General features: G+C 41.1%; 6 protein-coding genes across 10 annotated transcripts in view; 2 read left to right on the plus strand and 4 right to left on the minus strand.

Annotated features, from left to right (window-relative positions):
- The window catches only part of LOC120783218 (cadherin-22), a 235114-nt gene extending 224533 nt beyond the window's left edge, over positions 1-10581 (minus strand). Inside the window, exons 1-2 of the mRNA XM_040116033.1 lie at positions 10247-10581; positions 9067-9160 (exon numbers count right to left, since the gene is read on the minus strand). The gene's annotated coding sequence lies outside the window, so the exon portion shown is untranslated. The remainder of the gene's footprint in view (positions 1-9066; positions 9161-10246) is intronic.
- Positions 10582-17685: 7104 nt separating this feature from the next.
- Positions 17686-37710, minus strand: znfx1 (zinc finger, NFX1-type containing 1). Its single transcript, XM_040158808.1, has 19 exons — positions 37561-37710; positions 34710-34802; positions 33863-34599; positions 33188-33422; positions 31036-31388; positions 30592-30771; positions 29794-29900; positions 28702-28940; positions 28405-28536; positions 27929-28077; positions 27488-27631; positions 27260-27377; positions 26212-26450; positions 25009-25148; positions 24356-24488; positions 23236-23403; positions 21356-21466; positions 21042-21137; positions 17686-20799 (listed from the first exon to the last, which is right to left on the minus strand). Exons 2-19 carry the CDS (start codon positions 34753-34755, stop codon positions 18349-18351), a joined length of 5778 nt encoding a protein of 1925 aa, XP_040014742.1. The 5' UTR covers positions 34756-34802; positions 37561-37710; the 3' UTR covers positions 17686-18348.
- A 172-nt stretch (positions 37711-37882) lies between these two features.
- On the plus strand, positions 37883-45325 carry tbc1d20 (TBC1 domain family, member 20). 2 transcript variants are annotated; one of them, XM_040158810.1, is made up of 8 exons: positions 37883-38037; positions 39475-39660; positions 39838-39918; positions 40666-40852; positions 41148-41249; positions 42047-42188; positions 42649-42827; positions 43050-45325. In XM_040158810.1, exons 2-8 carry the CDS (start codon positions 39561-39563, stop codon positions 43312-43314), a joined length of 1056 nt encoding a protein of 351 aa, XP_040014744.1. In that variant the 5' UTR covers positions 37883-38037; positions 39475-39560; the 3' UTR covers positions 43315-45325. The 2 variants fall into 2 exon arrangements, with proteins under 2 accessions (XP_040014744.1, XP_040014743.1); XM_040158809.1 differs by lacking the exon at positions 37883-38037 and adding an exon at positions 38463-39180.
- A 1109-nt stretch (positions 45326-46434) lies between these two features.
- Positions 46435-54167, minus strand: rbck1 (RanBP-type and C3HC4-type zinc finger containing 1). Of its 2 annotated transcripts, none has more exons than XM_040115853.1 (12): positions 54024-54167; positions 52852-52996; positions 52399-52495; positions 51744-51942; positions 51445-51590; positions 51133-51306; positions 50399-50559; positions 50077-50173; positions 49196-49375; positions 48997-49095; positions 48156-48299; positions 46435-48019 (listed from the first exon to the last, which is right to left on the minus strand). In XM_040115853.1, the coding sequence occupies exons 3-12, from the start codon at positions 52423-52425 to the stop codon at positions 47939-47941; spliced, it is 1308 nt and encodes a 435-aa protein (XP_039971787.1). In that variant the 5' UTR covers positions 52426-52495; positions 52852-52996; positions 54024-54167; the 3' UTR covers positions 46435-47938. The 2 variants fall into 2 exon arrangements, with proteins under 2 accessions (XP_039971787.1, XP_039971788.1); XM_040115854.1 differs by lacking the exon at positions 54024-54167 and adding an exon at positions 53448-53727.
- A 1592-nt stretch (positions 54168-55759) lies between these two features.
- necab3 (N-terminal EF-hand calcium binding protein 3) lies at positions 55760-89932 on the plus strand (the record flags this gene model as incomplete). Its single annotated transcript, XM_040158994.1, has 13 exons — positions 55760-55789; positions 60000-60024; positions 69009-69117; positions 70921-70946; positions 73229-73326; positions 75026-75162; positions 77913-78034; positions 79293-79372; positions 82242-82295; positions 84227-84339; positions 84852-84929; positions 85536-85627; positions 88783-89932. Coding segments are annotated over 13 exons (993 nt in total), but the record flags the coding sequence as incomplete, so codon positions are not given.
- A 7665-nt stretch (positions 89933-97597) lies between these two features.
- cbfa2t2 (CBFA2/RUNX1 partner transcriptional co-repressor 2) lies at positions 97598-121395 on the minus strand. Of its 3 annotated transcripts, none has more exons than XM_040116019.1 (11): positions 120976-121395; positions 108397-108555; positions 107891-108132; positions 107610-107699; positions 105244-105428; positions 104883-105136; positions 102746-102831; positions 102174-102366; positions 100720-100788; positions 100276-100466; positions 97598-99485 (listed from the first exon to the last, which is right to left on the minus strand). In XM_040116019.1, exons 2-11 carry the CDS (start codon positions 108527-108529, stop codon positions 99123-99125), a joined length of 1806 nt encoding a protein of 601 aa, XP_039971953.1. In that variant the 5' UTR covers positions 108530-108555; positions 120976-121395; the 3' UTR covers positions 97598-99122. The 3 variants fall into 3 exon arrangements, with proteins under 3 accessions (XP_039971953.1, XP_039971955.1, XP_039971954.1); XM_040116021.1 differs by lacking the exon at positions 120976-121395 and adding an exon at positions 111431-111545; XM_040116020.1 differs by lacking the exon at positions 120976-121395 and adding an exon at positions 111282-111331.
- Positions 121396-137559: the final 16164 nt, after the last annotated feature.

The raw sequence follows: 137559 nt of genomic DNA on the forward strand, positions 1-137559 counted from the left end.
TGGCTGATATGAATTGTTATTGTCCTCTATCCATCTGTGTACATTTATCCTTTCTGAAGACATCCTCTGTACTCAGCTATTGAGTTTGTTGTGTTGCATCTGCCCTTGTGGCCAGTGCCAGTAAAGTCCTTCAAAATGCAGCCAGCACACTAGAAGCAATACATTTCACGTCACAAGGAATCTAAATATGGTGGACCATTAATTTCAATAAAAGCTACTCACCAGTGCATACACTGTAAAACCTTCTCTTGCGTTGTACTTGGGTGCCAATAATGCACGCTCATTAGTGGCTTTTTCTGGCTGAGCCTCTATGTGTGTGTAAATGGCACTAAAATCATTATCTTAATATGGCTCAAGTCCAACTGAAATTAATTTACATGTTATTTTTCAGCTACGGCATAGATATCTGCTCTATAAATAATTTCTTATGCTTTCCTTTGAAATTAATATGGAGAAATTTACATGTAATATTTTTTGGTTATGTCCCCTATCTTTGCTGTAACCAGAGCCAGAATGTCATTAGTTCTCTTGCTATGTAGATGGAGAACTTAAACAGCAAAATAACTATATTATTTAATTTTAAACTTTATCACACTAAGCAGTAATGTCACCGTTCTATCACTGGCATGTGGTCACTCTAACAGCCAGACACCAGCCTTCCGCACAACACGAAAACAACAGACTTTAAACAACAACAACAACCCACATTAGCTTTCAAGCTACTGAAATGTGTCCTTCTAAATTACATAACTTACTAACGGGGAAAAACATCTTTTGCTGCACTATGGCTTGCTGAATGAGCAAACAAAAAAACATCCACCAGGGAAAAGTACACTGCTAATGTCAGTTTGCAGGGTAAATAGCTAATTTGTTACCCAGCTATAGCCCATTAAACTGTTTTAAAATCTTACCTGCAAGTGTCTTATCGGTCATTTTAGATACTGGTATGGTCCTCAGTCTTCAATTGAACTGCTAACAAAACTGCCCGCCAGTAGCTTGTTACCTACAGTTCCCAGCGTACAGTAAGTTTGTTTACTTTGTCTCTCCCTTCCCCTACCTGGGCTCAGTAAGCTGGCTCCACTGTCCATGATAAATACACTAACTAACAATAGCGAATCAATAATAAATTCTAAAATTACTTTGACATTTTTTGTTACTGCAACAAAGGACGACTACATTTGATTCAGCCATTTTCTTTTTGCAGTGCACACAGAGCTTTCAACAACGAGTCCACCATTTTTGCTGGCGATCTACCGCTGCAGGGGGAGAAATGTACAAAAAGCTACTGTATGATTTTACTGCAGCTAATTTTTTGTCTTTTTGGCAAGACTTTGATTACATTCAGAATTGTTAGTATTTCTTGAAAATATGTAATAACAATTAACCTTGCCTCCCAGCACAATTTCTAGACAGCATAACATTACTTGGATAGACATACTGTAAATGCTTTAATTCAATTGGAACATGCCATTTGTCCACCACAAATAATTGATGCTATTATTTGCATTCCCTGAGCTCTTTTCTCACATAGGCTATACTGGTACATACTGTATGTTCCCGATATCGATACCGTAATTTCTGTCATTAAAATCATCGGAAGTCTTTTCAATTCCAACACTATATTTGATTAGACATATGTACCATCGCCAGTCTGTATTTTAAATTAAGTTTAAATCAGTTTAAATAGTGTTTCATAATGATCCTAATTTTAAAGTACCAGTCTAAATGAGCCAGAGGCACTTCCAACGTTTACCAAATTCCAAAAATGAAAAAATTTGGATCGTCTGGTTGCGCTAAGCACAAAATGAATCTGGCCATGCAACCTCCAATAATAGACTGTAAAGTGAGTGGTCCAGCTGGTTTTTGTCTTTTTAGCTCCCAAACCATGCCTAAATATGACTGCCAAAGAAAAATCCCTAACAAGCAGTTCACTAAAACACAAGTTCATGACATTACACATAAAAATCACCCTTGGGTCCAAACACAGTGTGCTTTTCCCTTTCAGCAAATTTGGGCCACTGTGGCCCAGCACATATTTAGGGAGGTGACGCAGGGAAGCTAACCTCCACTTAAAGTGGTACACCAGCAGGCACTCTGTCTCCTGCCCTCAGTGCATGGCTCAACAGTACCACCAGTTTCCCTCACTTCAATCCGGTCTTTATGCATTTCAAGCTGCTGGCTCTGACGTACTCGCTGAATTTCATTACAGAATGCTATTACATGAGCAAGCTGATGGGCTGGCCGCAGGATGAGAAGGCCAATCAATACAGTCACTATCTGCCCCCTCTAATCTCTGTCGCCTGTGTTAGCCTTGCTATCTGTAATAGATCTTAAGGATTAGGAGGGCCCTTCGTAAGACACTTCTCTTTGGTTAGAACTGGCCTAGGACCCATGGGGGCCAGCCCCAGTCATGCTGACCTAGCGTGAGCCGCATGGGGAGTTCCAAAGGGGTGGTGACAGCAACACATTCACAAAAACGGAGGAGAAGTAGTGGCATGGATAAAAACAAAGATGGGGTGGGAGAGAGAGAAATAGGGGTATGTCAAAGGTGAGCGAGGTGATGAAGGCAACAGAGCAGCTATGACACTGAGAGACTGATAGAGGCAGGAAAAGAAGAGAGAAGTGGACAGTGGAGTGGGAAAGATGGTGGGTAAACAGAGAGAGTAAGGCAAAGAAGGTAAGGGAGCAACGGATGAAAAAAGAAGGCGAGAGAGAGAGAGATAAGCAGAGAGGAGGATAAGCACCAAGCCAGGAAAGGCGAGAGCCCATGTAATTTCTCTAATCCTCCTGGCATTTATACTTTCACCAGAAAGATAATGAAAATGAAAAATAAAATGGAAAACTTCCCCTCTCAGACTAGGCACAGTTTTTTTTTTTTTTTTTTTAAATCTGTTGCACTGCTCGACTTTTTTCTTTTTTGCTTTTTTCAGTGCCTCAACGGGTGTGTGCTGAGTCAACAGAGTTGTCTATGTCTTATTACTTAATGTCATGGTCAATGTGCGTAACTAAGGCCTTGTTGATATCTATCACAGTAAGAGTATGATAGATAGATAGATAGATAGATAGATAGATAGATAGATAGATAGATAGATAGATAGATAGATAGATAGATAGATAGATAGATAGATAGATAGATTTTATCTGAGTTAGTTGCTTTGCAAGATTTAACATACAACATCTTAAATTATCCAACAGTTTGTAAAGTAGTTAAAATTGGCGACAAGATAAAAATGCTGCTTACCCCTTAATGCATCAGTAACTATCCAACAGAATAATGTAACAGTCTCACAGGGGCCACTCTGATACTTTTTGATACTTAAAGTACTGTACTTCGTAAAATTATGAATAAATTACATATTTCTTGTTATGGAGTATGTTTACACTGACATATTAATACTTTTACTGATGTAAAAGATCTCAGTACTTCTGCTGCAACAAGACAGATCTGGCTTTTTTTTTTTTTTTACTCTACAACAAATACTTTTTATATGAATTGTAGCAGTGTGTGTACAGATTCTCTCTCTCACCCTCTCTCACGCACACAGACTCGGGCACACAGACAGGAGATTGAACTGAAGTAATTGTGAACAAGCTGGAGGGCAAGAGCCATGTCCAATTGTTTATAATGTGCATGGCATGAGAAAACGGCTTCAATACACTTGTAAATCAAGACAGACAGCAGCGAGCCAATTAGAGAGACGTCACTGTTCACAGCCTACAATCCATGTTACTGTTGCTTATGCTTGTCAGGATGACGAGAATGCATGGCAGAAACCAGAGGCCCAGTCAGTCCAAGTCAATCCCTGAACATCATTTCCAACAGAAGAAATGTGTTGTTTACATTTACAAGTAGATAATCTTCACATGAAAAAGTGTGTTGACTCTTTAATGTCAAGAAGAGTGCTACTAGCTACTATTTTGGTTCTGTAGTTTACTTTTATCAGACATAGACTTTCACAGGAGCGACCTGTGTACACAGTTTGTTGATATAATAACTCAATAGAAAACAGTGAGGAGTTTTTTATTTAAAATTCCTGTGAGGATTTAAAAGCAGTTATGTGCTGCACCAAAGGACGCAAAAGGGCTCCTCCCTCTTGAGTGAAATATTAAGATGAAAGAAAATTGCAGTGCTTTCTAGGTGGTACACAAAGCACTTCACTCTCATCTACAGCTCCTTCTAGACTCAAAAAAACCTGTCCCCTTTTTCTAAGCACATAACAATTAACCTCAAGAACAACCAGGTCAGAACGAAGTCATTTCAGTCATTTTCAGTCACATCCACAACTCTGATGATGCCACTGCCCCTAATTCTTCCTGAAAACTCACTCTGTGATTGGTTAAGGCAAGAGCCAGATTAATGTTTTTGTACATCCCCAGGCGAGCAAATGTAATTGCAAAGCGGAAATGTACAAAAGCCAAATGTACTAATCACCACTATAGCCCAGTATTATGTTCCTTCCAATGATGTGTATGATCAAGAAGACATGGTGAAAAACTGAGATTCTGTTTATCAATGGTTAGCTGTGGCCTTGAACTGTGTTTGTTATGCAAGTCCTTGAACGTCCTCCACAAATTTAGCCTCAGTTTTGCAAGTTTGTTTAGCCTGTGTTAACTGTCAAGGCAGTTTAATTGATTTTTCCATTCAGTATTTATCTAAACAAACTATATGTGAGATAGCAAATGCATGTAGAACAAATACACTGTTCAAAATAATATCTTACAAGCCCCTCAGAAACTCTCAGCAGCTGCCACAGTTTACTACTGTTTTCAAGTAACTTTTATGAATTTCACCAAGGTCACCGAAAGCATGCTTATAACAACCCTAGCGGCCCTCCAAGGGTTAGTCAGAACCCTTTCACTACCGACTGGACCCTTTTACAAGTAACACTCCCTTACTCTGTGACTCCACACATTAGTTCTTCTGTGTTATGATTTGAATCACAGTAGTGTAATGCAGTGCTGCTCTTACAAGACTACCAGCTGCTACGAATTTCGGGCATTGGGCAATTTGTTGTCCCCACAACTTGACCCATGAGAAGAACACAGCTAATGCTACATAGATCCCTGCCCCCTTTGCACATTCATAATGTGGGAAGAACAACACTGAATGTGGAAGAGCTGCCAGTGATAGAACAGGTGTTGAAATAACATGAAGAGGTCTAGTGAGAATTAGTGGTAAACATAGCAAAGTGAAATGACTGACTTCCAACTATCTAGCTATTTAGCCTTGCTTGCTAGTTTCCACGTTCCACGAGATATATAAATTCAAAAGCATGACGGGTCCTCACAAATACTGACTAATGTAAAGGGACAGATCTCTACTCAATATCTAGGCTTGTCAAAGAGGGGAACAAATGTCTTATATCAACGTTAATAGGCTATACAAGGCTAAAACATGCTTAGGAGAGTTTTGCACCACAGAAGTTGTCAATGTTTTCTTAGACATTTCTTATTTGGTTATGTAAAATTATTTATTTATTTATTTATATATTTTTTAAACATAGTTCATCATATTCAGGCCTAACTGAACAATGATACCCAGTTATTGTGGTGTTTTCAAATGTTTCTCTCATCTCTCTGCTGGATAAGAATTTAGCATTTAAAACAAGTCACCTTTTTTTCTTTATCAGGAAGTAAGAACAATAACATTTATACCATCAGTTAAGATTTGTTTTCCTGAACTCTGGAAGTACAGAACTTAATTGGGCACAAACAAAATTAAATGTACAATTTTAAAAATGGTAGAAAAAGCGTCATTGTTTTAAAGTTTCCCCACAACAACATCATTGTGAACAAGTGAGAAAGATGAAACCCTATAATAATTAATGAATGAGTTCATTCATTTATTCATTATCTGTTTATTTGTCTTTTTAATTGGCAACTAATGTCACCTAAGCATAATCAGACGGTGTTGCATTGGTGATCAGGTGAGTGCCTAGCCTCTGTCAGCAAGGGCGCGGTTCTGTCAGAGTGACTGACAGAGGGCTTTTGAATGGCTTATCTCCTGTATCCCGTTTTGCTGTTGTGGCAAAATCTACCTATCTGTGCCTTTACAGCTGTCCAACTTCATTCAAACTGCTCACACAGTGCTCAAAGCGCAGAACATTTCCACTCAGTTTATCCAAGAAACATAAAGAAAAAGACCATAGCAAGATCTTCAAATATAGGTCTCTGGTCGAAGTTCCGACTTCTAAAGCTGAACTGAGGTGCTGGCCTGTTACTCATACAATGTCCTATATTAGTCTCAAATGGCAAAATGGTCAGTGCAGACTTATTAAATATCCTAGTCTGCATCCACCTTTCAAAATATTTGACAACACATGCTTTACAGGTGAAATAAAAGAGAAAGAGCAAGTAATAGAGACAGCGGACAATTAATAAAAACAAGAGCAAGCTTACAAGTACACAAACCACTAAGAGAACAAAGTTATGAAATCGATTAAAGGTCAAAGGAAACCACTGAGTTTTATAATGCCTTTTTAAAATGTACACTGATCTACTTCTCTGTGCCTTTGCAGAAAGCTGTTCCAAAAGTGAAGCGCTACATCTGCTAAAGACTAGAGAAATTAAGTCAAAGTTTCTCTAGGGGAAGTTGGGTATTTTTTCCCAAACTCCACTGCCTTGCATGATGCCTAATGAACATGTAAACAAATACTACTTTTAGAAAATGTATGATTTTAAAACACTGAATTTAGTTGATGATTTTCAGCATGGCATGTTTTTAAATAATCAGCAACCCAGTACATTAAAGCCTCTGGAAATTTGGCTCTAATAGTAAAATACATATATGATATTAAAGATGAGTGCCTCACTAAGCATCCAAAAAACTCTGAGTGAAAATAAACGTACATAACTATTAGAAAACCAAGTTTTTTTTAAAAAGCTCATTTTGCTGCTTAGACCATTTCTCAAGACTGTGTTGGCATGGAAGATCCCGTTTTGATTGACATCTCCCTCGTTTTGACTGACACCTCCTTGGCAACAGTCATGCACAACAATGGCACAAGGGAGAGTCAGCGTAGTCCAGCCCTGTATGTCTGATTCAGAATCAGAGGATGAAGCAGAAGCCCTTCCATCTGAAAATTATTAGTTTTCAGCTGGTCAGTGAATGTTGAGTTACATACTGTTGTGCTATCCATATTACTCCTGAGTAGAACAGTTTACATATACATGCAACATTAGCTGAGATGCTCCTATTCGTTCTCAAAGCTATGAATGCAATGCTAAATTATGGCTCTAGTGTTAGCAAGTGCCGTATTATTATCTTATTCTTGTTATCTTTGAGCTTGCCATGGTTTCCCATTTGACACACTCACAGGTTCCTCTCCGTGATTTGTAACTGGTTAGGTGTTGATCTGTGTAGAAAAAGGTAAAGTAAAAACATATCTTAGCAAAGATGTGATGATGCCCTGCCCTAAGTAAGAATATTTTTCCATGAAGTTTTAGTATTAGCATTACTTATAAGTCATCAGGCTCATTGGAGCTGTGGTTGTCAATGTAGAGTCACTATACGTGGATTTTTTTATGATTGGTTCACGGAATCAATTTCGTAATTTTCATAATAAATGTCCCAGAATAACCTTGCCCAATTCAAACCCGATATCAGGAAATATCAGGAAAGTTTACAAAAAGTTAAATGATAATATTTCAAATTTGGATTGAAAGTAACTTGTGATACTTTTTGATGCTAATTATTATGTACATAAGACCCTAAATTACATAGTGAGAAAGGCAATTTTGGATTTTGGTTTCCAGTGGCTTTCAAATTAGTTGGTTTAAACTGTACACACAAAGATTTCTGGTGCTCATAAGTAGCTGAAGAGACATTTAACTGCAGGCATTCATTGTTTTTCCCGCGTCAGTAGCTTGAATTCACAGAGGGTGGGAATGAAACCTTTGCCACTTTGGATTATTAACGAACACAGCATTAATTTCTGTATTACAATTTTACTCATAACCATCTTGTTTAATTAGGGAAAGTAACCTATAATATGGTGGTATTTAAAGCCTAGCATTTGTCGTTAGCCAACAGAATGAGGACGACACAAAAGTACAAACATTTCAATGAACCCAGCGAAGCATAAAAGTGTGAACAAGACATTGGTGTTCCCTCCCTGCTGAAAGGAGCATTCAGGCAGGCTAAGGCTTACTGAATAGTGACAGTAGTAACCATATCTGGATCTCTTGTCTCTGTAGGTGGTTATACTTGATGTAAACTCCACTAAAGGCCCCCAACAAAGTAGGATATCAAAATTTAGCCAGAATTTTACATCATGTTTTATATTCTTGGTAGAGTCAAACGCATGACTTTACTTTTGAAAGCACACCTATATGATTCTCATTTAATTTAGTTAAAATACTTGAAATAATACGATAGTGTGGAGTGGGATCCATTTGCAATGACTGTCTTTAAAGCTACAATCTGTATCTGATGCCCCACCCTGTGCTTTTTTTCATCAACACTGAAATAAGGAATGTGGTGGCTGAAACCTAACTATGCCACCTCCATGTGTTGGTATTAGCATGGAACGCAGACTGAAGATCGATATGTAAAAGCTGACAAATGAGCAGGATAAAAGTAGGGGTATGATGTGTACCAAAGTACAGTAAGTGTCCTCTATTGATTTCCACATACACTTCAACTGAAGAATTGTATGTAAATATAAAAATGGCTACAACATCCTATGTGTTTTAGCTAAGGGTGATCTCATACTGCTATTTAGTGTCACAATGCTAGAAAGTAGGCCATTTTACAATGATACATTTTTGTTTGGTTGAGAGCCCTACAGGGACAAACACATTCGGTAAGGAAACAAAATACTACTTTTTACTTGGATTTTTAGAGTTTTCATGGGTTGAGACATTTTTTAAATGATGCTGATCTGCAAGTATGCTCTTTCGTTGTTAATGCAATGCAATACTGAATGTGCGTTATGTGACAATTCCTTCATGTGACAATTCCTTCAGGTGCTTTTACAATTTTAAAATTAATTAACTACTTCACATTTTCTAATCCCGCTAACGTCACTTTGACACTTTGTTGGGTGAACTTGTTTGCTGTCTTACCAGGAGCTGGATGGAAGGGTTGACAATCAGTTTCATCTGGTCCGGGACGTATTAGCTTGGCACAAGGGCTGGAGATGACGGGAGGCAGCTAGCTCTGCCAAAAGAGGATGAATGCAATCACGTTTTGTTCAGCCTTAGAGGGTGAGCGAACCCCCTGGCAACACTGTGCAGACAGGACTTCTAGAGTGCTGCTGGGTGCAGTCATCAGATTTACCCAGCTGTCGATGGTCAATAGATACCCCAAACTGTAGGCTGCCCACCTATTAAACCACCATGTCGAGCTGTCTATTTCTATATGTTAGAGGCTCACAAAGAAACACTTGGTCCAGACTAGAGCAACACTATTTTTCACAGGGGTTACCTGTGCAAAACACATTTGTGACAAACAGTTTGCAACACTGCTGATATTATCGACTGGCATTCACTCAGTGTGTTATCAGCTCTGCCATCGCTCGTGACTGTGAACTGGGCTGTAATCCACAACATTAAAAACCAGTTACCAGTCCACAGTTCAACTCTGAACCTGACTCCACACACAGAGTACACAATTACAGAAAACATTTACATGTGTACAATGCACCTAAACTAAATATTTTTTTTTTTTTTACTGAAGTAAAAAAAAGCCAAATTAATCATTCACAACAATAAGCACATTTTCACGCCTGTAAGAGTAAAATTATGTATGTTTCACACAATTCGTCAATAACCGCATTGCTGGTTGAAAAGCAATGTAACTGCAATTTGTTTACTTTGGTAGTTTAGCTAGCCCCGCTGCCTCTTTGTCTCTGCTAGCTACCAGGTTTTCTAGCAATAATTCTTGACTTTTACGCAAGTCTCGTATACACTATACGCTGTTTACAGTAAAAACAGCAGACCGCCACATTAACTGCTGGGGATGGTCTACATTAATTTTACATTTTACCGTGTTCTAACTGGCCATTAATGATAGCTGCTAGTACTTTTTACCAGCCCGTGACTTGCTTACGCAAACTAACTGAAGCTAATCCCTTGTGCTAATCGCTAATGCTTCCAGCACATACACATACCAGTCTTGCACGTCAACTCAAAATTCACAGGGTTACCCGCCCGCAAACACACGTTCGTCGTGCTTACTGGCGTTTATAGTGTATTTTTCATACTGTATTTTGTCACCAAACCGGTGGCTTTGCGGTACTCTTACCTGCGCAAATCATATTTACGCAACACTGTTCTGGGCCAACTCTGCCCTCGCATTTGACCGTGACCTGGGTTCTCGGCGGCGAGAGATACGCGCACTGATTCGGCCGAGCTCAGATCGCCCTCTGTTGATCTTTTTCATACTAGCGCTGGCACACAAACGCTTAACAGTCTAATTCATTGTGGCATAAAGACGTGTACTGACAATGAGCATTTGAACGAATAGCATAGGTTAAAAAAAAAACAAAAAAAAAACTGAGGGTTGTTCTGAACGGGAGTGGATCAGCGAGTTCGGCGGTGCACAAATTATACAGCCTCACGGCCGATCAACAAGCTGACAGAGGCCAGGACAGAGTGTGCGCCGGTCTCTGCCAACACAAATAGCCATTCAACTTCTCACAGCAGACTCAGCTGTGCTTGGGTGGCGCCAGGGGGGGTGTGCATCTTTGCTTAATGTTTTCCGTCGACGGAGCAGAAACATAGTTTGTTTTAGGCCTGTCACGGCCCGTTGGGGGTCTCGATGGTGAGATGCCCTAACGCATATGGATAACCACACACTGATAACTGGTAATGGTAATAAACCACCTTTGTCACAGTACTCGGGCATAGCAGAGTAGAATGGATTAGACCAGGCATTATTTTACCTTTCTCGGCCACATTTCACTGCTGCTCTATGAAACGCCGAGCCAAGCTCATTGCGTATTCTGCAGAGCATACAGCATATGGTGTTGTATTAAAAATTTGGAGGTAAATCCAAAGTTATGAAGCAGTTGAAGCGGCACTTGGAGGCCCAATGCAGCAAAACAACTTAATGTCACTCACTAATCTAGTTGCAGGTGTTCAGAAGAGCAGAGCTCAATTAAACCAAATTGGCTTTCACACAGTTATTCAAATTAGTTTAGAATCAAACACTCACAAACTAAATATGCTTACCTGGGCAGAATCGCCTTTTTCTCTTCAACTCCATCCCTGCTCCCATACCAGGACACTTTCAAGATGGGAGGAGCTGAAATAAAAATGAATTTACATTTAAATCAGCCTGGAAGCTGAACAAAAATGTGATCAGGGCCTGAGCTTTTCCCACTGCCTTAATCAAAGTTTTGATGTGATGACACACGCCCCGTGAGAAGTTGTCTGGCCAGTATCTCAAGAGAAGACCAAGGTAATAAGTTATTAATGTACAGCCCACACTGCAATTAGGCACCAATTAAAACCACAGGTTGTGTGTCTGACATATTACCAGACTCAAAACCCTTTAAAACTCTCCCTGGCTTCTCACTGATTTCTAACTCTTATAAAGTAAATGTCATTTCCTGATTATAGTGCAGAAGAAAAAAAACATTCAAAGAGCGCATTAAGTGGCATTTTTCTGTTTTTAGGAATCCTGGCTAAAATTAACCACAATTAAAGCCGTTTATTTAATTATCCATTGCTTACAATCCAGGATTGATACAAGTTATTATGTTGCCATCCAGGATCATACCTATATCTGGTGTGAGTGTATCTAATCTGGATGGCGAGTTACTGCATACAAGTGATGCAACAGGAATAAACAAAGTTGTATTAGATTAGTTTAAATCCAGCTTTGCAGTAGCAGATGTGGTACTTGTGTCGAAATCTGATTTTGAGTGACTGACTGTTGGTGACCAACCATTAGAAACACCACTGGCATCACAGAATATACAGTATCTTTCTATGGTGTTAGATATAAGACAAAGTATGTACAAAAATGTGAATACAAGCTGATATTGCGTTCACATAATGGCATCACTTTTTTAAATATAGCTGAGGCTGACAAAGAATGAAGCCAAGGCTGACAATGTAGAGCTGAGACTGACCACCTGGATCTGAAATGTAAACCTCAGTTTATTCTTTATTCTTGGTTTTTGGTTCCTCCATAATTTTTAACCTCCATTCACATTTTCTTTCCCTTTCACCATACACCTTTGTTTTTTTTTCAAACAAATCTTGTCTTATTATCTTATCTTGATTTCTCTCTTCTGGTCTGTCTACCTCTCTCCCTATCACAGTCACTGGTCCAGTGGAGATGAAGATCAGTAAAAACTATTCCATCCACTTCATATCAAATTGGGCGCATTCTCCCTCCCTTTTCCAATTGTGCCCCCTTCCTCTGGAACCACCTCTCTTGTTGAAAACAGAGACTGTCTGACTCCATTGACGCATTTATATCCAAACTTAAAAATCATATTTATGCCTTAGCTTTAAATTAGTGGCTTATTCTTTGAGTATTTTAGGCCTGGTACCTGTTACCATTCTCCCGCCAGTGGGTCGGCCCCAGTCTCATCTCTAACCCTCTGTTTGTTTATTCCCTCAAGCACATGAGCGTCCAGGCTGTGTGCCTCTCTCTCTCTCTCTCTCTCTCTCTCTCTCTCTCTCTCTCTCTCTCTCTCTCTCTCAGTCTTCTTACGCATATCCTATATAGCATCTCTGTTGGAGTGAAAGCAGATCCATCAATCACTCTAGTACATCTCCTTCCCATCAAATCGGACTATTTCTCTCTTGATGCTATCTTTGTCTCTCTCTTGTTCTGTCTATGTGAATGTGCATGTGCATTAGTTTCTGCCTTTCTGTCTGTCTGTCTTTCTCTCCCGTCCGGTAGATAGAGCTCAGTCAGATCCAGTGGGATATGAATAGCGTGTTAACAGAGCCCAAAGCATCATTGGGAATCATGGCCAGGGTTGGAAGGCCAGTTGAGGGTAAGTGAGCCTGCCACTGTCGACAAGAGGGAGAGAGGGCCTGTTGATCCACTCGGTCAGAAACTCGCAGCTGAGGTTGTTGACAAATTGGAAGAAATTGAGGCCAGTGGGGCAGCTGAGACAAAAGAGAGGTAAAGTGACATTTCATTGAAGTGTTATGACTATCCCTTCTTTCATAAAAACTTGTGTTAAACAAACTTTTACTTGAGTGGGAGCAGCCTTAAAAAGAGTTCCGTGATCTTCCACACAGGGCAAAAATAAATTGACGTGGAATGTGACGAGAATAGACTTCAAAGTGCAAATGATGAAAAAATAGACTTTTTTCTTTTCAGATGGTGTGGAGATACAGAAGGGCACAATCACATTACACATTACATTATCAAAATACTTTTTTTTCTGAGATGACTTTAAGAAAATGTCTGGATAATTACACCCTTGTTTTTGTAAGATATGTGCAATAACTTGCACGCAGTCATATGCTGCAATTATGCAGAGCAGTAAAAAAGTTTCAAAACAAGTTCTCTGGAGCTCAACCATGTAAACAACCTCTAATTAATTATTCAACTCAGAGACGTGGTTCATTGCACATGAAGATGCTTAAAGGTAACACATGATATTGAAAACTAGTCTTTTAGTCACTTTACTTTAGATCTTTTGCTAGAAGAGCTGGGTTGTTGTGTGTTCTGTCTATGACATTGCATCACACACAGTTTCTATCTCGTAGAGTATCCTGTGTTATGTAGAAACTTTGGACATCAACCAGCTTCACTGATGAAATGCCTTCAAGGGAACATTAATGAGAAATTTTCTGATAATACAAACCCATTTCCCTTGCAGCCAACACAATATCAACAGTTCATGCTGTGAATATAGACCTTGTTGCATTTTCTCAAGGAGCAGAGTAATTTTTTTTTTCTCTGGCTACATTTGAAATACAAAGAGGTGAAAATGGTACCATCAAAATGTAAAAAGCTAAAAATAAAAACATTGAAAATGGTTTCCACGGTTGCATGATATGGAATACAAACAAAATATACAATACAAAAATGATAATACAGTGTCATCTGGCAGGAATGGAGTATGGCATATAAACAAAAATAGAACATTCTTTAAGACACCTAATTTACATATAACATTTGGTTTATTCAAATGTAATAAAAAATGGATGGTTTAAATGGTACTTCGGTAAGGACTTTTCCCTATTACTCATTATGCTTACATTCATACATTCAAACTATAATTAAATAGATTGCAAACCCTCTGATTCCTACAAAATTCTTTGGTAATCCAAGTTTCAAATGGCCTGTCTGTAATTTAAGTTTTAATACAAAAGGGACCTTTTTGTATTTAAACTTTTGTTAAAATTTAACATAAAGTTCACAAACTGACATACTTTGGAGCTTGCTTTGCTACTATTATATCAACTAATTTTTCAGTCTCTACTCAACAGTTAGTTTGAACCAGCTGCTGTTGACACAATTATGCATAGGTCAGAACTAAGATAAACCACTAGTATCTGCTTAACCTCCAAGAAACATGTTCACCAGAGATAAACAAGAGATATACAAGTCAAGCATATAATCATACATTATCCAACTGAATTTAGTTTCTTCACTTTTAAGCAGCCTCCCTCAGAAGCCCAAAAAATATCTTTTTATTGTAATACATAGTGGGAATCTTCCCAGATCCCCCTAAACCATACAGATTGTCATTTTAACTCTTAGAATAAGGGTACTCTGTTATCAATACACAGTTAAATGTGTCAGAGAGGAGACATCTGTTGTCCTTAAACGTAGGCACAAAAGGTATGCAGAAACAATGATGTACATGTCCATTAGTTAGTTTGCTGTAGTATGAGTTTTTCGCTGCATTCATAGATGAAAATTTTGATTCCATTGCCTGCTTTTGATGTGTCACTGACTTTACAATTATTGGTGTTACTTGGTAGTTTAATATGATGATTTGAAGATAAATCCTTGGATGCATTGGGACACATCCTCAGTGATGTTCCTGAGGTCATCGGGAATTTGGGTCTTTCAACATCATACACCTTCGCTCAGGTGACCAATCCAGGGTTGATGAGACCCTGGCTTGTGTCCCAGCAGCATTCATCACTCCTACTGATCCAAAGCCATCTGGAGACCCTCTCTGCAGCCTCCATGGTTTACTTGATGGCTTCCCTGTTGATGCCAAGTAGAGTGGTAACTCCAAGCCTTAAAAACTTACTTGGTAGGCCAGACTTGTCTACTGTGGGGATCAGACCCTGGCCTGTGTCCCAGCCGCTGGATAACTCCCTCTGATCCAACGCTATCTGGAGGCCCTCTCTGCAGCTTCCATGATGGACTTGATGGTTTTCCTTTTTGCAGCCTCAGTGATGCCAAGTAGAGTGGAGCCCTTGTACATTGAGTGGACAGCAAAGCCTCTACAACCACTTCAATGGAATCACAGCGTGCCTCCCAGCTGCTCCTCAGGCACTGCTCCACCAGCTCCTGGTAGTTGGACTGCTTCTGCTCATTTGCCTTTCCATACTGTCCTCCTAGGGAACTGTAAGCTCTATAAGGAGCACCTGTTTTGAGGAGCGCCACATCTGGGCTCAATTAAGTTGTCATAACATGGTCCAGGAACTTGAGTTGCCTCCCCAAATTGACTCGCAGCTCCCAGTCCGACACAGCAGTGAGCAGACTGGCTGCTGACCGGGGCTGCGGCTGCGGTCGCTCACCCACCCTGACAAAGGCAATGTACCTCTGGCCATGGACATGCTTGTTGTTTGCCACGACTTTGGAGATTACCTCTTCAACTGTCTTCAGCACCTGGTTGTGTGACAAGGGGTAGTTGCCCTCCCCCAATGCTTTTGGGCAGCTGCTGAGGATTTGCTGACAGTTCATGCTGTGACCTGTGTGCCCTTTCCCAGGGCACACAGGGAAAGGGCCCTTGTGTGCCCTTTCCCAGGGCACACAGGACATGCTAGAGAATCACTCTTGCCAGACATGGAGATTTGCTGGGCTAGGTAAGACATCATACACCGCTTAGGCCATGAACTTGATCAACTGGAGTTCTGCCTGCCAGATATCAGTCCAGGATATCTTCCTCTTCAGCGCACCCTCCCACCTTGTCCCTACTCTCGGCTGCCGCATACCCACCATTCTGCTGGTCTGTTCCTCCTTTACAACTCTCCACACCTCCTCCAGGACTAGATGGCGTCTGTCCCTGCCATGGGCCTTACCATGTTTTCGATGCATGGGAAGAATGCTGGTGTTGGGCTTCCACGAGGTAGAATGAAAATGTATTTCTTAGTTCACTCAGTCTTATACTCATGGTTCTCACCATCAGAATTTCCTTTCATTGCATAGGCTAGTTTGGAACATGCAATTCACTTATTCAGCCTGACCTCTGACAATGAGCTCTCTAACGGTGGTTACAAATGGTTTAAGGAGGAGACAAGTGAGGTGATGTGATACTATTGTGTCGCTGAGGCTGCATAAAAAACGTTGTTCCTGGTCCCCATTGAATTGTGTTTTTGTCCAGATCCGCAGCAGTGTCTGCCTATTGAGTATTTGGGCTTTAATATACATATGAAACCTCAGACGTAGCTTTTAGTACTCAGTTTTTTCAGACTCCCATCCTTCACATGCATTCAATATAACTGGTGTGACTAACTCATCAGGAAGATCTAATATAATATCTACACGTAAATCAAATTAGTTACTAATAAGGGCAAAGATAGCTCAGTAAAGCATAGCATTCAATTGTTAATTTTTAATTGTGCAAATGGGACACTGTTCATACTCTGCTATCAACAAATCTTGATTGATTACTTGGTAGTTTTGGTTTTGGTTTTCTTTTCTTTTTTTCTTTTTTTGCAGGGGTATACTAGCTGAAACTCTGATAATAATATATTTTAAAGCCACCTGACATGATAGATGAGACAGTCCACCCTGTAGGATATTACCATTTTTCTGCAGGGCCTCCTTTTGTCCATCTCTCTCTCAGCCTGGTTCTTGAATTCCATAAATACTGAAAGAGCGGCACCCTTTTAAAGTTTGCTCAATTTTAACCTTGTCTTGACAGAACATTTTTGTTGTTCCTTTTCCCCCCTGCAGACAGCACATTTTGCATTGGAGCTGGTTTTGTGACAGGGACACATTCATCATGTAATAAAGTGATGCAAGCTGTTCAAAATGCCAAAATGAAACTCAGCGACTATGAGTCCTGTAAAGTAGTGAAGAGGAATTGTAGCTATTTCAGGGTTGTTTCTTTGGCTGCACTGCCAATGATGTCCTGTTAGAGACACAAATGATTAACTCTCGCTGGTACCAATTCAGTGTGTGTGTGTGTGTGTGTGTGTGTGTGTGTGCGTGCGTGCGTGTGTGTGTGTGTGTACTATCGAGAGAAAGGGTTGAAAAGAGAATTCATATTTTCTGTAATACTGAAGAGGAAATCTTGATCTTAATCTTATCTTAGTTAATATTTCTACAGAACAGCAACTATAAAAAATATTAATGAATATTTATTATTCCTTTATACTGAGCTCATTTTCATATCTCTACATTTGCTTTTCTACATATACATGTCTTGTAGCACTTCTGCTGAGCTTAATGTCCTCAGCCTATAAAGACCCATATAAAAATACAAACAACATTCAGTATAACCCCAATATTTTCAGAAACATGTTATTTGAAGACGCATGTGTGTAAAATAAAGACAAGAATGCATTTATAGGCCCAGATGTTTTTAATTGCATATGAGCAGGTTGCAAGCATGATGAAAAATCAAGTCATTTCTCTGTGTATTCTTTTACAGTGTTTTACTGCCATCTATTGTTAAGGTACAAGACAACTATTATTTACACAATGAGTCTTGAACATATCAGAGTTACAGTTAATACTTGACAAATCATTTAGTAAGTTTAGCATTAGAAGCTTTCATCCGTCACTTACTCTGTGACTTGTTGCAGATCCTCAATACATGATTTCTGCAGCAAAGCATTAAAAAAAAAAAAAAAAAATACTATACACTAAGCCTGGAATACCAAATATTAAAACGTCAATTAACTAAAAGTCACAACAGTGTGACATAAATTTATGATAGAAAGTGGCAAAGTGGATATCTGTTGATGTGAAAGTATCAATGAGTATTGCTATTACTTTCAAAAGTCAGTTTCATGCAAGAAAATTATTTTCTCAAGCAGAGTGACTTGATTGCCTAAAAGTGTAATAGACAGCTACATTATCTCCCTTTAATTACACTGAGTACAGTAACGTTTGTGGCGATCTCTCCTTGCCCAGCATGAATTAAAGTGGTTATTACAGTAAAACATAATCGGTTGCCTTTCATAGGTTCTGCAGCCAATAGTTTGGGTTGAAATGGCAACTACTGCCACAAATGGCTTTCAGAGGTCAAGTTGATCAAAATTTAGAAGGTTGTTGCCTTCAGACCAAGCGGGATGCTGTGCCCCATCCATCTCTGAGGCGACTTCGTTGCCACTTGCCAGTCTGTGACTGCCCCCACCAATGGTAGCATCACAATCAGGGCACTGTCGACTCTCCATAGCCCCTCCACACTCTGTTATAAGATAGACATGGCCATTAGGACATTTGTGCCAGTGTCCAGGAGGCATTTTCATAGCTGAGATGATCATCTCTCTCTCCTCCTCACTGATCCCCAAACCTGTGAGTGGAAACTTTTGGTTCAGCTCATTCATGGTTTCTTTCACTCTTTGTTCATCCTGCTCAGTGAATTGGCCAGACTTTTCCAAAATTTCTTTTATTGTGTTTACCTCGGACTGAATTACATCACTTTCACCTCTCTTGTCTGCCTTATGACAACGGACGTTGAGTTCAGCGAGGAAGGTGAGTCTCCGTAACTGTCTCTGCAAATCAAAGACCTGCTGGTCCGTGAATTTTTGGTATTGGTTATTGAGCCAGAGCACAAACTCTGCAACATTCCTCTTAAACTTGTAGCCTCGCAAGAATGTCATGTCTTCTCTTTTAATCTTTAGTAGCTTTGCAACTCTTATCAGGAAATCCATCTTGTTTTCCAGGATCCACAGGTCGTTTGCCGTGAGATAGCGCTGTTCCAGTTTGTCATTGATTTGCAAATATTCGTCTTGCTGATGCATTTCAAACATGTCAATGTTTTCCTTCCACTTTTCTTGAAGAGCCTTCCTGTGCTTTTCAAAATCTGCCTGATGTCCATTTATCTTCACCTTTACCATCTCTATCTCGGCCAGCCTGCGATTGATGTGAGATCCATAGCGTAGATTCTTGCGGATTGGAGTTCGACACTTGGGACATTCCTTTAGTGTTATGGCCACATCTTCTTCATTTGCCTGCTGATTTTCATCCATCCCCATGTACTTATCCATGGCTGTGAATTCAATTATATGTCCACAGTCCTCTAGCTGAATAAAGTGAGCCTCAGGGTCATCCTCAGTTCCAAAGAAAATCTCTGTGACCTCATTGTGATTACAAATGCGACATTTGCTTGGACATTTGTCTCCACACAGACCTATGCACGGGTGGCCGCAATCCAGGATCTTGGCACAAGGTTGGATGCATGGTGGACGATCGCATGACTCATGGCAAAGCTTACTGCATCTTTGGTGAGGGCACTGCCAGGCGCAGGGCTCAATGCATGGAGCACAGGGCTGCCCACATGGCTTCATACATCTACTGTGGATGCAGCAATTCTCACATGGTCTCTGACAGGGGGGGCAATCACGAGTGCAAGGCTCCCTGCACTTGTGAGAGCAAATTAGGAGACGCTCACACTGGTGAAAACATGGGAAATGGAAGCGTCCCTGATAACACTTCCCACAGTCGCCGTGACAGGTATGGCCGCATTTTAGCTGATGATCACATGGGGTCTTACATTCAAGTTCCTCTATCTTTGTTTTGTAAAAGCAAGCATCTTGCTGGACATGGCCGCACTTTAGCTCTAAAGTGACCTTCACCTTGCACTTACTTATGCATGGTTCCCCGCAGATTGAATCACATGGATGTCCACACCTGAGAACTTTCTGGCAAGGCTCCTGGCATGCAAATGTATTTGGGTCCTGGTGGCAAGGAACCATCTGTGTGTGTTGACACTTCGGTATGATCTTCTCAACCTTCACTGGACATTTCTTTGGGCATGCTCTATGGCACACAAGTGTGCACCTGTGTCCCTGATCACATAAAATCTTATGGCACTCCTTGCCACACTTGTACTCTTTGTGCTCAGGGTCGTAGGGGTGGCAGACTCTTGAGCAAACATGGCCACAATCCAAACGGAACTGGCAGGGCTGAGTGCAGCCACCCTCAGGGGCTTGTTTGAAGTCTTCAGCACAAGACGCTTTTATCTGTCGATTTGGATGATTCTGACAGCACAGGGTCAGAGCCTTCCCAGCCTGGTTGTTCTCCCTCAAAGTGTGTAAGATGTTGCTCCACAGTTTGATTTGGCCCAGTAATGCACTGTTGCCCACACAGTAGAGACCTTTCTTGGCACGTGACAAGGCTACACAGACGCGATTGGGGATGTTCAAAAAGCCAACTTTACCCTGCATGTTGCTGCGGACCAGAGACAACAAAACAATGTCATTCTCTTCTCCCTGGTACTTGTCTACTACATGCACTTTGACCCCAGAGAACTGGCTGGCAGGCATAAGTTTACGCAGACAGTAGAGCTGGCCAGTATAGGTCGTAAGGATGGTAATTTGCTCTGGTTTGTAGCCCTGAAAGAGAAGATAGCGGCAGAGAGCGACTACAAACATGGCCTCATGCTGGTTCTGATGGCTTCTCCCATCTTTGATCTCTTCTTCTGGGTGGTTGTGCTCCACAAAGAATAAATTGGTATTAAGGCCCTGTAAGACAGCATTTAATAAAAAAATTATTATAAGTTATTCTTTGATATTTTTCATATTATTTTGAATTCAGTATTCTTAATCCTTAAGATTACATTGCCCAACCTTGATTCAAAATGTATTTAAAAGTCTAAGAGACCATGCAGATACTTTTGTATCCATGCAGGCAAGTAAACAGATATTCACTGCTATGAAAAACAGGCAGAATGGAGATGCAGCAGGGGAACAAATACAAAACACACCATGACGTTGTCATAGTCAAACACAGAGGGATGGTTTTCCAGCTCTGTGTAGATGTGTGGGGTCAGAAGACGGGCAATTTCTGGCCTCATACGATGCTGAAGAACAAACAAAAACAATAACATGGTTTAAACATAGACAATCACATAAAGATACAGAGGCATGCATGCATCTACTAACATACACACAAACGTACCAATTCAAGTATAATGCATTCAACTTGTCTTTAATTGCATCATCTAAAGACTTCTACGTTTTACTGAGTGATAGGTCCTGCAATAAGATGAAAAAAATTAAAAGATACAGAAATGCAAACCTGGTAGTTGAGCCTGACAAAAGGAAGTCCCATCTTCACCAGCCTTTCAAACATGGACATATCCAGGTTGAAGTTCTTAGCAAGTTCATATACGGTGGCACTGGGGTGCAGCTAAAGGAGAAATCACATGTTCATCAAATGCTCTAAACACATAAGTTTTCATGAATTATTGTTTAAGAACAGTAACAATTAATGGCTTAGTTTTTTTTGTACAAAGTCAGAACTTGTGGTCTTCTTGTGGCCTGAGAGCTAGAAATATGCTTTTATTAGCAATATGGCAATTTCATGCAAGTTTTGTCATCTTTCTAAACCTTTTTTAAATCTTTAGAGAGCATGTGATATGAATTTGTGTACCTGTAAATTGAAGCTTGCTTATTTCCAGCTTTTGCCTTATTCCATCCAACTTGGAAGATATACTGTTCTAGATTTACATATCTAAGTGTTCTAAAGTGTCCAAGATCATAACCATGTCAAGTGAGGAACAGAGTGATGACTTTCACGGTCACATGCTTGGAATGAAAAGACTATTTGCAGTTATGTAAATGCTAGTGAACATTTATTACACAGTTCCTTGACACAGGTGGAGGGAACTATCTATACAGTAGAAAGCCTAGAAGGGATAAACAATATTCTACTATGGGTTTCTGTTTTCGGGTGACTGGATGGGAATACAGAATATATGCAAATGCACTTTAACTTTCTTTTGCTGTCCTGTTAAGTTTTTCACTGTTTTGCCTGTATGTGTGTGTGGGTTTGTGTGTGTATCTAATTTAGCTAGAGGACAGAGTGTGATTGTGCATGTATGTGGGAGGGGTGAGGGGGAGGCAAGACAAATTCTAATATAAATGTGAAGCATTGTGTTCTGCTCGATTCAACACCAAACCTGTGATTAATGAACACCACAAAAATGCCAAAGCTTATTTTACTCGAAAAGTGTGATCTATCCACTCCGATTACATGCACACATTTAAGTTTGGCTTCCACAAAAACAAAGTGCTTGTTCATAGAGTTGAAATAAATACTATCAAATAGCTTTAAACCTGTGAAAAAACACAGAATACCCCATGTTCATGCCATCAGAATAACGTATCTTGGTTGCTTTTTATATGTCTATTTTTTAACCACACCTGTACTAATTTAATTGTTCAGTAGTTTAAATTAATAAATCAGATATACTTTAATATTGCTTTATTTATTTTATACTTGAAGTCAATATGTATCTGGAACATTAAATTGGACCCACTCGTACTAAAAAGTGAAGGGAGCCTGAGGTACAGTGGTGAATGACTTTTATATTAATCTGATGTACCTGTACGAAAATGGCTGTTGATTTCCACACCTGAGTTACGATATAAGGAATTTTTAAGTCAAACCCTACTTTAAATCCCATTCTTATGCTTTCTGAACCTTCAGTACCACTGTAAGGAAGTCAGGTTTGTTTGTAGCGTCAAATACATGCATAAATTCATGCATAAACAGAGTACAATGAGCAAATATTAGGAGAAAAGCAGACAGAAGTTACACAACAAGAGGAGATCAGGACAGAATATTGAGATGTGTGATAGAACTATGTGTAGTTGTGAGCGCATGCTGCAGATTGCTAGACAGGCTGCCTGGCCATATGTCCTTGGCAGGCCCTGACAAGTTGTTGTAATAGTCTACTGATGTCCAGCATATCACTCCTTACTCTTCTCTTGTAATGTCTGGCATGGGGTGTTTTATTTTTTTTTCCTCGTGTATGTAAATAGGGTAATTTCAGTCAGAGGGATGATGGACTATTCAAATACACTGGCACACTAATAGTCACGCAGAGCGTAAGGAGATTCAGGCCCACCAAGAGTTTAGGAAACATTGGGCTATCCGTGTGTGAGAGCTCTTACCTGCTGGTGGTCTCCGATGAGGATGAGGTGTTGGCATGCTTGGCTCAGTGTAGTGATGGTGTGGGCCTCGAGAACCTCTGCAGCCTCTTCTACAATCACCAGACGTGGACGCACTTCCTGCAGAGCTGTACGGAACTTCGCTGCCCCTGTTGTTGTCATGCCAATAACCTAATGGACAAGATATCGGTTTATTTACACACATTATTAGCTTATCACGTCTGATTATTTTAGGATTAATTTTATTACCATAACCAGTCAGATTGCTGCCTACCCTTACAAATGCAGTACTGCTAATTTGAATACTAGCCTATTTAATGGTGTTATGACTTTTTCAGAGGTTTTGCCACTAGACTATAGCAGTGGCTTCCTTTGTTCCACATTTTGCCCCACAGTTAATTTTCTCCTTAAAATTTTAAAAAATACAAAATGTGTTATTTCACATGTTCAATTTCCCTAAATTCCACAATAGGTGTATATTTCACAGTCCTTCATTGAAGAAAAGTTCGACAATTTGTGAAAAACACTTACTTGCTGATTTGTTCAGAGTTTGATGAAAAGATTGATACTACTCTCACGTCTGTGCAGTACATAAGAAGCTACAGCCAGCGGTCGGTTAGTTTAGCTACTTTCCACCCAACTAGGACATATATTTGTATTTGCACATTACTTGTTAATTTGTAAATGTAATTTTTCATTGCTGGGAATACCATAAATAAGATTTGATTCTGGGGTAGAGGAAGAAACCTCAGAGATGCATATCGCAAAACCTGGGAAATACAACCAAAGCTATCTGCATGGATAGATACCATTATATCTAAGTCAGAAAAATTTGTTTTTATGTAATATAGTTGAGCTAACCCTGTAGTCAGCTATATCTGTTCAAAAACAAGACTGGTGTCTGTTAATCTGTTAACGTCCCCCTTGACATCTGATAATACAACAATGTATTATCAAATACTAAACACATTAAAATTCTACAGATTTAGTGTATTTCACAATTCCTTTAATTTAGACAGATTTAGCTGCTAAGAGATTTGCCTTAACAAGGATATATTGCAAGATCATTCAAAAGCAAACAAAAAAAATAAAAACAAAACACTGTTCCTCAATGACACTGTACCGTGGCTTCCTTGAGGAGACAGAGGCTCTCACGTCGTTTTACATCAGTCAATCTGTCCACCGCTTTCTGATAGGCCTGCTCAGACTCTAGGGCTTTGTTGCGAAGCTCTGCCCTGTAGTGTGCCACCCACAACCTGCAGACATAAAGTAAATTAATAATAGTAAAACACCACTGTGACAACTGACTCAATTATATGGAGACCTGGAGACGCTCATTATTTGTTCTGCATCTGGAAGTGTACTCGAAAGAAGAAAAAAAATCAAAAAACACCCTAAGTGTAGTTCATTTTAGCAAGACATATTATATCTGTCTTGAAAGGAAATTGCCCTATTTGTTAGTTTAAATGATAATTAAGAATATGTAAACATGAGACCTTACAGTCCTGTTTTCAAAGTGTGTCTTAGTTGTCTGAGGTGAGAAGATCCTCTGGGATACATTTTGCTGGTGATTAGTTGACTTAATGATACACACTGGGAATAGACCACTTCTAACAGACCGCGGTTGCTTGGGGGATGAGAGGAAGGAAGGAAGAAAAATGAAGAAGGAGGGAAGGAGGACAGATATGTAAGAAAGGTACTAGGAGAGGTGATGGAAAGGAAGAGATGAAAAAAGAATCACAGAAGAAGAAAAGTGACGCACAGACACAAACCTACCGATAGAGCCTCCATCTGTCTGGCCGACTGAGGGTCCAAACATCAAAAATGCTATCTGCTTCTTCTTCAGTCATAGCTGAACTCTTCCCCAGCTCTTTTCTGATTTTGTTCTTCATCTTTTTCTTCTGGTCCCGTTGTATCTGCATAGATCAGGACAGGATACACTTTCAACTTTAGACCCTCAGTTCATTAAGTCGGTACTTTGTTGTTCTTCAATTGAGATGGGATGGTCCGCTCTCTTAGTGTTTCAGCTCAAAATTACCATCAGTAAGTGGTCGTTTAATTTTTGTCAAGTATGAGGAGGAGCACAATGTAGTGTATTTAACTATGTTAGGGAGAAACTTTGAATGTTTGAAACATCAGTGATGGAGAAGCGGTATGATAATGGTGCAGCGTTGGTTTCTGAAGCTTCCGCAGGCATTTTAACAAGAGTCGCCACTGGAATCCAGCGTAACTGCTGTGGATTAAAACTGACCAAGGCAGCCCTATGCTGCAAACAGGCAAGCTACAAGCATTTCAGAGCCACTTTTCAATCCAACGGGCAATGAGTGGTACTCAAGAGATGTTTTTGCTGGTGAAGTGTTCCCTTTAAGCAATTAATTTAATTTAATTTAATTGCCTACTTTGCAGGTACCCTGTTGAGTATGTGAGCACTACTAATGTTATGGAGCAATTTTTTTTTTGAATGGGGGCCCACTCAAGCATGCATGTGTGCAAGCAGGTGACATGAGACACACACCTGCCAATGGCTTCGGGCTATTCCACTGACAGACAGTTGGTGGCAGTAATGTGCCAAGAAATGATGCAATCCGCCAACAAAGGCAGGGAAGACTGCTATCAAACAAAAAGCATGGATGAAAATAATGCATGTTATAAAGTCTTCCAAAAAAATTAGCTGTTTCAGATGTTTTGTGTGGAAGGACGTGCATTCAACACATTTGTTAGACCTCAGGGATACAGGTAATGCGTTTTGGTAAGAAAAAAGAACGTGTTTGTTTACAAAAAACTCCACAGGGTACCTTTAAGTACAGTGCAGCACCTGTAAAGGCATGGTTCTATTGGCCAGCTCTTAGGTTCACTATAAAAATGCTCTCTTTCAGTGGAGCGCCTCTCAGACCAATTTACCATTGTTCTAAATGAAAGAGTACTTGACCAAGGAATGAAAAAATGATCTCCACATGGAAAATCCCCTCTTAATTTTACCTCCCATCCTTCCTCGCTCTGCTCAGCCTCGGTTTCAGCTTTATCCAGGTTCATAGCCAGCATCAATCCTTCCACTACTCTGACAGCCCTCTCCGTGTTTCCCCTCTTTCTGCCATCTCTACCACCTCGGGGACCAATGTCGTCTTCAATAATCCGCTCTGCCTGGATCAGATCTGCCTCCTCTGCTATTTCAATGAGGTCCTCTTCATCCAACTCCATCGCTTCCTCTGCTGCTATATCTAACACATTGTAGTAGGAATCAGTATACGAAAGAGTTCATTCGCCCAGTACAAGAAATGTACAGAATGTTAGTTTTAATTGACAACTCATAAAGCTGCATGGAGCATAACACACGAGAGAAGAAAAGCTCTTAATACACAGAGAGATGGCATAAGAAGTGGGTGAGGGAACAGACAATATCAGTCCATATTCTGTATATTGTATTTACTGTACATTACATGATAAATGGTAAAATGTCATGGTTCATATCATTTTTAGTAACTGAAATAGTCTGGCTGATCTGGGGTATGACTATGTATCTTTGTTTAGCTACAAAATCCTGCTACGTCACTGAAGTTACATTTTCCATTTCAGCAAATATTTCACAGAAATCCAATTTTTTATTTATTTAAGTGAGGTTATTTCAAAAGTAATTATTCCAAATGAAATCCATTTGTCATGTTTTCTCAGCCATTTTTATCAATCTGTAATGGTCTTATGTGTCTGCTGGTTGACAAAGCCTTTGACTTCATTACTTCTTTGATAATGTAATGTTTTAACCTAGTCAGTCAACAACATTTTAACTGCATCCCAACAATACCAAGGTGAAACAAATTATAACTGTTATAACTGCTGAGAATAGTCCTAAACTTGTTTTTTTATTTGCTTGCTTAGAAAATGTAAAAGAGGAAATATTGTGTTGTTAAAATGATCCACTCTGACTAATACAGTTGAAATTTTGAGATGATGTTTACACATTGAAAGGAAGCTAATTATCAGATCCTCTTACATGGTTTCAGTGGAGCACCACTTGCAGTAAAAGTCTTACCTTCATTTCTATTTGCGTTCTCTGTCTCCCTCTGCAGGAAGATGGGGGAACCCAAACCCAACCAATCCATAATCAGACTGGGCTTCTTGTCACTCCAGGTCACGAAACCATCCTGCATCTACAAATCATTTCATACACACAAACTGATGAGATTGTCCGGTGTTCTGTCCGGTCTATCTCAGTTTACATATATACATTAAATGTTTATTTTTATTCAGTATGACTCACAGGTGGTAGGTGCAGACTGCTCCAATGTCTGTATGAAATGAACTTCTGTAAGTAGTTTTCACGCAGGATGCCTTTCAGAGAACACTCCAGCTTCATACTCTGATTCTCGATCTCCCTCTCCTCCTGACACAGCTGCTTGTAAATCTGTGAAACAGGTTATGAATACAGTGATTAGGTGGAGAAATCACACAAGAATGTGTGGTGATATGTTGGAACTTGTGCAGCTGTTTAAAGGGACAAGCATATGAATGTGTGACATAAAGATGACGTACAAAATGTGCAAAACACAAGATCAACATGAAAATAATAAAAGCTTTTAGTAGAATGTAATAGGCTAATAGGCTAAGGCTGCTATGCATGTGAGAAATAAATTGTTGATTAGCCTGAAGCACCAAGTTAAGTTCTAAGAGTCCCACTGTAGGTCAGGTATCATGAGCTCACCTCATTATATGCAACACGCAGGTGAGATGGCAGCGTACTTCTGAAGTTATGTGCGTGGGTCAGCTCCCTTAGACTGAAACGCTTCAGGATCTCACTGTTGCTGCGGCCTCCTACTCTTACAATGCCCTCTTTCAGAAATGTATGAATACCTTAGATTCACAGGCAAAAACAAAAGCACATCACATGCTGTAAAACACAAAGCTTCTTAGTCTTACATCATCCACTCCAGGGCACAAAATTTGCATAATAATAAAAATAATAATAGTTAGCTAAGACTTGAAATAGGTAACCTTGGCCCAGTATTGAACATTTCAGCATATAAACAGATGCAACTGCAAGGAATCATTATTTGTATTAGGAATAGATGCACCTCTTTTGTTGACAAGAGACCTGAACGTGTTTTTAAATCATTTGCCGAACCACTCAAACAATGTATAAAATATATGTTATTATTATGGACTGGCATCACCGCTTACCCTCAAGGAACTGATCCAGGGCATGGTTAGTGTAACACACTACCAGTATTGGACAATTGCCAGATTCATCTCCCCAAAGATCCTGATTGGTCAACAGAGCCTGCGCAATCTTAAGACCAACGTAGGTTTTTCCTGAGAAAATGGAGGAAGAAGAATAGCTTAAGTACTTTAGAAGGAAATTTTAACTTTGAAATTCTTTGGATTTTGTCATTTTAAAAAAGGTGTAAAATACATTTAACAGTTTCATTCATAAATGAATGATGTCATCCTTCCAACATCAGCTTTTCAACTCCTTACCGGTGCCAGGAGGTCCCTGTATGATGGCCAGCTCCTTCGTGAGGGCCAGCTTCAAGGCTTTCATCTGAGACTCATCCAGCCCCAACTCCTCCATTCTCGGCCAGGCCTCTGCCTCCAGGCTGTGAAAGGGCTGCATGCTTTCCTTATAGTCAGGTTCAGCAATAGATGACAGGTTATACATATCTCCTCTTTGGAGATAAGCTGGGGGTTGCACATCTGTGCTGCACTCCACAATGTACCTGCAAGTATTATGAATAGGACGAAATTTTTGCAGCTTTAATTAATAAATCATCATGAATATATTGTTTCCCCAAAAAAGTGGTCGGTTTGTTTTTGTCATTGAACGATAAATGTTAAAAAACGTAGTGTAACGATAGCACAAGTAGTAACCCCTGAGTGTACTGAATTAAGTCAGGGTGGATTTTATTGCATATGAATCAGTTTTTTTATTTTTTTTTAATTAAAAGGAAGAGTTTTCTATTTCTTTTTTGCAAAAGTTACACTGTCTTAAGTAAAAGCAACAGGCTTTTGGTTATGATAAATAAATGAGAACAGTGGGATAACTGGAGAATTAATCTCCAAATGCCCCCAGCTGACCCAGGGGTGTTAAACCAAGAGCTTCAAGCACAACAAGAGGAAAATTGATAGATGGAATGTGGAAATGTTTTTGATATATAAGCAGTTTATGCTACTGATAACTCCCATGTTGCAGTTCTGAAGGAAGCACTTTTATGTTGTTTAAATTAGTAATTCAGGAGAGAAAAGTCTGAGACAAATGGCCCACAAAGTGTCTCATATCAAACACTAGTTTGCGGTATCTGTGAAGGGAACTGGGAGTGCAGACAATCACAGAACTTTTGAACTCATCCATGCGTGATAGCTTTTTGGGAATACCACAGCGATATAATTAACTCGTGCCGATGAGGAGTGTGATTGCTGAGCTGGCTTTTTACAATTTCTCCCCCTGCTGCCCTTTGAAAAATTTTCAGAGCTTGTTTTTAAAAGTGCTGTGGGATTAAACTGTATTGTAACTATGACCTTGGCAGTAAAATCTGAAACTCCTCTGCAGCACACAAACACACACACACATACCTCTGGAAGGGCAGGTTGTCCTCCTGCTGGTCCTGTAGGCCCTCTAGGACATACCGATAGGCCTCAAAGTAGGCTGTGGTCTCCACCATGAGGAACAATTGATCTTTCTGTGGGATACAGTTTGTTTAGTTTAATTCTGCTTGTCTTGATTGTCTAGTTTGTTTAGTGGTGTTCTGTCACTGTACATATGTTTTAACTGTGACCTGTCTAGGCCTGGTTACCGTACATTAGATCAGTTATGTTTAATGTTGTACATGGTCCCTCACAAATAAAATAAATCAAATAAAAATAGTATATCCATTTCATATAAAACCATACTATATGCTGCATGATAGAAACTAATGTACAGCAGCCGTGCTGAAAGCATGTGTAAGCCTGATGGACATCTAAATACACTCAGTTACAAGTTTATTATGTACACCTAGCAAAAACTAATGCAGTATAACACAACAGGCCTGCAATAATTACTACCTTTATTAAGGTTATAATTTTAGGTTTCGTCAAAACCACTTTAGAGAGGTATCAACTTTATGGTCATTTTGGAGCCTGTAGGTTGTGCTGCTCTTGACTTGTGAGGAATTATTCTGGTAAGTTATTTTAATATTTTGTCCAACCCATTCATATCGGTGAGAGCAGACTAAAGTATAGAGGCTTCTCAGCACAGCATTTTAATTGGGTGCACATAATAAACTGCCGACCTAATGTACATTTCTTTGACGGCTTTTGTAGATAAGTGGCTGAAATTAGATCATCATTCTGTCCTCGAAGACAACTGTAGCACAAAATGTACTGCCCCACCTGAATGCTGGCCAACTTGAATCTGCTTTCTTCAGTAAAGGTAATCTGGACCTGTCCCTTCTGCAGGTCTTTGGGGTCCCGATCTGACACGGTGGCAAACAGGAAGCTCTCAAAATTATCACAGGACAGACAGACCAGGGAACCATAGAGCAGCCTCTTGGAATTCTGCCAGTGCACAAACTGTAGGAAGAATGGAGGAAATATATAAATAAAAATATAACATATAAAAATATAACAATATCTACAGTATATCTATAATTAAAAATATTATGTTAATATGTATAGTGACACAAGCTAATATATGTCTTTACGTTTGCTGTTTAAATAGCAAATAACCAGTATATGTTGTAAAGTGTCAATGCCACAATATGTGTTTGACTGGGTAGTCAAAAGTCATTTTTAACATTGAACTGTTGAAACATCAAACTCCATCTGTAGGCTGACCTTAAGTGGCTGAATGTCAAACTGGACTATGTAGGCAAGGCCAGTCTGCGTGCACTTCGGCACCACCAGTTGTGTGTCAAAATATACTAGGATATCATCAAAGCGTTTTTTCCTCAGTGGGTTATCAGTCCTTCCTATGTCCATCTGGTTCCGGAGCAACTGCTGGATCCCCTCACGGAGCGGCCGCACAAAGTCCTCTCTCAACAGCCGGAAGTGCGTGTCAAGGTAGAGGTGGGTGTTCGTGTAGCGCTGCGAGGTGAGGTTGGGTCTAAGGAAGGGCCTGTGGTCCTGCTGGAACTCCTCAGGAGTTGGGAAGATGGGTATGGTCCTGAAATTTTCCTGCTCTTCTTCACCTGGATTACAAATAATGGGAGTTTCTATAAAACTATGTGGCTGTTTTTTTGAAACACACCAAAATATGATATATGATATATATATATATATATATATATATATATATATATATATACAGCTCCGGAAAAAAATATCTCACCACTGCGAAATGATCGTTTTTTCTGATTTTACTATTTATGGTTATGCGTTTGAGTAAAATGAACATTTGTTTTATTCTATAAACTACTGACAACATTTCTCCCAAATTCCAAATAAAAATATTGTCCTTTAGAGCATTGATTTGCAGAACATGACAAATGGTCAAATTAACAAAAAAAGATGCAGTGTTCTCAGACTTCAAATAGTCCAAAGAAAACAAGTTCATAATCATTTTTAAACAACACAATACTCATGTTTTAACCAAGGAAGAGTTCAGAAATCAATATTTGGTGGACTAGCCTTGATTTTCAATCACAGCTTTCATGCGTCTTGGCATGCTCTCCAACAGTCTTTCACATTGCTGTTGGGTGACTTTATGCCACTCCTGGTGCAAAAATTCAAGCAGCTCAGCTTTGTTTGATGGCTTGCGACCATCCATCTTCCTCTTGATCACATTCCAGAGGTTTTCAATGGGGTTAAAGTCTGGAGATTGGGCTGGGCATGACAGGGTCTCAATCTGGTGGTCCTTCATACACACCTTGAATGACCTAGCTGTGTTGCATGGAGCATTTTCCTGCTGGAAAAACCAATCTTCAGAGTTGGGGAAGATTGTCAGAGCAGAAGGAGGCAAGTTTTCTTCCAGGATGACCTTGTACGTGGCTGGATTCATGCGTCCTTCGCAAAAACGCATCTGCCAGATTCCAGCCTTGCCGAAGCACCCCCAGATCATCACCGATCCTCCACCAAATTTCACAGTGGGTGCGAGACACTGTGGCTACTCCAGGTCTCCGTTTAATCATTAGACGGCCAGATGTTGGGCAAAGCTGAAAAAGGGACTCATCAGAGAAAATGACCTTACTCCTGTCCTCTATAGTCCAATCCTTATGGTCTTTTGCAAACCTCAGCTTGGCTCTTCTTTGCTTCTCACTGATAAATGGGCTTTTTTCTAGCTTTACACGACTTGAGCCCTGCCCCTAGGAGCCTGTTTTGAACCGTTCTCGCCGTGCACTTCACCCCAGCTGCCATTTGCCATTCTTTTTGTAGGTCACTTGATGTCATCCCACAGTTGCTGAGTGACATTCGAATGAGTTGACGGTCATCCCGGTCAGTGGAGAGTCGTTTTCGCCCTCTGCTAGTCTGTAGCTTTGTTGTCCCCAATGTCTGCTGCTTGACCTTGTTCTTATGAACCACCGTCTTAGAAATTTTAAGGATCTATCGCTCACTGCCAGTAAAGTCAGAATTGAACCCTTCTTTTCCCTCACTCAAAACTTGTCTTTTGGCATGGTCAATAGTTATTTTTTGATTCCAATTACTTTTGAGGTACTACTCTTATTGCCATCCAGCTGGTCTTATTGCAAGACCACAGGGGTTTTTATACTTTTCCTTGTTGAATAAGATTTGGCTCAGGTGATCACCTAATCAGTACTTCATTAAGTAGAATGAGGTGTATTTGTGTTGGAATTCAATAGACATTGGAATGGAATGGCTGTCATCCATGTAGAGATGCTGATTTCAGAAAAATTTGCAGTGGTCTCTTAATTTTTTTCCAGAGCTATGTACATATATATATATATATATATATAAAATTGCGCAGTGTCGGCTTGGGGGCAGAGTATGAAATAAAAATGTTTAAAAACGAAGATCCCTAAGAGGCCATTACCTGGGTTATTGCCACCGCTGGGTAGGAGTGCATAGGTGTCCCTGTCTGAGCGCAGGGTTCCCTCCCTGGATCTCTCCTGGAGGTGCCGGACTAGGCCCTGAAGACCCTCCAAAGCCTCCTCCATTTGATGCTGGATGTCCACTCCCGATGCCCTCAGGCTGTTAATGGAGGCTTGGATCAGCGTCAGTTGCAAAGTCACTGCCTGAACGGAGCTAGCAGGGAAGACACTGAGCACCTAAGAAGCAAATGTTGAGTGTAGTTGGTTAAAGCATATATTCAACTACAAGGTATTCAACTGCTAATTTAAGAGTTGTTAACAGAAAGAAGCACTATAAGGCTAAAATAAATTTCCAATTTTTTTCAAAGAAATAGTGAAAGATGGTTTGTTAAAGGCCTGAAAAATCTATTTTCTCAGTCAGATTTTTCATTCTTCTTCAGTTCAAAAAGAACTCAGAATTTTGTAAAAATATGCACATTGTTGCTTATTTCACATGAGAGATTTTTTGTGTTTTTTTCTGTTTCCCATTAGTTTGAAGTGGGTGGGCTTAGCTAGAAAAAGTTGATGTCACAGTTTTTGAGCATTAATCTTGTAGTATTTTTCATATTTTCCTTCATTATCCTTCAGGTGAATATACAAAGTGATTGGTTCTTCCATTCACTCCTTCATCTATTTACCTCTGAGAGAATAGCCAGGATGTTTTCCAGATGCTGAGGATACTGAGCCCTGCGGAGAGGGTTGAACTCTGACACCATGCCCACCAGATAGTGGGGCAGGATGGTGTGGAAGAAGCCTGAATCTTTTATCATCCCAGCCAAGTGCTGCAGAGAGCCTCTGTCTGTCCGGGATTTGAAGGCTTTACTCAGCACCAAGCAGAGGAGTTCCACCAGGTCCTGCCTCATTTTCGTGTCACGCAGGACCTCTTGTAAGGCAGGGTTAGAGGAGAGGGTAATGGCCACCACAGACGGGTCTTTTTCAGAGAGTTCCTCTAGCGTTTTATAGCCCAGGCGACGGCCCTGTGGTGCCCCAACTCTGCCTGTAGAATCTGATCTCCCTCCATTCCAGTCTTGTCTGTCTCTCGAACCATTTCTTCTCTCACCCCCTCTACCTCCTCTTCTATCCATACTATATCCTCCTCTCCTTACACCAATTTCTGCCATCCCCCATCTTGCTCCTTCTCTTTCATCTGCACCTTCTCCTCTATTTCCACCTCTCCCTCTCCCTCCTCCTCTCAGTCTCCCACCTCTTCCTGCATCTGCTGCTCCTCCTCCTCCTCCTCTGCCTCTCCAACGGATCCCTTCACCTCCATCTGTCTCCCCCCTTTCTAGCTGTGCTCTTCTTCTGCCCTCTTGTTCTCCCACCCTGTCTCCCTCTGCGCCTCCATGTGTGTTCTCATTTTGGCCAGTATCATTACCTGAGGGAAAAAAATTATATTCATACAGTCAGACTTTAAACATTAACAGCTTGGTTGCGAGACATGTGCTCAGGGTTTTAATTGATTGCTGTCTCATACTGTATAATTACCATTATTAGGTCCTCTTCTCCCATTTATTAAAGTCAGTCTTTCCATGGTCTTGCGTGTGTTAGTTGTTGAAATTTAGGCTGGTTGGTTGGTTCCTGAGTGACAAAGAGAAATTAGACAATGAATGCTGTTACAATTGTTAAAGAAAACCTTTCAAACATCATTTGGAACAATAAACGTCCAAGAATTAGGCTTTCCTTTTCATATTTACCAAATGACTTAGGTGGATTACAATTACCAAATCTTTTATGGCACTTCTGGTCAGCTGAAAATAGAGCAAGTATGTTTTACTTTGTTAAGGACCCCCATGCCCCAGCATGGGTAACAATTAAATCCCTGTCCATTATAGTTCCAATAAACTTGTATATGTATTCAAAAGATAAGAAAAGTTTACTTAAAGAAACTAAAAAACCCTTCCTGTAAAACACAACAATGATTTAGCAGAATGCTCTCACACATATTGGTAAGACACAACAGTTATCTCAATTTATGCCTGTTTTTGTTAATGATGACTTTCAGCCAGGCAGAGCAGACCCAGGCTTTAAATTTGGGCCCAGCAAAAGTATAGCTAAGGTGTCTGACCTTTATAACGGAAATACATTTTTGTCATTTGATGAACTTAAAACCACATACGGATTCCTAAAAAGCACTTCTTCAAACATCTTCAGTTCTGAAGTTTTATTATATCCACGCAGCGCAACAGTTAGGAGCTTACCCCTCTGCCGGTGACTTTACTATACAATCTGTTCGTAAACAAGACCAGGTCAAAACCTAGCATATGGCTGGACAACACTTGATCTGTTTGCTTCTCTCCTACCGTCTGTGCTCACATATACAGTGTTTTAATACAGCTGAATTCCCAATAAAGCTGTTCACATTTACGTGGTTTTTCTGTTTCTGGAACAATTATGAAATAGTGACTGAAAGGCGCCTCAGTAAAACTACATGTTAACCAGAAGTCACTTCCAAGTAGTGATGGAAATTCCGGCTCTTCTTTGTGAGCCAGTTTAGCTTAGCTCAGCTCAGGAGAAAGAGCCGGCTCTTTCAGCTCCCAACTTCATTTAGTGCCACTTCTGGCTTTTATAATTCAGCCAAATTTAGCAATGTTTTGACCTATGATTGGTATGTGTGCACGTACATCAATTAAATTATCCAATGTAATTATACTAAACCTAATTAACTCCATATTACCATTATTTTACATTATGTTTGGCACAAAAACACGAATATAAAAACAGCAAACACTATTACACATGTGCACTGAACATTTCCTTTATATTGAACGTTGTAAATTAGTGTTTCGCTACAAACACTAAACACAAACACCAAGTACATCTGGTCCTTGTGCACAAATGTATTTCACAATTCTAATGCTACTGTTAAGCCCATATCAAATAAAATAAATAATAAACTATCCAAAACACTAACCATTCTGGGCTCTGTAGACCACCATCCAAACAGTAAACACACACTCCAGATCACTACAATATAAATGGTTTGGCAGACAGCACATCACTCTGACTAGGTTGCATCCCTTTAATCCTAATATTCCCAACACATGCATTAAATGTAACCACCAGAAGCGATCTCTAGTTCACTGCATGTGGGCGTGCCCAAAGACAATCAGTTTTAGAAAAAAGGTCCTGGATCTGATCAGTGAGATTATTGGTAAAGAGGTGCTTCTTAATCCTAAATTGTGATTTTGTAACTTCAACCAACGTAAAGTCCCTGCTGGAATTTCTCAGTGGTTGAAGGAAATGACTTTTCACTTTGCTCTTGAAAAGGTAAGCTATTTCACTAAAAACAAACTTGATAAGGTTTAGAAAATGTTGATTTTTTAACAATTTCCTGGAACATAATGACATGCAAAATGATGGTTGGAATTAAATTGTTTAGTTTATGTTTGTTTGCCAGTGTTATTCATAATATTGTCCCTTTTTCTGTAAAAACCAACAAAGACATGTTTTTTTGTTTTTTTGTTTTTTTAAAGTGAAAGTGAAAACAGCACATGTGATCGCGATAACACAAGGATTTTAAGAATATGCAAATGTATGTATAAACCCATAAAAACCAGCATAGGAAAGCAGTGAGTGACATCTCACCCCTGAGAGGTGATTGTATTTGCACTGTTATGCACTGTTTCCTGTTACCACTATGATTTGCAAGGTTGCAGCAGTGTTGGGAGTCCGATAAAGGGGGATGATTTCACTGTTCGGAGCCTCTGAGGAAATGAAACAACCCTTCTGCTCGCCTGCCTCTCCGTTCTTAAGAGAATAAAAGTTATTCTGTGAGATATGCACCCGAATGCCCATAGCAGTAGTCGCACTCTACGTTTCCACTATCCTGATACTTTAATGGTAAAGTGTGACATATTTTATTCTAATACATCTTTTATTCCGGTGCTTTTTGAGAGCGCAGTCGGCTTGCGATTGCAATGACTTAACCCAAACGGGGAACACGCCCCCTACTGGAAACACGGGGGACTCTGCAATGGGAGTGTAGGTTTCTTTTTCGCTCGAAATCGGATCAGGGCTTTTGACCACAAAATGTCTTTGGTCACAAATCTGATGAAATAGCCGTTAGGCTAAGCAGGTTCTTACCCAACAAATTAGTAGATATGCAACGCCTTTTATTTCTTCTCATTTATCATTTATTCTATACTCTGAAATGTTTTCTATCCATTTGTTATTGTATACATTTCCTATTGATATCAGACCGGATCTTTGCTTACTCTCAGTCCTATGTTCAAGTCATATTTCCTAATAATTTACCCGGGTGCCTGCGCCTCCGGCCAATTCCTCCAAAGTAACGTACAGAGAGAGAGAGAGAGAGAGAGAGAGTGGAAGAACTTACGCAGACTGAAATCCACTTGACGCGGGTATTTCCAGCTACATTAAGGAGAGGAAGCGGGCCTGTGGGCTGTTATCGCAGCGCCCGTACCCCGGTAGTCTCGCTCCGTCCGCCACAGCTGCTTCGACGCACTGACTGCTCGGTTCGGGGAAGCTGCTGCTTAAAATGCCCTGTCACTTTCGTTTTCGTTTCATGCGAACGAACGCACCACACCTAGAAATGTCTGGAGTACGGGTTTCGTCCGTGACCGAGACGCACATGATCAAAATCCATGCACACAAATTACAACTCTTCAGGTCACATTGTCTTTTATAAACTGAACATGTAAGGCGACACCTTGAAGATGAAGTCTAACTACGGTAGAAAACACCAAATACAGCAAAGGAAGGGAAAGTAAAAAGTACAACAGTTCCATCTTGAACGCAGCAGAGTGAGAGTTAGGAAGAGAATTCAGGAGGAAAAGAGGAGAAAAAGCAAATGGTAAGTATCACTTTGTAACGTACAGGACTCAAGTAAATGTACTTAGTTACATTCCAATACTGGATTAGTATACCGAATCCATCTGTCTATCTATCTGTCTATCTATCCATCTATCTATCTATCTATCCAGTGGTGGAAAGTAACTAAATACATTTACTCAAGTACTCAGTTACAGTTTTGAGGTAGGCCACAATCTTTGCAGATTCAGATTAATGATAAAAAATAAATAAATAAATAAAGCAACAGATAAAGTAGGAGGTTTTATTATAGGTTAAGATAAAAAATTAGATTAGGCTTATTTGATCCCTTGATGGAAAAGTTTCAAAATCAAAGGGATGTACACATGAATACATAAATAATTATAATTCTGTTATATACATTCTGAAATGGGCCAGGGCTGCACCATGATTACTTTTACTCCGTAGTACTTTATAGTATATTTCGATGCTAATATTGTTGCACTTTTACTTAGGTTTCCGAACGCGGGACCTTTGTTTGTAACTTGTATCTCTACACTGTGGTATTCCTTCTCAAACGTCTGAGTACCTCTCCCACCACTGTATCCATCAACAAATCAATCACACGACCTTTATTATTCTCATTCCAATTCCAATTCCGGTGTAAACACAGGAGCGTAGGCGCCTCCTCCCCGTGACCCTCCCATCCCGTGCTCTCATCGTCTCGACCCTACGCGGTGAGTCAGACTGAGCAGGGAGGATCTCCACTGCTAACGTGTCCCATTGGTCGCTTCAGCCAGTGTAAACATGTAGCCGTTTCATCGGTCTGACCTTACTGCTATTAAGCGGCGCTTTCTTAATCGTGAACCTGTTTGCCAGTCGGCCCGAGCGGTGATGGCTGTGTCGTTGAAAACGTCGGCTTCGGAACCAGGGCGGTGTAGCGTTAGCTTGGTGACTAGCTAACACCGAATAGCTAACTAGCGGGTCGTGTTTTGTATGAGGCTGGCCTTGCTAATTAGGCGGCTAGCTTCCAGTTGGCAGCCACGAAGGGATAAGTCGAGGTTGGCCAGACAAAGGATGGCAAGTAATGGTATCTAACGAGGAAACGTCAAGAAGTGGAGAAAAAACATGAAGAAATCTAGAAGTGTCGGTGCCTCGGCACCAGTGAATGGAAGACAAGGTAGCGGTAAGTGTCATGTCGAAGTTAACTGTCTGTAGTTTAGGACATCATACCGTGTATTCCGGATATTTTAGGAGTAAATTCAGTCCCTATTTTTATTTTAATGAAAAACCCCCCCAAAAAAACAACACCAAAAAACCAAAACAAAAAACACATGACTGCCTGTGTCTGTTGGAGTTAGCTAAGCTAATCATGCCACCCCCCATAACGTCCGCAAATGTATTCGCTGCATGTAAAACACCTGCAAGCTAAAAGTCAACAGATGCGAGCTAGTTAAACATGGTGTTTTGTGCGCCTCAGACTGGGACGCCAGGCGGAAGAGGAAAATTTCGGATATCACACAGGCCCTGAGCGCGAGTCCGGTGGATATAGCAGCTCTGAGGAGGATGGCTATCAGTGAAGGAGGGCTGCTGACTGATGAGATACGCTGTCAAGTGTGGCCTCGTCTTCTCAACGTCCCCCTTCAGGTCATGGACCAGGAGCCAGGTAGCATGCGCCTGCACACACAGAGTAATGTAGGCTGCACGCCTACATGCTATTGCAAACACCTTTCCTTTCCCACTATGCATGATAGTTATTAAAACATGCCGAGACTTAGCTGGTGCAAGCTCTCCCACATATTTGACTCACACACCAGTGCAAATGGTGGCATGTCTTGTCCAGAGACGGTGGAGCGAGAGAATAACAAGGACTACAACCAGGTCCTGCTGGATGTCCAGCGCTCACTGCGGAGGTTCCCACCTGGTAAGTACTGACAAACAACTCGGTTTAACTCTACTGTCAGCTGTACTGGCTCAGAAAGAGTGTGATACCCACAGATGGACACACACAAATAAGCTTTGGTGCACCAGTCCTGATCACCAAATCTAGAGATTTTGACTGTCAAATTAATGTGTTAAATATACTATATTGCCACTTGTAAATTGCCATTTGTAAATTGAGGGATTCTCCACACGATCTTTGAACCAGGGAGAACACATTGCATTTGCTCAGGGGTGTAGTTCAGTTTTCTTTCAGAATTTGTTGACAGTTAGTGTTGTTGCAATAAGTTCAACACCAACGCCAAATTTGCCAAACGCCACTTTTGACTCTGTGTAAACAGTGATTTCAGCTCTTCTATAAACCCACCTATTAAATCAAGATCTGTTAACACTATACTTGAAGGAGCTGCACCCAGAATGTGTTACTGGTGGGAGGAAAAAATGTCTGTGGAGATTTCAGCTTCTGCAAGCTCTGATCTCGGTGAACTTTGATCTGTGCCAAACTTTGATGTCATCCATTCATCAGGTGGAAGTCAAACCATTTTTCCGTCAATTAAAAACTGTAGGATGGATTATTGTTACTTTTTGGAGGAAAAAACTCAGTAATAATATACAGTTCTGTATTTTTTAATGAAAGTCATTTTAAATAAATCAATGTAGGTACTTGGTATTACTCAGAACAAAACAGAATTTTTTTTTTTATCCATTTTTTTTTGGTGGACTTGTACAGGTATGCCAGATGAGCAGAGGGAGGGTCTCCAGGAAGAGCTAATTGACATCATCCTCAGAGTTCTGAAACGTAATCCCCAACTGCACTACTACCAAGGATACCATGACATTGTTGTCACCTTCTTGTTAGTCCTGGGAGAGCGCCTTGCAACTGCTCTTGTGGAAAAGCTCTCCACGCATCACCTCAGGTACTTTCCGTGTATATATGTGTGTGTGTGTGTGTGTGTGTGTGTGTGTGTGTGTATATATATGTATGTATATATATATATATATATATATATATATATATATATATATATATATATATATATATATATATATATATATAATCTCAGTTTTTCATTCTTTATGTGTTCTCTACCTTTGTGACACGTCAGAATAAAAAATATCCTTTCCCCTCCTCCCTCCCTTCCTTCCTCCCTTCTTTAACAATGGACTTATTGTGCACTCTAAAATAACTCTCTCTGTTGCCCTCTTTCTCAGGGACTTCATGGATCCCACCATGGACAACACAAAACATATTCTTAATTATTTGATGCCCATCATTGAGAGGGTCAACCCAGAGGTGCATGACTTCATGCAACAGTAAGGCTCTCTGCTATTTTAGTGACAACGGTTCAAATCAAATTATTTTCCATCAGTTTATCTGTAAGATATGAAGCTTTGCAAATTGAAAAATTCAGCAGAGCTTTATTATGTAGTAGGAACATACAGCAATTTTCCATATAAGGCAGTTGTAACTAAAGCTCAATGTTGAGAGTATTAAAATGCTTAAACAGTGCTTGCCCTGTGGTTATGAAAACTTAATACCATTTGTATCTGCTCTATAAATTATTTACACCAGAATCTTTTGTCCTGAACTTGGACATTTCATTTTTATAATTTCATTACTTTCACGTAAAATTTCACATAGAATTTTTAATAAATGATGTATTCATTTTAAATTGGTTTACAGCCATTAGGTTTGGCTGTATCCTCTAACTTTGTGACACACATATAGCAATATCCTCTTCCAAGTTTTTTTAAAACAACTTGGAAAAAGATATTACAAGGTTAACATTAAACATCAGCATGCTCAAATCAGAAGATGATGGTAATGTTTTTAGTGAAGGAAGACTGTACTTTTACAGCACTCTGATCCTATTATGACAGCTCAAGTTACTTCTGTAAAGACTTACGAACAGAAGTCATTAAGTCCTCCAACTTGGAAGGCTAACGTGTCAGTTGTCCTCTATATCTGACTTTCAGTTCCAGTTCCGAAAGCATAGCTATAATCTCCAATACGTTTTGGTCTTAAGTGCTATATTGTACCTGGAGCACAAGAAAACATCACAGTTTTGTGTGCTGATGTAAGAAGATCTCTGCCATGTTTTGATTCTTAGGGCTGAGGTGGGTACAGTCTTCGCTCTTAGCTGGCTGATCACCTGGTTTGGCCATGTCCTGTCTGACTTCCGCCATGTTGTCCGGTTGTATGACTTCTTCTTGGCCTGCCATCCACTGATGCCCATCTACTTTGCTGCTGTGGTGAGTTCCCTATGATCAGCACTTCAATTACAATACATGATTTAAGTCTGTTGAATCAATAAAAAATTTCCAAAGGCAATGACATGTATATAAGCTTCGTTTATTGATATGTGAACCAGAGGCCAACAGTTACCCTTTGATGTATCTTTTATTGTAAGGCTTTGCTCAACATGGACAGCATTGTCACTGTGGAGAGGCCTATTTGCCTATTGTGAGGGTTGTGTGATGACAAATTCATAGGTTGCTCCGTCCCCATGACCTCTACAAGTCCATCCCTGTACAATTAGATCACTGCAGCTGTGTAAAACCCTAACATCAGATCGAGACTGTGTATGTGTGTGTGTGTGTATATATAATGTAAAATAGTTCATTCTCAATCCTTGTATCTCTGATACAATTTTACCATTGTGGCCCTTTGAATGACAAAAGTGCCTGTATGTTATTTGTACCTGTGTTGCAGATCGTACTGTACAGAGAAGAGGAGGTGTTGGAGTGTGAATGCGACATGGCTATGGTTCATCACCTGCTGTCTCAGATTCCCCAGGATCTGCCATATGAGACACTCATCAGCCGAGCAGGAGACCTTTTTGTCCAGTTTCCTCCTTCTGAACTGGCTAAAGAAGCTGCCTCACATGAAAGGTACTTTTCTCTTTAGGTTCACTACCTTACCCTTACAAAACATTACTTGCTTATATTTTATTTCTCTGCTTCTACATTCGCACACTGTTGTTATGAACTGTAATATTCATATTTAAGTTTCTTCTACTTCTCAACCCTGATTACTCACCGTTCTTTCATTAACCATTTCATTTTCTTTCTGTCTTGGTCTCTCTCTATGTATCTGTCCGTTTACCTCCTAAGCATGGCAACCTCTACCTTTAAGGACTTTGACCTTGCGTCCACACAACAGCGACCGGACTCTGTTCTCCGTCGCCGACGCAGACAAAAACAGGCTGCGCTGGACAGCTCAGCAGCCAGCTCGGTAGTAGCAGTGGCTCAGCCTTCAGCAGCACGGCGGTTTGTTCGGCTGGCTGTCATGGGTCTGACAGTGGCTTTGGGGGCAGCAGCTCTCGCTGTGGTCAACACCGCCTTGGAGTGGGCCCCAAAATTGGACCTGTTTCCTTGAACTGTTCCTCCTTTACCCCTACACACTAACTCACCTGTCCTTGACTGAATCTAGGTGGTGGGTCTGTTTCCAAGAGCCCCTTAAACCACAAACCCTGCAGTCAATAACATTGTCTGGAGTGTACTCTCTAAACTGAACCAGTTAACGCTCATCTTTCATATTCTAGGATGTCACTAAACATCCTACTCTATATAGGGGATCTGAGGCCCCTGCTAAGGGTCTGTTTCATCACTCCTGAAGAGCATGCAGCAGTGTAAGTTACAGCTGCCAGTGTTCTGAAATGAAGAATCCATCCTGTTATAATGAAGAGACTGTATTTCTAAGAACTACTATTGATGGTGTCATTATTAAAGTTTATTTATATTTGGTATTAGGATAATCTGATATTGAGTTATGCTCACAGAGATTTATGCTTGGTGGACTCACTGCACTTCAAACAAACTGCTGCCAATTAAGAGAGCTGAGTTGAATGTATGAGACGTGTGTGTGTGTGTGTGTGTGTGTGCGTGCGCGCAACCCATTTGTTATCTAATTGAAACCTGGACTAAGACCAAATAGAGGATTGGTAGAAGCCTCTCTTTGTATAATTTACTGTTTCTTAATTTATAGGTACCCGAATCTGTATAGAAATCTGGTCATGTCACACAGGCACTTTTTAAGGTCACCATTTTATCATGTTTATATGTCATTTTGTCCCATTTCAAAAGTTGTCACCTTTGACTACACATTTTAGTTTTGGATCACTGTTGGGGTCAAAATGTTAATGGTGTAATCAAAGTAAATGTATTGTAGCCTGCTTGAGACTTAATTTTGTATCTCAAAACTTAAATCTGAGGATTAGGCCCAGATTGCGGTACAGCTTTCACAGTCCAGGACGTAAAAATCAACCGTACTGAAATGGTGTCACTGGAGCTTTTCCATTTACCTACTTACTCAATTGTTTGGTTGTGCAACCTTAAAAATATGTCTGTTTCATTGCCCCAAATAACTAGTGTATGTTTCCTGCTTCACTTTTTCTGAAGTAGACGATTAGATCTCGCCTCATAGTTAACACACTCACTCAATCACTCAATGCCTGGTAGCAGAAAATATCAGAGCTGGGATAAATAGAAAGTGAAATGAAGTGGATACTGTAGTCTTTGGGTTGGCGCTGTGGGGGACCCAGTTTGCACTGACTGCATTAGCTTTGTAAAATCACTTTTTAGAATTAGTTTGGTGGGTGCTTTGCTCACTCCTACTGGAAAGGTGCTACTGTCAGAAAAAGCGCCTGAGCCTTTAAATTAATACTTTCCAACATTTATGTTTTAAACATGACTTAACCTTTATTTGAAAACACACCATTTAGAAAATTTGATTGTTGAGAGTGTACAATAAACAGCATTTGCATTTCAGGGGCAGTCCAGCTCATTCCAATGTTCCTGTCATTTTCGTTCAGTCACGTATTTTAAATAGGGGATTGCATATGTGTCAGTGGTATGGCACTGAATACCCAAATCTTAACAGACAACACTTAGCAAATAGTTTGTTAGTAACTAATTTGGATTGTCTGAAATCTTTGTCTTTTGCTCAACAGAAATCTTCAAAATTAACTGGGTTGTAGTCACCTGCATTGGACGGCACAAAAACCAGTCGACCAAAAACGTATCATGGGAGCAATTAAAGCGACGTATTGAGGAAATCTGTTTTGCTACTGTATAGTAGGCACTGAACACCTGGCTATCCCATTCCTATATTATGGTCATTCGATTTATTGCCTTTGCAGTGAACTACTGATTCAGCTAGTAAGAGAGGAAAAACTGAAGGTGACCTGGAACATGTCCAGAGACGCTCTGAGGTGCCTGATAGTATATCTGTTCAGCAGTATTTTTAAAGCACCATGTATCTACACTCAGTGGTTCTCATTTATTTTCATTGCACTAAATGATTTATCTGCCTTTTGTGTTTATTTTGTTATAATGACACTGTCATACTAATGTAAAGTTGTACAAGAGAATGCTAATAAACTACTGTGAAAATGGTCAGTGTATTTGTTTTGACACAGTTACACATCAATGTGTAAACTAACTTTTTTGTTCCTAGTAACATGGTTACGTTTTGACAGTTTTAAAAGTATCTAAGACATTAACATACTCTTGTACTAATTGTAATAATAATTTGTGCCCAATATAGTTTTCCCCCAAAACATTTTAAAACATGACATCCAATCTTCCTCATTGAAAAAGCCAGAATCTGTGAATATGTAATAGTGTTTTTTCTTTTTCTCAAAAGTTTCAGAAATGTTAGTGCCGGCCACGATATGTCTCCTACGTCACTGAAAGGTCTATTCTGTGTTTGTGCAGTGGAGGTTTATGGTTTCTACATCACACTTGTGTAAGTTGTATATCGGACCACGATTAGCTTCTTAACTGGTTGTGAAACTTGAAGGGGAGCACAGAGGAGCTCTCCTCCTTCAGCAGATGAGGGTGAAAGCGGCCTTGTAGAGTCAAACTCTGCACATACATGAATCGACACAGTGAAGCTCAAACGTCCAAAGTAACAAAAAGCAAAAGACGTTTTTGACTGGAGAGGGACATTAACGTACACTATTTTGATACAGCAAAGACATTTTTCAGATTAGGAAGACCCACCTGAACCTTCAAAGAATTCCATCTAACTATTTGTTTTTTCCATGTGTAGTTAAACTGATTAATACTATTAAACATACTGGTCAATTTTACATTTCCTCAAAAATGGTATCTTGACCATTTTAGGACAAACCTGATGTTTCAGTTTACATTTGTAGAGCTTTGCCGAACTTCATTCAGCCTAATCTGTATTTACCAGGATTAGTTCAACATCTTTGAGCTTTAGCTATCCTTTTACCTTCAGCTATCCTTTCGTCAGCTTCATCACTACATCATCAGCTACACCTACACTTGTGTCAGACTCAGCAATACTCCATCAACCTCAGTCGTATTTTGTTAATTTCAGTTGTACTTTAAGATTAACGCTGGCATTTCATTGTCTTCCAGTAATGCCAGAGTGCAGTGCTCGTAAGGGGAGCGTAATGGCTTTTAAATAAATAAATCACTTTTAAATACATTCATTGTTTCAATAAGCAATGAATGTACGCTCATATGATTATGGTGCATATTTTTAATATTAAACTCACAATCTCTACTGTGTAGTTCACAAGTAGTACCAAAAAATTAAGAAAAAACAAAAATGCAGATAAAGGACAGTTTAGCCTGATGACCGTTGAGCTAGGCTTGATAAAGTGTAACTAAGACTGATGTATGCTGTGCAAAGTCTGACTTGTTCAAAAATGACCATTATACAGTACCTTGGTTTTTGTCAAGGCTAAAAAAAAATATATACATATTTTTTTTGGAAATTGCCTATTTAAAATGGCTGCTTGCATTTTGCTGCTCGGGCACCAGAGACCAACTTCCTCTAAAAGGCCCAGGTTGTGAATTTTATCTAATGACAGGACTGAGGATAAATTAACAAAAATTATATAAAGACACGTTTCAAGCAATGGTGAAAACCAGCTAACTTTATACCGTAGATACAACACATAAACAAAATATATTGTATACAATATAGTGCATTGGTTACTGTAAGTCTTGAGGAATGAACACTTAACAACTACAGATAAAGATCTGAATACCTGACAAATATACAGCATCACTATTTGTCCACCTTGCCATATTTCAAACCTGATAGATTAAAGTCATAAACTGCATCAGAGCAACTTGTTTTACATTATGAACACACTCATTCAATGTAAAAACTTAAAACAGCATCCTTCACCACACTATGATAAGTCGACTGAGCGAAATTCCATTGCTTACAGTTCCCACTACAAATCCCTAATTTTCATCATTAATGTTCCACCTACATTACATCAGTTACAACTTCATAAAACCTTCTGGTTAGTTAAGTTAGGCAGACCCAAAAAAAAAAAAAAGGTTACTCATGAATGAATATCGTTGGTAGCTGCAGTTAAATCGTTGCAGCTGCACTTCACACAGGACAAGAACAAAGGAAATTCCCTATTTATGGACTGTACTGTTTTCGAGTATAAGCCTTTCATCGCATGTCTGTCTAGAAAGGTTAAACATGTTATTTTGGTTTGCTTGACTGATCAAAGTACAAGTTTTGAGTTGAAGCGAAAACTTGAGTGAAACACGATGCCGTAACTGTCACGTCAAACCGAACTGTGATGAAAGCAGTTAGCCAGAGGTCAAAATGTGTATTAAGCGGATATTCGGCACCAAAAGGTATTATTATAGCAGAGGATCCCAGTAAAGCTTATTTTCTCCCATTGGCGGTTGACATTCTCAGCTGCAGAGATGTAGAAGCTACGGCCTGCGGTTTGCCTGGCTAGTGTGTATTAGTTTTCCGTGTGGTAACCGCACCTTTGAAGAAAGGTGTGCCTCAGCGGCAGGACTACAGGTGTACCGTGTCCTCTCACCGTTTCACTGAAATCAGTGCTGAAAGTCAGCATAATAAATCAAACGAGCGCACGAATGCAGCCAGCTTTAAGCCAGAGGCCTAAGCATCGGCTGAGGTCTGCATGTCTTGAGACAGTGTGTGCGCTCGCAGCCGCATGCTATCGTATGTGTTCATCGGTGTGCTTCCCTCAGTGGCAGTTCTGGCAGTTGGGATGGCAAGGCTGATTATTGACTCGACATCTACAGCCACCTGATATGTCGCCACTGCCCTGTAAAAAAAAAAAGAAAAAGAAAAAAAAAGTCAGATGCAGGGCTCAAACACAAGGTATGGTAACTGTCCTCAACTCTGAACCAACACTGCATGGAAATGTGTTTGTCGAGCTCTGAATGTGCGTCTGTATTCACATTTGGTCCCCAGCGAGCTTGCTTGGTGACCCAGCAGATTTCTGTCTTGCACATCAAACAGCAGATCCAATCGCAGCCATCTTTTTTCTGGACAATGACGTCGCACCGTGGACATTTCATGGCCTCCCCATTCTGCAGCATGCTCTATAGAGAAAAAAAAAATAAAAAAAAATACAACTACTCAGATGATCAACACCGAATAACACGCGTAGTACAAAAAGCGCAGTCCAAGATGCTTGATGGGGATTTTAACAATTACACAAAAAGAGCAACATTAAACAGTTCTGAGTTAAGAACTCAGAGCCTGAGGTGTTCTTGGTGCAATTGAAATATAAAGTATTTGTCTAACTTATTCAGTCAGAAACGGTTTCAAAAGCTACTTTACAGTTAAACTTGGAGATGAAAGACTTCATAATTCGTGTTGAAGAAAACAGACACTCCCATCAGTCCTCCCAGTTTAACTGGGTTCACAGATAAAGAAGTAACCTGGAAGGCAAGCTTCAGTTCAAGCAATACACACACATCTGTTTTTATTCATGAATAATCATCGAATATTCACAGGACACTAGACAAGCTAAAATAAATTAAAACTCTATGGGATTACTTTTTCAAAGTAAAATATTAACTATAAAAGTTCAAAACTGTAGTGCTGCACAGGAAGCAGTACGCTCTTTTGCTTACAATGAATGGAAATGATAAAAAAAAACAAAAGCTTGCATTTGCTTCCTGATCCACACTGATCTACGAGCACCAGGGAGTGCATGCCTGTTTATTGTCTAATGTCATCAGCTCTGCATGTGGACATACTGCGCTATCGCTCAGAGCGTTAAGGCCGACCTACCTCTAGCATCAGCTTAGTTTGCTGAGCCGCCTGGTCGTTCTCTGCTCGGATGCGCAGGTCATCCTGGTAGTCCTTACAATTCATGTCTGTGTGGATGGCCTGAAAACACACGCAACATCTCATGCGTTTGGTTCTTGTACTCCTACCATACACAAAAGAAACCCTTCCTCGGTTAATGTAAGAAATGTGACAAAGCTACCCTGCAGAGAATGCAGTTGGTTTCGTCGCAGAGTTGACAGTGGAACTCGTCGACTTCGTCCTCGTAGACGCACCATCCTCGACAGTTGGGGGTCTGACAGTGGAAGCTGTGCTCTGTGCGGCTCTCCGCGATGCTCAGACGCAACTCCAGAAACCGCTGGTGCTCATCTTCTGTGAGCAGCTGCGTCCGGGACCATGCAGTTTAACAATAGCAGAGGCAGAGAAAGCGTGAGAGTGCACATACTGTATGGCTCTCACCTTTACGTGAAGGAAATAAAGGACCCCCTACTTGTCAGAGCGTGCTTTGGTTGATAAGGTGTTTTGCAACATGACTTTAAAATGTGCAGCACTGACATTTGAGTAAATGTCTACAGCTTAATGTACTGTAGATTCATCCCCATTGTCCTATTGTTGAACATTTGCTACCCAGGTACAGTATGCCATACGCTGTTGTTCCGTTGTTCACGTTATGAGATAAAAATCTTTTTTTTTTTTATATTTTCTTAAAATGTAGGATTACCAATAAGCAACATGCATGTGCTTTTATGTCACATGTTCCTCTATGGATGACAGAAAAAACCTCGCCTTACTAAACTTCTATTCCGAACTTTTTTTTTTAACAAGTTCTTATATAGGAGGTTATAGGAGGGTTTGAAAAAGAATAAGAAGCCATTGAATTTGTAATAAGTCTGACCAATCAGATCAGTAATTCTATATTAGGCCTACATTGTCACAAGCTAATGTGTGAATACTATGTGAACTGAAATGAAAATGTGGTCACAATCATTTCATGTGATTGTCTGGATTATTATTAATTGATGGTGTAGGCTAAAGTTTCCCATCAACTTTTGGATTCTAAAGGTTCTTGCTCTCCCGTCTCACCGCTCTGATTTCACGGTCCAGGAGCTTGCTGTCACAATTGTCAGGACACGACACCTCAGCGTCTTGACTGTTCACTATTGTCCCTTTTAGACACTCCCTGAACAAATGGCACACACACACACACGCACACACACACACAAACATACACACACACACACACAGATAAGAACAATACAAATGTGGAAATGCATAAAATATTAACCTTTTGACATTTTGCAAATAATTTCATATATATGGGCAGTGTAGACTTTAAGAAAGCAGACTGAATACGTTTATCACTTGTATGTCATATAGAGTGGTTCAGAGCTGTTTCCTGTCTGACCTGCAGAAGGTGTGCAAACACTCTCTGAGGACAATGCCCTCTCCTGGCTCCAGATTAGAGAAGCAGATGGGACAGTCTGTCTCTGTGGCATTGGGGATCAGGTTCAGGTCTTCTGTCGCCAACAAGTTCCAGTAGTTCCTCTCTCGTTCCGCCTGCCTTCCCTTGATTACCCAGTAGGGGAGATTCACGACAAATTGTGATGACTCATTATAAAACGTCATAATCCTGTGTCTCCAGAAAATAGAAAGTGAAACCGCTGAAGACTGTTGAAATGAGCATCTCTGAAGTTTTTACGGACTCTACTCTGGTAGTGTTGCTTTTACTTTTCCACGCATCATTGCATTTGGTTGTGCAGAGAATGCATGTCATCTACTGGTTCCGCATCTATCATACATACCATATCATTTTAGTTTGTCTATTGAACATCCTCTTCTATACCAGAGAGCTACGATAAACGAGCGCATTTAGATGACTACCAATAACTTCAAGTTTCAGTAACAGATTTGACTCTCCAAACTTTCTATAGTGCTTGCTTTGGGTTTTTTAATAAATCAAGAAATTAGCTCTGTGGCTAACAAACACACATACGGCTTACTTGTTTCAGAAAAACAAACGGCTGCAGACTACGGCTGCAACGTAGTGCAGGTCTGCGGCATATGTTTCAATGAGTCTGGGTGACCAGGGTAAGGTCAACTTTACATATAAATTTGACAACGGGCGGAAAAAGCTGTTACTTGTTCATACTGCAACATGGCCAGCTTTTCCTGCTGAATCCGTAGAATCTCCTGCTGGTCTGGCTGGTAGATGTCAGGCACCTCATAATCCTCTGGCCGTTCCTCTCCACACATCTCACAGCCAGGACGTGTTGGTTTGTTCACGTATGTGCACATACTACAGGCCCAGCCCAACTGCAAACACAAACACAGATGTATACAGCATGCTCGTACAGCCCCTGGACACACACTACGTGGACATGCGGCATAGACAGGCCTACGGGCTCGGACACACTGCAGACACAATGTCTGACACAGAGTTGGTATTCTGACCTGAGGTCTAGGAGGAAAAGCAGGTTTAGGAGCAGTCGGGGGTTTAGGAGGAAGACAAATGTGTTGAGGCTCTGGAGGAGGATCTGTCTTCTCACCACCACCTCCGCTCAGCCCTCTGGGAAAAAGCTGCATAGACTCCACAATGCCTAAGAATAGATTATCCCTCCATAAAACTTCTGTTTAACCTGCAAGTTGACTTGTAAATTGCACTGGAGATCAATGATATCGATAACAGAAAAACATTTCCTGTCTAGGGCTGGGTATTGAAGTGTGTGTGTGTGTGTGTGTTTGCTACTGACCCTCTATGCGTTGCTGCTCCTGGTCCAGTTTGTGTTGATGCCGCGTGAGGTGCGCGGCATGGGCGGAGAGGACGAACAGGAAAGCCTGGTCTCCGCTCTGACGGACACCGTGGCTGTACAGCGTCTCCCGGTCCTGAGCCAAACGCTTGCCGATCACCCAGCGCTGCAACAAAGGGTGGAACCCAAAGTCGTGGCTGATCTGTGAAGGTGAAATCAGCGATGGGCAGGTCATTCGATACAGCTGTGATGTTCCATGGGTTTAGAGGAAAAATGATTCCCACTTGTGATCATGACTGATGGGAGCTCGAAGTGTGTATGCACTGTATTTGTGCCAGTGTTCATGTACATGCATTTAAATAAAGCCACACAAAAAAAAAAATCTGTATATTACAGAACGTCATGCCATAAAGAATTGCATTTGAAAAATAAAACTTTTAACACAGTAACGAACGGCCTTTGACCTACTATCGACTACTATCGTATGCTATATGTTTGTTTGACAACAATACACAGGAAACAGACAAGCAACAGGTAAAAGATCAGAAATACTAGATCATGGCTCAGTTTAGTGTTTACAGTGTATAACAGTGATGAGGTATTACAGGCTGGTAAAATATTATGTTAATTCAATCAAAAATTGCTTTCACATCAGTACCTTGTCTTTAAGCTGTGCAATTGTCATACCAGCGGAAACCAAAACGGTCACTGGGATGTAGGTATCTGACTGAGCGTCCTCCACGCCGACCCTCAACCTATAGAGCAGGAAACCATAGAACCTGTCAGCCTTGCGTTATTTTTTTCTGCTTATTGCGTAACAGAATCAAATTTTCCATCAAGTGACCACACACGGACACCCAGCCAGGCATGCACACACTTTTTTTTTTTTCCATTCATTTCTTTTGGGCATACTTGACCTTCACTCCCCAACTCTTATCCATTACGTCATCCCAGCTCTCACCCTAGAAACAAACACCCCCCCCCCCCAAACGGAGGGAAACGTTTCCCCACAAGCCACAAGGCTTACGGTTCTCCGATTCTGAAAACATGTGGCCAAGGAAAGGAAAGTCGCACACGGACACGTGCCCACACACACAGTTGTGTGTCCCACCTTATGGAGTCCTGAGAGTAGGCCTGACTGCTGATACTGACGGACACTGGAACAGAAAGTTGCGACAGCCTCTGGCACAGCTTGACGGCTTCTTGGCAGTTCCCACTGCTAAGGGCTTCACTCAGAGAGAGGGCGAGTTCCTCGGCTGCAAGGGGAGCAAGGGAAGAGTTCATATGCTCAAGTCACTCTTTATCAGCACGCTCAATGTCTTACGGACGGCAGTCACCATTGGATGGCACTGTTTTGTGTATTATATGTAGTACACGGTCTACAGTTTTCTCTCTATATCATCCTCACACGTGTTAAAAATGCTCCAAAGGAAAAAGAAGGACTTGTTACATCTGACTATCCTTTAATTTGGTAGAATTTACTACTAGAGAAAACTACAGTTTCAATCAAAACAATGTACTGAGGACTTTCACTTCCCCCAGACACACTTGTGGCAGAATTAAATAATAAACAGTGACACATATAAAAACGTATTCTTTTCGCGGAGACGGAGTTAATGAAATGGCTGGTCTCGTATAAAGGAGCACGTGAAATGAAATTAGTTCAGATCCCTCGCACCAAAATCGAAACCAAGTTCGGCTGCTCACCCTCTTTCAAACTGACTTGCGGCGCCACCTCAGAGGCCATGATTACGCCTGAAACGACCGGTAACACAACACGTATCGCGCAAACATCGCAGTTTTGACCAAACGCGGCTGCTGGTTTGACCGGTTTTCCCACCCAACACTCTCTCTCTCTCTCTCGGGTCGTGTTGCGGCGGTCGCTCGCCCTGGACGCTCCCCGGGAAGAAAGGTGGTTTACAAGGTCCAACTGGAAAGAGAGAGAGATAGAGAGCGAGAGAGAGAGATGGGGGGGGGGGCGAAATATGGGGCCCGCCGGAGACTAAACGACGTGCCTTCGTCTTCTGGCCGCGGCGCAGGGATCTGACAGGTAGAACGGAAAGTGAAACCGACTCGAGTTCAGGAAGAGAAACTTTAAAAGCATCAGCTCCGCCCCCTCGGCCTCGCCCCCCCCCCCGAGAAGTTTCTAGTCTGTGATTGTGATTTTCAAAAGACACCGAAAAACAAACACAAACAAAAACAAAAAAAACAACGCATATAATAATGTATTGGTATTCTATCTGTCTAACTGCTCCAACTGTCGTTTTCCTTTTCCTTCTTTACTTTTTCAGCCCATCACTGCGCAATACTGCACCGATCAGTCACGGCCCTGCTCACAGTCCTCTTCGGGTTCAAAGCCTCCACTTCAGCTCAGCAGTGTCGGCATAAAACTACGTTAAGGGGCAAAACCAACGCGGTGGAATATAATCCGGATTCAATGTCGTGTTTCTAAAAGGGCCCAACCGTGACCTCCAAGCTCCGGCAGGTGGCAGTGTCTGTCCAAAGTTGGCCTGCCGGAATTTGACAACGTTCAACTTTGACTTAATGCGAAGGAATCGGGCTGACTGTATATGTGACCTCAACCACAAGATGCCCGTCATAAGAGGTTACATTGAATTTGTATTAATGTCAGTAAGTCACTTGTGGTTTTGAATACAAAGCTTGTATAGCCTTTAAATGTAGGGTGTCCACTGATAAAGACAAAGGCTTTTCAGAGGCTTTGGAGCCGTCGGTCCCGATGAAGTTAACGCTTCACCATCCAGATGCACGGCGCAGACGAACGAGCCAATCACGGCGGCTCCGGCGAGGAGGGGCCGGCAGCCCCCTGCTCGGCGGCGCACCACAAAGTTGCAGAGCGTCCCCGGGTCCGCGCCTGCCAGCTCTGACTTGACACGTCTCCCGCGCCTCCCCTGAAACCCACACCGTGCGCTTCGGCCTCCGCCGCCTCCGAGCGATCCGGCTCCATTCAAGAACGGTGTGTCGCGACGCGTGCAGAGATGCTGGCGTGCACGGAGATGATCACCATGTGCCTGCAGTCGGCCAAACAGAAGCGTCTTCGGGCTCAGCAGCAGCAGCAGCAGCACCCGCAGCAGCAGCACCCGCTGCACAGCACCGGGCAGGGGCTCACTATATTTCATGATGTGAGTGCATCGACTCTCTTACTCACGTATCACCGTGACAGGTGGTATTTATCCAGCAGACTGTTGGTGCTCCCGCTATTCGTGTCAGTAGTGTTAAAAGCATCCTCAGTGTCTCGAGATATGCGCCGTGAGAAGTCAAAATACATTAGAACTGCGCGAAATCGGAAAGGGTGGAAAAATGTACGGGTGACCTATAGTGCAGTTTAAAGACAGGGTGTAGTTGTAGTTTTGACCCTTTGCTTGTTTCTTTCTAGAAAATGCCATGAGAGTGAAAAGAGATTTGTTTTTATCAGCTGTTCCTCTCTCTTATACCCACATCACACACCTCAAGATGATACAGTATTTGGCTGTGTGTGCATGTGTGTGCGTGTGTATGTGCATGTGTGTGTGTGTGCGTGTGCGTGTGTGTGTGTGTGTGTGTCAGAGCAAAGTAGGAAGCTCTGCAGCTGCTGCCTCTGCATGATAAATTAAGCTCTCGCAGTCAGACAGTTTTAGGGGCTGCTGGGGGTTCTCCTCTTTATGTTGCACGCACACACACACACACACACACACACACACACACAAACACTCAGCTCTGATCTTTCAAAAGCTTAATGTAACATTACACACCAGAAACACACACACATAAAACACTAAGAAAATCTTTTATAAAAAATATTACAAAGATTAAACTTGATCTCTTTAGCATTGTATCATGTTCTTTTTTATTCGTCTGATTCTTGATTTTTGAGTGTTGCGTTTGAGTGTTTTGAGCACTTCTCTTTATCTCTCTCTCTCACACACACACACACACACGTAATTTCACACATCCGTGCGCACAGATGCACTTACCCCAACTGGAGCTTAAACCAATAACACCTGCTGCCTGATTAACCTACAACACTGCAGCAGAGGCTACCCATCAGCAGAGTAATTATCCGTCCATCACATACTGTCTCGTGCTGGGTTAGCCGGCCACTGATGTGTCCAAAATCTGAGCGCCCACTAACTGACAGCTTTCTGCCTGCTCTGTCACTAATGCAGAGCACAGACAGCCGTGTCTGAACAAGAGCACATTACTCATGTTTTTGTAAAAAATGTCACTGTACCGCGGTGCGCACACGGTCCCTGAGAGGAGCACGGCACCAGAGTCCCTCGACGTGTAGTCTTCAACCTTGAGTTTTTTCTGTTGTAAGAGCAGAAACAGTCTAACAGGCACACCTGCTCAGGAACATAACTACGTTGAATTGTCTAAATAAGCCTGTGTAGGAGATTACGGTGTTGAGAAATACTAAATACTCTAAACCCAGACAAGGACACGTTGCCTTTGATTACCATACTTGTCTGTTCATTGTCTCGTTTTACCATATTCATTTTTCTTTGTGTCTTTCCACTGTGCTTCGGTTTAGGCGAAACACTGAGCAGACAGTGGAAATCTTGTTCCTGCCTGTAGGTTGCCCAATTATTCCACCGGGAGAGCTGACAGATTTTGACTGGAGAATTCTAATTTTGTATTTAAAGCCGGGAGAGAGCTGTCTCATACTGCCGCGGCAGTCCCCTACAGTATTAAGTCGGCTGAATAAACTGAAAACAATCATAAATATTTTGTGTGCCTGGAGTAAAAGTTGTATAGCAGATCAATGGCGATTGATTTTTTCAGAGATAATGCCGGTGGATGAACTTTATTAATGCAGTGGTACACATTGATTTTCATTAGTGTACTGGAGATAAAAACACACACATGCACACGCAGGGGAAATACTAAGCAGAAAGGGGATGTCAATGTAAAAGGAATTTAATTCTTTGTAAGAACAAGACCCATTTCATTTTAAAAACGTGCTGCCCAGTTGTACACGCAACGGACGGATACGCCTCCGTGACAGGAATGTCAGAGATGTAGAGACTGTAATAACTATGTTTCCCCGAGCAAGAGACAAAGTAGTGCCTGAAAAAATGCCCTGTTCAAAGGCCAGGGACAATTAATGATGCTGGCAATGATCGTAGGAGGTGCTTTTATCATCCACATTGTTGGCTGCTTTTTTTTTATTGTCTTTGTTATGTGTATACAGTGGTTCTGCGTTTCTGAAGCTTGCTCGATCCTCAGCGCTCTGTTTTTTCTCTCTCTCTCTCTCTCATCTCTGCCCTCCCTCTCCTGATCTTCATCTCTTGCTGCTCTTCAACTGGAGAAGCAAAAAAACAGGCATGTAAGGAAACAGAGAGAAGGAAAAATAAGAAAATGTAAACTTCATAATATAATTTTCAAATATAAATCTGTCACATACAATACGCTCATCGAAATATGATCATTAGTTCTGGTTTTCTCTTTCTCAAGCACAAAATCTAAAGAAGCAGTGTGTCAGCGGAGCCTGAGAGAACCCACTGTCTTAACACCTGCCACCATGACATCAGAGCAGGAGCGCTCTGGGAAGCAGGTCTGACCTTTTCCGGGGCTTGCTGTAAATGATGCATTATCATTTCCTGACACTGGAAAGCCCAAAAGACACAGTCAAACAGCATACAAGTTTAACAGCGCTGTACCTGTTCTCCCATCGAATCCAGCAGGAGGGATGAAATGCTGCTTAGACGGGTTGCAGTGCCAAAGGAGGAAAAAGTAAAGGCTGCTGGCTGAGAAGGAGATTTACCGTGCGCCATGCAGAAGCTGAAAGTAGACAGGATATTAATTTCGGATTCATGCAAACGAGGAGGATTCAAAATGTTCTGCCATCATGCTACCAAAAGCAGCATATTACATTAACCAAATAACACAGACAGCAATTTGTCGCTTTCCAGCCACCTTTGCGTCTAGACAGATGAATCAGAAATAGAGCAATTGGCGGTTTGAGGTGACCAGACATCTTGTTATTAGTCAGGGTTGAGGCTGTGGAGAGACAGGCATTGACAGACAAAGGGCAGAGGTGCAGACTTTGAGCTTGTTGACCCATGGGAAGATGAGAGTGAGGGGCACGTTCTCCTGTTATTAATAACCTGTAGGTCAAAACTGACGAGCTTGTCAGTCCTGACCGCAGCCTAACAATAGAAACAACAGACTGAGGGGGTGGAATAGCATCGATAGAAGGGAACAGAAAACAATTTATTTTTATTTTTTTTCATTGCAAATAATCTTTGTAATATCTATGATGAAGTTACCGTAGGACAAAACAGGACAAAAATCAAATATGGAAATAGATGCTTTAAACAAATTGCAGTGCCATACTTGAACTGGCGGAAATTTTAATTTTCCACGGTCGTATGAAGATGAATTAATACATTCTGAAACTGAAACTGTGTTGCATAGGTTAAGATAAATGTGCAGTGGTTTATAATTCTAGTTCCAGATTCACTTTTCTCCGTGCTAAGTCAGTTGTTCTAGGTTCATCTAAGTGTCAGCCTTTTGAAACATCTCTCTGTGTGTTTTCTCTCCCTCTTATTTTGACTGTGACTTATAATGGAGCCGCTTTTCCCCAGTTTTGTCCAACTATCTAAAGCCCTTATTAGACATGAAATCAAAGGTGAGCGTTATAATTGGCACCCAAAATGTCCATTGTGAACATCCATTTGATTTACAAGAGCTACTTCGGACGAATTCAGCTTTGTCCTGTGTACTTTGGTTGTTTGTGCATGCAACTTAACAATCCAGTTGATCATTGTAATAGGCATTTCGGGGGCACTAGACTTTATTTTCACTCCAGATAAGTGGTTTAGTCATTATGGTTACACTATGGACCATTTAAAACCTGTCAGATCATTTGTGCGGTTTCCCAGTGCAGTCAGTTGTCCTCAGATGCTGCCTCTTCCTTAGATCTCAGAATTTATGCTGTGTGTGCATGTGCCAAAAACAATTTCCATTTTGTAGACAATTAAGTTCCTCATAAAGCCAAGTAAGACCCAGACTATGACAAACTTAATTTTCCTCTGTTGATCAGCCCCTGTTCTCAAGGCTGCCAGCAGCTGACTAACACCCTTTACATGGTGAGCCATAAACGATATTGTGGCCTTGTGGCCTGTTTATATCAAGCAACAAATGGCTTTCCCAGCGTTAGTCACTCGTCTGAACAGTAGTCATTCTGTTGCTGATTTCTCTGTTAAAAATAGAATAATGGTCACACTGTCGATTTCCCATCAGTAAGAAAGAGCAGATTCCTGAAAGCATTTTTTGGCCATGTGCAAGTGTCAGCCGTCTCTCCATTCATCCATGTCTTATTCCTTTTCATTTTCCAGGGCTCCAGATTTTATATTTTTGACACTATGCATAACTGCATGTGAACAATTTTACCTTAAAAAGTATTTGAACAGTATTTCTGCCATTAAAAAAGAGGTTTGGGAGGCTATTTTTTTTTTTCTTCTTTTGTTGCAACTCAGTGTTGTGATAGTTTTTGAGGTGGTAGCTTTGTTTTTATTAAGTGTCCATTTATCCCCTATTCATTCAGAAACATCCTCGTCATAGTTGCTATTATAACAGATACAACTGACTGCGGCGTCACAGCCTCTGTTGCTAATCATATACCATCTCACAGTGCACTCTTCAGTGATTTTCAGTGCTCAGAGAGATGTTGCTCTCCTGTTTGTTGTTTATCTGGATCCTAATTATTTGTTACCAGGGCGACGACTACTCTTTCATATTAAACTATACAGTATAATCAACCGCCGTTTGATTCATGTGCACATCCACACCGCACACTGCAAGTTGCGTTAATGCAGTTGGTCTGTGCAGGGTGAATACGGTTTTTAAAGACGTTTTTCCCTTGAGTAATCTCGTGACTAAAGCACCTACAAGATAATGACTATTTTGCCTCTTTGCTACTCTTAGACTGTTTCTGAAATTACTATTTACTTCAGAAGTGACACTTATTAAATCTGTTTTCAATCTGACACATACTACCAATTGGCATTGAACATAACATGACTCACACACTCAGAGTATAACAGCCTTTGTCAGTGTCCTTGTTCATATGATGGTTCTGTTCAGCGCAGCAGATGAGATGAACCTTGCACAGCACACGTCAAACGTCCTTTTGTTTTTTTGACAAACTGCCATGATGCTTAATAATCTGCACCTGTTTATTGCAAGATTCCCATTAGTGATACTTGGCTAGAAGTAGTAACCATCTCCTCCCCGTTCTTTTTTTTTTTTTTTTTCCAGATTTTCCGCCGAGCAGACAAAAACGGTGAGTAAACAGCACATAACATGTCTGTGAGGAATAATTTGTCACAGTGCATGCCCTTTTGTTTCTCGACATTCTTTCACTTGTTATTATGCCTGAGACAGTCTGGGCGGAGAAATAAAGGATTTGCATGAGTGGCTCTTCAAGTGAAGCTCCCTTCCTCTTCATGCTCCAACAACTTTCTCCTCCCAATTAAAATGATGCTAAGATTCTGAATTATAGGCATGACTGGAAGAACGTGTCACACAAAATAAAGCACCTCTCTGTCAGTGTCGACACAGATGACTGGGTGCTGTTTACAAATTAATATGAGTCGTGTTAACGCAAGCTGAGCCAAGTTATTTGGGGGGGGGGGTTACCACGTGTCTCAATAACGCCTGCATACTCTCACACTGTTATATATCATCAACCTGTCTTGTTAAATGCATTCCGGGAGCTGGGTTATGATGAAAATATTTTTTTGTTGTACGCATTTTTCTAAGAGCATCTAATTTTACCTGAGTGATTGTCTTGACTTTTGCAGCCTTGAACAAGTCCCAGGAAATGTGACAGCACTTACAGCACCTACAGCTGTAGGTTAGGCTCTTGTGTGTGTGTGTGTGTGTGTGTGTGTGTGGTCGGGTGTGTGGGTGTGTGGTTGTGCTGCATCATGGACTAATACTTCAGAGTGCAGAAAAAAATCCTTTGCCCTTGATTCTATGAGACTGAAATCAGTACCTGAGGTTTGTCATTTTTTAGATGTTTTAAACTGTTTTTTCTAGGTTTAAACTATCCTGCTGTAATGGCACAAAACGATGCCATGTTTGTATGATTCATCTGGGGCATTACCTTTGGCAAAACAACAAAAAACGAATGAAAATGAAATGATGGATGAAAATGTGACACAGACACATTCATTTAGCTCACAGAGATTTGTCCAGCGCAGTGGTTTCATGGTCTTAGACTGTGTCTAAACAACATTCGGGGTGGATAATTCCTGAAAAGAGAGAGAGCTGATGGTCCAGCCATTGGCGGCGCGAGCGCCATCTCATGTTTTAAATTGTCACATCATATCGCAAAATGCGATGCGGCAGTATTAGCTTTGTAAGGCATTTCCAGATTAAAACATGAACTGCTGAAAAACTGCAAACAAAGTTGGAAAGAAGTTTGACGACGCAGAGGATTAAAGAGCTCAGGTAATCCGATGTCTCCCGTGTAACAGGCAGAATGCCGAGTTCTGATTGAACAGTCTGAAGCGTATAGAGGCTGCAGGTTAATTAACATATGTGTCCTGCTGCCCTCAGATGGCAGCAGAGATTTAGTGACCCAAAGGAGAAGTTTTTCATTCAGTATAAAGCAGCTGTGGATAGCCGATGTTGTCAGAATCAATCATATCAATTTATAAATCAATGCAGACTACTTTTACTGCTTTGACCACATTAAACTTTATAGTTTGTATTTTATATTTAGGTGCGTCTAGGGGCTGGGGACTGTATATCTGTACATTCAGTGAAAGAATTTAGTTTGCTCTTGTTGACATTGCTTCAGAAACCAACCTGGTTCTGAGAAGTCTATTCTCAGCACAGCAACACCAAAAACTCGCTTTGCGCTGCCTTATCTGAATAAACCCCCCCTCACCTGTTTGTTCCCCCCCCTTGTGCACCGTGCGTGCTGCGCGTGGAACCAAAATATGCAGACGGGTGAAAACAAAACAGGAAATGATCGGAGCACAGCGCGCGTTGGTCGTTATAACCAGCAACAAGAGGCTTCTGTCTCTCCAGCTTGGTCTCTCAGCCGTCTCTCTCGCTTTCTCACTCTCTCCCACCAAAATAACCTGCTAGGTATTGCATCCCAATAACAATCTGCCAGCCAAGTAATTCATAATTCATAATATTTCCATGATCACTTTGGGGAGGCTTAGCCTCCTCCAGCTTCATATTAGCGCTTCTTATCGGTCCAGCTTTTATAACCTTTGGGGTCCAGGCTGATTTGGCGAATAACATCACCTGCCCTTCCTTTCAAACTAAGTCATGTCCCTCCAGAACTCCACCAAGAGCAACCAGGACAGCTAACCAGATAAAGAGGAAGTTGTCTTAGTAGACCAAATGAAAAACCTCCTCAAACAGATTTATCCTTGTCAGTAAACACAGAACAATTTTAATGGTTTTGGACGACAACATTTATAATACAACAATAATGAACTGGGGGCTTAATTTTGAGAAAAACTCGTGTTAGACTGCAGCTGGTTTGGTCTGATTTTGTTCAGTTTGTTTAATTTTAAATCATACCACATCACTTCACTTGGAAAAAAATACAGCTCATTTAACCATCAGTATAGTATTTTTGTTCGGCTTTGGAAAAAAGTAATCATGACGAAAGAAGTAGTGCTTCAGACAGACCCATTCCATTGTCCCGTCGCATTGTCATAACACTGCACCCACGGGAAAACAAATCCCAACAATCTTGATTGTTCTACGTGTGAAATCTGCCCGACCCATCAGATGTCTATAAAAGTTTTTAAATATTCCTGCTGTAGTAATAACCTCCTTGCTTCTGCTGGTACTTTGGCTAAGAATGCCCTGCCCAAAAAGAAGCAAAGAAACTATTTGTAACCAAGCAATGAGGTGTCAAAGGAAATCAGGAAAAAGTGCAGATCACCGGGACACCGTTGCATTTACAGCAGCTGTAATCAGCATGCGTCCGAACAGCAATTACTTCCGAACAGCTCTTAACCTTCACTGTGACGGGTCTTGTACGTGATGAATTGTTCTGCGGCCTCCAATATATTCACTGTTAGATTTTTATTATAATGAGCTCAGCTGAGATGGCTGTCACCACAGAACCAGTTGTGGAGGAAGTGGGGGGAAGGAGGAGTGTTAATATAAAAGAGAAACACAAAGAAAATATGTTGTGCTCCATCCGCTGCTCTTTATCTCTCAGTAATAAATACCACAGGGATTAGACCGACTACGTAATATCAACAAAATAAAGATGAGATCTTCAGCAGTAGAATGCAATGAATAATGAACTAGTGTTAACATATGCCTGTAGTTGAAACTAATTACTGCACATACATTTTACTCCTACAGTTAACAAAGTGGACCATTTAGCAGCTAAAGAGATAAGTATTTTTTTTTTAGGAGTTTGTGGAGAGCAGAGCAGAGCTAAGAGGAAAGCGAATATTGGCCTTTTTCCACATTGGTTGGATGGAAATATGACTCCAAATGAGCACTAATGTCTCTCCATGTCTGCCATAGCCTGCCTGCTTTGCTAACTTATAAGGCGATAATATTGTGTATCCAGCTTGTTCTGCTGGCCTCATATGGCAATGCTTTAAGGATTGAGGTTCTACTGCATTAAAGTTCATGCTCATCTCCTTGAAGTTTTGTACTGCAAGCACATCCTGCTTTTAATGGTTTAAGACTCACTGTTACCAGTGCGCATGAAATCCTGAGGATAATTAGCCATTTTACATAACCCCAACTGTGAAACAACTTAATTGGCAGAATGGTCACAGATCAGCACACTTGTTTGAGCTTGAAGTTTAAGTACAGAAAATGTTGTCCTTATAAAGCAATATAAGGCAAAACTTAACATTTTCTGGGAAATTTTTGTCTTCCCTATAGAGACGTTCAGATTTCCCATAGATATAGAAGAGAATTTCCAGTGTGATAGCTGAAGAGCTCCATTCCTCATTGTTTCCTCAGCTTTTAATGAACCTTCTTCTTGCACGACATCTACTCCGACATGAAGGAAGAGACCAGTCAGCTTCAGACCATTAGCGTGTCGGAGAATGAAGAAGCAGAAGGGTATGTGGTAGCAGCATACAGGCTTATATTAGGGTATGGAAGATAAAAGGCAGCTTATTATCACAGACGTCCTCACAGATGGGTCGGTGGAACGCATCCTAAATAGAGCACTGATACTAAGTAGACCAGAATTGGAAAAGGTTTGGGTATACAGTATTGCATAGGAGTTTACCACCAAGAAACAAGATCCAAATCTCGTATTAATAGTATTTGCTTTTGAAACTGTGATGCATTTGTGGGACTTAGGAGAAACCACTTAGGAGAGGCTGCAATGGGACTAACCTTATGAGAGATAAGAGTGCGGCCTACTTTGTGCCCTACTTTACAGGACTCCCTCACTTGTTCGTTAGGTTTTTTTGTTTACTCTGATCCTCTCAGCACTTTGTTTAGACCATCCTGACTTTTTTTTTTTTTTTTTAACTGTAAAGGAGAAGAGAGTGTGTGGAAGAATCAGCGTACTTCGCCAGCCTCACACTTTCTTTGAAAACACTTTTTCTCACCTTGAAATTCCAAAGTGTTTTTTCTGGCTCAGTATTAAAGATCAATCTATGCATATTGCTTCTGACTCGACCTACAGTGGGATTTATAGCTACTTTCTTGCTGTAATAATGGAATTTCCTCTGCGTCAGTGTGCGGTATGAAGGGTTTAACAGTGTAGATTTTTGGTTCAATTTAAGTTGGGGGTATTACACAGTTAGCTGGTGCCTTTTTTCCACAGGTGTGCTGTGAATGTTCTCTGCCACATTTGTGTTCAACACACAGATGATTTATTGTTTTCAAATGAAACAGCTGTACAGACAAATTGCTGCAGTGACAAGTGGATATAGTTGGGGTTTGGGTCCAATAATGTCCATACTTCTTATTATTCTACCTTGTCACCACAGTGTGATGTTTTGTGTTTTTTCTTTTTCTTGATCTTAGAAATCACTAGACTCGCAAAGTTAAGGGACAAAAGCTTATTGTTTCTATGTAGCCTTGGAGCCTTTCTTTCACAAGCTTTGTAGCTTTGTTAACAGAAATATTTTATTTCAAAAACTTCATTATATAATGCAAAATATATCAATGAAAAGGAAGAAAAAAAACTGAGTCTAATTTAAAGTAAACTGAAGGTATTTTGTTGGTCTCAAAGAGCTCCTGTTTCCTTTAAAACCAGATCAACAACATTTGCTTACACAGAGTATGATTGATTTCCAGACTATGATTAAGTTATTCACCAGGAAGCTCGTCGTTATTTTCTCTGAAAATGTCCCAGAAATAGCTGCTGTAAAATCGCATTACCTTCAGTGCATCATAAGTCATGTTCATAATATAGGCCTGAATGTGTATGTTATGAATGTTCTTTGGAATGGGTCCTCTGCGTAGAGGACTTAGTGTTCCTTATATGTCATTGGGCCATGCATGAATGATTCATTAATCTAAAGGCATCAGCAGGTGTTTGGGTCGGGAATCTGTTTAATAACTGGATACTGCAGCTGCTCTGATGGGACTGTGAGAGGATGATTGACAGCCAATGAAAACCAATGACATTTTGATGCAGTGAGTTTTTAATAAAACACAACATGGAGAGATGGGACGAGGAAAATAAATGCAGTGACACATTTTAGAGGTAATCAAGTTTCAAGTGCAACAGTATGTTACGTTATTTGAGCACATGCGAGATGTAAGGGAAAGAGAGAGTGTATGAACTGTTTAGATTATAACCCATAGTAGGTTTGGGTCAGGAAGTGCCGGAATATTTAGGTATGTCAATACCCCAAAGTTGAGAAACTCTGCACTAAAACAACAAATCAGTGCAGAGCACTTCAACCAATATAAACTCAGTGATAAATGATACAGCTGTGCAACGCTTCATAAATGATAAACATCGCTTCAGAATGGCGCTTGACTGGACAATGAAGTCCCATTTGGCAAATAAGTGTTGCGTCAAATTCTCCATCCTCCCATCATCCTCACATCCCTCAATTCAGACAGAGAGATCCGAGTGATGGAAGAGAGGACGCATAAACTGGAATTGAGAAGAGACCAACAGGTATGAGTCTTAAAATAACAATCACATAATTCCCACACCTGACTGTGCATCTTCATTTTCCCGATGCTTTTAATGCCATCTGTCACCATCATCCCTTAAAGGGCCTGTATGAGATGAGAATCCATCTTGGATTTGAATATATGGAATACCTCGGGCGGTGGAACCAAACCCGATAAGAATCGGTTATCTGCTAATGTGGCTTTAATCTAAGCACGGACATCTGCATTTTCAGGACTCAGACTTTGGTGTCTCCTAACACAGGGGATAAAGTGGTAGTATTGCTGTGCCATGGGTCACGGGCGTCTCTCCACTTCCAGAACTGCTCTCCAAGCCCTTAACTCAGTCCAAGCCGACCCTCCAGATTCAACTTTTGTATTTTTTGCACTCACTGCAGATGGCAATTCAGCTGCTCCTAGACTGGGTTTCCATTTATTAATTCGTGCAAACAGGTTGTTTTGAGTGAAGACAGTGATGAGTTATGGCTCCTATTCGAAACTGGATATAAATTGGAAATTGGAAAGGAAGGAGGTAGCCCTAGTAACTCAAAGGTCAAAGAAAACACAATCTTCAAAATGTACAGAGTAGCAGAAAATTTGACTTATTAGCCATCTAACAAGCAACTCAAAATCTTTTCTCTTTATCATAAATCTCTGTAATAATAGAAGAGGTAAAACACAGAGGCCCAGGCTTGTCTGTTTGTTGCGGTCATCCTCTTTCATGAGGAAGACATTTAACCCAGAACTGTCAAAGAGAATAGAAGAGACTGCCAGTAGTCATCACTCGTCCATCAAACGAATTATCAAGAGTGTCCCTTCTGAGCATAACTGCTGGATATCTAGTTTGGCAGCCCGAATATAGGAAGCTTTCCGAACACATTCATTCAACACAACAGTGTGAGAAGAGACAAAGACATGTGGAGGGATCTTAAGACTCAGATGCACAAACTAACAACAGATGGCATCAAAATACAAGTAAAACTTCAAAAACTAAGCATAAAGCCTTTAAAAATGATCGTTAAAGTGTGACAATAATGCATGAATGCAGCAGTAGTAGTAGTAATGTAGTTACTCTGTTTCCCCCGAGGCAGTTCAATCCAGTTTCCAACATGCATTTTTTTTCCCCTTAAAACTAGAAAACCAAGCTTAAAACCAAAAAATGACCCATCGGAGGCAGTGAATACTGAGTGACTGCGTTGATCCAAAGGATTTTATACAAGAGATTTTAAAACTCTGCATACCAACTGGCACTGCTAGATTTCTGGTTCAATATGCTGATGTACTGCTCTGAGGTACAGAGATAATGCAGATTCAGAATGCAATTCTTTATAGTGATTTTTGTGGTGGTACAATTCTTTGTATTTCTGACAAAAAAAAGAGGCAAAAAGCCAAGCTGCACACATATTTCTCTTTAAATCACGAAACATTTTAAAATTCTTTTTATCAGTTTAGTTTTGCTCTTCAAGTGGAGGAGAAAAAAGCACGTAAGCGAATGAGAGGAAGATTAAACGACTTTCTGGAAAAAGAGAGAAAGTAGGCAAAGTGGCGCGGGCCAGGCATTATCTCTAAACACCCTGTTACATATCTGGTCAGAGGTAATGACAAGCGGTGTCAAAGAGGCTCCAGCTGAACAGATGGTCTTCAGGCTTGCCCTTGAGTTTTCAGCCATGCTGAGTCAGCCAACTGGATCTCTGTGGCATATTAAACTGGTCTCATTTTACCTTGTCCTGTCCATTTTTGGGGCAGATTACTCAATAAGTTTACGAAGCCAAAAGTCATCCTGCACTCAGACGGTTTAAAGCCAGAGCCAAATAATAAATGAGTGGTGATAGTTCCCATATGGGTGCATTAATGGTCATGTCTGGATTGCTTTTGTTTCTCTCAGGAGCTGTCTGGCCCTCTATGACAAAACCCGCCTGTTTGCCTGAGTCAACAAATACTTCACAGTCACACTCATTTTTCCTAATGCCCATCTTGGCTCTGTTTTATCACTCTGGTCATTTTGGTCCGTCCTTCAGTCACATGAACTGACTGAGTGACTAATTCCTTTCAGTCTACTTCTGACCGCCTTAGTGCCTGGCTTGGCTCAGAAATGTTCTCCGTAGATACCAATCCATCTATGAGGATTAAAACATCTAGCAGCTTCTTTCTGGCAGTGTAACTTCTGACTCATCTTTGTAATCTGTGCCAGTAGACAGATTGATAGTAGGCTCACAAAGGAGCACTTATTCACGTAAGACAACCAAGCTATTTATCTACAGCTTTTGATTTTTCTGTGCACTGTCTGTCACAGCAAGCTGTGCTCACAGTAGAAAATGAAAAACAATTTTAATGATCGAATAATTGCTTAAATCAAGAAAAAATGTCGGACATCCTGTGGTTCCCATTCATCACATGCAAGAATTTGCTGCTCTTGTATGCTTTATAGAATTGTAAACTGTATATGTTTGGGTTTTGGACTAGTGTGCTGTCACACCAAAAACAGGAACAGGGGCACAGACACAAGAGAACTAATGATACATTGGATTCAGATTACAGGGAATGGAGTTTCTAGAGTATTATTAGCTGAAGCATGTTGTTGATGGGTACATGTATTCTGTTTTTAAATGGACAAATAGAATCTCTTTCAGATATTTTAATCATTTTCAAATTATTCTCAATAACATGTTCTTAAATTATGGCTAATAAAATAATAATAATAGTATGATATGATACATATACAGTAGTTGACGCCAAAATGTTAATTTGCTTAGCATGAAGCACATACAAGGCCAGGCATCACTAACAATATGTAACCATAGTTGGGGGACTCAAGAGACTGTCCCCTCCAACTTGAGGCTGCTCTGAGGCTTGAGGGTTAGGCACAGAGGTGTTTTTATATCCTGGATATTTAGGTTGATGCCTTTTACAGTAGTCTTCCTGGGCCCCTGACCCCCCATGAGTCAGTTCCTGTACAAATGGAATATATAACCGGGTGAAGAGATAGTCTTGATACAGGCCTTTAGCGTTGTTTCAAGAAATGATCGAGCTGAGATAAAAACAAAAGGTAGCAATAATAATTCATGGGACTCCTCCTGAATATTGGGACTTTATGATCTCCTGACAGGCGACACACGCTAGGTTGTGATTGTGTCCTCTGTAATACTGTAGACAAACACTTCCTCTGTGTTTCAGACGATGGCAAGCTGTCATTTGAAGAGTTCAATGCTTACTTTGCGGATGGGATCCTGACTACTGAGGAGCTGCAGGAGCTTTTCTACTCCATAGATGGCCGACAAAATAAGTGAGTTTTTTGTTTGAAATTGGCCCTCTTTAATCTGCGGTGGTATAAAATGACTAATGTGTTGTTTTGTTTTGTTTTATTTCTACAAGTGCTATACTAAATTGTTCAATCTGAACCTTTTACAGTCAGAAAGAAGGATAAAAAAGATTGAACAGCAAGTGTTTTGAGCTTAAAGCCACAGTTAATGTGTTTCTTTCAAGTCATCAGTAACAAGCCAAATGCCTCACAGCTGGAGGAAGGTCTTCAGTAAAAACAAGCCCTTCAACCAAACTCAAGCAGGCTGAATTAATGTTTACCCCCTTCCTTTGGACGTAAAATACTGTCGACTACACCAGCCACTTCAAAACCTACTCCTCCGAAAATTGCAATCAAAGAAATCAGCCTCAGGGTAGCAGCTGAAATCACTGGTCTGCAGAAAATGTTTAATTCACTGCAGCCACAGAGGAAAAGACCATTTATCCCCTATTTTGGTTAATAAAATCGGTTGAAAGTTTCATCCTTTTTCTAAAGCCAGATGTCATCATTGTCTTTGGCAGATTGGGGATTTGTATTCATAAGACAGTTTTTTTAGCCTTTTTCCTGTCTACACATCTTGGCAGGCTAAGCAAGACTTTCTAACTTGGCTGTCAAATCATATGTATCAGCTCAGATAATATAGTGAATTCACTGTGACTGGTGGACCATATTCTATATTACAATCGTAAAGAAACCCACAGATACACACACAGACGTACTGAGTTTTATTCAAGTTTTTAAATTTACTTTGTAAGATTTTTTTTTCTTTTTTGCACCTAACCAATTAGAGTGAGCATATTGTTTGGCTACAACAACAACTCTACATTTATCTTTGGATGTGTTGCCAGTTCTTCACGTGATAAATTGCTTTTGGGAACGCTGTGAGGCTTGGACTGTCACTAATTTAACACAGCAGCCCTCAGACCTCTCTAACTACACTCCAAGCTTTGAGGCAGTTGGCCTGAACTGAGCTCTGATGTCCAAGTGAAGGCCTTTCTTGGTCTAAATAACAGCACTGTTGATTATATGATATCAGTTGGGGATGAAAAGCATTTCCAAAACCTGCACAGGATTTGGGGATTATGATTAAAGTTACATAACACAAAGAATATCAACAGAAAATAAAGGGAAAAGACTGATCTGTTTGGTCATTGTTATGATAGCCTGCAACAGTGTGTGAACACATTGTTACTATCAAAATGAAAATTTACAACAGTGACTAAAAAGAGAAATGGATTATTGTTGCCCACAGTTGCTGTTTGAGCTTTCTTCTAAACGCAAGCCATTTACCAGCTTCGCATATGGTCTGCACCTGAGAGTGAAAATGACCTGTAAATGCCATGAAAGCAGCAGGGGAACTTTTCATTTAGTACTGGTTCTGCCTTTATCAAACTGTGATACTGAGACAATTTAGCCTCCAATGTAATAGTAGTGCCATGACTTGTAAAAACAAACACGTATTAATTTCAATGTTTTTACAACAGCAGAGTAAGTTTAAAAAAAAAAAAAAGGCACTATCACAATTGCATTAACATGCATTTTTCACCAGAAATATTCTTCATGCAAAACGGCAAAGTGCAGAATGCTAAACATCTCTTGCGATTTGGTGGTTTTAACACTGGAATCTTGTTTGTGTGTCTTCCTTGGTCTAATGCTATAATACTTACACAGCTCAGAGCCACACAATCTCTCTGGCAGAAATTAAGAGTTGCACAACTTAACTTAAATTAACTTCCTCGATACTTTGAACCTTTGCCCATTTATCTCCTCTTGTGCTCTGCCCTGCAGTAATCTGGACACTGACAAGCTATCAGGTTGGTGGGAGAGTGCTTTGTCTGATTTAATGTGTCACAGTGCATTGATTTCCGTAAAATTCCTGTCTTAAAAATTCACCAACATCAGTGTTTGTTGTCGTATTTGTGGATCCATATTTTTAGGTGATTCGTAGCATGGATAAAGTTAGAGCAACAGTGCACTATTTTGAGTAATTAACTTGTTAGACTTTAGAGAGTTAGACTATAAACAGTCTTTGTTTCTAGTATGGATTAAACAAACAACAGACCAATGTAACATGTTAGCTAGTGAGATTTAGACATGCTGGTAGAGGTCCTGGTTGTTACCTTGGGACAGACTCAGGCAGCTGCTTCCCTGTGTTTGTGCTAAGCTAACCAGCTGCTGGTTGCTTGATATATTTTCTGTACAGGCAAAAGAGTGGTATCAATAATCAATTATCAAAGAAAGAAAATGACCCAACTATTGTGTTAAATCCTCTCAATTCTTTAGAATGTTTTGGCGAAAAAGTATATACACTGAAACCAACACCACCACTATCCACCTGCAACACTGATTTTAATCTGTAAAATGAAATTTTAAAAATGGCACAGATCTATTGACCTATATTTTTTATCATCTTAAAAATGCACGTGTGTCAAGTGGCCTGAATAAAGTGAAGAGAAATAGGGCAGAGCCCTGTAAATACCAGTGGTACCCAGAATAAAACGTCTGCATAATTTATTGAATGGAAATGGCATCTTTTCCATTTTAAGTCAAGAGAAGTTGACTGTTGTCAAAGACAGAATGTTCCTTCTTATTTCAGATTTAGTTCACTGAACATTTATCAGTCATTGCATTGTGTTCTTTTTACCAAGTGTTACAGAGTGATGGTGTGAAATTCAGTTAGGTAACTTATTTGAATCAAAGTAAGAGAAGTGTAAAAGGGGCTGCTGATCCATTAACCTTGGATCAAGTTGTTGCCTGTGTGTCATATTGAGTGTAATCTTTGGTTATAGTAAAATTAGCTATTTAATTGAACTAATTAACATTAAAGTGTTTCTCCGCAATACTAATTTGATATTACAAATGGCTTCCCCACAAGGATTTACTGTGATTTATTTAACAAGACTAGGTCAAAATCTAGTATATGGCTGGACCGTGCGGTCAATGTGCATAATTGATTACATAGTTGAAAAACTACTTTCGATAAAGCCTGCTCAAATTTGTAATAGGTGAATTAGCATATTCATGACGTAATCGCGTTTCATTTGCATTCTGCCTAGTGTCAGCCGGTTTAGGCCCTTTATCTTTTTGCCTCTCTCCTACCGTCTGTGCGCACATATACAGTGATTTAATACAGCTGAATTCCCAATAAAGCTGTTGTCATTTACTTGTCTTTCAGTTTCCGTTGTCAGACAATGGAACAGGTATGAAATAGTGACTGAAATGCAGCCGATCAAGACTACATGTTAACCAGCAGTCAATTCCAAGCTGCTGCTCTGCACTGCTAAAAATGCTGATTTTATAACCGCGACATCGTCTGACAAAATCACCTTACGCATAAGTTAAAGACAATGGCTGTGCTGAGTTTTCAGCTATATTTACTTGTAACAATGATGAAAGTTAGAAGCTCATTCATGTCCGTGTCAGCTGCCGTGTGGTCAGCTGAATGAGACCATAGACAGGTGTGCCTGCGGAGGGAAAGCCCACCTTGCGCTCACAGGGCAATAGTGGCGACTCTCTATTACAGAAAGTAGCTAACGTTGTTCCAAAAAGTCTCTAGGTGCTTTCGTGAAAAAACTCGCTAAACAGGTCTGAAAAGTCGGTAAATCTAGCGACGATGGTGCTAATTTGGCATCACTGCCTTTAAACAACCCCCTGACGATGCAATAGAAACTGTTTGAGCCAATTCGTTTTGACAGAACAATGACCAATGGAGAAACTCCAACACTCAGCCGGCCGACCAATGGTGTAACTTCGTCACTCAGTCAGTCAGTCAGGGAAACTCCTGTTTCTAAGGCTGGCCTCGCTTTTGCGGTCCAGCCAAAAAGTTATCTAAATCATGTTGGTGTCAATTTCATGACAGGGTGAGCATTGAGTGTTACTGAAACACAGGCATGTGAAGATGAAATGCTTCCAACTTGACTGGTTAATAGAACTAAACATGGATATTTTTACCTTTTGCTAAGATATTGTCACTATCCTTGCCATTGTGTTAATTGCAATCTGTCATGGCAACATATAAATCTTTGTCTTCAACTTAAACTTTTGATTGTTATGACATTGCAATGACACTGACAGCTTGTTTCCTTTTTCCTATTAGATTATTTTTCTCAGCACCTGGGGGAGTATCTCAATGTCCTTTCAGCTCTGGAGAGCCTGAATGTTGCCATTTTAAAGGCAATGGATAAAACTAAAGAGGTAAGAGTTCAACAGAATTCATAACAACTTCTATTTTTGCCTCTGAAACTTTTATTTATGAGCCATTTCATTTTTTGTGAATTTGCCTTAATTCAGTCTTTTATATTACAAAAACTCTAAAAACAAATGCTGAGAGAAGACAAGTAGGTGTTCAAACGCACCCATGCGTACACACGAGCGTGCGCACACACACACACACACACACACACACACAATGTCAGGGGTTGGTGCAACAAATACGCTTAGTTTAGAGCTGATTCACTACTGTGAGAGGAAACACTTGCATGCACAGATGGAGCCAATGCTGCACCAAGTTTCCCAAAACTGATGAGTAAACAAAGGAGGTATAAAAAAAATCCTTCAGGCTTTTCCGTTACTTACCATTATATTATATTTGATTTTAACGGAATAATCCAGCATTGTGGAAAATATGCTTAGTCACTTTCTTGCCAAGAGTTACAGGAGACTGATACAACTCTCTCGTGTGTACAGTAAATATGAAGCTACATTTAGCCTAGTTTGGCACAAAGACGGGGACAGGGGTGAAACAGCTATCCCTGTTCTATCGAAAGGTAACAAAATCTGTCTACCAACACCTCTAAAGCTCTAAAGCATATTTTGTTGAGCCAGGCTAGCTGTTTCCCCCTGTCTGCAGTATTTATGCTAAGCTAAGACAACACTCTGCTGGTGATACCGTCATATTTACCATACAGATAAGACATTGGTATCAATCTTCTCACGTAACTCTCTGCCATCTCCCTTAAGATTCCCTGGATTAGTCTTACAAGAAAAATGAACATCTGTCACACTTGGTCCATTTTTGATAATGCACCTTAACATCGGAGACATGTCCAATCTGTAGACTGACCCTTTATGAATCCGAATCATATAACTACCGCAGGAAACCATACATGTGATATTCCCCGTGTTCCAGTGTGTTTAACAACAACCTCAGAGATTAATGTGCAAACATTTTTCACAGCCCAACATTTTTCTCCCAAGTCAGTACGTTATTTAATTGCAGTTGACACAATATTTTAAAATTGCTTCAGGACTTTTTGAGATAACAGTCTCAAATCAGGGGTTTGAAATGTAATAGAACAGAAAGCAGCAGTGCTTGTTAAACGAAAGAGAAGAGGAGATGTGTCCTGAGTAATTATACATAATGATTTAAGATCACCTTGCTCCTCTATTCTGGCAATTTAAAGCTGTCGGGGTGGGCAAATCCATAGACGACTGTGCAGCAGCTAGTTAGCAGCTTTGGGCCGTCACGGATTGCTCTGGACTGCTAATCCCATGATGCATTTTCAGTAGAGGCCACTCGTCATTATAAGTTTTGACAAAGAGCTCCTGCACTGTTCATTCATTAGCAGATTGTGTGAATACGACTCCTTTGAGAATGTGTAATTATGTTCGTGTTTGGGGACTCGAGCAGCAATTATGTCTCCTATTAAAGTTGGAATGTGGATTTGCGGTACGGAATAATGTATGTGTTCGGAGAAATAATTAGCCAATCTAATTGCAGCTGTCACACATTTCACAAGTGCTTGTAGTTGTTTTGGAGAAGTGATCAAATCATCTCTCTTTCCATCTCCTTGGGATCTGTCTTTTATCTGAGATGCTTTTACTTTGTTGCTGCCTATGTTTGGGCACTTTGCCCTTTGACCTGCGCTTCTGTGTGTCACTCTGTCTCTCTCAGGAGTACCAGGGTTCCAGTGTGTTGGGCCAGTTTGTCACCAGGTTCATGCTAAGAGAGACATCCAGTCAGCTGTTGTCTCTACAGAGGTCACTGCAGTGTGCCATGGAGGCTGTGGAAGAGCAGAGCAGCCCTGCCCCGTTAGTACTGCAATATGACACTGTATCTGTTCTGTGTGTTACCTGTGCAGATTGCCAGATGCTTTCATAAACTGTATTATATTATGGCCTTGGGCAGTGCTCAGGCACAGCCCTGCGGGCCGACAAGAGTTTCCGATTGGTTGACCAGTCTCTATTGCAGTCTTTTATCAGCATAAAATAGGACCTCTGCGCACATTCAATGCCAAATTATGAAGCAGTGTGGTGTCCTTAAACTGCAGTAAAAACCAAGAGTGTCTCTAAAAAAACAGTTAAGTGTGGTTCTCTTTAACCATGGTCATCTTTCCATAACCTTAACCTTAATGAGCATTGTATCTCTCTAACATAACCAAGTGTTATAGGTGCTTCCACTTAAACACACCTCAACAATCATGACCTTGGAGTCTCTGTGATCATAAACCCAAACCCAACCTTACCTTAACCATAGGGTTGGTTTAGGCAGACCAGAAAAGGTTGTCATGCTCTGAAGAAGGCACAATGTCAGCTCATGGAACGAAGACCACATATCCGTCATTTTACATCTTAAATTTTGCACCATTTTATTTTTTTTAGTTTTCTGCCCGAGGTTTATTAAGGCTTCTTGACCAGCAGAGTACAGCTTGCCTGCAGGTTTGAGCGTTTAAGCCACAGAATGAAACTTCCCATTTTGTTGTTTAGGTATGAGGACTTGTTTGCACTCCGCAGGTTGCAGGCTGAAAATTGGAGGCAGAGACCAATGAGCCCCAGCGAGTGGTGTGTTGTTAAATCAGCTTTTGGAAGAGTTCATGCTGATGTCTGCAGAGGAATGATAGAGTGAGCTGTCAATCAGTTGAGCAGCTTTATTTTGTCTCTTTCAACCAAATTCATCCATAGCTTTGCCAGACCACAATCAGCAAAGCAAAATACTATACGGAATATACTGTATTATGTTATTCTAAACTATATTGTCAAAATTGCTGCAAAAAATTGCTATTACTCTCAGTCGTTGACACAGGCGCTTCACTAATAGGCAGACTGTTTGAAATTCAGTATTTCACTCAAAGAGTCTCATGCTTTCATTAAATTTTAATGGAGCTCATAGAGTGAAAAGATCTAAACCTTCACCAATTTGGGACTTGGAGAACCACTGGGTATGAGTCATTGTATGAAATGGTACAGCTGATTGCTAATTTGTGATATGCAAAACCTGTAGTTAAATGTATTTTTTCTATACATTTTAGTTCATCAAAGATCTCAGCACAGGCTCATACCTTGCTTTCACATTTCTCTTATAAAAGAAATTCAATGCAGAAGATGCTCAGAGAAACAGTCATTTTAATGAGCAGAAATCTACCTCACCACAGGTCAGTATCATGACAAATTGAACACTTTCAAATAACTGTTAGCATTTTAAATAACAGGGATACTTTCCCCACTTTTCTTGCAGCTGGGTTGTCTGTTGCACTGCGTGTGTCGGGGCTCAGCAGAGCTCCCCTCTCTTCCCTCTAGGTGCCACACTGGTATTATTGAAAATAATGGAGCGATTATAGCCAAGGTGAATTATTGAGAGGGGACTTGGGGAGGCAGAGGGGGGAGCAGAAGGAGAAAGGATGATGAGGGCGGCTTTGAAATACGGAGCAAGTCAGTCACAGAGAAAGGGAAAGCAAAGAAAAATGAACACTAAAAGTAAATGAACAACATAATGGCGCAGAAAGCCTGGGACACTGCAGATGGAAAAAAGGGGAGAGAGGGCATACAAAAGGACACGATGAGAGGCTTTTTGGGCACAAATAACTCTTAAGACTGTTCAAACAGGTATAGCTGTTGGAACGAGAAACAGTGAGTATGTGAGTGTTGGGAGGGGCAGGATAAAAGACATATTGAGTTGGCAACAAACAGCTATTTCTCTCTCCTTTGCCTCCCTGCAGTGGATTTATGGCCATTGCAGTGGCCTTTGGGTTCCAGGCTGTTCTCAGCATGAGAACCTCCAAGCAATGCGCTCCCTCTGCGCTGTCAGCGTGAAACCGAACACACGCACGCACGCACGCACACACACACATACACGCACACACGCATATAATAGCTTGCACACACAAAGTCACAACAAAAGGATGGCGGGAGAGGCACACACTAACTTGAACAAACAAATGTGCAAAGGCATTTCGACACGCAGAAAGAGAGGCACGTGCACAAGTGAAACCAAAGTAAGCACACACACACTCACACACGCGTTGGGAGTTCGTGTCTCAGGGTGTCACTGCACAGATTGCCTGACATCCTGCCCTTGACACTCTGTGTGTCTGTCTCTGCATATGTGTGTGAATATTTCGGAGTGTACGCAGAGGGATTGGTCCCCTGGAACGTCCAGTCTGTGGGCTACTAAGCACTGGTGTGCATCTGGCCCTTCACTAAGCGTTTTCACCTCTATTCTGCACGCTCGCTGTTTATCTCTGGTTCTTGTGTCTCTGCACTATTGACTGCCCTCTCTCTCTTGCATCAGACATTAAACTATCTCAGTTTCTGGTCTAAATCAATTATTAATGCATCCTTCCTTACCTCGCTCCCTGTTTCTCTCTTTATCTTGCACCTTTTCCTCCTGTCTTCTCTCATTCGTCCTACGTTTCATTCCATATCCTCTCCTTCATTCCCTGTGTGACTACCTCTGTCTGGCATATCTTCAATTTCTTCAATTTTATTTCCCCCTCACTCCTCTGACAGTTGCTGTCTTCCTCTCTGATGTTTGTCTCCCTGGGTCTCCACCGCTGTCATGGCAGGAGAGAGGTAAAGGCGCCCGAGCTGACAGCAGTACAGAGGAATGGCAGGCGGTGTGGTCGGAGGGTCCATAATAACCTGTGCATGTCCCCATCAGATCCCTGTTCTGGCATCCTGACCACAGGTAAGATGAATATCAAATTATATTGAAACCTCTTAAGATATTTATTATTATCTTCGACAGATCAACCAACACAACTAACCATCAGTTACTCCTCTGTCTTATAGAACTCCATTGTATTGTATGTTAAAGTGATTAAAAACAAATCAAAGAGCCATATTTAATATAAATAAATAGTGTGGCCTGCTACAGATTTAGGACCATATTTTTGTTTTGAAGGCTGAGGTGGTTTGATGAAGTAGAGAAAACACCAGACTATAAAACAGGAGACCGTTGTTCGTTTCCTGTGTGAAACCAATAGTCAACCTTACTTCTTTTATCCGTGACCTTAACTTTGTCTTTTTACTGTTGTTACCATGGGGAAAAAATATTTTTCTAAAGGAGCAGGTATTGTGGGGTTTTTTTTTTTTAAACATTACTCAAACAGAGCAAATGTACGTGGAATTGACTCAAAATAAAATACACTGCCTATTTTCACCACAACGAGGGAACATGTCAGCCAGTGCAACACTGTGGCTGACTGATCTGTTTTTTTGAATAATTTTTGGACAAAACTGGGGTCTATTGCACAGAGAAATAGGATGTGGCAGGCTGTGGCTACATAGTAGGATCTGTTCATGGTTGGTTTTGGTGTTTTCAGAGAATTTGCTGGCAATGAACAAAATATCACCTTGTCCTTTGATTAACAGAGTAGAATAAAACAAAAACTATTTTATGTTGAGCCTCATTTATGTTCCTCTTCACTAGTATTGATTGACTGAACATCAGATATCGAGCCCAAAATGAAGGAATGAACTGTGGCTCTCAAAAAACTTTAAAAGCAATTGTCAAATAACTGTATCAGGAGTTGAATGTCCTTTTATATACACAATTAGAAGTTTGAACCTGACTTTCATTATACAGTAACTGATATATAGGTGCTTAATTCTATATTCTTTCCCAATATTTTTCCTTGAATCCTTCAAACCTTTGATTTTTCAAAGTGAGAATAGATATTTGTAAGATTTTTTTGTTTCCACAGGGAAGCTTTTTCACATTGGGTATAAAACCACTTCTGCATTTTTTTCCCCCTGTCATCTGATGGAAACTCTCAGCTGTGTTCTAGCTCCACAGTACATGTCAGTGCTCTAAAATGTGCACTGCAGCATGGGTGCATTTCTAAACTTACTCAAATCCAGCTAGAATTACTATGCACAGTGGAAGTGGATCATACGTGCACATTTTTTGGTCATTCCACTGATTTATTATTGTGTTTTCTCAGGGGTGAGCATGGAAGATGGAGAGAACTGGTGCTCCCAAATTAACAGGCTGCAGCAACTTCTGGATAAACTGGAGTGTCAGGTATGAAACTTTTCTTTCTGTATATTTTGAACAGCTATGCAGCACGCTAAACACACTTCCAACAAAGGCTGAAGACAGGAGTCGATGTTTGAGGTTTTTACTGGAAACTGTGCTCAACAAGATCAATGAGAGTGATTACAAATCGGAAAACAACGAGATTCCATGAGATTCTTAAGAGTTAGACCAAAGGTACAGTAATAATGAGTATGTTTACAAGCATATTAGTATCCTGGTTTTGACTCTTTTCCTGGTTTTGATCATATCTGAGATATGGCGTTTACATGGGATGTGAGAAACCGGGTTACTCATACACTTATTATACATGCCTGTCAGTATTTGCCTGGTCACAGATTGGACAAAATGGTGGATCTAAAAATGTCAGTTAAACTCTGCCAGTGGGGGTCACCACTAGCAACAGAGCACCCAGCTGAAACCAACTGCTGTTTTCAGAGGAGATTCATTTGGTTCATCTCTATCAATATGTCCTCTTTTCTTTGTGTTGCCCAAAATTTCTGTTATTCTGTTGTTCAATGATGTAGCATGTGTCGTATTTTCTCCTGTGAACCAGTTTTTAACTTTGTTTTTAAAGGTGCTATACAAATAAAGGTTATTGTTTTTATGGTTCATGAAAACAAATTCGATCTCAAAGTTTAGGAAATGTGATGAATATTTTGACAGACTTTCTATGGCATCTATGAAAAAAACAAAATTAAGCCAAGGCAGTGTGAGGGCTGTTTTTCATTTTTCCACAAGCCTACCACCTTATTTTTAAAAACATTTTCAATGTTAAATGGCTTCTGATAGTTAATGCAGAGGATATAGAAATGGAAATGCCTTATGCATGAGTTTTTCAAACATTATTTAGTTTGGGCGCAGAGAATATATTACAGTGTCAATGATAATGAGAAGTAGATAACTGGGCTACACAAACAGCACCGTCGACTGTGCATATCTCTAACGCAACACCTGTAAACCGAGTCTACTTAAATACAATTGCTAGATTACTAACGACATGCGAAAATTCACTGGACTGGTTTGGTGTTGTGTGTTCATGATTATGTCTGGAACAAGGTGTCAGCTTAGTGCTTGAGTGGTTTCAGCCGCGAAGTGGAAAACAACAGACTGCTTGAGCTGTCAGTAATGCTGTATTCTATGTTATGTATTTTCTATTTTTTACTCAAGCTTCGCACTGATAGAAATTCTTGTGTGTTTGCGATGATCAAAAAGAACAATGGGTGCTCTCACATCATGTAAAAAAAACAAAAAAAAAAACAGTGCTTTTCTAGGAGGAGTTCTGCAGATCTGTGTTTCTGTCAAACACAAAGCACACGGTCACCTCTCTATGTCTCATCTCCCGCGCCGCATCCTTTGACCCATTCTCACCACCACATCTCGAAGCCTCTTTCACGCTCTCCTGCCCCATCTTGTGCTCCATCTCATTCTCTCTGTCTATTCTTTTTCTTTATTAAGTCCCGTTATTCCTATCTTTTTGATGTTCATTTTTCCAATCCATTCAATCTCTCTGAAAACATTTTTCTCTCCCCAGTCCTCGGTTTTGTCAGCCTAGAGGGACCCAGAGTGGAATCTCAAAGCAAATTATAACCTGCAGGATGTTCTGAATGCAATATCCATCCCCGCACCTCAACGCCACCGCCATCACATACACACACACACACACACACACACACACCTTCTGTCCATCTAACTCCCTTTCTCTGCTCACTCAAAACCGACAGAATGAATTTTGTGCCTCAAAGGTTATGTTTACTGTGTATACACACAGACATACGAACACCAGTACCATAGCCTATAAGACCGAAAGCTCGTTCTGTGTTATTACATTTGCTGTATTTCATTATTCATAACATCATGTCTTTATAGGCTACATACATTCCCAAGATAAGGTTGTAAAAAATAAGCAATATGTGGTGGATTACATGTTTTCTACTTGTTGTTCTTTAAAAGTACATTTTCATTTTTTATTTACTCTGTCTTCACCTCATCATTCCATTACTCTGCTATCATATTTTTAGCTAGAAGAAACACGAGAGCCTTTTTGAACGAATGGATGTAACCTTTTATTTCCTGGTAGGGAATTTGTTTTGCACAACAAGCCTTTGAAAAACACTAAATAAAACACTTAAAAACATCAGATATCATATGTAAACAGAACAGAAAAAAAAACCCTACAACATTACATCAACAGCTTTAATCCACAAACCAAGTCAATTTTTGTGTTGTTTTTTTTTTTTTTTGTCCATTAATTACGTCATTTCTGCCCGAAGCCTAAACACAGGTGCAAATAACTGTTTGCAAATGTGTTCAGGCCATCAGTACTTTTGTTCATTGCTGGCTGGCTCCTTGTTTTGATCGTTGCTACTAACTTTTAATGCAAATGAAAGTGAGGTAAAATACAAGTGCCTACCCTTGGATACGACCCATAGGAGCTTACCAGCGGCTGTTGTACCAGGCGTTTTGTCGTCATGGTAACAGTGATAAACACGCAGTTGTAGAACAATCATGGTTTGGTTAGGTTTAGGTACAAAAACTACTCGGTAAGGTTTGGGAAAAGATCACGGTTTGGGGTTAAAATAAGCGCTTTGTTAAGGTTAGAGGACCTTTGTCATCAAGGCTACGATAATAAACATGCAGTCAAGGACGGGGACAGTTAGCAAATTGCTTTTAACAACTGGCAGAAAATAAAATTACTAAACTGCATACAGACATTTTGTTCTTTTTCATTACAGGTTGGTTCAGTGGATTATTTACACTCATTAATGTCCATACCTCTTACTACACTTATCATTCTTAACCAAATGTTCAACAGAGCCAAGAGCCTCTTCTCATGTTTGTTACCTTCGTGTTTTAGAGTCCCAAGTTGGAGCCACTGAAAGAGGACACGCTGGCCAGCACGTACAAGTCTGTAAGTCTCCACTGATAGCAGGGCTTCACCTGGGACACTCACCCGAGCGAATCACCGACTAAACACTTTGTTTTCTGGCAGTTTGCTTCTATTGAGCAGCCGCAGCATCATCATTAGAGTGGTTAAGTTAATTCTTCTCGACAATCACTGTAAACAGTTAGAGATTATTTTGGCGGCGCATGGAATGGATTATAACGCAGGTTGCCACACACACTGTATCACACACCAAAATTGAAAGCTTGATCTCTACGACACAAAATTTTAAGTGGAAATTTTACACAGTGATTAATTTTGCTCAGCCACACACACACACACAGACACACACACACCATTCCCCTCTAACTACATATTTTTAACTTCTACCTCAGTATCGTCCCCAGTTACTCTTCTTCTTCTGATTCTTTACGCCTCCAGTAGTTAGGGTATGTTCCACCAAGCTGAAAAGACATTATTTAAACTCCTTTTCAGCTGCACTCAGCAATCACTCTGTCTCGAAACCGCATTTTAGTCATCCAGTTTGTTCACTGCCCTCATTCTAAATGTCAAGCAGCGAGGGCCACAAGGCTCACTTTGAAACAAGAAATCGGGTCTATGTTGTCTGAGCTTGAGTCTGACTATGTTTGATGTGTTCATGTATGGGCAAAAGAAATTACGGACTGTTGATCCACATGAGAGGTAGAAGTGGTGTGAAAACACCCACAGAAAATTGAGAGTTTCTTCCAGGCTTTTAGAATAAGCCTTCCAAAATAAAACAGAGCAAAAAGCAAACTATATTAAATGAAATTGTCTGAGTGACCAAATACAAAAATGCAATAATTTTAACTGATAAATCCTCATACCTTTTCACTGTATATTTTCATGCCCAACATACGTCACAAGATTTAAATGGTATTTTTATTGAAATGGCAAAAGTAAATCTTCTCTTACCCACTTTTTGTGGAGCCTGCTCAGGCAGATTGTTTTAAGGTTTATTTCCTGAGGTTTTAGGGTATCCGCCTGTAAACCTTGCCACTACCACAATACAAAAGAGGACATGGTAATTTTGTTTGCTCCTCAGAACACTGAAGAATTGCATTTTTCATAGCCACTAATTTTTGGTAGAAAGTAGCTTAATGATAACTATTCTACGGGGGGTCTGTGGATTATTCCGTTCTTACTTGTCATTTTTAAATGTTATGACAATTATAAATGAAATTCCATCCTCCCCCACTGTAATTACGTGGCAACAAAAGTCTCAAGAGATTGCACAGCTAGATATCTCAAAACTAAACCTACATGGCGCACACGCAAAAACGCGTGTTGACCGTTTAAGGCAGATTCAAGTCTGTGACTCAGGGTTTACAAAAGGACACACGAGGACCGGCTTCACTGTCTTCTGGTTGCAACAATGACTCACTCTAGCATTGAACTGTTGATGAAGAAAATAGGGCAGGAGGTTGATTTGGCGCATTGGGAGGCCACATGCAGAGGCAGAGGACCTCAGTTCAAGTCCAGTTTCCCCGAGGCGTGTGAAATGTGACAAATAACTTGCGACACTGACTTACTGTGAGTTCACATTTAGTTGGGATGTAATCAGTTTGCTTGTGATTCATTAGAATTTAGAGAAAGTCCCTGAATTTCATTAAAATTAGTCTACAGTTAGTGCCTCCATCTTTCTTTGCACAGCTGTTTCCACTCAGGCTTTGGCCAACAAATGAAACTGAAAGTACCAAAAAAAAAAAAAGGTGCCTTATCATTTATTTATTTATATGGTGAGATATGTACCCTTAGGAATAAGTTCTCCATCAAACGTTTCAAAGGTATCCATCTTGACAATATCTACACACATGCCTGGACCTCGGGCGGAGGGGGGGTTTCCTCTGGACAGCCAGTTGTTTATCTTGTCGTCTCATCTCATTCCACATCTCTGTCTCATGTCTTGTTGCCAACAGAACATCCTGCTGGTTCAGAGGCAGATGTCGGTGGCCGACGAAGATCTGGACAACTTCCAGAAAGTTCTGACAAGCTACACTGATGCCACATCAGCCCACACTGACAACCTGCAGTGAGTGTCTTGTTTGTTTTCGGGCAGAGCTATGTATTTTGAACATTGTGCCCGACTCTGCTGCTGAGGCAACGTTATGAGTATTGAGGCAATGGTGGATCAGGGGTTTGAATTGTGAAAACTGATATCCATGAGTGAAAAAGGATGGAAAAAATACCGTTAATGAAGAAATCCCATCAGCATTTTCTCATCAATCATCCTAGGATATTATAGAAGCTCTTATGTGACACCAAACCGTTAGCAGCTTGACTGTAAAAGAAGTTTTACAGCAAAAAACAGTTTAGTTGCTTCACACAGCGACGCCGTTTCTAACTTGGTGAAAACAAGTACCTGTTATTTTAATGCTCTGTTGCTGCTTTGCTCCTCTCCCTGCCTAGTTCTAACTGACATCCCTCTATCTCTCAAAAGAGTCAAACGTTTTCATGTATTTTATCTTTGCTGAGTGCAAACTCTCTCTCCCTTTGTATCCTCTTCTTGCCCCACTCTACTTTTCCTCTCTGTCCTGCTGTCAGTGTGTCCGTTCAGAAGCTCCCGGGAAAGTCGTGTTACATAATGTATGAGTTCTGGCAAGACCGCATCTCCTGGATGAGGTCAGTGTAGTGTGTGTGTGTCTTTGTGTGCATGTGTATGTGTGTATGTTGTGTGTCAGATATTGGCAGACTGTTTGGCACTCCTAACTTTTTGATGGAAATGTTCCCCACCAGTGAAGATGAGCAGATGGCCCATCTCTCATTTTGCGCACACACACACACACACACACACACACATACACACACACACACACATATACGCACAGGGATGCAGCTTAAATGGTTTGAAATGGAATCTGTGCCATACACATATCAATGAATATATTAATCTATCATTTGTCACATTTTGCGCAGCAGGAGTAATGAACATAGAGATTTTTGAAACACTCTTTGCTTAGTAAAACAAAATCATGCACTTGCACACTTAACTACTTACTCTTAGTCCAAATATAGCTTTTTACTGCCTCTAATATCAACAGACAATAAAAATGAACATCTTTAAAACAATTGTCGTCTGAAGAATTTATCTAAATGCAAAATCTCTATTTCAACAAAAACACGGTAATGTACTGATTGATTTTGTTACAGGTAGTTGTTACATCTCTTTCTGTTTCTATGAACTGCATTTTTCTTCCTATTTTACCCCTTCGTTGTCTGTCTCTATAGCTACCTGCAGTCCAACAACAGTAAAGATTTCCAGCGCTGCATCATTGACATGTTGGAGGATGCTGAAGTAGTATCCACTATGTTGCTCCCAGGTTTGTATATGTGTGTCAGTGAGTGAAATCATCTGCGTACATAGGCGTTCATACACAAATTATCGTATCCTAGACAACCACTTTCCCGCTTAAGGTACTTAGTGCTAAACCCTCACAGTTGTGCAAGTAATTACAGACTGTTTTGTACAATTTCATGTGTTTTTGTTGGACGTTGTCACTTTAAAACTCCTTTACAGGTGTAAATGTCTTTCTAAGCAATGAGGACTAGAGACATCATGACGTTTTTGATCTGCCTATCGATGTGTTCATGTATGACTCATGAGTCCAGTTTTGGCACGTAACGCTCTCCCAACAGTGACGGCGCATTAGCCCCAAACTCATGCGTGTTGAATAGGTTGCTAGCAATTGCTCATCGTCTCTGAGATCTGCCCTTTTGCTTTCACAGTCGTTTGTGATCATACTTTTCCAGGTCACACAAACAGAGCCTTGCTTCTCCTCCGTGTCAACAGCAGTTCCCAGTCTTTCGAAGTATATCTTTAGAAAAATAGCCTGGGTAGGCAGAAGGATTGAAAATGATATACTGAGTTTGCCACAGGTATCCGTGTCAGGGATCCGCACACATTCAACACACATTGCATGGCTCTGAAATACACTAATGACTTGTTAGCCAGCCTTTCACTGGTCATCTTAGGCCGTGCTGCAGAACGTTTATATCAGTGACTTACCAATCATCCGGCGTAGCCCTGATGACTTATGCTGTGTCCCAGTTCCATATTGATATGTCAGTCCTACAGTAAGATTTAATTACTGTCATACTGTTTTTCAGAACTTCTCTAGAATTAGTTTGAGGTGTGGAATTGAGACACAGCTATAGATCATTACGTTGGCCTAATGTCACAGCCTCTCCCACGCTGGCTAACCCTCTGTTAGTCCTACTGGCCAGATGACGGGTGAGATTAGTTAATTTGGTAATTGCTCATTGTGTCACATTCAGCTGTTGGACTGCATTAGTACTCAACGCTTCGATGTGTGATGATATGTTCTGATGTACTAAAACCTCCCATCTGTGGAAATCAGGGGTGTATCCAGAATTCCTGGGCCCCTTGACAATAACTCTTTTTGAGAATTGGGTTTTTGAGCCTGAAGGTAGAAAATGTTTTCAAAACAGACCTATACTGTGCATGTGCAAATATTGGATGTTTTTGAAGAAATAAATAGCCAAGCGGGGATATTCTCTCCTAACACTCGGGGGCTGTGTTTACACTGCCTGTTGGAAGTTAGCCGATTCTGATGTTTGGTTCACAAGGCACAAATCCGATGTGTGTATTTTCAAGTTATGCACAGGGCAAAAACCCAGAATATCACATTTTTTCTTGCCTTCTTTCACATTTGTGTATGGAGATAGGAGCTTTATTCTGGGCGACGCGACTTACATCTGATGCGCTTAACTTATTTTCTTGTCATCACGTCATTGACTCCTCAGCAGGATCCACCCATGGGAGAGTGGCATGAATCACTGCCACTCCAGCCCAGGCTACAATCATGACTCTTCCCTCTCATCTTGATATGCGATTAATTTTTTGCAAGCTTCTAAATAGGATCAAGATAGAAGTAGCGTAAATTAATGTTTCTGTCTCTTTGCGTCCATTGCAGATGGTGATTTAGCTGCGGGGGCTGCACGTGTTGTGATCGTTGCTAGGTTACTGTACATGGTTGTGACTTGCATTTATGCATGCTGACAGTTTCAGACATGGACTAAAGAGTTTTGGTGTAAACACAGTAATCACATATGGGTCAATTTTGAAACCAGGCAGTGCAGAAAAAATCTGATATTGGAAAACAGAGCCAGAGTTGGACATCAAGAAAAACAAAGTAAACATAGCCTGAGTAAGTAGTAATTGCTTCAAAGGACAATACAGGAATTCAGCCTGTGTGTGTGTGTGTGTGTGTGTGTGTGTGTGTGTGTGTGTGTGTGTGTGTGTGTGTGTGTGTGTGTGTGTGTGTGTGTGTGTGTGTGTGTGTGTGTGTGTGTGCACTAACAAAAATTAAAATAAGCCTGGGAAAATTGTAATACTTATGGTCAATATTTGATTAAAATAAACTTTAAATAAAAAACTTAAAGTTCCACCAGAATAAGTTTGTTTACTTGTTTAATCTGATCGGAAACTTTTCGTATTCATTCTCCTGGAGAAAAAGAGGTTTTAAAAGATTTCTTTATTTGTATTTTTGTTTTTATTTTATTTGTTTGGTTATAAGTGTGATCACTGACAACCATTAAGGAGAGATTGTACTCCGTCAGCATTAGGGAGGGTCCCGGCACGTGGGGGGGCTTCATCTGCCTGCATGCTGTGTGTATTGATGAGTTTTGAACTTTTTTTCTTAGCGCAGTATTTTCAATAAAATAACTGTTAAGTTGCTTCTTATGGAACAACTCGTCTGTTTGTATTGACACACGGCCTGTGTTTCTCAAAGAAAGGCATTATAAGTAGGTTACTTTACCCTGAGTTTTGAGGCTACAATACACTGAATGGGAGGAAGAGGAAGGATAGTTTATGACTGTGGAATCAATAATAGAAAAATAAATAAAACACGGCATTGTGCTGCTCAGTGAAGGCTGCCTTCATATTTTTTCGAAGAGGAGCTTTGCACCAACAGCCATGTGTTTTAAAGACATGATTGTCCTATCCAACTTTGTTTGATTGCCCCTGAAGAAACTGTTCACAGCTTAAGCAAGCGCTCCGCTCTGACCGAAAAGGTCCGGTTAAACACAAGCACCAGGTTGAACATACTGTAAAATAATTCTGCTTTGTGTTGCTTTTGCTTTGTGTTTGTGACTTTCATGTAAAAAAAAAAAAAAAAAGGATGCGGATGTTTGAAAACAACAGGTCAATGTGCACACAACCTTATGACCTCATTGTATGTCCTGTATCTATAAAGGTGTGCTTTCTGCAGTTACTTTTTTTTAATTGCCACCATCCCCACATGATATAAGTCTCCGACATATTTGTTATTTGGCTGATGGATATGTTTAGCTGATAAATTGGAAAAATTGGAGCTTAATAAAATGTAAATTAGATTAGTGATTTTTAAATGCACCCCGCTGTTTCGCCAAGGAGTCATAAATTGCCCTGAGTCGTACAGTAGACTGGCGTGGGGTGACCTGACTCTCTCTCTTTGTACGTGTGTTTCCTCAGCTTCCTGGTGGATTATGACTAACAACTAACAACTGAATCCAGAATGCCACATCTACTGCCTACACTGTCACATGGACAAAGACGCACTGGTGCAGCAAGCGACCCACCCACCCGCAGGCACACACGCAGACACACACATACACACACACACACACATAAAATAAGATAAAAGTACGCACACACGCGCGCACACACACAGAAGAATTCAAAAGGCATCCGTGTGTTTGAAAGCATCAGAAGACAGAGACAATGGCGTCACCCGGCATTCTCCAATGGCATCTTTTAATGTTCGTCTGTCCTCGACTGCTCATTATTGTGCTGCTTATATCAAAAGGAATAGTCGACAGCCTATAGCAAATCTATAGACTTGAAAGTGGCTGGTTCTCTGCGATGAAAAAGCCAGTTTTTTGTTTGTTTTTTTAATTTATATTTTTACTCATAACCCTCACTTGTGCTATGGCCCCTTTTCTCTCGCAGTGTTTGTCTGATATTATTCCAGTGGAGAACAACCAAAAAGACACCGGCATAGGCTACTAGAGCTCGCAAAAAACTGGAAAGAAAATTGGGAGGCCAGTAGTGTTTTGGGCTTTTGAGGAATTGTTTACGGATGAATACAATAAAATTGGATGAAAAAGCAGAGAGGATGAGGCGATGAAGAGTTACTGCAGCCTAAACGTGCATGCTGATGACTAGCATGGCAAACTTAGTTCCTTTATATCCTGGCTGTGTATGTTATATGGTATTGTAACGCTGCTTTTCTTTCTTTTAGCTACCTTAGTGTCATGTGCACAGGATGCCAAAAAAAGCTATTCGAAAAGCTACATCTGCCCTGATATCTATCTACAGTATAACTAGATATAGTGGTCAGTTATTTCCAGTTATTATCTCTCCTCATTCTTCAGTCTGAGACACGTTCTTTGTCTCAAATGTAAAAGTATCTCTAAAAATGTGCGTGTCTAAGGGAAGTAACACTTTGTGAGGAGATTTAATTGTATCTCTACGTTATAAAGAGCAAATATATTTAATGTATCATGTATTTATTTTGATCATGGCAGAGCTCATTCCATCTGTACATATGGAACTCAGATATATTCATATTTCTGTAGTGCTTTGGTTTGGTATTGAACACCAATAATTGTAAACAAACTGAAAGGCAACTTTAATAAATCATTAAAGCTACTAATTGTTTTGACAAGTGAAAACGCCTCTGACTCTTCAGTCTTGAGAGAAACACCCCATCTTCCTCTTTTTTGTTATTCCTTTTTTATTATTTATTGCAACACAGAAGACAGGAAATTAACAGGACAGGACAGGGAAAAGAAAAAAAGGGAATGCAGGGTAGTTACAAAAGAACACCACGCTATAAGGGCAACAGGTTGTCTCGTGAGTGACAGCTTGGTGTCGGTCTATGCAAGTGGGCCTGTGGGTGCTTGTGCATGTGTGGGTGCGTTCTATATTGTCTAGAAAGTCAATATATGGAGGAGGGGTGGGGGGACGGGGGGGCTATGGGAAAGAACAAGGCAGAGATAAATTTAAAGAGACAGATTTAAAGCTTCATTAATCAAATTTTTTGGCCATCAAGGAGTGTAATAAATAACTCCGAACGAGCTGATAGACACACAGCACTCACTGACATTTCAGCAAAGTTGATATGAATATCCAGCAGACACAAAGTAACTGACAAATGATTGCAGTGATTGCTGCTGCTTTAATTCGACTCACCATTGTATGTGAGTTAATAGCATATAACAATAAATTCTGAACGTATCTTTAGTAAGATGAAGAAACTCAAAGAAACTTGTCCACTCCATTTCTGTCAATAATTTTATTTGTCAAGTCTCCCGTGAGCTATGAATTTCCCACGGTGCTTTGGAACAAGGAAAGCTCTTGAAATGTATTCATTTGTTTCTGTGAATCAAAGAAGACAAGTCCGTGACCAAGATTATCCAGCTATGTGAGCAGGATACGCCAGTGGCTCCCTACCAGGCGTGCCTGTGACCGCGTCGCAGGCTGCATAGCTGTGGGTTGTCGGCATAAAAAATATATATCTGTGTTGCCAAATTGTGTCTCCCGACGCTAGTAATCACCTTGCAATCCCAGACTCATCCAGCTTTTTAATCACAGGTTGGGAGCCACCGCATTACACCATCATACAAATTCAGGCTTTTGTCTCTCCAATGCTGCCTTAGGCGGGTTGCACCACATTTAACAGCGGTGCACTGCAGCATATGAATTGGACCATGCGTCTAATTTATTGTGAACTGACCTAGGGCTAAACATAGAGCTCAAAATACCGTAGATGTGGCTGTGAGAATGTGTACCTCCCGTTTCCACATCTGTTCTTCAACCGCTGAAATAAATAAATAAATAAATATACAGTGAGCAAGTATAGTAGTATTTTTTGCCACTAAAAATACTTCTACTACCACTATGACCACCACTAGCACCAATAATAATCATAATAATAATACTAAACACATGGAGGGTGCTGGCAGTGCGTACAGTAAAGTATAGGTAGCAAAAAAATAAAGCCTGTTGCTGTTTGAAGTAGAATATTTCCATCATAACGGATGCAGTAGGCAGATGAGCAATGAAATGTAATTTCTAAACATAGACAGATCACTGGAACATTTCACTTATATCAAACACAGGCATTTTGCCTTGTATCAGCTGTTCTAGAGTTTGTCATTTTGGCCAGTACCCTTATTTGCTTTCTGGTGGAGAGTGAGGGGAGAGGGTTGATTCCTCTCTCACTCCTGTCCATTAAGGCTCGGTGAGGCTTCCTGTGAATCCCTGGTGCATAGGTAGGTAATTGAATCCAGCGTGGGAATGGCATACCCGGCCACTAACAATGGAGACCACAAAATAAAGAGGTAATTAACAAATGTAAATACATTACATTCAGCTATTGCTGAAAAAAATAATGACCAGTACCATTTTCAAAAGTGCGGTTTGATTTGAGTCTATAGCAAAATAAATCCAGCTCCTCTTAAACCTCCTGCAACACACAAGATATGAATTCACCTCCTGCTATTGGTGATGTTGTGTATGCCGTGCTCTACCTGACTTATTGTATATCTTAGAGATACAGCAGGGATTAACTCGCGCAGTCTCTGTTCCATTTTCGCAGGCAATGTTGGGATAGATTCTGTGCCGCTGGAGGATAAGAAATGTTTATATTGAAACCGCTGTGGAATGCATTATGCTCTCAAAATACAACCCGAGAGTCTCAGGAGATTTCGTCTTGCAGTTATATTATATATTCCAACAAGATACTGAAACTACATGCAGTAAACACCGGCCAGTTTCTCTGACTCTATGTGAACTTTACTGGATAGATGCCTGATCTGAGCTACTGTTCAATACGTCAGTTTAAGCAGCTAAAAAGGTTTTAACTACGTAATATCGTCCTATTATTCATTTCCTGATTGTGAAACATGCCTTTCTGTGCTGAAAAGGATGTGGGATGAATAGCCAAATTCAAGGTTCAGACCTTTTTACAGTTACCTCGAACCATACAGTTCTCTGAATAACACTGCTGCCTCTCTATGCACCTCTCCTTTAGCTGTGGTGAAAAAAATAAAGGCCTTTTTTTTTTTTTCTCTTTCAGGCAGGTGCCCTTGGCTCTGATGTGTGCAAACACACTTCATCACTAGAGAGAGCCCAGGGCCAGGGCTAAGGTGACCAAACGACATCTGTTGTCCCGTTTCATTCCCTCGCTGTTGCCATTTCCCTCCACCTTCGTCACTTTATTGTGAGGAAGGCAACACGCAGAAGGCATCTACCGTCACCTCTCTGTAGGGGATGGCAGAAAACCTTGAAGGATGCCGACACAACAGTACAAGATGGCTGTATCAATTATTTTAAAACACAACAGGTGAATGCGATTGAGCTCACAGACGCAATTCTTAGGTGTATATGAGGTCAGAGAAGCAGTATAGCAGATGTGATACATAAATCAAAATTAGTATTCAGTTCACGAAGAAGATAAGTCACCTTACAACAAATAAAAAGAGAAGATACACGAAAATTAAAGACAGCACCAGATAATAAATGATTTTCTGTGTGTCTGACGTGCTCAAGAGCAATTTATCTCCACAGAGATCCAAAGACAGGGGGCCAAAGGTGACAAAGCAACAGCTGTTGTCCTTTATCATGCCTCACTTTCTTCATTTCTTTTCACCCTGGAAACTTTATTGTGTGGGAGGTAACAGGTTCAGAGGGTGTCTCGCCTCTGAAGACTGAGTCACTCATTCTCGTTCACTTAGAGGCTCCTCACACTGACTTGGGATTTGCCATATACTGCTAAACAGTGCATTTCATTATCCCAAGCTAGTAGTGTTCATGAGATCTAACAGCTTATACACAAATTGTTCTTGCAAATGCCGTTTCTTAGTCTTTTATATGCAGAAGATATGAAAGCTACACTTCATGCAATGTCTTGTGTTGTGTTTTGATGTAGGTCCTGCACAGCAGCGGTAGTGTACAAAAATTTGTCTCAAAATCAGTTACTGCAAATCACTCCTGACCCTGAAGAACATTAAGTGTTCATAATAGCATGTTGTCAAAAACCTTTTTGGAAATTTTACTGAGGGCCAGACAGGATGAGAGAGAGAGAGGGGGAGGAAAAGAAACATGTCTGTAAGGAGAGATGAGGATGGAGGGTTATATTATCAAAAGGGGTTTTTCGGTGTCATGTGATGTCCAACATGGGACTAAGATACCGCTCTAATGTCATCTTCGCCTCTCTGTGAATGTGAACTGTGGCGGATTCTCAAACGCAATCATGCAATTTAAGAATCATGTTGAGCAGAGGTGAAAGACAACGATAGCTCCCTATGCACCGCTAAATTCTGCTGTTTGCTCAGTGCGCTGGCTTTGTTGACACTCGTTGTGATTTAGACTGTAAAGTTGTAAACTTTATATTCTTGCTTTACTCTGCATTTAGGTCAAAGCACCTAATTATGCCTGAGTGTGTCCTCGCAGAGCCACCGAGAGGCTGTAGACTCTTAGTCTTGTCGCTTCCTTGTTTAGTTCTCATCTTATCTCCCCATGATGCATAAAGTATTATGCCTTTCTAATCCACGTAGCCTGCTACTGTTTTCTCGTGCAGCTACCATCTAGTTCTACACCGATTCCAGTTCACATTGCTGTACTGTAACCTATTTACCTTTATCTCATTCAGAAGCTCTCCAATTGCAGATAAATCAGATTCACTAGAACAATGGTTACACATGGATCACGCAGTAATTGTTAAAGGAATAGTTCGACATTTTGGGAAATGCTTTATCGATGCTGTATCTGTACCACTCTCATATCTGTATGGTAAATATGAAGCTACAGCCAGGAGCCGGTTATCTTAGCCTAGCACAAAGACTAGAAACAAAAAGGAAATAGCTAGCTTACACTTTTGTTTTTGTACGGATTTAAAGGTATAAAGTGTATGTGGCGAGCTTTGGATGTGCTGTTAGGCAGATGTTGTTACGTTTGGACAGAGCCAGGCTTGCAATTATCCCCTTTTCCAGTCATTATGCTCAACTTAGCGGATACTGGTTACACATTTACTTCACAAAAATGGGAACGGTATCAAGTACTGATTTAAGCTTTTTGAATGTAACACAAACTGAACATATTACTGCAGTAGAACATCAAAAAAATTTACACAGATTCCTCTAAGGCCCCTTTAAAGAATGACGTTTCTATACATAATGCAAGATTATACTTTTGAACCATACAGTGCTAAATGGGAACAAAAACTTTCCACGAAAACATTCCTTTGAAAAGAGTCAACTCGATGAGGTTTGGCAAGTGTTCCACGGGTGTTAAGACAAACGAGTAAGGAAGAATAATTAACTTGTCAAAGGTTCGGTGTCATTTTGTTGTACCGTAACTACCACATCTTTAAAGGCCAGTATAGAAATTGTTAAATGTAATCCCTCTACTGTTTGGGATACTTTCGTCTCATTCAATAAAACCAATGAAATGTTATTACATAAGAAACCACATTGAACAAGATACAAAGAAACCATATCGTATTCAGTGTTTGTAACTGGAATGATTCACTTCTTGTGAGTTGTTTTCAGAGCAGATGATATTAAGAACTAGAGAAGTGAGAAAATCCAAGAGGAGGAGTGAAAAGAGAGGAAGGGTAGGGAGTGAAAGAAGGCGAGAAAGATGTTTTCTGTTTTCATAAGAGGAGCCTTGGAAACACGGGCAGAATCTGATGTGACATCAATTACTTCGCCCCCAGCTAGAAGTTGGGACAGAAACCAGGCACGTAATTAAACCAGCCTCTTCCCACAATCATTACAACATTGTGTAGTAGCATTGTTGCCAATAAACGAACCAAAGTAACTCACCACAAACTGAGACGTCCCACTTTCCCCAGCAAACACGGACCGACACATACACACAAACACAACTGTGCACGTTCGCTGGCTCTACTTTGTCTCCTCTTTGAGCAGATAGACTTGTGGCACAAAAGCTGCCAACTAATAAAAATAATTACCAACAGAACGTCTTTGATGCAGACCAGAACAAGATGACAATTCCCGTGTAACATCTGAACCACAGCATGGAGCCACTCAGCATATTATCCTTGGTATCAAGCAAACGTCACGATCCTGTTACTAGACAGGCACAGAAATAAACAACAACAGAGATTCTGGCACACATGCTGACACACACAATTACATCTTTACAACAGATGAGTCGTATTTCATTTTTAGATTGACTAATAATCAGTAAATACACTTTGTTATCGTAGTCTTTTGTAGATTTGTGCTTAAAATATCTCAGCACACATTAAAAGCAACACAATTTAAGAAAGATAAACAACATTAGCTGCTTTTGTAAAGCTCTGTTATCAGCAACTGAGAGCTATGCCTAAACCTACAGAGGTGAAATGTGACTACATACATTTGGTCACACACTATACTTACGCACAAATTTGAGGTTTTTTGTTCTTTACTTGTTGTTTTACTCCCCTAAATTCTGGAGGGGAAATATTGTAGTTTTTATCCGCTACATTTAAGTGACAGCTGAATGAGCTGCAGTCGTGAGTTACTTTGCAGATTTAGAGTTTTCATACAAAACATATGATGAGTTTATTGAATATGATGCACTGTTATGGATTCAATTACCCAACTATCAAAAAAATAGTTAAAATTAGCTCAACCAAGGGTCACTTACTTTTACTTTGAATACTTTGAGTACATTTTGCAAATGATACTTACATACTTTTACTTAAGTAATAGTTTTAGTGCAGGACTTTTACTTGTAATAGAGTTTTTTTTTTCACACTGTGGTATTGCTACCCTTACTTAAGTAAAGGATCTGAGTACTTGACCCACTGCCTACCAGTACACTAAGTGCATTTCTCAAGCAATGCTTTCAAGTAGGATTTCCGTAGGATTTCATAATTTTACTAGCAATTTGAGCAGAATTCAGGATTACTTTGTTTGGGGACAGAAGGGACAGAAAATTCTTTTGACTACAAAAGTCAGGTTTTTTTTGATGGTGCTGTGTAATCACTGATTTCATATATGAGCAATTGTGGACTCTGTACCAAGATACATTGGGCATGTACTCCTCTTTCAATGCAGATGCAACAAGCCACCAGTACGGAGGCTCCTCTAGCACTGACAGCACTCCTCAAAGCTTATGGTATACTGCCACCTGGTGGTTACACATTATCTGACAACTTTTAATTGCCGGTTGCCTTTTGATTGAATTAATATTTTGCTTCTCTGATGTAAAACAGGATGATGACTAAAGTCAGTCATCTTCTACATCCACTGTTCTCTTCAATATAAACTGACTTGAATATTAATTAACTTCAGAAATGGAAAAAAAACCCATTATGCATTATAGACACTTCAGAATAATTCAGTCTTGCCAAGAGCCTCCTCAGTACTTCATACCTGAATTCGAACGGATGCCTCTTGCATATTTTATTAGGAGTCACTGAATCATTCAAAACATCAAGGAGACAAAGAGGATGCAAAACACTCATGTGGCTGTATAACAAGTTTGTTGAGGAGGGATTTGTAAAGAAAATCTGAGACACATTTAATGAAGTTATGTAGAAGCAATAAATGCATTGTAGGCAATGTAGATAGCTTATTTTTCTGAAGTTATTTTCACTGCTTTTTGGAGAACCTTTTGTGGCTCCACATAATGCTGGTTTGCACTAGAAATTATTTTAATATCTAAGTGATATTTTCTCTGCTCTACACTCATTAAATTCAAAAGACCTTTGGAGCCAAGCTGGACACCAATGACCCAAAACCAAATATCTGAAATACTACAGTGCCCTATAAAAAATAGCACAAAATTAAAGTAATGGTGCTTTTTATTAGAAAATGTTCTCAGCTAAGAAATAATATATGGCTAATTAATGTAGTATTAATGGCACTACCTAAAACACTAGACTCTACAGTATGTTTGGGATTCAGCATGATGTATTTATTTTAGTTTTACTGAATTTTTATGCTTTTGTGACACGTTTTTTGAGCTTCTGACACAAGTTATGTAACAGAGTAATATTTTTTCAGGTAATAGTGATCAAGTAACGTTGAAATCTGCTGGTTTGGCATTTTGTAAGACAGTCAGTAGTGCCCCAATAACGATATGCACATTTTTTTTCCACTTTAATCCAGTGTAAGAAATGAGGATATTTCATTCTATATTATTGGATATTTGTCCTTTTTAATACTCTACTAATACCATCATTTGATATGATTGGGTATACCTTCATTTCATTGCATATTCTGAATACAAAGTCAATCACAGAAAAAAGAAAAACATTCTGAAGTAATTCTATTTCTTTATTTCATACTTCATGTCAAGATATCTTTTTTCGTATGAAGTTGTTATGCCTCATAAGAAAAGAACGTGTTTAAAGAACGAAGGGAAAATTGTGGCTCACAAAATAAAGGCATTCTCTCATAATATTCTTTACAAAGTCATCTTACAGCGAACAAAAACAAGAACAATGTCTCAGTTGTAACAGCAGAGTACGATATATATCAAAGTTCCGCACTAAACGCTTGAATTCAATCTAACTGTGACAAAAGAAAAAAAAAGAAAAGAACGATCTGTACATACAAATACAATTTAGCTCCTGAGATTCTCCGTGGGACAGAGTCGCTGCTCTAAACCTGCACCACAGCAGTGTAACATCAATGAGCATTTTCATGCCTCGGTACTTAATGAGCTGTATTACAAATTGGTTTTCTTTTCTGACTAAAACATTGCAATGGTGGAAGATTTGGAGCAACATCTGACCCTGCCATACACAACTGCTGATGTGAACAAGTGCCAAAATGAAACTGCAACCAGAATAAAGTCATAACTGAATCTTCCTGCGCATACTCAGTCCAACCACCATTACCTTTACCTCTCTTCTTTTAAAACATCTGATGATCAGAAATGAAAAATAGAGACCAGAGTTCCTAGTTAAACTCATTTTTATAAGTAGATACGACATGTGGGGGTTAGTGTATAATTATCTGTTGTTCACAAGGACATTTACAGGCAATGACAATGACTCTCTCTTTAGTGACTGGAAACTTTGGTGATGCAGAAACGGCTTGCGATACCTGAACACTTCGTTTTAATATTGCTTTGACAAAAGTAATCATATGCTTTACAATAATCACTGACGGCACGACCATTTGACACACGCATTCACACATAAGAAAACCTGACAAGAAGTTGGCGAGCAAATATTTATGTACACGGGAGAGCTGCAGAGGCGATCTTCTGTGTTCCGCTGTCAGATTTTTCCTACAGAATGAAGACAGATGCTTTATGTCTGGTACTATTACACTGTTTACATTTAAACACCACCACCTCCCAATCTTAAATTTATACACAACAAAGTGAGAATATCAGTTGGGGGGGTGTGCGGGGGGGCATCTTTAAACCTCACTGTTTTCTAATCTCCTCTGCCTTTTTCTCATATGCCTTCCTTTCATAACTTCCTCCCCGCAGCCAGAGATAAACTGAGATCAATCGGCACTTTTTTCACTCCCCTCGCAGATCCAAGATTTGGGGTTTTGGACGAAGACAAACACGTCTCCCATCTGTTAGGGAGATCTGTTTTCCAATGGATGCATTTGAAACGAGTCCTTCTGTCCTTTGCCAAAGCCAAAGTCCCAGTTGACATATCACTCAAACAGTCATCCATAATCTGTCTTTTTTATCTGCCAAAGATTATGATGAAAAATCTGTTATCCTAACTTAACCCACAGATAGTTCCCTCACGCTGCCGATTCAAATCTTCCCTGTTAAGGAAGAGGATGGGTGACAAGTTTACTGCCAAGGCTATGCAGCTCCTAGTGTCCGTTGGCCTCAGGGGCCGAGTTGGGGGTGGAGGGAGTGGAGGAGCGAGAAGCAACCGAAGCCTTCTCCCCACCAGGACTGGAGACTGAAGGCACGCTATCGGGGGCCTTCACCGCGGCCAAACCGACAGGGGACACCCCAGCTGCTGCTGCTGCTGCTGCCACTGCTGCTGTGGCCGCTGCGGCTACCCTGCTTGCAGTAATGGCAGAGATTGGTTTGGGCTGAGCCTGAAGTCCTGGGCTGCAGATAAGGTGATGCCTCTCCCAGTCTTTGTGCTGGCAGAAGGAGCCACAGTAGCGAGCGGCATTGCAACCGCTGCACGTCTCGCTAGCTTTGCGGCCACAATTCCAGCAACACTGGGGAAGAAAGGAGGGACAACTGTAAGTTTTTTACAAGAATGTAAGGTCTCCAATGCAGATTTGTGTCTTCATTGCATTTGAGTGAGTCTCATCCAAAATAAAATTCCTTAAACTTGCACTCACAATTTTTCTGCCCACTTGGGGGCAGTGAAAACAAGCTAGAAAAACAACACAGTCACCTTTTAAGTTGATATGGCAAACTTGTAGGCCAACAGTTGCATATTTGCACATCCAGCAGATATGTAGCAAGATTAGCATTCATGTCTCTGTCCATCTAGTGAATCCAATATTCATTGTTCTCTTATCCCTGCTGTTGGTCTCCACTAACTCCTGAGGGAAATATCTGACTGCTAAATGCTGCTCTTTGTTCAACAGCTAGTTGCTAACTAGCCGTTTAGGCTGCTGCTTAGTGCTGGACAAATAGCATACAGTGGGCTGTAGAGTTTTTGTCTTTTTCTTTTTCACTGAAAACAGCTTCCTACGGCTAGAAACATCGCTGATGAGAGTGGTGAATGTGAACCAGAGCTGTAGGGTTGCAGGCCGGAAAATCCAGGAGACAATGAGCGATGAGACAGTGAAACGCTTCGTAGTGCTGAGGGGCTGGGTGATAATTATCCCTGGGTTTGTCGCCACCAGTGACCCGCTCCACTTAGATGTAGTCATCTGATCCATTGTTAATACAAAAATATTGTCTATAGCAGCAACGTATTTACAACTGTTTACATCTAATTGTAAGACAGGACGCCAAACATACTGTACTAGCTCCACAACCTACATCTGTGCTCACCTCACTGGAATCCTCCTGTTCATTGATGACCATGATGGCATCCTCTTGAGCCTTCCTCTTTGCCTCAGCCAGAGTCTTTTCCATCTTAGCCCTCTCGGCAGCAATCATCTCAAAAGCCTTCTGCTCGGCCTCTGCTACTGCTTTCTGAACCTCATCCATGGCCTGACGCTTCACCTCATTCACCGCCTCTTCTATATATCGGGGAAGACAGGTGTTTCATGTTTAGCTGACCTTGTTTAAACTCTATCGGCACCAGTAAAAACAAACCATAGATCAGCACACAGTAGCATTTTATGTGTGTTCTACCTCAAAACATTCATGTAATTGTTTTCTTTAATCTTAATTATTGACTTAGTAGAATTATTCTTGATCACCTTTGTGTAGAACAAAACCTAGTATGATTATTTGTCAATAAATAAAATTCTGATTTTATTGTGTTCTTACCAGCTTTCCTCCAAATCTCATCTGTAACGTATGCTGAGCCTGGCCGTGGAGCAAAGTCGCGCTGGGAGTCTGCGAGAAAGCAGAGACAGAAGGGATTAGCACCTGCCGGGGCTTATAATGATATTAAGATGATTAACTGTTGAAATAATGGTTCAGATTGTGACTGACAGCTCAATCAAGGTAACAGGTGCTTACAAAGAAAGGCCACACAGGCAGGCGGTGATATTATCTTTGTAATCTAGTCTTTTATTTCGTTGTTGATGCAAACAAGACCACATATCTAGGCCAGAAAACCAATGTAATTGTTGTTTACCAGAGTCTTGGACTGATCTGAGATCTGACAACTTTAGAAAGGAATGTGTTTGGCTTGGAGGGAAATGCAGACCAACAAGCTGTGTCAACATTCTGTCTGTTCCCTGAAATCTCTCTTTCCCTGCATGTCAATTCATTCCTGTGTTGCTGGATCATCTCCTCTTTCCCCATCTCTTATATACTCTGTCCCACCATCGCTTTCTCTCTTTTCCTTCATTTACATCCTCTTTCTTCAACCAAGCCTGCATACACCCTCCCCACCGTCATTTCCACCCCCAGTACAGTCTTCCTCCACCCAACCCAGGCAGGCATGCAGGCAGGCTTCCCGTCTGGGGGCCCAGATGGTGCTCTGGCGAGTCAGCCAGCTCTGGTTCTCTGAGCCTGCAGGACGGCAGAACGGCCCTTCTGTGGCCGATATGGCCAAGGCCAGTCCTGGCACTTGTCTGTGACTATGATCAGCAGGGGGACGGCAAGGCTGGCAGTCGGAGAGGACACTGCCAGTACACAGCAGACTGGGGGACTAACCGTGGAAGGGCTCACTAGAACACTGACATGAGACTTCGGTGCAGTTCTGTTAATGACCTTTAGACGGTGCATTAAGTATGAAATAGAAGTGAGGCTCTCCTGGTTTGTGCTCAGACCTTGTAGTATCATTTATGTTAACCTTAGGATGTCCAAATCATTATATCTCATCATTCAGAGTACATAAGACATTTGGGTCAGGTTTGTAACAGAGTTGAGTGTTAACAAGTCACCAATCTCTAATGTTTATCTACTAGCAGTATCCCTGAGTGACTTTATACTTTCCTGGCCACGACATATCTGTTTTTCAGGAGCTGAGACTGGTGCTCATCTATGATCCTTGTTGATATTTAAATTGATGTATATTTAAATTCCAAATTTGAAAAAAACAAAAACAAAACAGAGCAAAACTTTGTCATTTACACTTAAATATCTGTGTCTGAAATCTCTGCTCCAAATTCATTTGAGTGGCTCAAATATCCAAAACTCCAATCTTGGAGCACACCAATGTAATTCCATTCACTCATTTTTGTGGCAGATGTTTAGGGGTGAGCAAAGTTGGACTGGCCATTGGGCATACCGCATCAAAACCTGGCAGGATTGAAAATAGTGGTGCCCACCTGAGTCTGCTGAGTGTGGGCTATGTGTCTTGGAGAACGGAGCGGAGCCTGAGCCTCCTTTGCGTGGGTCCTCCTGCTCGCTTGAACGCCGTCTCCAGTAGTTGAGCTCCTCGCGATCGGACTCCTGGCATCGTCTAAGCACGCTCACGGACCTCCGTGTCTTTTCCACCATGTCCACAATGCAGTTCAACACCTGTGGACACAAAATATTATTGACTGAGTTTGCTTTTTGCGTTTATCAAAAAAAAAAAAAATTGCAAATGAATATTATTTGTGAAAGAAATATAAGATGAGGCAGCTGGGTCCATGCTATCTAATAATTATGGGGATAAGAACATCCCAATGGAACCTGCAGCAAAACCATTATAGGAAAGAACCTTATTATGCCTTAATCTCATGTATCAATAACCCAGATAAGTAGCAAAACATTAATGCCCAAATGAACTATAGATCTGAGGGTTGTGAGAAAGTAAAACACTATTATGCCGAGCACCACGGTAAAACAAATTATATTTTACATTCTCTCTATATCACAACCCATTAGCAGCAGTGGTACTTGTCTGCAGACTTACATGGTCCAGATGCCTCCATTCATCAGCCCACTCTCTGTCTGTCAGTCGGTGATCCACTGGCTCCTCGCGGTAGCCCCCGTTAGAGCCTGATTAAAACACACACAAGACAGACCACAGGCCAATGTGCTTAACATTCTTCTTAATATAAGAGAAGCCACAAGTGACAGTAAGTGAGTTAAAGGAGTGTGTGTGTGTGTGTGTGTGTGTGTGTGGGGGGGGGGGTCTGTATCTGTGTGTATCACTGTCAAATATCTTTGTTAAGATGACCAAAAACAAAAATTAACTTTACTTTAAAATTTGACGTAGCTTAATCAGAAGAGACAAAGTCAAAGACAGCACCTTCTTAAATCCCAAATTAAGAATGATCTGAATGAGGTAAAGTTAATAGGGAACAAAACATAAAAGACAAAAGATGTGAGATGTACTGGGGGACTGTGAGAGAAAATGGTGGGGTTAAAGAGAAAAAGAGAAGCCTGTGATGCAAAACAGACTCCCAGCTCCCAGAGCCTGAACACATCTGGAAGTCAGCTGTCAACTGCACACACATACACACATACACGCATACACGCACTCCCCAAACTTCTCCCTTAGCACCTCCCCTCCTGGAGCTCACAGCATTCCAGTAGGGAGACACTCAGGCTGAGTGGAGTGGCTCCACTTCTAAACACAACCAGCCGGTCTGACAGTCAATGTGGACCATTACAACCAAACACACACACACACACACACACACACACACACACACACACACACACACACACACACACACACACACACACACACACACACACACAAACAAACTATCTGATTCCAGTTTCCAGTTTATTTATTACACAATGCTATGACTTAAGCAATATTTAATTGTACATTTAACAGTAATAACACACAGGCTTGTGCTCATGCAAAGCCCCAGAACATCGGGATACATAACCATACATAGAGGCACTGCATTAACACACACACACACACACACACACACACACACACACACACACACACACACACACACACACACACACACACACACACACACACACAAACTGGCTACAAAGATAATAATCACAATCTCTGAAAATTGAGAAAGAAACAGCCAACAAGAGACCATATTCACACCGGGCCTGCTGAAGAGAATAATGATTCCCTCATACACACACACACACACACACACACACACACACACACACACACTCACTAGCCTTTCCCTGAACCTCTTCTCTACTCCTGGTTCTCATCAGTGTTCATCAGTTCAAAGCCATGAGTGTGTGGACTGATGTGCGTGTGCGTGTGTGTGTGTGTGTGTGTGTGTGCGCACATGTGCGCCTATGAGTTAAGTGGCGGCAGGCGGGCGGGAGGCTGTCAGACAAGGGACTAAGGCCTCATAAACACAGCACCTCTACCATGAACATATCAAGGTGTGTGTCTGTATATGTGTGTGTGTGTGCCTGTGTCTGTGAGCTACTGCTGTTTCCACTGTGTGCTGACAACCCCCAAATAGAGGGTAGATATACACCAGAGTAGATCCAACCCTCCCTGCCTGAACAGTATGGCTCTGTTTATACACACATGTGGACTCCAGAGACATATGGGGGTGGCTAAAGACCACCCGTTGTCACACACTGAATATGATACGTGTGTGTGTGTGGGTGTTTTTTGATGCCAATACGTAATTTCTAAATGCGTTTATCAGTCACTTGCACTCACACTATTGTACAGAACCAGACTGAGGTAAGAGTTTTTAGTGTTTATTTGGTTTGCAGTAACATGATTCCTCCAATAACAAGTTTACATGATTTGATAACCGCTAATACGAACTCCAATTTATAACTGCTACAAAATTAGACAGTTTCATCATGATTTGAGATTAATATTACATGCTGTTTGTTTTAATGAATTGAACATTTTCACCACTACCAGCATGACTAAGACTGAACTTCTCAGCTTCTCACCATCACCAATAATGTGAAAGGAATAACAATTAAAAAAAAAAAAAAAAAAAATATATATATATATATATATATATATATATATATATATATATATATATATCACTGGTCAAAAATAGGAAAAAAAAAGGGAAAAAAAGACATCTAGCCAGACAATAACTTAATAAGCATAATTTTGGGTTTGCTTCACATACCTGGGAGTCTGGGCCGGTCTTTGAGCTCACGGATCTCCAGCATGCGCTGGCTGTGCTCGCGGTGTAGGATGTGAGGCGCTGCGATGTCATCCAGGGCATAATGCTGCAAGGGTGGAGGAGTTGGGTGAAGCTGGGCATTGAGGGGCAGCGGGTGGGCGGGGCTGTGTCGAGGAGCAGGGCTGATTGTGCAAATCCGTTTTGCAGCAGGCTCCATGGCGACGGGTGGACGTTCGTGGAAACCGTTCTCTTTAGCCCTGAGAAACAGACAACTGAGTTATTTCTCAAACGAAGACTGCGTTTATGTATATTCCTAGCAACATATAGGTCACAATCGAAGCCATTTTTTGTGCTTTTATCTAACCTGCTGGGGCTGTGTCTCTTGGTCCCGGCATCAGGAGGCTCCATCAGCAGCTCAGAGGAGTCCGGAGAGGAGGCCAGAGTGGTGCTTAGCAGGAGGTGCTCATGTTGGGACAGGTACTGGGCTGGGGTCTGCTTCGCTGCCCGCGCACAGTGGAGCAGCTCCCTCTGCAGCAGGGGTAGGTTTGCCTGGCAAGAGAAATATAAACTCTTGAGGTTTGATTCTAATTTGCAAAATAGTGTAAAGACTTTTAAAAACTCGTTTGACAGAGCTTTATTTTAAAAGTTTAAAATGTATGAAGCTCATCCCATAAAGCTTCGTAATCACTCACATATTCATTCACACCTCAAATAGTCATCAAGAGGCCGATTGAGCCAAAAAAAAAAGGAAAAAATAAGACAAGCAGAAGCACCAGACAGCTTGTAATTCAAAGAAGAGGAGAGAGAGGACATCGGGGGGGGGGGGACTAGAACTATCCTAGACAGACCACCACCACCCAGTAACAGAACTAAGAGACAGTGCAGTCCCTCCTGGGGAAGACGCCTGGCTGGGAGGGAGGGGTTTTTAATGGGGGGCTATTGAGCCCTTGAGGTCTGACTGTAAGGCTCAGTATGGGTCTGGGTGTTGGGTCTGTGGCTGCCTCCATGGTGGCTGCGGCTTCCCTCGCTCAGATGAAAAATGGCTGAGTCTTCTAAGCTGCTGCTGAAGCTGGTTACTAACCCCCCCCTGGCACACAGCACGAGTGCTGAGCACAATACATTGGTCACAACAAAAGGTATGGAAGATGACACAGAGGCTTAGAAAACTTAGAAACATTTCAAAACAAATGATACACAGCCTCCACTTCTCCCTCATTCCTTACCCCCCTCTCTTTTTTTAATATTTATCTGTAACTGTCTCCGTCATATCTTTCCATCTTGCTTTTGTTCTCTGCATTTCCCTAATTAGGAACAGACTCTGGTGTGTTTGCAATTACACCACTTCCTCACTCCCTCTTCTCCCTTTTCTTGAGAAACCAACTACATAACCATACCATTGTAGTCGTGTGACTGTGACCCCCTCTTCTGTGTAGCACTTTCAACCATCATCTAGCAGACTCTTTAAACCTAGACCCCTGACCCATCTAATCTGACCTTTTTCTACCATCTCTTGACTAACTGATACTTCCAGCATCTCTCGTACTTCACCCTAAAGATGCTGATATTTTTTGCTGTATGGTCTATTCTCTATAAGAAAAAACACACTGTCTCCCATGCTCCTCTGCCTCCTTTCTTTCCCTGGGGCCCCAGGTAACGGACACATGTGCTGTGTGTCAGTTCAGCAGAGGGCCCTCTGGGGCTCCACGGGGCGGATGCTAGATTGGCGGCGCCTTGGCAGCTGAATGCTCTTTTAACGGGACAGCGGCTCCATATGGCACACTGGAACCCATAAAAAAGGAAAGGGAACACTTTATAGGCATGTTTCACACTTCCGAGTTCCCACTTTTCCCTCTTTCTTCCTCACCCACCTCTCTCTCTCTCTCTTTTCCTCTTCCTCACCCCTTGACTTCGTCCCATCTGTCCATTTCATCCCCCTTTCTCTCTTTCTTAAGAGAGAGAATGCTCTCAAGGAGTTGAAATAAAGATGTTGAGACACCCCCCCCCCCTTCTTGTAATAAATTAGTAGAAGGAAGGGAACAGAGGTTTCTTGTCTCAGCACTCTCAGACAGACAGCTGGAGGGGCACCAAAGGTGAGCAAGAGGTAAGTGTGGAAAAAGAGCAGATTTCAATAGCTTGAAGTTGCAGCGGTACAACTGACTGAAAATTTATAGGCTGCTTTACTGAAGGGAGCTCCTAAAAAGTATACTCTTGCAGACTCCCCTGGTTACAAAGGGGCTCAAGAAGCTGTTTAACAAAAACACACTCATCTGTTGTTTGTCAAGTCAACATGCTGAGACGCAGTTTATTCAATTAGAAAACCTACACAGAGGCCTATTTATAGACTACTGCATTGTATCCTGGAAACATTGTAATAAAGTGTAATGAATCTATTACTTTTCCATGACCATGGCTGTAATGTGATTGCCTATAGATTATTCAGATCATCCTGAATGAGGGTTATGTTAATGTCAAGGGCCTTCTGTTTATCAGTTGTTTTTCTGTAGTTAATCCTGCAGCATAGTTGACACAGCCAGACATTTGAGGCTGATGGGAAGGTGATGCTTTCACTGGCGCTAAAAAATTATTCTGACAGGCCACAGGTTAACCATAGGCTGTTTGATTAACTGAGAGGGGGGAGAAAAACACTGCTGCCAAGAGAAAAGGATGTGAACCAACGGAATAATGCAAGCAAATATAGGAAGATGAAGAGGAGGATGAAGATGTGTTTACCTTGAGAAAGGGAATAACAAAAGGCCGTAAGGGGAAGTTAGTGGCCTCCTGAAGCCGTGAGTGAAATTCCTCAATGGTTACTGTTGAATTCTAGGAGACGGAGAAAGTGAAGTTTAAGAGATACATCAAACAAACAAACAAACTATCCGTTTTTAAGTCCAAATGGTTGCAACAGCACTGTTAGAAATTATTTCTGAAGTAATGAAGAGAAGATTAAATGCCTTTTTTTTACAAGATACTGCTTCCTTTGTTCATCTTTAACATGATAACAAAAGACTTACCACAAGGGCCAGAACTAGGCTTCGGACGCTGTCTCCAATCTCAGGAGAAATGTCGTTGCCAAACTGCTGCAGCGTGGTCAGGAAACGTTTCAGCTTGCTCAGCTGGCGAGCCCCACAGGTGGCCGGCAGCTGCTGGTTAGCTAGAGATGAGGAAGAGGAAGAGGATGGTCCGTTGCTGTAGCGCTGCGGTGGAGATGGCACTGCATTCAAGGTTGGTGGGGAATGATGATTCCCATTGGTCACTGGGGAGAAGGGAGAAATAAATATGATCAGTGCTTAGAGTGGACAGATATTTCATATCACTTATAATGACCAAGAATTTCGGCTCAAGGGAAATTGATACATTGAGACTAGGATTTAATTTATTAAAATACATTTAAAAACAGTTTTAGCTTATGAATACAAATTAAATCTGAGGTGGGAAAAACAAAACAAGTAACATGAGAGGCGTAGAAGGGAAGGAATAAGACAAACTCTAGTCAAGAAAGACTTTAAGGATGACATACATGCTGTGGTGGAAAAAGAGGCCGGGCGAGGGCCACTGGGGTTGACAGAAGGCAGGGGTGGCATAGTGGAGCTGGTGCTGCTGCTGGGGGCTGATCTGGAATGAGTCTTAGCATCCACAGGAGAACCGGGCATGGCAGGGCTCTTCTTCTCTCTACTGTCTGCAGAAAGAGAGAAGAGAAGTCAGCCGTGGATCAGAAACCAGACTCTCTTAAAAATGTTGTTTTCCTGTGGACACAGTAGTGAATGAAAATCAAAACTGCATTTTTACTACTCAAATCTCCCTGCACGTATCTAAAAATGACTTGAAATGGGTTACTTGTGTGTTATTTAGATAGTAAGTATGAACTACTGTTGTTCTGACATAGCCTTGCTTTTTCACACTGCAGCATTTTATCTATGTTAAACGAACAGCACACACAAATGTACAAAATAAGTTCAAAGACAATTTATTTGAAAACCATAAAAAGAAAAGAAGGAACTTAACTCACTAGTGCCATCATGACAAATAAATAAGTAAATAAACACGACCACTTTAACTTTCTCTATCAGATCAGTGGTTAAAATCAGTGCAAAGCTTTGGGTCTATAGGCACAAAAGAAAATGCCCAGCCCCCGCCCCACATCACATCATACAACACATACTGCCAGGGCATCAAACCCCCCCCCCCCAATGAGCCAGATGTCTAAAGTTTAGCCCCTCACTCCCAACCATTCAGATCAATAACAGAAGAAATGCTGAAGAAGCCTATTGTGAAGGAGAAGAATGCCCCCTCTTTGAGCTCCCCAGAAAATGCGGGTGGGGACAGAGAGAGAAAGGGACGGGGCTATTTCACGCTTTACTAACAAGATCGGCAAAGCTTTTGAATGTTAAACGCAACTTCTCAATATGCTATTGCCGCTGAATGAGACCACCAGATAAGGGGTTTGGAGAAAGTGTGATGGAGGGCGTGGTGGTGGGGAGAAGTGGGATCAGAAGCTGTCTTTGTCTCCGGAAGACCCGTGAAGCCTGGGTCCCGTCCCCATTTAGAGTGGATCAGACTTTCCTAAGAATCAACGATTAATAGACAAGCATGGTCTCACAGGTCATGGGTCAGTGGAGAGAAGCTTTTAAAATGTGGTTTCATGGTTTTAAGACTTTGGCTTCAATGACACCCTGTATATCTTTTTCACAGATATGAACTCTGCATGGCCTTGAGCCACAGGGTCCCAGTTTATAAAGGCTTAAGCTAGAAGGTTTAAGCTGTCAGTGGGTAACTTGGGAGCACTCAAGAAAAGGAATCACTCCTATTAAAATAAATTAAAAGCATTTTACTTTTTTAGTGCAAAAAAATGTGTACAAACATACAGAAATCAATGCATTAAGAGAGAAAAGTTAAATTACAAAACATGTGAATATACATACATACACGAACACATAAATACTAAAACTTAGCTGAACTTTCAGTTTGCTGCTTGACAACAGATCTCTTAGTCCTGTTTGCCTTTCCTGGAGTCTGTCTATGCGACTCATCTGTCATGTCTGCAACTCATTATACAGCTTTGACTGTTCTTCCTTCTGTTCTGCAGTCCTCTTCACCCTCTCTTTCCCTCTGTCTCTTTCCCTCTCATTCTTTCTCAGCCCTGTGGCCTGCCTGCCATCGCTCCACCTGTTCACCAACATAGGGGGCAGGAAGGAGGGATCTATGCAGACATTTGGACTATCATACCCACCACACACACGGTCTGCCAGTACACCGCAGGAAGCAGCCTGCAGCATGCACGCACGCACGCACGCACACACACAGACACAGACACACACACACACACACACACACACACACACACACACACACACACACACACACACACACACACACACACACACACACACACCAGTTCCAAAGCTCTGCACACTCCATCCGTATGGCCAGGAAATTAGACTGACATCTCAATAACAGAATCAACGGGGCATATGGCCTAAGTGTCAACACTGTTACCATGTAAACAACTTTATATATACACAAGACCTGGGATTAGGGCATTCAGCTTGTGCTACATAGTAGTGTTGCATGTAAATGTATTCACAAGTTCTTTGTTGACACATCATCAACAGTTCTCCACTGGCAGTGAACAGGAGTTTTATGTCCAAATTGTCTGTCATCTTCATACAGCTTTGAGAAGCCATGCTTGTCGGCCTATTGTGTGTGACAGACAGGCCATAGAATTACAAACAAGCCAAATGGACAGAAACATGTTGTACATATGTCTTAGCGTGCATCCATTTCAGCGTGGACCTGAGAAATCAGGTTGCAGCTGCATTCACGCAATCTTAAGATGTGGACCGGTCTGTTGTTAGCCAGGCCGGAGGTAATGGCCAAAACAGGAGACATCAGGTGCGTGTGCATGTAGTGCCGACAGCCCATAGAGAATTGCCTCTGCTTGTCAATTAGACAGCGTACATAGCTGGATGACTTCATCTGGCTTGATAGCACCTGAGTCCACTGTATATAGTCACAGGACTGTCAGGGGAGGCAGCTGTCACATCAGCCACAAAACACACACACACAGTGTGCGTGTGTGCACAAAGTGGACTAATGTTAACTCAGGTGAATATTGGCTTAGAGGAGGATGTGGGCTGTTTGTCTGGTCTAAATGCCACCTGTCATCTTGGCTCTAATGGAACAAAGGGAAGGCACACAAAGCTCCTCACCACACATCAGCAGGATTGCATGGAAATGCCATGATGCATAGACAACACTTTGAAGCAAAGGAGATAACACTGTGACAGACCAATGCATACTGAATGTAACACTGGCACGCCAAGCTTCATCTTCATTCTTCTAAAATACTTCTGATCAAACAATATTTCTGATAAAAACAAAAGTATCTTTAAAGTCTGCTCATACCGTTCTGGGCTGCTGCTTTTCCTCCTCTTCTCTCATCTCTTCTCTAACAGATGATATTTATATCTATATCTATATATATATATCGATTTATATAAATATATATATATATACACACACACACACACATATATATATATACACATACATACATATAGTTTATAGTCTTGTAAGTTACTTGGGCTGACTTATTTGCATTCTACAACAGTTGTTACTGCAGGGATGGAAAAGTAATGTGTATCTGTGGTGATGGCTGTTGTTGCTAGCCAGGTGTTCCTTGTTTGTTCAGCTTCAGGTGACGCTCGTCTGCATTAAAACATTCAATCGGCCTTAATTGCCTCTGCCTCTGCAGGTGATGCTGCATGAGGCAAAGAATGACTCAGAGAGAAACGGGGCAGGGATATTCCCACTGAGCAACTACTGTGACTGAAAGCAATTCAGTAAATAATGAAATCGTAAACGACAAGGCAAATAAAGTGCAGAGAACGTTCACTTAGCTCGTTATGTAAATTGAGGATGGATAACCTACTTTGAGTCAGTAAAAATAAATTACATTTGATGTGATGTATAAATAAATGTGTTCAGTGTTAGGGTTTATTAAGCTCATGGTTTAACTCTGAAGTTTAAACTCTCTGTGAAAGGTTGGCAGCCGTGAGTCATGAGGCATGTGTGTGCAAGTGTGTGTGGCGATGTGAGATTGTGTGTTTTCTCATGCCGTGCTGCTATCGCTGTCCTGTCATTGTAGATGAGGTGAGAGAAGATGTAACACAGGCTTGACTAATTTATCAGTGAGTAAAAAGACAATTCACGGCATGTGCAATGCTGCAACTATGTGGGTTCCAGACATGTTAATGCCCACACACATAAACATGCTACACAGCTGACCGAATAAAACATCTTGCCTGCATTTTGTGAAATACATGTTTTATTACCAAGAGTTAGATAAGAAATGAAGAAGGAGAAGGAAAGGGAATGTTTAGCTGAGTGTTTAGCCTAGCTGAGCATAACTAACCTAGCTTTGTAAAAAAAAAAAAAACTTTACAACAACTTCAAAGCTGTCACAAATAAGTGTTTTATCTCTTGTTTATGAATTATTTCCAAAAAATAAGAGTTAGTTTACACACTGTAGCTTTCTGTCAAACAACGGTATGAATGCAGCAACTGAGAAGTCATATCCTGACTTTTTACTTACTGGAGGAAACCTAGGGTGTTTTGGTGGCTAGCTTGACAGCTAACAAGCAGACACACGTAAATAGTACTAGTAATAGGCTAATTTTGCCCTTGTTCTGGGGGGCGGTTAGGTTTTCCCAACCATTTCTACTCTTTATGCTAAGCTAAGTTAAACACATACCTGACCATGAGCGCACAGAAATGAAACCTAATCAGATTTCTAACGCACAGTAAAACAGCAAACAAGTGCAAGTCCCACAATGTTGTATTCCTTAAAACTGTAAAGTCATTTTCCAGTCTACAATCACATCCAGCTATAAACACATCTGAAAAAAGTAATCCTTAGTTTGAACAACGAATATAATATGATAAAAAAAATAAACACAACATTTCAATGCAAAAACACAAGAGACAAGAGCAATTGATTTGAGAATTATCCAAGTGAGATGTTATTATAAATAATAAAACAATCCCCAGATGTACAGGAAGTGTAAAACGTAATAGGTGGAGTGAAAAAGTGTAAAAACCAGAGGAATTGTCTTGAAGCTCCAGGCAAAAAAGGGACAAGCTAACAGCCCCCTTAGCACCCATGCAACTGATGGGCTCTTCTCTCTCCTCCTCCTCCTCCTCCTGTACCATATGGATCTAATCGGCCAAGAGCTGGCCAGCTGGGACCTCCAACAGTCACCTGTGTGTCTGTCTGTGTGTGTGTGTGTGTGTGTGTGTGTGTGTGCGCGGGAGGGGGGGCAGAAGGGACTGCTGGAGCCTCCTCCACTAAACCAAGGCTGCCCCCTCCTCCACACACACACACACACACACACACACACACACACACACACACACACATCTCTGTCTTCCCTCCAAAGAGAGGAGGAAAGAGGAGGGAGGTGCGGGGGGGGCACGAGGCGGCTGAAAGCGAGCGAGTGGACTTAAATGCCAGGGAGACAAAGGCTGCACCTGGTCCCCGTCCGTCCACGCACACAACCACAATACAGCACACATCTGTTCCTCTATCCTGCGCTCCCTCCTGACCTAAACACACACACAAAAATACACACTGCAAAGGCGAGGGTGCATGCACCGACACTCACACAACCACATCCACTTTATAACAGATAATACAACAGCGTATGGTCTCCCTCAGTGTCAGGTTGTAGTTTTAACCTTAAAGCTTGACAACAGGTTCAAGGACTTAAGTATTGAAGAGACTGTGTATGGTGTCAAATTTCTGCAAAAAAAAGCAAACACGTGTCCTCTCTGCTTATTTCAATCAACTCAATTTATATTATGGTTCTCTTGGGGCTGACACCTCCTCAACTGTTGCCACGACACAGTTGCCCCACTTCAACTTAAGCAGTCATCAGATACTTTTTACAGCATAGTTTTAAGTATACTGGTTTAAAACATAACAACAAGCTTCATTTTACAAACCTATTTTATACAGGTCATTTAAAATACATCCATACAGTCGTTATTTTCAAATTCAGTTCTGCATTCAAACAAAACAGTAAATTTTGGGTGACATGTGAAAAATTGTTACACTGAGGGTTGCAGAGTGGATTTGAACATACTCATGACAATTATTACATCTCTGCTTAAAGCTAAATTGACTTTATCATTAGGCATCACCACTAGGGCCCAAACGTCGCCTATGTATTACCCCAGTAAAGCCTTTACAGACACTGTTAAACAAACAAGAATAAGAAATTAGTCTCTAAATTAGAGGCGCCAGAGGTGGAGAAGGAGGGAAGAGAAGGATGGAGGATGGGAGGGAGGGAATAACAAGGATACAAAATACTGTTTTCATTTGGTTTCATCAGAAAGACAAGGCTGGTTGTCACACTCAGAGCCAGGCTGTTTTTCTTGGCTCTCATTACCACCTTCCAGCCCCATAGACTACATATTTGGACAAAACCCAATGTCAACACTCTGCTCCTCACTCTGCTAGGGAGGGGAGAGATGGGGAGGTGGCGAGGTTGACAGTAAGGGGGGAAAGTGGGAGAAAGATGTATATACTGAGAGGGAGAAAAAAGGTGGGGAGAGAAGGAGACAAGCTTGGTGGAGGAGAAATTTGCAAAAACAGAAATGGAGGTGAAGGAAGGGACAAAAAGACAGAAAAAATGTAAGTGGCACAGATGTGTTTGAGTAGTGAACTCATCACATTTCCCTGAGACAGAGTGATGATGAGCCCTCGCATAACCTCGTCACTCAGTGAGATAATTACAAAAACACTGCTGTAATCCAGTTTGCCACATAGTGAAAAAAGGGACAGAGGCATGGAAATGTACTTAGTGGCAGAGGGAGGGAGAAAACGAAAGAGGGGACGACAAGGCAGACAGACGTCGTCCATAAAAACTAAGAATGAGCAGTAAAAAGAGGCACAGTGATGTGATGCTGGAAGCAGAGGAGGGAGAGGAGGTTTGGCAGAGTTTGGACAGCGAGAACGAACAGTGTCCACGTGTACATGAGGTCAGACCGAAGGGAGAATATACTGGTTGAGATTTGAAGTTTGTGACCTTACGAACACTACAGTCAGAGACAATTCATCTTAGCATGTTTCATTTCTGCTACAATTTTGGAGTTGAGAACTGCTTTAAACCGTGTTGCAAGGGCCAAAACTTAAACAAACCAATGTCTATTACAGAGTAACAAAGTGGGAGGAAAATTTCTGTTCGACTTTAGGGGACAAGCATCTGAAGGACCCAAGCTTTGAATAGGGATGAAATTCAGGGTTGTGTTAGTACAAAATATGAGCAACTGCATTTAAAAACATCTGGTTCTTTGATAAAGAACCATAACCATAAACCTATGGTGCCATTAAATTACCCAAGATACTCCCATGTCCCTGTACTGACGACAATGAAGTTATGATTTAAAAAGAAAACTTTCAAATTAACAGCACCTCCCAGCTCGCAAATCTCTTACTGCTATTATTAGTTCTAGATCCATGAATATATGTCGCATAAATGTATAAGCAAACAAGAAGGGCCATGGCTGTGGGCTGAGTAGATAGTGGTAAAACTGTATGTACTTGACAAAGACTCACACACATGTGTAGTTGCATTCAGCCAGTGTTACAGGCTCCACTTTCACTGGGTCATTGAATGTGTGCTATTCAAAGTGGCACAAACTTTAAACACAGACACACGCCTACGTCACACACAGCTGGGCCACAGGGGGTAGAGCTGGAAGTAGATGTGTGTCATCATTTGTGTGTGTGTGTGTGTGTGTGTGTGTGTGTGTGTGTGTGTGTGTGTGTGTTTGTGTGTTGGCCCCATTTACCAGGTGCTGGGTTTGTCATCGGCTGAGCGGAAAGAGGGCAGTTTTTAGTAACACGCACACGCACGCACACACACACACACACACACACACACACACACACACACACACACACACACACACACACACACACACACCTGTGAAATGGCCTGCCCAAGGCACATGTACACACACCCACACAAATAACAACTGTGACATAACCAGGACAATTTGAATGTGTCAATCATGACCCTCCAACCACAAAAGCTGTGACACTCACACACACATACACACACACACTCTCTCACACCAGCTCTCCTTCTCTGAGGCCAGTAGATTATCTGCCTATCTGGTTACAACCCTTCTCACCTCTCCGTAACTAATTGGTTAGCCTGCCCATCAATCATCATGAGCCTCCTAATTCTTTAAATCCAAAACCGCCAGGTGAAAAACAATCAGCTATAGCATTTAAGGATGCATGACCGTTACATTTAAGATGTGTTGTCCTTTATTTTTTTTTTCCATGCATATTTCATTTCAGGGTGAAAAAACATTATGTCGGAACAGATTTATAGAGCTCCCCTGACTTTCACTGAAGATGTACAGTACATCATTGTGTCTGTCTGAAGGCTTAAGGCTGGGTGGCTCCCATACATTATAAACCCAGACAATCAACTTAAACTGCAGCCAGACAAAATACTGTTTTTCCTCAACTCCATGCTTCGGGTGACATACATACGCAGACACACACACACACTCTGAACGAGTTACAGTAGTCCATAAAACAAAATACGAGCTCTAGACATGAGAAAACAACATGAACATTAAGACCGGCCTGTTTCAGACCAGGTGTCAGAGGCCTTAGCAGCCAAACGGCCTAGGCTCAGGTCCAACCAGATGTTGCAGAAGACATTTACACGGCCTTTCTTGACCCAGACTGGTACAATTATACGGTAGAATTTATGTTTAGGTTCATCTCAAGACTTGTACATGTTTGGCATTTTCCTGACATTTATACGGACTTACTCAAAATGATTAGGCAGGTAGAAGTGAGTTTACTTGACAGTTGATGGAAGTACAGGAGTTCTTTTAGATATCTTACCTTTCCTATTTTCCTCTCAGTTTTTACACTTTTTGCTTTGTCACTTCGCCCTGCTGCCATACACTACTTAATATTTTGTCATGTCATGGCTTTCAAAAACATACTGTCAGTCAAACAAACTGTGGAACAAGCTGAAAGTGAGTCACGTTATTTAGCTCATTAGCAAAGCTCAGGAGAAACTAATAATAGTTATTATTAATTCTAATACTAATAATTCAACTTTCTCCGAGCATGCTATTGCAGAAAACTAATCTGTTACCCTGAGGTTTATGGGGATACAGTGAGTTAAAGCTGAGCAGTAAGAAGGGTCCACAGAGTCCACAAACAGAGCTGTCGGCAAGCTTAGCCCAGCTGTATAGAAGACCAGAGCTCAACAGCCATTGAGAGAGACAGATAAGTAAAACAAAGAGGCCAGCTGTGCTCAAAACAATGAAGACAATGAGACAGAGATAGCTGTGGAGGATGAGTGTATGGTTGTGAATGTGTGGGCAGAGGTGTGTTTTGATGAGAGTGTTATCATTGTGCGTGTGCACTGTATGGGTTTCACTGCACATATGTTTAAGAACACAGTGTATTTTTTGTATACGTGCAAGGCATCTCGATGGTGAGGTCGTTTTATACTGTAGTTCCAATAGAAAATGTTCTGCGACAAACAACATGCTGATGATGTGTGTGTGTGTGTGTCTACTTAAAAAAAGAAGTTTTTAGTCTCAGCCAAGCAAGTGATAATTGGCAAGTGTTTTTTTTCAGTTATTAGTGAAAAGGCACTCGTTTTTGCCAGCACTTTCTCAGAAGGAGACAGAGGGGAAGAGACTGGAGAGAAGTAGAGAAAATAATGACTAAGGCAGACAATTCATAGAGAGAGGCAGCACCACCCATTTCTTGTCCACCCACTCACCTAACAACACAAGCACATATAATTTCTATGCTCTTGTAAGTATCAACTCTTGCCTTGTGGGTTTTGCACTGGAAATATAACACTGTATTCCCAGGAGGGTTACACAAGTTTAAATGCATCCAGTTGCTTAGTGTTTTTACAGGGGCTCACCAAATGTCAATGTTCCTTCTATCTATCTGTGCCTCCTCGATTAAATAGCTTCCTTAGATAATATTTCTGATATTAACTTTTAACTATCTCAGCGTAATGTCAAAGAGTAGCTAGTGCTGCTGAACACACTGAGAATAAACACGCTGCAGCTCTGCACAGATTTTGTTGCTTTTATCTAATTGATTTGATACTCTGGTCTACATACACACTGTGGGTTATGTCTCACTGCTCTCATCAACCCCAAATATACGGTAATGTGTTGATAATATGTTGATCTGTGTCTGCTGCATAAGTAGGCAACTGTTCGCTAACATGTTAGCAGCTGTGTCTCTGTGAGATTGTTGTGGACCCCTTTTCACCAGATTTCACTTTAAATTTTCAAATTTTCCCTTATTTTTTAACCCCTGTCCCTCATTAATATATCAGAGATACCAACTGTATTTAATTTCTTATTTCTTTATTTACATGGCCAGTCAATCTCACTTCAGAACTTGATTTGATTCATTTAAGGAATTCAGTTTTAGTCATTTTACAGCCTTTTTAAGCATGTGCTGATACTCTTCCCTCTCAGACGACACCAGCCCAGTAAATAAAGGTCTTGTCTTGGGTCACTGAGTGGGTCGCTCAGGCCAGCAAAGGGTCAGCAGACCCCTGCAAGAAACCTCTGACTCATGCACTTAGCACAAGGAGAGGGGCTCCCATACAATGTCAGTGTGGCTGCAACAGAGGGGGGGGGGGGCGCAGGTGGTTGGATGCTCATTGACACAAATCTGTGTCTGCACACTCACTAACACACACACAGAGCTATTTACACAGACAGGAGACGTTCCCCGTGATGAAACAATCTTTCAGAGTGCTACTTGTAGTGACTGAGCGGTTTTTGTTGAGTTAATGACCTAACCCTTTTATGTCCACACACACACACACACACACACACACACACACAAACATAGAAGCGAACGCACACATTCAAAAACACAACGACTCACTGAACCCCTGGGGCCAGATATCACAGTCCTCGCCACTGGAACTAATAGAGCACTTCCTGCATCAAAATCTTGAAGCAGCTGCTCTATTCTGTGGATATGTGTGTGCGTGTGTGTGTGCATGCGCTTGGGTGTGTTGAAAAAAGAGGTCTTCTGTGGATGAATTCTTCAGATAATAGCATGGTGAGCAAGGGCAATGCTGGTCTGTTTCTCTGTTTATTACTACACTTTCAGTGGGGAAACTCACAGCTGGGACTGAGGTCAGAAAGAAAAAAGCTACATAAAGCTATAAGACAAGTAACCTTGTACTTTAGTAGACACAATGTCTACAAGACACCTGGTGCACACATGCACACACATCCACCTCCCCAGACACAACCATACACTTATCAAGTATTTGATTAAAAAATTCAAAATGACATAAATCCAAGACAAAAACAGTAACTGGAATGAATGGAGGTCAAATTTCTGAATAAAACAAACAAAAACACATCGTTGATCTTTCACAAACACATACACAAACACACAGACTCATACGCACACAGATAAAGAACAGTGCCTGCTGTCAGGAGTGTGACAGTGTCCAGCAGAGCAAGACAGGGGTCTCTGGTTTGAAACTGTGCAGCCGTGCAGCCGACAGTTAGTCGCTCCTATCTCCCTGATGGACTGGCCTGGCCTGGTGTGACACTAGCCAGGTCCCCCTGCCTTTTCTCTGTCTGCTTCTCCTCCCACCTCCTCCCTCCACTTCCTCCCCATGCATAAAAACATGAACACATTTTCTCCTTCAAGGTAGATAGGCGCAAAAAAGGTGTTCCAACGTTGTAGCTGGAGCCACTTGTACACAGTATCCATAGTACAACAATGTGACATTTGCACTCTGCTGGGATTCAGATTCCCACTGATGTCAGTGTTGTGTAACATGCATGCACAGCATGAAAGAGAGACACAGCAGTTTCCCTCCTCTTCCCATATGGCTGAGATACTGTACAACAGATGCACACGTCTTCTTTACCTAGTTTCTTCTGCTCTGCTTGCCATGTGGAAAAGCTGATTACTATCTGAGTAAATGACAGCTGAGAGAGATAAGCCCCTTCACACTTAGAGCCAAACACATTGCTGGCTTTATTTATCTGGTTATGGTAGCGTTTTTAGTTTAGTTTAGTTTTTTTAAGTTTACACATAGGTCCCACTTATTGGAAAAAAAAGAAAAAGTCTGTTCCAACATATCGTAACCATTCCAGGTAGATTTGACTTTTCTCCTGCTGCATGTGGAAGCAAATGGGTTATCATCGGCAAGCTGAAAAATAAGGAAGTACAGAAGGCTCCATGTTTTGGAAGCTGGACATGGGATTGTTACTGCTTTTCTTCTCACTAAAATTGTAGTGAGAAGTGTAGGGTTTTTTGAAATCCCATTACACTCTGATATGTCAAATTGCCAAGCAACTTATACAGCAAATCCACTCCTGCTCCTGATGTTTCTACTTGAGGCCAAACATGAAAAGTTTATAGGCTGAGGTGCATTTAGAAAAAGGACTATGGAGAATAAGAGAGACAGAAAAAGGGAGATTTTGGACTACTACCATGCAATTGCCCCAAGAAATTCCTCCTTGAAGCCAAACAACTTCGTAATAACACCCAAGAGAGATAAATATATACTTCTAAACATCAACAACAAGATGACTGAGCATCAATACAAATACTAAACTTTTTACAACAATCAGTATTTTGTCCATATGGCATCAGAAGTTTTCTGTGCACAGATAAAGGAAGCAGACAGACATATTCATCCCTCCTTCCCTCCTACCTCAGTAAACGAGGATGAAAAGATGAAGAGATAAAGAGGAAAGGATGAAGCACCATCTGTATAGTACAGAGCTGCTCCGGGAATTAGGATGGAGCACACACACACACACACACACACACACACACACACACACACACACACACACACACACACACACACACACACACACACACACACACATACACACTATACACATAAATGCACTGTTTGCAGAAGTAGACACATTCACTCACTCACATTTAGAGATAAATAAACACTATTCACAAAAAACACACCCAGAAAGACACAAACTGAAATTCCAGACTGAAATCCCAATTCTTCTGTACTACCTCCACTCTAGTAGAGTCCTCTCTTCAGTCCGTTGAGAAAGTCAGCCGCAGTGGCGTGGTTTTGCTTTCTTATCCTTTCCTTTTTGTCTCTTTCTGTGACTCCACGCCTTCATATGTCAGGCATGTGTTTGCATTCCCACATATGTGAGCTCCACTGTGGCAAAGGCCAGAGCCAGAGACACAGATGGCACCCAGATGGAGACAGATAACCGAGCAGACCAGGAAAAGGCTGAACGACACACACGCTCTCTCTCTCTCTCTCTCTCTCTCTTTCCTGCTGTCTTTGCTGTTTCTCTTTCTCTCAGGTAAAGCTCTCCCTCTCACTCTTATTATCGCCTTCACTCAATCTGCCCTTGCTGGTGTTCTTATTTTATTTAACTCTCTCTCTTTCTCTCACTAAATTTGCGTCTTCTCTCACACTTGCTCTCTCAAGCTCTGAGCTTTCCTCCCTCTCGATATCTCTCTTTCGGCTGTAGCTCCTCCCCTGTTTTCCCACACACTGTCCTCTCCTCTGTTTTCATGGGCCGGGTGCTCCAGCAACGTCACAACCCCCATCCCCCCACCCCCACCCCCTGAGCCCCCCCCAAAAAAACCCCACTCCCCACCCATTCCCCCATGGATCCTGGCCAATCATCCACTGCTCACTGGCTCTATTCAACCTGCATTCACCGGCAATGGACCCTGCAATTAACATAACTAATTGCTTTGGCACCTAAAGGCTAAACAAGAGACCGTGCCAAAGGAGACAAAAGTGTGTTTGTGTGTGCGTGCGTGTGTGTGTGTCTGTGTGTGTGTGTGTGTGTGTGTGTGTGTGTGCATCTGCATGTGTATGTGAAGGGGGAGTCCTTTGCAACCCCACTCCCTACTACTCTCCCCACTGCCCCTTCAAGAGAAGTGGGGATCTCCCTTTAAAATGTTTTTATGCTAACACCCCCCCCAACAGGCTCTTTCATTGATGCCATCTTTTGTCTCAGGTCCTTAATGCGGCCGGCTCAGCCCTGCCTTGCCAGCCAACCCATTGGGGGACACTTGAGAATCATGAATGACTTATTCTTCTCTCCTCTTCTACTCTCTTATCCGCTGTGCTCCATCTTCACTGAGTTAAACTTAAATCACTGTCTGATTTATGCCCGGCCTCGCGCACAAGTGCTGCTGTAGAAACAATGCAGGTTAAGATAATGGAACCTGGCTGAGATTGGGCAGCCTGCATTGCTTTATTCACTCCTGCCTATTATACCCTCCATCAGTTTACTTCTTGAAAGTACAGAGAATGCTGCTAAATTCATTCCTAGTCTGCACTAAATAAGACATGAATCTGTTTTTAATTAGACAATTGACAACTGAGAGAACAGGAACAACGTGTGAGACTTGGCTGTCTACACAAACAAGCAAGTGCTGTCGGATAAACACAAACAGTTCATTAGGAAAAGGTGCTGCCCCTTCTCTCTACCATCTTGCACAATCCAGTTCTGTCCTTTTGAATCGGGTGAATTAAACACGGATGTGATGCATAATTTTTTGTATGTCATTGCGAAAAGGTTTAATGTGGATTGTTTTATTTCCATGGGTTGTCAAAAACTACATTTGACTGAACAATCGCCCATAATAACCTCTATCTCCCCTCCTCTCTCCTTGTAGGCCTGCTCTATTCAGGGTGCATCTGGTCAGCCAGCAGGCTCAGAGGCAAAGCCAGGTGGCTGTGATAGAGGGAAAGAGGGAGGGGGTGGAAAGATGGAGAAATGAGAAAGGCCTAGCGTCTGAAGCTATATACTGTAATCCACATGCTATTGCAGCATATAGTAGGTGACGAGCTGCAACTGAAACTACTGATGGACAAAGGCTAGTAGCAAAATAGATTTAAACCCAGGTGTAATCATTGGCAGGTGGCAGGTGAGTGAGGATGGTCATTAGGGTATTCTGCCATATTTCATCCTAGGCTAAAAATGATTTCACTCAAGTTACAACCCTGCCCCGATACGTTAAATCACATCTAATTACACCTTTCTTTTAGTTTCTCGATAAAAGCTCTGGAACATTTGAGCAAATACAAGGTTTCTGGTCATCCTATTTTGATTGTAAAGCAGAAGAGGCTACAGAAAAATAAAATATTGGACTTACAGGTTGCACAGTTAGTCACATCTCTTTCCCAATGAGTGATCATGAAAGGTGTGAAAGGTGCTTATGACTGCACAGCCTACAAACGACCCTTGAAGTGCTTCGAAGTACAGATCAGCCTTAAGTCTCTGCACTGCACCTTTCAAAATGGTCCCAAACAAGGAGAGGATTTAAGGGAATATATTGTCCTATAGATACCATGTTATAGTGGGAAGTCAGCATGTTGTATGTTTGCATACTGTATGGCTTCCCTTTAATGTAGCTGCTTAGGCCTCATGCAGCTGTTTGCCATTGTGTGCATGTGTGTGAGATAAAGACAGAGAGAGAGAGAGAGAGAGAGAGAGAGATGGAGAGAGGGAGGGACAGAACAAGAGAGTATGCAGCATCTGTTTCTGTTCACACGCTCCTTCACCAAACTTCCACTTTTAGAAAAAGTAAACAGCATTCTTTTTTTTTCAGAGAAGACAGAAAAAATGAGAGGAGGAGAAGAAGGAATGGGGGATTTTAAGACTTGATGACTGAGTAAACGAGATAGGAGTCACTTAAGTCAGAGCGTGGGTTTTTTTACATTTGTCTTTGTGCGTTTAAAACTACAGAAAGTTTGAAAAGAAGAAATAAAGCTTCAGTGTAACGTGTGTATATGCCCCCATTCATATGCATTTGCATTGCTTTGTTTTAGTTCTATCTTACAGACATTTTCAAAGTATTGCTTGCTGTCATTCAATGTTTTTTCATATGGGTAAGTAAAAAGCATTGTGGCCTCAGCCATATGATATTTCATGCAACAATAAAACTCATTTGTAACTGACAAAACACCTCCATCCACTTTACATTCCTGAATCACTAGATGAACATGTTTCTAGTGAAAACAGTGTTTTCTGAAGTGTCATTATCATGAAAACATTCAGTATACCAATGCAGCCTAACTATAGCAGCATGAATGGCATACATGGAATGGGAGAATGTATCTGACTATATAAGGGGACTGATGGCTAACCTCCTTTTTACTAAAATGCTAATTAGCCCTGGATAGCTTGGCTATCACACCAGCAAAAGTTATATGGCAAAAACAACATGCTGCAACAGAATTTAGACACTGGATTGTTGGTTTACACTCCTTTGAGGTAGGATTCGATAATTCTAGAAAATTAACCACAGCAGCAACAAATTTGTTCTCCATCTGCAAGCAGCAACAGTTTAGTACAAGGTACACGCTTTAGGGTTTCTGGTGTACGTAGTCTGCTAAGATCTGATTGGCTAACATAATACCATCCTTCTGCACTGCAGAAAGTAGAACCATATCAAATGTTTTTTTGCTGCATAATGTTGTGTTTTGTTTTGGGTTTTATTTGACCCCTCTGCAATGAGACCCCAATTTGCCAACGGGTACACAAAAAGGAAGGGTCCAGGAGTTAGGAAAGTTAAACTCATATGGACATGCAAATCGATGCTTGATAATTTTCATCAACAGGCTTCTGCTGTAGCTAACCTCAAAAGGAAAACTGGGAAATGTGAGATATCCTCTGTTGAAACAAGGTCCTTTGGGGAACAGGCATCATCAGCTCTGCTGGGTGTTGAAGAAAACAGAAAGACTCTGCCTTCAACACACACTGTGCAAGTGGAATCAAATTCATTTACATAAGACAATATAACTCACGACTGGAGAGAGCATTTTGTTCTCAGCATTCACTGAGGAGTTTGAAAGGGTAATCTGAGTGATGGGATTTCACTGGAAGAGATGTTGCCAAATCAGTGTTAAATGATGACAGAGATTTTCATAAGCCGGAAAAAAAACACTGTGGAGCTGCATTGTATTCTTTTCCCAGCCACAGCTTCCTATAGTCAGAAGCTTTCCCACTTCACATTGCGTTAAGTCAATGTTTGTTAGAATTTATGTGCATCTGGTGGCTGTGTCTGTGATCCGAATGTGGCCTTTTCAGTTATCAAGCTTTTCTCTGTCGTCATACAGTGAGGAAAGAGAGCCAGAAGAGCTCATTTCTTTCGTCTAACTCCCACCAACCCTGACTTAACTGGCCAGGAGATCTCTGTAGGTCCCTGGCACAACAAGAACTACAGAAAATATAGGAAGATGTGCTTTGTATTACCTCAAGACAATTTACATACATTTTATGTTGTACTTGAACACACCACAAAGTCAAGTGACGTCCAAATGACCGCCACTATGCTCTGCACTCACAAGTGAGGAATAAATTAATTAGTCAAAAAAAAAAAGATAAACAAACCATCATTTTCGCGCCTCTGCAAATCTGTTGACACGGTGCCGCTATATGATCCAAATACAAAATCAGATTATGTGTGATTAAAAATTGCAGCTAGCACTGTAAAATTTTGTTTGGCATCCCCCTTGACATCGTCAGCCCATCATTTTTTGCTTGTGGAAGATGAAAAGAAAATGCAGAGAGACCACACCAAATGGGTTAAATAACTGGTTTGCTAGGCTGAACAACCAATCACAATGCCAAAGGGGCCACATGCCTGCCAGTAAGAGCTAACTAGAGTCACACAGCAAAAACCAACACTACCAACGACAACAAATTTGCTCAAAAATGGTTGAAAAACATTGGTATAATGTGTCATGACCCTTTATAAAATTGTTACATATCTGGATGTCTCTCTTTCTATCGCTTTCTCTCCTCGCTCCCCCTCTTTCTGGCTATCTGATATGTCTCTTTTGATTAATTATTCATGTTGTTGCTATTTTTCCCACCAAACCTCATCATTGCCCCCCCCCGCCCATCTTACCAGCATGGTTCCCCGCCCTCTCCTTCCCCTCTTTCCCTCCATCTCGTCACTGTTCAGACTCCTGATGTTGGCTAATCTGATGCAGCCATAGATTTCCCTGTCTGATCTTGCATGGCCACATTTTCCATTACATCTTCTACAACGCATTTATCTAATAGGGACAAGTCATTTTCCAGGTCCATGTCTGTCTGGAAGACCGTTTACTGTAAAAAAAAAAAAAAAAGAGAAAAAAACAAAAAAAACATAGAGATCGAATAAGATGCTTCTTGGTAGTAATCAAGGCTAAAGTGAGGGCCATTTTCTCTCTCTCTGCAGGGTCAGATAAATGATAGGGAATTTGCACAAAAAAACAAGTAGTGTAAAGCTTTGTTTTACTGGATGTTCTGGTTCTGGTCAGTGAAATTTAAAGATTACTGGAGGATGGTGAGAGGAAGGATGAGGTTCCCAGAACATCACCATCCTATCCACACAAATATATTTTCTTCTACTTCATTGCCCTCAGACACCGAAGAAACAGAAAAAAACATTTAAATCTATTCTTCTTCCTCCACTTTTAGTTAAATAGCAGTTGGCAAACCACAGAATGGTTTGCAGTGTGGCTGGATGGATAAACCATTTTACAAACATGTCCAATGATATAGGCTTAGTTTTCAGGGAAAAGACTCTGAGGAATTCTGTGCCTATTTCTGTCATCACTTAGTCTGTGGTTCAAAACACCCAAGCATACAGTAGGGGTTGTATTGAAATATCTGCTTCCGTGGTAAGATGCTTGCACAACTTTTAAAATTCTTATCTTCCTTGGACAACAAACGGCATTTATGGCACTCAATTGATTCAGAAAGTTGCTTCATAGACACTATGGATCTTTTTATTTTTCTCTGCAGCACTTAATGAAGTGTAATCACCATAAACAGCCCTTCAAATCACATAAAATCTCTCGTCTGTATGTCTTGACCCTTATTAACTGTGTCTATAACAACTGATCAATGATTGGCAGAAAATAAATTGATGAATAAACAAAAACACTTCAGTTTTCTTCCTCTATACCTCCAATGGAGCTTACCTGAAAACCGTTCAATTTCTGATACTAGCTGATGTTAGGACAGCTGGTTCTGAGAGCAATAAGTCTAGAGTAGGTCAACTGAACGAATGGAGGCTTTAGTAGAGGTTATGTGCCGCTGATGCCTCACATTATGCGTCAGTTCTGGGTGAAACAGAGGCTGAGTCAGTCTTTTAAATATCTTTTCCAAAACCTGCATTGTTAAAATGATCTAGCAGTTATTTGCTTTTGCTGGTACAGTGCTACATTTCTTGGCAAGTTCCACCAACTGTACCAACTGCATTTGTATCCTCATGTGCAAGTTAGTAGACCACGAGACCTAAACAAAACATGATCAACAAAGTGTACCATAGCCCAACTAGCGGCCAAAAACTTCACAAGGTGTGTTAAATGTACCATGTGAAGTAAGCATGCAGGTCATCTTTCCACAAGTTGTATAATGTCACATTCATAGTGACAAAATTACATGTTGGATATTGTGGAGTGTTTTGACGATGGAGGACTCTTCTGTAAAAATATATGTTTTTTGTTTGTCAAAAATGCCAATGTAGTTTGAATGGATGGCCAAATAAAAACAAAAAACTGTTCTGCTTTAAAATGATTTGTATTAGTTCGGACATGGCCTCAGTTCTCAACAGTATTGATTCCCTGAAGGCTCATTCACAACTCATCCCAGACTTTAAAAACAAATGGGTGGCTGGTCAGAGGAGAGCCATGGTGCTCTGACACAAAACAACCACTGACTGGTACTTTACCCCCTCCTGATATCCCACTAGTCCCAACACGCCTCTCCCCTCCCCTCTCTCCTCACAGTCCACCGACCCACTCTTGCCCCCCTCTGTCCTTCCATTCCACGACTATTGTGCCCTCCTTTTCAGGCATCCTCATATCACCCATAACAAATGGGTCCCGTATTTTCCTCTCTCTCCTCCTCCCCCTCCTTTCTCTTATTTTCTCTCTCTCGCTCACTCTCTCTCTTTCTCTCCCTCACTCGGTGCCGATGAAAGGCAGGCATTGAGCCGGCAGTGGCATTCCAAAACCTCAGGCCTCGGCTCCAGTGTGTCTGGCTATTCAACACTGCTGGGAGCCATTAGTTTAAGTAAGGCCCGACCCGCCTACTCACCCACGGAAAACCCTCAGATCTCCTATTACACTCGGCACACGGAGGGGAGACACAAGGCTGCTCTTTGGGTGCAACAAGTGTGTGCATGTGTGTAAATACAAGACAGAAGCAGAACGAGATGAGTAAATGTACGAAGTCCATGCATCAAGGAGGGAGAGAAATGCATGTTTGAGTGTGTGTTTATGGGTGAGAGGGAAAGTGAATGAGGAAGTGTTTGTGTGTTGGTATGAGAGAGACAGAATGAGAGAGTGGCTGCATGTGTGCTTAAAATTTATGAGCGGTGGGTCACACGCTCACTTGGCTGCATCTTCCTAAAGTTTCCACACAGGGAGGCCAAGTGCGTAGCCAGACGCCAAACCCTTCTCACCAATAACTCCCCTTAAACGATATTCAACAACCACGCACTTTTCGAAGTTTCTCCAGCCGCTCTCTTGTTTAACTTATGTACCAGATACCCTGTCAGGGATATCCATCTATGGCACTCACAGTTAAATCCTTAAATGCACCAGTTTTGCTAATTGGAAAATGATAACACGGATCAGAACTTGCTCCTTGGTGCCAGCCGCACCCAATTGTCGGCACATAAACATGAATAGTTCTCATAAACAACCCCATGTTTGGGAGAGGTTGTGTGTTAAAAGAGTGTGCTCTCGCTAAGACGTGGACGAGCCCGCACACAGACATAACACATACAGTGAGTAGCTGTGCACTGGACATTTTCTCAGTACAACAGGCTTTCTTTTAGTGACAATACTGTATATTGTTTACAGCTGTCCACTAAAAGATTGGTAAGTTTTTTTCTTTGTTTAAATACGGATTTAATTATGGTCCACATTTCAAATTACTCAATTATATCTTTTATAGATAAACACAAGACTTTGTAAAGGCTGTCACTTCCAGAAGAAAAACTAATACCTTCATAACTTGTTTCCACTATCATTATTTACTAATAAATTTTAGAGGCTTAAATTATAAGAAGCATGATTTAATAAATATGAAAAATTAGACCTCTTTTCCCTTGATGTTTTAATAAATCATTTTAAATCTAAAAATGATTTAAAAACCAAAGAATGGAGATCATTAGTGATGAAAATGTCACGGCAGAGGTGGCAAATCGCTCAAAATTATTAGTTTGCCTTTAATGTGTCTTTCATCAAAGGACAGAAAAGTCTAAAGGAAACTAAACTAAACTGACAGAACTGAAAATTTCCCTGTATTTCATCCAAAAACAAAAACAAAATGTAGTAGAAGTTAATTTGCATCACTGTCTTGTCCCTGCATTAGATGATTAGATTCAAAGCTCTCTTATGCAAGAATTGGGATTTTTTTTTTTGCAACTGGGCGCCCCTACGCTTTTGGAGTGCAATCCACTTTTAAACCAATGTCTTCAATACAAATGGCGCCTTGACCCACCCCATCCCCTCATGTACAGCTGTACATGCGTATTTGTTGACAAGCTGACTTGGCTTATCATCAAAAACTAGCGAGTTGAGAGCTTTGCTAGCACAGCCAAATATCAAGCAAGTGCAACAACACAAGACATAGCAAACCTGCTAATATTACTTGCAAGTCATAAGAAGGCTAGCTCGCTGTCTGTGTTGCAGCCTTTTATGTTTCGCGAAGCTCTCAGCAACAACTGAAAGCCAGTCAGTTCTTAGCCTCCCTTGTCAACATCCTCTTCGTCCTATTTCAGTGTTCTTACAATAACCGGAGTTACTTGCTGTGTCACGAGTCATAACAATTCCAACTCTTGCCGAAGCCGTCACACTGAACTGCTTAGAAGGCCAAGAAAGGAAAAGTTGTCTTTACTGAAACGCAGGCGATGACAACACCACCTACAAAAATGTTACTTTATACTCTGTGTCTTTTTGCCTCATGTGTGTGCAGCCTCCTGCTATCAGCAGTTGATTCTCTATAAACCTTCCATCTCTCTTTTTCGCTCCCCGAGGCTGCAGGAGCAGCTGTGTTGTTCTCTTCCCTGGCAATGGCCACACCTGTGATCTGCAGGTGGTTTATCTGACGGCAGAGCCGGGAACACCTGGCCAGGCAGAGACAGAGCCTCCAGGCTTTACCCTCTGAATCTGTTTGTGTGTGCGTGTAATAGTTTTTTGGGATTTCTGAAGGGCTCAATTAAAGCTGAAGGAAGATAAAAGCTGGCTTTGCTCACACACACACACACACACGCACACACGCACACACACACATTCAGAGGCATGTGTTGGCATTTCCCAAGGTTAAGCCTCAGGGATGTTTGGACTTGTCAGTGTTGCAATGCCGTTCTCAATTTGTTTGAGTGAATGTCATGGAGAGGGGGTGTATTTACAGTTTTACTTGTTCTGTTTTGTTTTTGTTTTTTTTATTTCAAGACATAACAAACTAAACCCAACCTCCTCCTGCCTTCAAAGTTTTTCCTGCTTAGTTCCGTGGATCAAGTCGTACGCATATCTCCTAACAGAGCAACAGGGGACTGTGGCAGCACCTGCTTTGTTGTTGCTTTGTAGATCCAACACGGGTATGACATCTCGCTACAGTACTCTGCTGGGACAACCAAGCAAAGACAACAAGCAGAGACACCAGCTGAGGACAAGACACATAAACAATAGCACCCAGAACACATTCCATCCCGGGAGCAAGAGCAGATGGAGTGCAATTCAAGTTTATGTGCGTGTAGCAGAAGTGAAGGCCCTGTTCTCTGACAGCACAAGGCCCAGCAGGAGCGAAATCAGAGATGGGACGGATGAGGTGAACTTGACAAAAGTCATAAAACTCACAACTGACACGTGGGGAGAAGAGCTTGTGAGTGATATTGGCTTAGGCAAAGAACCTGTGTCACTGCATGTGTGTGTGTGGCATGTGTGTAAAATGAAGTGCGCCTAGGCCAGGGCCAAACATCATTCTCATCATTATCTATCAGGATGTGAAACAGTGATTATCATGGTCAGGGACTTTGCTGCATAAACTTGTTGCATATACATTACACAAGTGTTACATCCGTTTTACCTGATAATTGATAATAATTTTGATAATTCTATAAAACATATCTATTCTTTCAATATAGAGAAACATAATTGACAAAAGCAGAGTGATATCCAATGAAACTTTCTAATGGGGGGAAGTGACAAGTGGAAATAGGATATAAATGAAGAGAGGTTTAAAAAAAATGTGCTATTGCCCATAGCTTGTCAAACCATGTACTGAGACTTCTCATATAGTCGTCAATAAGAACGCATACGCAGCTGGATGTCAGCTTTTCTCTGGTCGTTGACAAGCCAGCTGCAGTTGGACTCTGCATGGTGGCCAAGACAGATGAGCGGGGATGCAGATAGCAAAAAGGCAGATAAATGCAGACAGAAAAGGGAATGGGGACAGAAAGACAGGGAGGGAAGGAAGAAGAGAGAACCAAGAGGGAGGGAGGCCAAACGTGAGAAAGAAAGAGGAGGTGAGAAAGACGTGCCGGAGTAACCCTGGAAGCCATGGAGAAAAGAGGGAATCAATGCGCACTCCTCTTTGTCTGAGGCAAGTGGGAAATGATGGAAGGGGGGTGAAAGGCGTGAGGAGTGGGAACACAGAAACAGCGGCATTAAAAAAGCGTAATGTGGTGATAAGTTCCCTTCACTTGCTTTTTTTTTCTTTGCCTGACCACTCTAAAGTGACTGGGTCCTTTTGTTCCCATCCAATGTCCCTCCACTTAAAGCAGAGGGGCGAATAAATGCCTGCACACAATCATGGGACCTGCATCCTGCCATCATGATGAAGGATACATGCTTTTTTTCCATGATGATTTAAATGAAACACTTTTAACAGAAGAACACACAAAAGAAGCGTTAATCCCCTTTGGTTGAATGTTTCTAAAGCCATATGACAAATATGCAAAACCACTCTCAAACCCTGTGAGCCACCATTTTGGAATAGTCAAATGTGTCAAAGCAATGTTTACGCTGCCTTGTGACACCTGAATACAGGGGTCATGGCGGTGGCTGGCAGTATAACAAAATACCAGTGTTAACAACGCTCGGGAGCCGAGCTGAGACCTGCAATCAAAAGTGAAAAGCAGAGAGCTGGGTTATCTTTCAGAGGTGGAGAAGTGGTGATTTGTCAGGGGCTAGGCAAGCACGGACACTCTAATAGCCCTCGTCTCCTGTACGGCTGGTATTTCTGAGTATTGTTATTGGCGGGTGATCCTCGGCGCAAGATCACATCTGGATCCTGTCCTCCCAGCCACTCCGTGCAGTGCTGCACAGCAACAAGAAACAGCTGTGCAAAACTGGCTTCAATTAGCTTCACATTCTCCCTGACAGTTAATCCCTTTTTACTCTCCTTCTCTCACCGTTTTTTTTTTTTTCCTCTTTAACTGTTCGGTCACTCTTCTCTTTCTCTTTTTTTTAAGTTTTGCTTCAGGTTGCCACAGTGTCTGAAATAATAGCCAGGGGAACACTGTGCTGAATTGGAAACAGACAACAGGACAGAAAGCTCAGAGGTCTCACGAAACACTGAACATGACAAATCCTATATCTTTGAAAAGACTGATGATGCTGTTTGCATTGGATTGGGATTCAACACAAGGGACCTTGATAATAGGCCGCAGAGATGATATGTTTTCATTTCCTATCACTGGGTAGTAAACATTTCATTACAATTAAGGTTCATTTAAATCTTACACACCAGTTTTCACAGCATGTGATTTAACAGTGGACATATGACACTTGCAATTAAAGTCTGTTTAAAATGTCATTTGGTCACATTTTATTACTCAAACAGAAGATGCCTGATTCTTTGTTGCGGTTCGTACATGTGGAGCATTGGGCAACGAAAATGACCCCATATATTCAGTCTTTAAACATCTCTTTTCCCACTAAAACCGCACTTGGCAAACACTTGAGTGTGATCCAGCAGTGCAGCTCACTGAATAAAATGTCGCTCATGAGTCATTAATCAAACTCAGCTCAACTCGAACCAGTTCAACTGCACATCATCTTGACTCAGCTAAACTGCACCAGGGAATCCAGCTCAGATTGGTCCTCTGATAGGAAATGGGAGCCAGATTTGAGGTAAGGGAGCCGATCTGATGGGCCTGATGAGCAAATCTGGAAGGTTCTGCATTCACTGTAGCCCTGAGGCCCAAGTAAAACACTAACAGGTGGTAGTGCTGGTGGAAAAGACCCACGCAGAGACCAGAGGGAGTGAGAAGGATACTGGGCTCACAGCCTGACACACACAAACACACGCCAAGGCACACGCATTTCACAAAAACACAGCCAGCCGCATGCATGACACATAGCAAGACAAAGAAACAAGCCCTTGCAGCACACAGAAAAACAGACAAAATACATGGAAACCAATGCATTTGACGCAACAGTGTATGGAATTTCAAAATGCATACCTGCAAAGACGCATCATATGCATACAAACACATTCTCAGACACACTCACTCACACACACACACACACACACACACACACACACACACACACACACACACACACACACACACACACACACACACATACAAACAGCTCCACAAAGACAAGAAACTGTGTAGGGGTGACTCAGAGAAGATCTGCAGGCACCTCTCCCTACCTCCAGCACAGGCAAATTCTCCCACATGGCAAAACACAAAGGGCCCTCGTCTGGCAACGCTAACAGCCCACTCAAGCCAAAACCAATTAGGTCTCTAATGCAAACCTGCAGGGCCCCTTTGTCGTTTATTTCCCCTTTTAATGTCAGAGGATTGGAATCTGACTCTATAACCCACCCCAAAGAAAAGAAAGGAAAAAGCAAACAGGAAAATTATCAGGGGTTCCAAATTATCCACATGTTTTTGAGTAGAGCTAATTGAATCAAGGGAGTATGGAAATGATTGACTAGTGTGAGCGATATTGAAAGTACATGATCTTTAACACATTTTCTCCCAGTGTACACACATAGCATCCCTGCTTCCCATAGGTCTATTTAGCTTTCTGCACAACATCAAATTACTCCAACTAAACAACAATTATGGTTAAACAAAAGAATACACATGTTTTATTTTTCGGGGGGGTCATAGTTGGAACCAAATTTTCCAAAATAGGAATTCCTTCAAACCCAACATCCATCATGTTTATAGTTTCATATTACAGTACACACTCTGCTGCTCCCTGCTGGCCAGTGTAGCTCCATCATCAACATTATCATCATCACCACAACATCACCATCAGCGTTATAGTCATGTCTTTGTCGTGTGATTATTTGTTATTTTGTGGTGAAAAGGGGATCAAGTGGAGTCCTTGGGGGAGTCACAGTGACACATGGGGGCCTACAGTCAAGCCCGTCAGACTACACTGATCCCACTTGCATTGCAGGACTGTACTATTGACCTCTGATATATATCAGACAGAATCCACAGGCAAAGAGAGATAAAAACGCCTCCTGGCATCGAGCAGCAGCTCCAGCCTGGTTTCACACCGCCTGGTGTTTTTGTCTTGAGAAGCGGCAAACTCCAGATGGTGGAAAGACAGAAAAAAAACTTTGCCTGGTGGATTAAGGGCTCCAAATCCTCCGCTGAAAAGACACATAGACCGAAAGCTTCTATTCAATCAAATAGGAGCATAATAGCTGTCTTGTGGGGGCTATATGAGGGATAATGCATTCAATAGACTGTGTGTTATGCATAGTTTATTCTCACTCTTTAATGGATCCTAATGAGCGTAAGATCTGAGCAGACAAAGGGATGACTGAGTTTTTGTTTGGTCATTATGATGATTTCATATGATCTGAAGCAACCCATTCTGAAGACTTCTGAAGACTTAACCCTCTCTGTGGGAGAAGAATCTGAAAATAATAGACTGGAAACGTTTTTTTTTTTTTTCTTTCCACATCATGCAGATACAGCGGAGTTCAGCTATATTTTCATTACCAGAGATCACCCTTTAGCTGAGATTCTGGTCCTTAATTATGTAAAACAAAAAAATGAGGGCATACGGGTCATTTCTTATGACTCAGCATAGTGCATCATTGTGTGCAGGTGTAACTATAGTACATACCTTTGGTGAAAGTAATTCAGGGGTGATGCTTCATTTTACTCAGCGTGTTAAGCATAATTTAAAGTGTACTTACAATTTAGGACACTCGGCATTCCGACCATGCTCCTCGTATTTTTAACTTTTCTTCTTTTTGGCAGAATGACTAATATGATCAGTCTTTCATAGTCCTTCAGTTTCTATTTGGCAGGGTCTCTACCAGATTAAAACACTTTTGAAACACTTTTGACCCAAAGAAATAGATCGAAACACAGTCTGCACGTTCACCAGCGGGCATCAGGTATCTGCTCTGTAGGGCGGCAGAGATTATTTGAGTTGGCGGTACTAATTGTTAGCATTTAAATAGAAAGACAACTACACACCCTTGCAACAGGGAAACGGTATTCGCAGTACTGATTAACTTCGAGTACCCAGTAGGACACCAGAGCTCAACTCACATAATCCTTATAGCAGACACACTTCCATTGCCTTGAGCAAAGTCGTTTAAGACCACGACTTGTTGGTGTATTGATTTTTATTTTTAATTGCTTAAATCTATAGCCTGGAATACCACCACAAATTGTCATTGAAACAAGCAAGCCCGATGGAACTAAGAATGATGGATTGTACTCAATAATATCTTGCCCTAAGGGGTGAATTAGTGATGTAATTTAAAATGTGGAACAATATAACCAGGCATACAGTATAACACAAAAGTTGAATATTCAGTGTGTAATTTACTGAGCATCATTGCATTGAGGGCGAACTCTCCAGACACAACAACCTACAGTCACTGGATCTGGCCTCCATCCAGGGTTTCACGTGTTATTCTTCTTTACAAGCATAATATTTGGATGCTGGCTTAGAGGGCTATGAGCTATACTGCCCCAAACACACACACACACACACACACACACACACACACACACACACGCACACACACACCATTATCTTTCCATCCTCCCCCAATACAGCCACCCACATATGCCACACGCTCCTGTCCTCCCCCTCCTTCCCCTTCCCATTAAGCCCCCCATTCTCCACTCCTGCCAGGCTGCCACCTGCTCTCTGCAGCATGCTGCACAGCTGCTTTGCTACAATAACAAATTAAGGTCCACCGTGGCAGACAGGAGTCATTACCTACTGTTCCTGCTATGGAAGAGCCAAAGAGGCATCAGCTACCACCTCTGTGTGTGGGGAATACAGGTTTCCCCCTTCATGTGTAAAGTGAGGGGCCAAGGGCCACTAATTGTTCTGATGTGGAGCGGAGGATCAGGGGGTGCGACAGTTTGGGGACACAGAAGCCAAGAGTCACCACTTGCTGTGTCAGTGTCAGGCGCAAGTCACATGCTGCCAACTTTGTTGTTTTCACAAACTACTCAAGAAGGGGAAAAGATACAATATTTCCGACAACACACGATCACATCCCTGTTTTAAAAGGACTTATTTATATTACCATAATATTTTCTTGAGCAATTGTTGAAGCACTAAGAAGCACAGTTCCACATCCTCAAATGTTATTGTATAAGCAATTAATGAAACAACATGAAGACAGTGTGTTTGGCTATTTTAAGTTTTTCAGTTTTTTCTTTTACACAAATGCTAACATTTCAAATTCAGATATTGTTTCCGTATAGGTAAGTTCTTTTGTCACAGAGAGTGACAGTGTTACTTTCTCATCAGTCTCATTAAAATAACTATCTACTGAGAAGTATGCAGCGAAGAATCTGTGTTGAGCAGAGGTGTTTGCAGAAATCTATTTGATTGCCTAACTGTTTGGGTTACATTGTGGACATTGAATATGATTGTACAGTTTATAGAATATGTGAGAATATGTGACAGTTACATCTGTGCATGAACTATCAAAAATGTCGATTGTAGACACATTTATTACTTAAAGCAATCAATGTATCTCTTTTATTACAATCTTTTATTTCAACATGTAAATCCATCAGTGTAATCTAAATCCAGTATGCATGTAGTGACTTGACCATTCAGTGAATCAATTCAGACTAAACCTTGGATTGTGACAACAATGTCCTATCTAACTCATCTTGTCAACCAGCTCCGTGACCGGTTAACAAAAGGATGACTTGTCAGTTAGCAGGAGGCTGAAGTCAAAGAAGAAACAGGCTCAGACAGTGGCTGGATTTGCTGCGGCCATTGTGGTCCCTCTGTGTGACAGCTGGCCATTGCCCCCCTTCATTGCATTTCAGCGTCTTTGTCATAGTGCCTTTAATCACACCAGCAGGACTGTTACACAGCGAATCAGCTGACCTGACCTACTGGCTAACTGAATGGTTGCCTGAATGTATAACCCACTGGGCTCTAGCAAAGTTTTTACAACATGTAACCTTATCCAGTTAACCCCAACATTAACTCAGGAAGACTTGTCACCATGCAATCTAATGTATGAACATTTTGAAATTTTCAGTTCAAAGCTCCTTCCAGGACAACGGAAAATGACCTGTGTATTGTGTAATGTTTTCACATGGAGATCTACTTTGATGAACTACGACACTCAAATT

Source organism: Xiphias gladius, chromosome 21 (assembly GCF_016859285.1).
Source record: "Xiphias gladius isolate SHS-SW01 ecotype Sanya breed wild chromosome 21, ASM1685928v1, whole genome shotgun sequence".
NCBI classification, from domain to species: Eukaryota; Metazoa; Chordata; class Actinopteri; order Istiophoriformes; family Xiphiidae; genus Xiphias; species Xiphias gladius.

Bases quoted from the DNA above. Each gene is read 5' to 3' on its own strand.
- znfx1 (XM_040158808.1), bottom strand. From the start codon at position 34,755: ATGGAAAGACTGACTTTAATAAATGGGAGAAGAGGACCTAATAATG. The intron at 30,772-31,035 runs GTCAGCCTACAG...TTCTTCCTACAG, and splicing joins TTGACATTCAGCCACTTAAG to TTTGTGCACTGGCAGAATTC. The intron at 28,537-28,701 runs GTAAGGAGTTGA...CCATTTTCTCAG, and splicing joins ACAGGGACCTCCTGGCACCG to GAAAAACCTACGTTGGTCTT.
- tbc1d20 (XM_040158809.1), top strand. From the start codon at position 39,123: ATGAAGAAATCTAGAAGTGTCGGTGCCTCGGCACCAGTGAATGGAAGA. The intron at 39,919-40,665 runs GTAAGTACTGAC...GGACTTGTACAG, and splicing joins ACTGCGGAGGTTCCCACCTG to GTATGCCAGATGAGCAGAGG. The intron at 42,828-43,049 runs GTACTTTTCTCT...TTACCTCCTAAG, and splicing joins GAAGCTGCCTCACATGAAAG to CATGGCAACCTCTACCTTTA.
- cbfa2t2 (XM_040116019.1), bottom strand. From the start codon at position 108,529: ATGCCCGGTTCTCCTGTGGATGCTAAGACTCATTCCAGATCAGCCCCC. The intron at 107,700-107,890 runs GTAAGTCTTTTG...TCCGTCTCCTAG, and splicing joins GCCTAGTTCTGGCCCTTGTG to AATTCAACAGTAACCATTGA. The intron at 102,367-102,745 runs GTAAGTCTGCAG...TTGTGTCCACAG, and splicing joins AATGGAGGCATCTGGACCAT to GTGTTGAACTGCATTGTGGA.
- rbck1 (XM_040115854.1), bottom strand. From the start codon at position 53,487: ATGGCCTCTGAGGTGGCGCCGCAAGTCAGTTTGAAAGAGG. The intron at 50,174-50,398 runs GTCAGACAGGAA...CCATTTGTTCAG, and splicing joins TGTTTGCACACCTTCTGCAG to GGAGTGTCTAAAAGGGACAA. The intron at 48,300-48,996 runs GTAGGTCGGCCT...TTTTCTCTATAG, and splicing joins AAACTAAGCTGATGCTAGAG to AGCATGCTGCAGAATGGGGA.